This window comes from Thamnophis elegans, chromosome 2 (genome assembly GCF_009769535.1).
Source record: "Thamnophis elegans isolate rThaEle1 chromosome 2, rThaEle1.pri, whole genome shotgun sequence".
In the NCBI taxonomy this organism is placed as follows: Eukaryota; Metazoa; Chordata; class Lepidosauria; order Squamata; family Colubridae; genus Thamnophis; species Thamnophis elegans.
In genome coordinates, this window is record NC_045542.1 from 161,688,280 (window position 1) to 161,816,852 (window position 128,573).

At 47.0% G+C, this 128,573-nt stretch overlaps 6 protein-coding genes and 3 pseudogenes across 6 annotated transcripts; all 9 read right to left on the reverse strand.

Moving 5' to 3' along the window:
* Window positions 1-461: 461 nt before the first annotated feature.
* LOC116502497 lies at window positions 462-11,591 on the reverse strand (annotated as a pseudogene).
* LOC116502498 (zinc finger protein 239-like) lies at window positions 7,602-8,768 on the reverse strand. The gene is made up of 2 exons (XM_032208378.1): window positions 8,438-8,768; window positions 7,602-8,326 (listed from the first exon to the last, which is right to left on the reverse strand). Exons 1-2 carry the CDS (start codon window positions 8,766-8,768, stop codon window positions 7,602-7,604), a joined length of 1,056 nt encoding a protein of 351 aa, XP_032064269.1.
* A 1,926-nt stretch (window positions 11,592-13,517) lies between the features above and the next one.
* LOC116502780 lies at window positions 13,518-23,846 on the reverse strand (annotated as a pseudogene).
* A 2,343-nt stretch (window positions 23,847-26,189) lies between these two features.
* On the reverse strand, window positions 26,190-63,937 carry LOC116502499 (zinc finger protein 420-like). The gene is made up of 4 exons (XM_032208379.1): window positions 63,908-63,937; window positions 38,549-38,840; window positions 36,136-37,625; window positions 26,190-28,512 (listed from the first exon to the last, which is right to left on the reverse strand). Exons 3-4 carry the CDS (start codon window positions 37,540-37,542, stop codon window positions 27,067-27,069), a joined length of 2,853 nt encoding a protein of 950 aa, XP_032064270.1. The 5' UTR covers window positions 37,543-37,625; window positions 38,549-38,840; window positions 63,908-63,937; the 3' UTR covers window positions 26,190-27,066.
* On the reverse strand, window positions 43,153-51,310 carry LOC116502500 (annotated as a pseudogene).
* On the reverse strand, window positions 54,314-63,996 carry LOC116502501 (zinc finger protein 850-like). The gene is made up of 3 exons (XM_032208380.1): window positions 63,908-63,996; window positions 61,842-63,163; window positions 54,314-56,157 (listed from the first exon to the last, which is right to left on the reverse strand). The coding sequence occupies exons 2-3, from the start codon at window positions 63,078-63,080 to the stop codon at window positions 54,712-54,714; spliced, it is 2,685 nt and encodes an 894-aa protein (XP_032064271.1). The 5' UTR covers window positions 63,081-63,163; window positions 63,908-63,996; the 3' UTR covers window positions 54,314-54,711.
* A 6,942-nt stretch (window positions 63,997-70,938) lies between these two features.
* Window positions 70,939-83,186, reverse strand: LOC116502502 (zinc finger protein 91-like). The gene is given in 2 exon segments (XM_032208381.1): window positions 70,939-72,792; window positions 81,753-83,186. Coding segments are annotated over 2 exon segments (2,670 nt in total). The 5' UTR covers window positions 83,160-83,186; the 3' UTR covers window positions 70,939-71,529.
* Window positions 83,187-88,994: 5,808 nt separating this feature from the next.
* On the reverse strand, window positions 88,995-91,169 carry LOC116502503 (gastrula zinc finger protein XlCGF17.1-like). The gene is made up of 2 exons (XM_032208382.1): window positions 91,055-91,169; window positions 88,995-90,238 (listed from the first exon to the last, which is right to left on the reverse strand). Exon 2 carries the CDS (start codon window positions 90,156-90,158, stop codon window positions 88,995-88,997), a length of 1,164 nt encoding a protein of 387 aa, XP_032064273.1. The 5' UTR covers window positions 90,159-90,238; window positions 91,055-91,169.
* A 2,684-nt stretch (window positions 91,170-93,853) lies between these two features.
* On the reverse strand, window positions 93,854-96,535 carry LOC116502779 (zinc finger protein 501-like). The gene has a single exon (XM_032208709.1). It carries the CDS (start codon window positions 96,447-96,449, stop codon window positions 95,037-95,039), a length of 1,413 nt encoding a protein of 470 aa, XP_032064600.1. The 5' UTR covers window positions 96,450-96,535; the 3' UTR covers window positions 93,854-95,036.
* Between the last annotated feature and the right edge of the window lie 32,038 nt (window positions 96,536-128,573).

The following is a 128,573-nucleotide window of genomic DNA, read 5'->3' on the forward strand; positions in this document are numbered from 1 at the left end:
AGGCAGGCGGGCAAGGGAGGGAAACTGGCAGAGAGAAGCTGGGCCACTGGGATGAGGACGAGCACAAAAGCAGGCGAGGGAGGGAAATGGGCAAAGAGCTGAGAGACGGGTGTGAGGATGAGCAGGAAGGCGGGTGAGAGGGAAGCAGGCAGGGGAGAACTGGGGAGGAGCAGATAGGCCTTGTGCCTGAGGATGAGCACAAAGGCAGCTGAGGCACGAAAGGGAGGGGCTGGGAGGGGAGGGGGCAGCCAGTGGGGGGATCAGCAGGTGTGCCAAACTGCCCCAAAAGTTAGCTACCTGATAAGTCCTTTTGCCTCACTATTTACTCTCTGATGGGATTTCAATAGAAAAAAAATATTTTCCCCAAACCAACATTTTTTAGAATTTCCCTTCTGTTACTGTGAGATGTTTCTAGTGACTTATGTGACATTGAAAAAAACATGTTTTCACATTGTCAATAACTACACAGGTTTCTCTCCGGTATAGATTTTCTGGTGTATTTTTAATGTTGATTTGCAATGAAATGGTTTCTCACACCCTGCCCACTTGTGAGGCCTCTCTCCTGTGTGACTTCGGGTGTGGATGCGAAGGGCTGAAGGTTGGGCAAAATATTTTCCACACTCCAGACATTTCTATGGATTTTCTCCAGCGTGGATTCGCTGATGCCTCATGAGAGAATCTTTCCGTGAAAAAGATTTATCACACTCTGAGCATTTATGGGGCTTTTCTCCTGTATGGATTCGGCTGTGACTTCTAAGGTGAGATGAATGAGCAAATGCTTTCCCACAGTCCAAACATTTGTAGTTTTTTTCCCCCGTGTGAGTTTTCACATGACAACTAAGGGCTGATGAGCTACTATAAAATCTTTCACATTCGTTGCATTGATATGGCTTCTCCCCTGTGTGGATGTTATGATGTCTCCAAAGGGCTCCCTTATAAGCAAATGATTTCCCACATTCTACGCATCTGTACGGTTTCTCTCCCGTGTGGACCCTCTGATGGGTTCCAAGGTTTTGTTTTTGGGAGAAGCACATCCCACACTCCCCACATTTGAATGGCTTCTCCCCTGTATGGATTGTCTCATGAACCTGGAGCTCTGTTCGTGTAACAAAACCTTTCCCACACTCCCTACATTCATAGGGTTTCTCCTCTTTGTGCCTCATCTGGTGTCTCTTAAGTTCAGAAGAATTTACAAATCGTCTCTCACATTCTGGGCATTCATAGGGTCTCTCTCCAGTGTGACGTCTCTGATGTTGCAGCAAGTTTGATTTCTGAGTAAAACATTTCCCGCATTCGAGGCACTTTTCATTTTTCTCCCCTGTGTGCGTTTTCCAATGAGTCCAAAGAGCTGAACTCTGCTTGAAACATTTTCCACATTCAAAGCATTTGTAAGGTTTGATTCCTGCATGAATCTTCTCATGGATCCAAAGATGAGCTTTCTGAGAAAAGCTCTTCCCACACTCCCAACACTTGTAAGGTTTCTCCCCTGTGTGGATTCTCTTGTGGATTCTGAGAGAGGATTTTTCACGGAAAAAAATCCCACATTCCAGACACTGATAAGGTTTCTCTCCAGTGTGGATTTTCTGATGTCTAAGAAGGTGTGACTTTTGACCAAAGCATAAGTCACATTCATCACATTTATGGGGTTTTATTCTTGGGGAGCTTTTGAGGTCTTTGGCGTCTTTTCCAGAGAAGGATTTCTCACCCTCCAAACCTTCCCTGGATCCACATCGCACATGGACCTTTCTGTGGGTCAAAAGGAGGGAGTGGAGAGCAAAGGATCTCCCACACTCGGAGCATTCATGAGGTTTTTTGTGGTTTTTCAGAGTGTTGTTTGTATCTGATGGGAGATTCCAGATTTTCTCACACTCCATGCTTTGTGGCGGCTCCTGCCTTAGGCTTTCTACTATCTGTTGGCAGTTGTCTTGCAAGTAAATGTTTGGTCACAATCTTTTATCCTCTGTTAGAAGGAGAAGGAGAAAAAAGTATTTCCTTTTCAGAAATGTAGAGAGCCACAAAATCCACAATAAAGGATCCACAATAATTGAGTTTAAATAGAGGTTTAAGGACAAGGCATAAGCGCTTCAGCTTACTAAACTGTACCCCCAAGTGCATTATGGGACAAGACACAAACAGCCTGCACGGATCATGGCTAAAAAAGTATCCCTGGAGCAAGAGGCAGTTTGGGCTGAGAGAACATTTCCCCATGGAGGGACAGGATGAAGGCTGGACAGGGGCAGCCCCACCCCAAGCTGAGTCCCCAGGAAGCCTCTTTCGGCTTCAAGGGTGCATCCACCCAGCCGTTGCAACTGCCCCACTCTGTGGCCTTCCCTCCAGGGTCCACCTCCAACTAGACCAAGAGTGGCTTCTTACAACAAGTATCACTTAACTGCATCACTCTCTTGTCAAATTAAGATTAAAGTAATTAACATGCTTATAGTCACAGTGCGCATGTGCGAGGCAGGCCGCTGGCTTCCCTTGCTCCGTCCGGTGGAGCAGAAAAACGCCGAAATAAACCGGCTGTTTGGGTCGGAGCCTTACAAAAAGGGGTCCCTGCAACTGAGCGAGATCCAGGGGACCTGTACAAACGATTTCCTGGAGGGTCGACGCTCCCAGACGTCCTCTGGCCCACGCGGCAGCCCGGAGTGTTCTTCGCAGCGCTCGTCGAGGCTGGTGGAAATGGCGGCGCTGCGCTGAAACTGTGCTGAAGGCTCTGCTTCGGCGTTTCAACCTTTTGGCGTTTCAATCACCCACAAGCAGCTTCGGACCGGCATTTTATGATGCTCTATGTCCTAGCTTTAGCCCTATTTCCTTCGCTGACTGGGACGAGCCCTGGTGCCTATCTGTCTTCTGGAGGACTACTGTTACCAAAGGAGATGGGTGACTCGAACGACGCTGGATGAGACAAGGCAGCTGGTTTTTCCCCGGCTGCCGTAGTCTCTTTAGGCGCCCCCCCCCCCTCCTCTACTCTGGCGGATCACATTACTGGATGCTCCTGGCATTTTTCGACATCTTTGGCCCTGTTTCCTTTGGAATCGTTTTGGACTCTGTTGGCTGACTTTATAGAGGGGTAGTCGGTTTGATATGGGGCGGTATAAGATCTGGCAGTTGGCCTAGCGGCCGTTGCCACGGCCCTTTAGTCTACCCCCTAGGCCCTTCCTACGGTTCGGCCTCTCCTTTCTTTCCCCAGCCCTCGGTTTGCTCTTACTCATACGGGGCTTTTGCCATCCGGTTCCCTGCTCACGGCTGCTGGACATTGGACTTGCGATCTGGCCCTGTTGGTACGACCATTGCCGCCCGTCGATGTCAAGGGATTCCATCTCAGCCCCCTTGGAACTTTTTGGACCCCTCTATCTCAATACCATCTATTGCGTAAGGAAGAGGGAAGACGAGACCTTCTCCCCCCTTTATATCTCCGCGAACCCACCGGACTGGACTTTTTGCGAACCCACGTACAAACTTTATGCGAACTTGCACATTCTTTAACAGCTGCACAATTTCTTTCTCTTGTATGGGGAGTGCATGGGGTATGTATGTGTCTGATTGAATGATCCCACATTAATGAATTCTTATTAGCTATTTTATTGTATCATTGTATTTTAATTATTAGTGGGGTATGTATGTGCAGAATGCTTGATCGGTTTGGATGGGGGGATTGAGAACGCGGCCCAGAGCGCCCACCACTGAGTGCAGAAGCAGAAGTGGATGGGGGCCCGGACCCGCCTCTTGTCCCAGAATGTATGGTACAAATGGCCTGCTGAGGAGAACGGGGGCCGTGGGATGGGAAGAGGGGTCTACGGGTGCGGGGACGGGCCGGTGCATCCCGGTCATGTTTGGGAGAGGCAGGTACGATGAGAGTTACAGGGTTAGCCATTACCGGGGAAGGAGGGTTCGCTACGTCACAGCAATCCCTCCTTCCGGCCCTGATAGCTCAACTCCAGGACCAGGTGGCGAGAGATGTCCTACGGGATTGGGCAGCATACAAATTTTATTAAATTTAAAATTTAGAAAATTCTCCAGACCAAGGTTTAGCCTAGATTTGTTTACTCACCTTTAAAGTTACGATCAAGAAGTCACTTGTTACCCCGCTGAATCAAGGCCAGGGATGACCCTCACTGCCGACCAGTTTCATTTCTCCTTAGTCGATTGGCTCTTTGTGCAGGAAGCTGCTTCTCCATCCGGACCACGATTTCCAAATTTTCTAGAATGGAGTCCCAGCCAAAGGTTGGTGGATCCTGATCCAAGATCTTCCCTTTCTCCTCTGTGGGGTTCACGGCCAGATCCTCACTGGTCCCCTGCAAGGAGAAAGGAAAAAGGCTCAGATGCCGACAGTAATTCTGCACTTACTCTCTAAATGACCTGGAAGAGGACGCAGAAGGTGGAATTATTTGTTAATGGTAGAAATAAAGGAGAGAGAATTGGGATTCAAGGACATCTTGATGAGCCAAAATGGAGAGAAACTACCAAGGTGGAAGTCCAATCGGGGCCATTGCATAGTTGTGAGTAGGAAGACTCAATGGAAGAAGAGAGAGAGAGATCAGATGGGCAAAAGAGCATGTGTGAAAAGGGCTGCTCTCTTTGGAAGTTGAAGGATTCCAGGTAGGCGGTTCAAAAGAGTTATCCAAGTGAGCCTTCTGGCCATCAGCTTCTCCTAGGAGCTGCTCACAAGACCAGCCTCAAAACTTCCATAGAATTGGTGGGTTCCAAAACATCCACCCAGGAGGGGCTGCCCCATCCCAGCCTCTTCTGGGCAAAAGAAGGAAAATACAAAGCTTAGAAATTAAAACAAAGGATTTCATTGTTGGCCTTTTAGGTGGCGCTCAGAGAAAAAGGATCTCTTGGGGGTTAAGACAACATGAACTCCATTCAATTCATTTAAAGCCTTTTTTCTTTCCCCCAAACTCTCCCTCCCCCCCATTGCAACGAGGTCAGTCTGTGTTAAGACGACATAATACATCTAAAAAATGTTTTAAAGCTCCATTTTCCAACTGCCCGTGTGGGATTTCGATGCTCAGGGACCTCTGACGAACCACACTGAGAGTCTGAGACCTTCTGAAGCAACTTACCCAAACATTCCTTTCCAGATCCTCACCCCCAGCCCCGCAAGGAGCCTTTGCCGGGCGAAGAAGGGACAGATCCAGCCGATGGACTGAGCCCCTTTTGGCCCCCTGGAGGGATGGGGGGGATCCGCTCCCTGCAGCAAACGACAAAGACGGATCTCCCCGAGGATAACCCTGCAAACCGAAGAGCGGAATCCGCAGCTCCCTTCCTCCTGGCGGGTGGAGGATCACCTGGGAGGAGGGGCGGCCTGGAGGCCGGAAGAAGAGCAGCCCCACAGGGACTGAGAGGGATCCAGGAGCCTTTCTAGAGGGATCCAGCGCCGATCCTTCTCGTACAAAGAAGTAAGCGGAGATCCAGCCGTGAGAGGGGAAGGGGAGGGGCCTCTGCTGTCTTCGGGCTCCGCCCCCGCACTCCAGCCACGCCCCTTGGCCAACTCCTTCTCCCTCCGCCCCTCCCCTGCTCCGAAACTTTTTCTGTTCCTCCAATGTTGAGGGTTCCTCTGCCCATGGGAAGAGTGTCCCTCTGCATGTTGGAAGCAGGGCTGTCCCTCCTTCTCCAGTGTGTTCGTGCGTGTGTGCATGTGTTATTGTTTGTGTCTGTCTGTCCTTCCTAACATGATAATAAGTATTTATTTTTACTCCCAGGAACTTTTCATTCAGGTATCATCAGGATCTACAGTGATCTGGAACAGCCACTGGGCCCGAAGTCACATGATGACCCTCCATCTGAGAATGAAAATTGGGTGGGGGTCTCTGAGCATGGAGGGGTCTTCTCACATTCCTTTGTTTCCTAATCCCCAGAGACCCCGAGACAGGAAAGAAGAGAGTTTGGGGGAGCAGCTCAGATCTCCTGTTGTTCCCAACACAATGCAACAGCGAAATAAGGCTGAAAACGTTGCCCAGCCACTGCGGAATAGAAATGATTTGGTTTTTTTCCTACTGACTGAGCTGGAGAGGATTTGCAAGGTAGAAGGGCAGAAAATCCCCTGATCCAGATGTGCAAATCTTGTCACTTTATATACAAAAAGACTGGAGGCTGTAACTGCTGCAAAAGGTGCTTCCTCAAAGTAACTGAGTGAAGGAACTGAATATTTGTGCGAATGTCTCATTTCTGTTTGTTTTTTTTAATACATTTGCAGACATTTCTTAAATTCTGTTCTCATTTCTCATTATGGGTCACCGAGTGTAGATTTAATGAGCGGCAAAATTAAATTCAACAACTGCACAATCAGGCTGCAGCATAACAAAATGGGCAAAAGCCAAGGGGGCCTGAATGTCCTAAGTGAGATGGGGTCCCATTAATCCCGAGCATGTCAGGCACATTTAGGCAGCCACCCATCATCTGCCCTTAAGAGCAGGGGCTCCATCCGAATCGCCAAGAGATTTTTCCTAAAGTGAATGGAAAATCTGCTCCTTTTCATTCAATCTCAAAGTCGGAAGTATCCAGCGAGGGAGGAGGGAGCCAAAAGAACCAAGATGGCGGCTGATTTAAAGGGAAACACACACAAAGCTAGAAAGCAGCAGGACTTTGACTGCAGAGCATGGCACCATCTGACTGCCTTCTCGAGTCTTTTGACCATCCAGTCCGTGCTCTAAAAAACACTTTTCATTACTTTGAATAATAATTTTATTAAGAATTATATACGGACATCAAATAAAGAACTTTAATACAATGGTGAATAGTATGATTGTGAATATACTGTATGTATGTGTGTGAACACATGAAAAAACAATGTGAAAAAAAATCCCTCCCAAAAAGATAGGAAAAATAAATGTTTCCTCTTCATCCTCAGCCATCATATTCAACACCAACCTTTATCACTAAATAAAATAATAAGATGCATCTTCATTCCACCCTCAGCCCATTTTTCTCCTCTCTAAATCTTCAGTTCTCCCTATTCATTAACAAGGGCTAGTAAAGAATAACAAGGATATCTGGGTTCAGGTGATGATTGTAGCAACTTATGATCAGAAATCCATTCCCATTTATGGTCAGAAATCAAAGACTTCCAGTTCTCTGCCAACACACATATAACTCAGTTCCTGGTGAATTATAACATGTGACGTTAAAGAAAACATATTTTCCACATTGTTCACGACTAAACAGGTTTATCTCTGTTACGGACTTTCGGGTGCATTTTTAACTTTGATTTGCAATGAAATGGTTTCTCACCCTCTGCACACTTGTAAGGCCACTCTCCTGTGTGACTTCTGGTGTCCATGCGCAGTGCTGAAGGTTAGGCAAAACACTTTCCACACTCCAGACATTTCTATGGTTTTCTCTAGCCGTGGATTTGCTGTTGCGTCTCAAGAGTATCATTCCGATGATAGCAATATATATTTATATAAATATATGTGATGCAAAATAGATAATTTGATATGAATCAAAGGTGATGACTGTGGAAAGGATGCACGAAAGTTCTTTGTAACCAATTGACACACTTTCTACAATTTGTAATGGAGGATGATTTTGTTATTCAAAAAATAAAATAAAAAATGAAAAAAAAGAGTATCATTCTGAGAAAAGCATTTATTTCCTTCTCAGCATTTATGGGGTTTCTCTCCTGTATGGATTCGGCTATGATTTATAAGAGGAGATGACTTAGTAAAAGCTTTCCCACAGTCTAAACATTTGTAGTTTTTTTTTCCTGTGTGAGTTTTCACATGACTTCTAAGGGCTGATGAGCTACTATAAAATCTTTCACATTCGTTGCATTGATGTTGTTTCTCCCCTGTGTGGGCTTTATGGTGGCTGCAAATGGCCCCCTTTTGAGCAAAAGATTTCCCACATTCTATGCATCTGTAGGGTTTCTCTCCTGTGTGGACCCTCTGATGGCTTCCAAGGTGGTTTTTTCTGGAGAAGCATTTCCCACATTCCCCACACTTGTACGGCTTCTCCCCTGTGTGGATTCTCTGATGAATCTGAAGCTGTCCTGGCTTAATAAAACTTTTTCCACACTCCCCACATTGATACGGTTTCTCCTCTTTGTGCATCTTCTGGTGTCTCCGAAGTTCATAAGAAGACACAAATCGTTTCTCACATTCTGGGCATTCATAGGGTCTCTCTCCAGTGTGACGTCTCTGATGTTGCACCAGACCTGATTTCAAGGTAAAACATTTCCCACATTCGAGACACTTTTCGTTTTTCTCCCCTCTGTGTGTTTTCTGATGAGTCTGAAGACCTGAACTCTGGGTGAAACATTTCCCACACTCAAAGCATTTGTATAGTTTGATTCCTGCATGAGTCTTCTCATGGGACCAAAGACCTGAGTTCTGAGAAAAGCTCTTCCCACATTCCCAACACTTGTAAGGTTTCTCCCCTGTGTGGATTCTCTCATGGCCTCTGAGAGTGGCTTTATCACGGAAACAATTCCCACATTCCAGACATTGATAAGGTTTCTGTCCAGTGTGGATTCTCTGATGTCTAAGAAGGCTTGACTTTTGACTAAAGCATAAGTCACATTCCTCACATTTATAGGGGTTTAGTCTTGAGGGGATTCTGAGATCCTTGGAGTTTTTCCCAGAGAAAGATTTCTCACCCTCCAAACCTTCACTGGATCCACTTTCCACATGGACCTTCCTGTGGGTCAAAAGGAGAGACTGGAGAGCAAAGGATTTCCCACACTCTAAGCATTCATGGGATTTTTTGTCTTTTGGTGGAGAGCTGCTTGTGTTTGGCGAATGGTGAAAGAGTTTCCAAGGCTCCATGGTTCCTCTTGGTTGCTGCCTTGGGCTGATTTTCTACCCTCTGTTGTCTTCAAGGTAAATCTTTGGTCACAATCTTTTATCCGCTGTTGGAGGGAAAAAAGAAACAGAGAAGAGTATTTCCTTTTGGGAAATGCAGAGTCACAAAATCTCTAGGTGGAAAACACTTACGTTGTTATAGTCTTTAAGTGATTTTTGGGAGGTTGTTAAGGGAAGGCAGACCCAAGGAAGAGGTGGAGGGGTGCCTGAAGTGGGGGGAGCCTGGAAGTCCAGCACAGGCCACGCATGAAGTAGGAGAGCTGCAGCCGCCTCCAGAAGCCTCAGTCGCCCCACCTGGGCCCTGCAATGGGGCAGAAGTGCCAAGATGGTGCCTTAAGTGGAGGTCTGGGGCCTTCAGCCATTTCAGCCATCTGCCACTGACCCCAGGACTGGACTTCAGCCCAGTGTAACTGCTGCCATCCAGAAATGCGCCCTTAATCCCTAGACCAGAGGCCTCTGCAGCCTTCCTGCCATCCTCCAAACCGCCTGTTCCATGTTGTTTCCAAGAAACGTGTCCCAAAGCATCTCTAAGCTTCTCCAGGAACCCCTCAAGTCAAATACAGACTCTGCTGGGACTCCGATGGCCTCTCTCCCCCACAAGACAAAGCCGTGCTTCTCACCTGGGATTTCAACCACTCAATGACCAGTGAAATTATTACACTAATTGAGCAAAGCCATCACGTGATACCTCACATAATGACCACTTTGCTAAACAAGCGAGATTCCAATTCCACTGGTAGTCATAAGTCGAGGACTACCTACAGGTAACCCAAAAGATTAAGGCATCACGGAAGCCAAAGAGGAAGAAGGAGAGTTGAGGGGAGTGTAAGCAACCCATTTTTTCTTCCCTTTTCTGATTATTCCACTTACGAGCTCCATCCCATCATGACTCCTTCATCCTGGCTTCCTTGAATGGATCCCTTTCACGGCTCAGTCTCTTCCTCTTGGGAAGACCATGCGACTCTCCTTTGTGCTGTTTGTGTGCTGTTTAAAACTGCCTATCTTCCCTATCTCATTGAGGGGCTGCTCCAGGGGACTTATGAGAGTAAAAATGGAGAGAGGAAGATAAGTGTAAACACAACAATTTATCAAGTAATGAAATGATGAACAACGGGATAAACTATGAAGGTACAGTAATGTCAAATGAAAAATGGACGGTGGGTTAAGCAGGGAGTGTGGGTGGAAATAGGCTTTGCTATCAGTCTAGTGGCCCCCTCCTCTCTACCTGCCCCACAGGGGTCCTTCAGTAGGAAGTGCCCCACCTGCCTTGGGCAAGAAGGGAACGGAGCAGCTGTTGGCTTCTCCATCCAGAGCTTCCCTTGGGGCCCCATCTGGTTCCTTCCACAACCCAGGGATTAGCAGAAGGCATGGGACTGTCTGAATTGAGACCATCCTGTTTCCTACCCGGATGGGAAAGAGGCCGGCCGATTCCTTGGGACATCCCAAGTTGCTTCTCCGATGCCCTGAGCACAACCAGGTCAGACCAAAATGCTGTGTGTGTGTTTGTGTATTAGAAGGAGGAGCTCAGTCATGCCACTCTAAAAGAGACTCACTCGATCCCAGAAGATCCCACAGGAAAGGAGGACGGGGAAATGGCTCCGATTTGGAGTTTCATTTTTCTCCAGGGTGACAGCAGAGGCACCCCGAAAAGGATCATTGCCGATCAGAGCACATAAAGATTTTTAAAAAGCTTATTTTCCAAACCAAGTTTCATTGACTCACCTTTAAGAGGTCTCTGGGTTACTTGTTACCCCTCTGGGTCAAGGCCAGGGAGGATCCTCACTGCCAAACAGTTTGATTTCTCCTTAACCGATTGACCCTTTGTGCAGGAAGCTCCTCCTCCAACGGGGCCAAGATTTTCTAATTTTCTAAGATTGAGTCCCAGCCAAAATTTCGGGGGTTCTGATCCAAGAATGCCCCTTTCTCTTCTCTGGAGTTCACAGCCACATCTTCACTATTCCCCTGCAAAGGGAAATGAAAAGGACTCAGATGCTGAGCTTAATCCAGAAACGACCTGGAGGAGGAAGAGAAAAAATAGGGTTGATTGAGGAGGATACAAAATAACAGGAGACAGAATCGAGGTTCAAGAAGATCTTGATGGGCCAAAATGGAGGAAACCAGCAGGATGAAGCCCAAGAGGGACCAATGCATAGTTGTGAGTAGGAAACCTCAAAGGAAGGTGAGAGAGATCAGAAAAGGGCTCCTCTTTCCTGCTCTTTTTGGAGGTTGCAAGGCCCCCGAGATTCCAGGCTTCAGGGGACCAAACGCTACTTTGGGCATTTCAAAATCAGGCAAGGCAACCTCCTGGCCACCAGCTTCTTCTCCCAGCTGCTCACAAGACCTTCCTCAAAACCTCCGGAGAGTTTGTGCTTTCCAAAAGATCCACCAAGGAGGAGCTGCCACATCCCAGCCTCCTCACTGCAATGAGCTCAGTCTGGGTTAATTGCACATTGCATATCATAAAACGCCTTTTAAGGCATATTTACTCCATTTTTGCAACTGCACTTGAGGGAAACGGAGGTTCAGAGGCTTCCTGTTCAAAAGGACCACAGAGAGACCTTCTGAAAGCGACCTCCCCAAAAGCTGCTGCCCAGATCCACCCCTCCCCCCGGGGAGCCTTGGCCGGGAGAGGAGGGGGCAGATCAAGCCCGAGGACGGAGCCCCTTTGCCCCCCTGGAGGGGAGGGATCCGCTTCCTGCGGGCAACGGCAGAGCCGGATCTTCCCCACGAAAACCCTGGAAACCCAAGAGCGGAATCCGCAGCTCCCTTCCTCCTGGCGGGGAGAGGATCTCCTGGGAGGCAGCCTCACCTGCCCCGAGCGGGACCCAGAAATCTCTCCGGAGGGATCCAGCGGCGATCCTCCTCGTGCAAAGCGGGACACGCAAAAGGAAGCGGAGATGCAGCCAGGTGGAGGGGAGGAGCCTCTGCTCTCTTCTCTGGCCCCGCCCCCGCCCGCAGCCCCCGCCCCTTGGCCAGCTCCCTCCCCCTCCGCCCCTCCCCCTGCTCCAAAACTTCTACTGTTCCTCCGATGGGCGTCGATGTCGAGGGTTCCTCTGGCCATGGGAAGAGTGTCCCTTTGCAGCACATTGGAAGCAGGGCTGCCCCTCCTCCTCCAGTGTCTTCCTGTTCTCCTCTATCTCTGTATTTCTGTTTGTGTGTATGTCTGTGTGTGATTGTGTCTGTGTGTGCCCTTGTATGAGGACAGACACAGAGAAGCCCCTTTTAAGGTTCTTCTCTTTAGGAACTCCGTTTAAAGAGCCAGAAACCAGCGGGGATCTCTACTTTTGGGGGGGGGGTACTTTTACTTTTTTGGTGTTCCTTCCTAACAGGATAATAAATATTTATTTTTACTCCCAGGAATTTTTCACTCAGGTATCATCAGGATTTACACTGATCTGGAACAGCCACTAGGGCAGAAGTCACATGATGACCCTCCATCTGAGAATTAAAATTGGGTGGGGGTCTCTGAGCATGGAGGGGTCTTCTCATGTTCCTTTGTTTCCTAATCCCCAGAGACCCCGAGACAGGAAAGAAGAGAGTTTGGGGGAGCAGCTCAGATTTCCTGCTTGTTCCCAACACAATGCAACAGGGAAACAAGGCTGAAAATGTTGCCCAGCCACTGTGGAATAGAAATGATTTGGTTTTTTCCCTCACTTATATCCGGCTTTATTATTTTTCCAATAACTCAAAGGCAGCGAACATATCCCACCCTCCTTCCTTCCCATCTCTGGAGGGACCTGAAAATGGCTCTCCATGGAGGGTCGCCCTCCGACCTGACTGAGCTGGAGAGGATTTGCAAGGAAGAAGGGCAGAAAATCCCCTGATCCAGATGTGCAAATCTTGTCACTTTATATACAAAAAGACTGGAGGCTGTAACTGCTGCCAAAGGTGCTTCAACAAAGTAACTGTGTGAAGGGTGTGAATACTTATGCCAATGTCTCATTTTATTTTTTTTATTTTTTAATTAATTTGACAACAATTCTAAAATTCTGTTTCTTTTCTCATTATGGGGTTACGGAGTAGAGATTAATGAGAAAAACAATTAAATTCAACAATCAGGCTGCAGCATAACAAAATGGGCAAAAGCCAAGGGGGCCTCAATGTCCTAAGTGAGGTGGGGTCCCATTAATCCCGAGCTTGTCAGGCACATTTAGGCAGCCACCCATCATCGGCCCTTAAAGAGCAGGGGCTCCATCCGAATCGCCAAGAGATTTTTCCTAAAGTGAATGGAAAATCTGCTCCTTTTCATTCAATCCCAAAGTCGGAAGTATCCAGCGAGGGAGGAGGGAGGCAAAAGAACCAAGATGGCAGCTGTTTTAAAGGGAAACACACACAAAGCTAGAAAGCAGCAAGACTTTTACTGCAGAGCATGGCACCATCTGACTGCCTTCTCGAGTCTTTTGACCATCCAGTCCGTGCTCTAAAACAGTGTTTTTCAACCACTGTGCCGCGGCACACTAGTGTGCCGTGACATAGTGTAAAGTGTGCCGTGGGAAAAACACTTTATATATAGTCAATATAGGCACAGAGTTAAATTTTTTTAACATTTTCTAATGGTGGTGTGCCTCGTGATTTTTTTCATGAAAAAAGTGTGCCTTTGCACAAAAAAGGTTGAAAAACACTGCTCTAAAAGACACTCATTATTTTGAATAATAATGTTATTAATAAATTATATACGCCGATCAAACAAAGACCTTCAATACAAATGTGTACTAGTATGATTGTGAATATACTGTATGTATGTGCGTGAACGTATGAAAAAACAATGTGAAAAAAATAATCCCTCCGAAAAAGATAATAGGAAAAATAAATGTTTCCTCTTCATCCTCAGCCAGGAGAACTGGGGAGGCGCAGATAGGCCTTGTGCCTGAGGATGAGCACAAAGGCAGCTGAGGCACGAAAGGGAGGGGCTGGGAGGGGAAGGGGCAGCCAGTGGGGGGGTCAGCAGGTGTGCCAAACTGCCCCAAAAGTTAGCTACCTGTTAAGTCCTTTTGCCTCAGTGTTTACTCTCTGATGGGATTTGAGGTTGTTTCAATAGGAAAAAAAAATTCTTCTCCACTCCAACATTTTTAGAATTTCCCTTCTGTCACTGTGAGATGTTTCTAGTGACTTATGTGACATTGAAAAAAACATGTTTTCACATTGTCAATAACTACACAGGTTTCTCTCTGGTCTAGATTTTCTGGTGTATTTTTAATGTTGATTTGCAATGAAATGGTTTCTCACACTCTGCCCACTTGTGAGGCCTCTCTCCTGTGTGACTTCGGGTGTGGATGCGAAGGGCTGAAGGTTGGGCAAAACATTTTCCACACTCCAGACATTTCTACGGATTTTCTCCAGCGTGGATTCGCTGATGCCTCACGAGAGAATCTTTCCGTGAAAAAGATTTATCACACTCTGAGCATTTATGGGGCTTTTCTCCTGTATGGATTCGGCTGTGACTTCTAAGGTGAGATGAATGAGCAAATGCTTTCCCACAGTCCAAACATTTGTAGTTTTTTCCCCCCGTGTGAGTTTTCACATGACAACTAAGGGCTGATGAGCTACTATAAAATCTTTCACATTCGTTGCATTGATATGGCTTCTCCCCTGTGTGGATGTTATGGTGTCTCCAAAGGGCTCCCTTATAAGCAAATGATTTCCCACATTCTACGCATCTGTACGGTTTCTCTCCCGTGTGGACCCTCTGATGGGTTCCAAGGTTTTGTTTTTGGGAGAAGCACATCCCACACTCCCCACATTTGAATGGCTTCTCCCCTGTGTGGATTGTCTCATGAACCTGGAGCTCTGTTCGTGTAACAAAACCTTTCCCACACTCCCTACATTCATAGGGTTTTTCCTCTTTGTGCCTCATCTGGTGTCTCTTAAGTTCAGAAGAACTTACAAATCGTCTCTCACATTCTGGGCATTCATAGGGTCTCTCTCCAGTGTGACGTCTCTGATGTTGCAGCAAGTTTGATTTCTGAGTAAAACATTTCCCGCATTCGAGGCACTTTTCATTTTTCTCCCCTGTGTGCGTTTTCCAATGAGTCCAAAGAGCTGAACTCTGCTTGAAACATTTTCCACATTCAAAGCATTTGTAAGGTTTGATTCCTGCATGAATCTTCTCATGGATCCAAAGATGAGCTTTCTGAGAAAAGCTCTTCCCACACTCCCAACACTTGTAAGGTTTCTCCCCTGTGTGGATTCTCTTGTGGATTCTGAGAGAGGATTTTTCAAGGAAAAAAATCCCACATTCCAGACACTGATAAGGTTTCTCTCCAGTGTGGATTTTCTGATGTCTAAGAAGGTGTGACTTTTGACCAAAGCATAAGTCACATTCATCACATTTATGGGGTTTTATTCTTGGGGAGCTTTTGAGGTCTTTGGCGTCTTTTCCAGAGAAGGATTTCTCACCCTCCAAACCTTCCCTGGATCCACATCGCACATGGACCTTCCTGTGGGTCAAAAGGAGGGAGTGGAGAGCAAAGGATTTCCCACACTCGGAGCATTCATGAGGTTTTTTGTGGTTTTTCAGAGTGTTGTTTGTATCTGATGGGAGATTCCAGATTTTCCCAGGCTCCATGCTTTGTGGCACCTGCTTCCTTAGGCTGAATTTCTACTATCTGTTGCCAGTTGTCTTGCAAGTAAACGTTTGGTCACAATCTTTTATCCTCTGTTAGAAGGAGAAGGAGAAAAAAGTATTTCCTTTTCAGAAATGTAGAGAGCCACAAAATCCCCAATAAAACATCCACAATAATTGAGTTTAAATAGAGGTTTAAGGACAAGGCACAAGCACTTCAGCTTACTAAACTGTATCCCCAAGTGCATTATGGGACAAGGCACAAACAGCCTGCACGGATCACAGCTAAAAATGTATCCCTGAAACAAGACGCAGTTTGGGCTGAGAGAACATTTCCCCATGGAGGGACAGGATGAAGGCTGGACAGGGGCAGCCCCACCCCAAGCTGAGTCCCCAGGAAGCCTCTTTCGGCTTCAAGGGTGCATCCACCCAGCCGTTGCAACTCCCCCACTCTGTGGCCTTCCCTCCAGGATCCACCTCCAACTAGACCAAGAGTGGCTTGTTACAACAAGTATCAATTAACTGCATCATTCTCTTGTCAAATTAAGATTAAAATAATTAACATGCTTATAGTCACAGTGCGCATGTGCGAGGCAGGCCGCTGGCTTCCCTTGCTCCGTCCGGTGGAGCAGAAAAACGCCGAAATAAACCAGCTGTTTGGGTCGGAGCCTTACAAAAAGGGGTAACTGCAACTGAGCGAGATCCAGGGGACCTGAACAAACGATTTCCTGGAGGGTCGATTTTAAGTTTTGACGGAGGGACGACGCGCAGCCAGGTTTCAACTAACAGAACTATTTATTCAGGTTGACGGCGATTCAAAGAACGAAAACTCGCGCCAAGGTATTTATACTCTTTTTAAACCAATCACTGGCCGGGGACGAGACAGCAACTGCTGACGTCAGTCCCTCGGCCAATCAACAGTAACGTTAAGCCGGCAACACCCTCCAGAGCTCTCAGCCAATCAGAGAGCTAGAGGGTGTTACTGGCAGCAAGAATATTTACTAATATCTAACACCCCTTTCCCCCAGTTCTGCGCATGCCCGTAACGGAGCATGCGTAGTCCTTAAGGTACGTTGGGCGGCGCCGGACCCGCCCAGATCTTCTCAGTTCAGGGGAAGTCGTCGGCGGAGGAGGACCTCCTCGTGGTAGCTCCTCCCCGAAGGGAGTGCAGCTCCGAGGCACGCCTTTTCGGGAAGGCCCAGAAGGCGGGCTCAACTGTAACGGTAAGTATAGCCGTGGGGGCGCGTCACTGGTCGTAGGAGGGACCCTCTGGGTAACGTCCTCGGATTGAGTTGTCAGGCCGGCGTCTCTGTGGTTGACGCTTGGGTAAGCAGGGCCTGGGGTGGCGAAGGCCCTTGTTTGCGGTCTACCTGTTTGAGAATGTTGTGGTTGATACAGGAGGGGGCCTGGTGTGGCGAAGGCCCTTAGTTGCGGTCTCTCGGATTGAGGACTTTGTGATTGTGGCAGGTTGAGGCCTGGAGTGGCGAAGGCTTCACCTTGCAACCCCGGTGCTGCGGTGTTGTCACTCAGGGGTTCGCGGCCACCGGCCTGCGACGGGAGACGCCTCCTCAATTGATCCAGGTGGCGTCTCCATTGGGATCCATCGGCCAATTGGACCCTAAAAGAACATGGGCCGGTCAGGGCAACGATAGAGCCAGGCACCCATTTTGGTTCCCCCGCAAAGGACCGAGCCCACACTAGATCCCCTAGCTTAAAGGACCGGGGAGGGAGAACCCCCAGATTGCTCGGCTGATCCCCTGAATAGAGCGGGTGAAGCCTATCCAGGGGAGTCCGCAGGCGCCGGCCCATCAAGAGCTCCGCGGGGCTTTTGTTGGTCGTTGGACAGGGGGTGGAATGTTGGCTTAGCAGGTAAGCCGCCACCCTTGCCTGCCAGTCGCCCCGGTCCATGCGGCTCAGCGCCTCCTTTGCTGAGCGGACCGCCCGTTCTGCCCGGCCATTGCTGGCCGGGTGGTACGGGGCTATGGGCGCATGCCGGATCCCTTGCTCGGCCAAGAACTCCTGGAAAACGGTGGATGTGAACTGGGGCCCATTGTCCGAGACCACCACGTCCGGCAACCCATGGGTCGCGAACAGTCTCCGTAGGGCCCTGACCGTACTCTCGGCTGTGGTAGAGCCCATGAGGACTAGCTCCACCCACCGAGAGTAGGCATCCACCACAACCAGGAAATTCTGGCCGTGGAAGGGACCAGCGAAATCGATGTGGAGGCGCAACCATGGGCCTCTCGGAGCCTCCCACTCACGAGCAGGCCCGGCTGGGGGGTTGGGCCTGGATAATTGACAGGTCGTGCAGCGGCCTACATGGGCCGCTATCTCTGTGTCCAGCAAGGGCCACCAGACATAGCTACGGGCCAATGCCTTCATTCGTGCTATGCCCGGGTGGTCTTTGTGGAGCAGATCCAGAACTAGTGGCCGGAGCGCGGTGGGGATCAGCACCCGATCCCCCCAGATGAGACACCCCCCGTGGAGGGAGATCTCGGCCTGGCGATTTTTAAAGGGCTGGAAGCCCTCTGCCACTTTGTCTGCTGGCCATCCTCGTAACACCCAGGAAGAGACCTGGGACAGGACCGGATCGGCCTTCGTGTGGGCCGCTACGTCCGCGGCAGAGAGTGGGAAACCGGAGGCGGCAATGGAGAGGACAGAGAGAGAGGGGACGGGGGCGGTGTCCGTCTCCGGTAGTGGGCAACGGCTGAGGGCATCTGCATGCCCTAGCTGTTTGCCCGGACGGTAAAGCAACGTATAAGAATACGCTGCGAGGAACTCCGTCCAGCGAGTCATGCGGGGGGATAGAATGGAGGGAGTCGGCTTGTCCCCCGCCAAAAGCCCAAGGAGTGGCTTATGGTCGGTGACAAGGGTAAAGTGCCGACCGTAGAGGTAATCGTGGAACCTCTTAATCCCGGACACTGCAGCCAGAGCCTCCTTGTCGATCTGACTGTAGTTGCGCTCCGCCGAGGAGAGTGTCCGGGAATAAAAGGCCACAGGGGCTTCTGAGCCATTAGGGAGGATATGGCTCAGAACCGCCCCTACACCAAATGGGGAGGCGTCACACGCCAACGTCAGAGGCATCCCATCATTATATTGAATGAGAACTGCCGATGACGTCAGTGTGTCTTTGACAGCCGCGAACGCATGCGCTTCGCGGCTGCCCCAGCGCCAGGCCGCGGATCGGTCGAGCAACCGATGCAGCGGCTCGGCTAGTGACGCCTTGTGAGGTATGAAGGGGGCGTAAAAATTGAGCAGCCCTAAGAACGCCTGTAGCTCCGCCCTGGAGGTGGGAGCAGGGGCGTTCTTAATGGCGGCAATTTTAGATGGTGTAGGATGAATGCCTTGGGCATCTATTAAGAAGCCCAAGAATTCTACCCTAGGGACAGCAAATGAGCATTTGCTGCTTTTCAATTTTAATCCCGCGCCCCTGAAACGACAGAGGACCTTCCTTAATATTTCGATGAGTTCTGAGCGGCTCGTTGCAGCGATCAGAACATCATCGAAATATGGAACTACCCCCGGAAGTCCGTGGAGCAAACGCTCCATGAGACTTTGGAAGATCCCCGGGGCCACGGACACACCGAATTGTAGGCGGCGACAACGAAAAGCCCCACGATGGGTGACGATGGTCTGGGCAGCCGCCGCATCGTCATCCACCGGGAGCTGTTGATAGGCTTGCGCCATATCCAGTTTGGCAAATATGCAACCCTGCCCCAAGGAATGGAGCAGGTGTTGCACAACAGGGACTGGATAGGGGTTTGCCTGAAGGGCCAAGTTGATCGTCGACTTGTAGTCGGCGCAGATTCTCACCGAGCCATCTGGTTTGATCGGGAGGACTATGGGTGTCTCCCATGGAGCATGATCAACTGGCTCGATGACCCCCTGAGCCAATAATTTGTCAAGTTCGGCGTCAACCTTGGCCCTTAAGGCAAAAGGCACCCTGCGGGCTTTCAGCCTAATAGGAGCAATCTGAGGATCCAAACTAAGGGAGATGGGGGTTCCTTTGTAACACCCTAGCTGTCCATCAAACACATCAGAGAACTCCTGTAGGACGTCCTCAATAGTAGAAGCATTTACCCGGTGCACCCCCCCGATGGACAGTCCCAGTGCCGGAAACCAGTCAAGGCCAAGAAGGGCCGGCAAGTTATTCCTTACAATTATAATTGGCAGCTCCCCCTCAAATTTGCCATACTTAACATGAATAGGAAAGGATCCCAGAACAGGAATCAACTTTCCTTGGTAGTCCCTTAATAGTACCCGGGATGGGGCTAACTTAGTTTGGGAGACGGTCGGGCAAAGGTGTGAGAACATGTCCCATGACAATAAGGACCGGGAGGAACCAGAGTCCACCTCCATTTGGCAAGGCTGACCTGCCAGGTGGACATTGGCTGTGATTTTGCGATTTCCCGAGGAGGCCTGATTGATGGAACTTTCAGCTTCCTGCGGCTCGGACACGTTGTGGCAGTCGTCCCCTCTGCGAGTTGGTCTCGGTGGCTGGCGGCGCTGCTGCGGCTTGGGTTTCTCGTTAGCCCGGAAGAAAGCAGGAGCTGGCAAAGAGGCTCGGCAGACTTGGGCGATGTGCCCTTGCCTCTGACAGCGGCGGCAGATTGCGTTTTTAAATTGACAAGTTTGGCGGTCGTGGCGGCCTCCGCAACTAAGGCAAGGCACCTTGGGGTTTTGCGGTGTGGCTGTGGATGGTGCAGGTTGCTTCCGCCGCGGTTGGGCACGGACTTGGCCGACGTTGTCGGGCTCCAGGTCCTCAGTAAGTGAAAAATCATCATAGTCAATTTCATGTACTTGTGAGGCCATTGGAGGGAAGGAGGCTTGAGATGACAGCTGCAGCCGCTCCAAATCAGCTGTTGATTGCTCAGAGAGCTCAGCTGCTCTGGCGATCTCTACTGCCTGGAGAAGTGTAATGTCGTGATGGCGGAACATGCGGCTTCTTAAATGCACATCCCGCACTCCGCACACGAACTGCTCGACTAAATTTTCTTCGAGGTTCGAAAAATCGCACTGGGCCGCCACAGTGCGCAGGGCTTCCAAAAATTGACTGATCGTCTCCCCCGGCTTCTGTACTCGTCTCCTGAACGCGAAGCTGCGGGCAATTTTGGACGGCGTTGGGGCATAGTGCCCCTTCAATTTCGCCATCAAGTTGTCCCAGCCTAATTTGTATGCGGGTCTGGGAGCAGCCATAGCTCTGGCTGAGGCAAACATTGAGGGTTCGCAGCATGATAAGAAAAAGCTGCACTTCTCCTCATCTGTTTGAGCCTGGTTTTTTGTAGCGATCAAATAAGTTTCAAACCGCTCCATGAATCCTTCCCAGGATTCGCCGGCGGAGCCGAAAGGAGCGAAAGGCGGCAATGAATTCATTTTAAATCAGAGTTCAGTAGGCTGACGTGTGAGGAGCGGAGTGACAGAGGTCGTGACAGGAAAATTTTTCCTCAGCGTTCGGTGCCGGCGCGGATAGCGACTTACAGCAGCTAGCTGAAATAACCTCTCTGTACTCAAACCTAGGCTTGCGTGGAATCGCCGGATCCCACCTTCGTCGCCAGTTTTAAGTTTTGACGGAGGGACGACGCGCAGCCAGGTTTCAACTAACAGAACTATTTATTCAGGTTGACGGCGATTCAAAGAACGAAAACTCGCGCCAAGGTATTTATACTCTTTTTAAACCAATCACTGGCCGGGGACGAGACAGCAACTGCTGACGTCAGTCCCTCGGCCAATCAACAGTAACGTTAAGCCGGCAACACCCTCCAGAGCTCTCAGCCAATCAGAGAGCTAGAGGGTGTTACTGGCAGCAAGAATATTTACTAATATCTAACAGTCGACGCTCCCAGACGTCCTCTGGCCCACGCGGCAGCCCGGAGTGTTCTTCGCAGCGCTCGTCGAGGCTGGTGGAAATGGTGGCGCTGCGCTGAAACTGTACTGAAGGCTTCGCTTCGGCATTTCAACCTTTTGGTGTTTCAATCACCCACAAGCAGCTTCGGACCGGCATTTTATGATGCTCTATGTCCTAGCTTTAGCCCTATTTCCTTCGCTGACTGGGACGAGCCCTGGTGCCTATCTGTCTTCTGGAGGACTACTGTTACCAAAGGAGGTGGGTGACTCGAACGACGCTGGATGAGACAAGGCAGCTGGTTTTCCTCCAGCTGCCGTAGTCTCTTTAGGCGCCCCCCCCCTCCTCTACTCTGGCGGATCACATTACTGGAGGCTCCTGGCATTTTTCGACATCTTTGGCCCTGTTTCCTTTGGAATCTTTTTGGACTCTGTTGGCTGACTTTATAGAGGGGTAGTCGGTTTGATATGGGGCGGTATAAGATCTGGCAGTTGGCCTAGCGGCCGTTGCCACGGCCCTTTAGTCTACCCCCTAGGCCCTTCCTACGGTGCGGCCTCTCCTTTCTTTCCCTGGCCCTCGGTTTGCTCTTACTCATACGGGGCTTTTGCCATCCGGTTCCCTGCTCACGGCTGCTGGATATTGGACTTGCGATCTGGCCCTGTTGGTACGACCATTGCCGCCCGTCGATGTCAAGGGATTCCATCTCAGCCCCCTTGGAACTTTTTGGACCCCTCTATCTCAATACCATCTATACCATCTATTGCATAAGGAAGAGGGAAGATGAGACCTTCTCCCCCCTTTATATCTCCGCGAACCCACCGGACTGGACTTTTTGCGAACCCACGTACAAACTTTATGCGAACTTGCACATTCTTTAACAGCTGCACAATTTCTTTCTCTTGTATGGGGAGTGCATGGGGTACGTATGTGTCTGATTGAATGATCCCACATTAATGAATTCTTATTAGCTATTTTATTGTATCATTGTATTTTAATTATTAGTGGGGTATGTATGTGCAGAATGCTTGGTCGGTTTGGATGGGGGGATTGAGAACGCGGCCTGGAGCCCCCACCACTGAGTGCAGAAGCAGAAGTGGATGGCGGCCCGGATCCGCCTCTTGTCCCAGAATGTATGGTACAAATGGCCTGCCGAGGAGAATGGGGGCTGCGGGATGGGAAGAGGGGTCTACGGGAGCGGGGCCGGGCCGGTGCATTCCGGTCATGTTTGGGAGAGGCAGGTACGACGGGAGTTACAGGGCTAGCCATTACTGGGGAAGGAGGGTTCGCTACGTCACAGCGATCCCTCCTTCCGGCCCTGATAGCTCAACTCCAAGACCAGGTGGCGAGAGATGTCCTACGGGATTGGGCAGCATACAAATTTTATTAAATTTAAAATTTCAAAAATTCTCCAGACCAAGATTTAGCTTAGATTTGTTTACTCACCTTTAAAGTTACGATCAAGAAGTCACTTGTTACCCCTCTGAATCAAGGCCAGGGATGACCCTCACTGCCGACCAGTTTCATTTCTCCTTAGTCGATTGGCTCTTTGTGCAGGAAGCTGCTTCTCCATCCGGGCCACGATTTCCAAATTTTCTAGAGTGAAGTCCCAGCCAAAGGTTGGTGGATCCTGATCCAAGATCTTCCCTTTCTCCTCTGTGGGGTTCACAGCCAGATCCTCACTGGTCCCCTGCAAGGAGAAATTAAAAAGGCTCAGATGCCGACAGTAATTCTGTACTTAATCTCTAAATGACCTGGAAGAGGAAGCAGAAGGTGGAATTATTTCTTAATGGTAGAAATAAAGGAGAGAGAATCGGGATTCAAGGAGATCTTGATGAGCCAAAATGGAGAGAAACTACCAAGGTGGAAGTCCAATCGGGGCCATTGCATAGTTGTGAGTAGGAAGACTCAATGGAAGAAGAGAGAGAGAGATCAGACGGGCAAAAGAGCATGTGTGAAAAGGGCTGCTCTCTTTGGAAGTTGAAGGATTCCAGGTAGGCGGTTCAAACAAATACAGAGAGTGTTATTCAAGTGAGCCTTCTGGCCATCAGCTTCTCCTAGGAGCTGCTCACAAGACCAGCCTCAAAACTTCCATAGCATTGGTGGGTTCCAAAACATCCACCCAGGAGGGGCTGCCCCATCCCAGCCTCTTCTGGGCAAAAGGAGGAAAATACAAAGCTTAGAAATTCTACCCACGTTCTTAAAGCAGAAGGAAAGTAAAGATTAGCCTTAGAAGAAAGGATTTAATTGTTGGCCTTTTAGGTGGAGCTCAAAGAAAAAGGATCTCTTGGGGGTTAAGACAACATGAACTCCATTCAATTCATTTAAAGCCTTTTTTCTTTCCCCACAACCCCCCCCCCCAATTGCAATGAGGTCAATCTGTGTTAAGAGCAAATTACAAACCTCAACAAACGTTTTAAACTACGTTTCTCCAACTGCGCCTGATCCAGCCGAGGGACGGAGCCCACTTTGTCCCCCTGGAGGGAAGGGAGAGATCCGCTCCCTGCCGGCAACGCCAGAGCCGGATCTCGCCCAGGAAAACCCTGCGAACCTAAGAGCGGGATCCGCAGCTCCCTTCCTCCTGGGGGGAGATCATCTCCTGGCTGGAGGGGCGGCGTGGAGGCGGGAGGGAGGGAGAGCAGCCCCACCTGCACCGAGCGGGATCCAGGAGCCTCTCCCGAGAGATCCAGCGCCGATCCTCCTCCTGCAAAGGAGGGACCTGCGGAGGGAAGCGGAAATCCAGCCAGGGGGAGTGGGAGGGGCTTCTTCTCTCGGGAGAAGAGTTTGTCTGTTGTTTCAATGAGCTCAGACAGACACTTTCTTTCCCATTTTTTCCTCTTCGGGAACTCCGCTCAAAATTCCAGTAACTTCTAGCAGCAACAAACAGTTGGCTTTTTCCTGCCTGCCGAAAGACTTTATGGCTGTTTCCTCTTAAGTGGATAAGAAATCTTTCATTTTCCTCCCAGGAGCTTTTCATTCAGTGACCGTCGCATCTTACAGTCATCTGCAACAGCCGCTGGGACAGAGGTTACGGGATGCCCCTCCCTCCTGAGAACTTAAATGGGGGGAGGAGTCTCTGAGTGAGGGGGTGGTTTCTGCAGAGACTCACATTCTTGGGGGGGGGTCAGCTGCCAATCACCAGAGCCCTGGGGGGGGGAGCAGGAGGGAGGAGAGTTTGGGGGAGCAGCCGAGGTCTCAAGCTTCTTCCCAAGGAGGCAACACAACAGGGAAAGAAGCCTGAAAATGCTGCTCAGCCCCTGCAAAATGGGAAATCTTTTTTTGAAAGAATCCTCTGCTCCAGAAGGAGAAATGTAAGAATTCAAATCCACCTTCAAGGCCAGAAGTTGTTTGAGGTGAGTGTGGCTGGCAGGGCCCTTTCTCACTTTTCAAAGCAGCAGCTGATGAAGGGGACACAAACCATGATCAAAGTTGTAATTAACCCTGATCTTGACCGGTTTCATTTGCCATCTAGTGGGACCCAGGAAGTGTGACTTTTCTGCAGGATTAGAGGTTGTGGTCTGTGTGTGTGTGTTTCAGATGCCAGGCTTTTTTTACTTCTCTTGGTTTTACTTTCGTTGTGAGCCCCCACACACCCTGTTGTGTTTCACAAGAGAGGCGGCCATAGAATGAAACGATTGTCTTCCCAGGAAGGCAAATCATTCACTCTGCTGGGTGACATTGGTGGTGTCCAAATTAGGTAATAAATAAAAATCAATACGTTACAGGTGATCCTCAACTTATGGTCGTCTGCCCATTATGGACCTCCGTCATAAAGGACCTTTGGGGGGGGCTCTCCTGTACTTTCAAATGGTCGTAAGGTGATGGCTGCCTGTGGTGAACCCCCATGGCTGCCTCTGCCCTCCAGCTGTGCCTGATGGGCTCTGGGCTGAAAGGGGGGACAGACCCAAACTCAGCCTCTCCCACTTGAGCTCAGAAGGGAAGGAAGGACAGAGAATCCCACACAGGAGGGGCCACAAATAATGAAACCCCCTTTTTGGCAGGAGGAGCTGAAGGCTGGCAGATGGAGATGGTGTCTGTGTGTTTGTGTGTGTGTGTGTGTGTGTGTGTGTGAAGGAATTAGCAGTGTGAAACAGGCACACTGGGCTCTTTTCCCTACTTCCAGTTGACCTTCCGTGTCTCCCAGGACTGGACCTTCTTCCCAGAGGGCCCGAAATCCATAAGGAGAAAGAGCCTCCATTAGACCTGAGGAGCATCCGGGTACCAGGTGCCTCGGGGGAACCAGGTGTCTGGATCAAGGGGCTCACACGGGGCAGGAAGATGCCAGAAGCCCCACTGAAGTAGCCAATAGGAGTCCGGCAGATCCAACATTCGGAGCACATCAACAACTACAGTGCATGGACTGCACAGCACGGCACAATCTGAAGGTCATCTTGACTCAGCCCATGCTCTAAAAACACTCTTCATTATTCTGAACAATTCGTTTATTGAGGATTTTTCACTATATATCTCCCTCTCTCCCATCTTTCTTTCTCTCGTCTGTCTTTCTTTTTTTCTCTATCTCTCTCTCTGTTACCCTCTAGCTATCCCTCTCATTTCTCTCTCATCCTCCTCTTTCTTTCTCTCTCCCTGTCAGCCTTTCTTCATTAAAAATCAGGAAAGAAAACCACAGAACTCCATTTGTTGAAATCAAGTGTACTTTTACTAATTATAAATGAATAGAAGCTAAGCTAAGCTAAGTCTGGTTATTTAGGCGCGAAAGCGAATAATATATTGTATAATTCATCCCCCTCCCCTTGGCATCCCGTGCACAGTCCAATCATAATTCTCCCAAATGTCAGGTGTGAGATAACGTCGAAAGGCATCATCAAGATGGAATGCTGGTCCGTTGGCCTTGGCGGGAAACACTCCTCTTCCACATGAGCAGTAAGGTGGTCAGTTCAAAATCTAGAATCTTCCTCCAGCACAACAATGAGTCCCCTCCCAAATACCATGCCCCCCACTCCCCGTTTCAATGGCAGGCGAAGCAGTAGCAAAGCAGAGGCTGACACTCCCCACACTCTGACTGTCTGTCTGTCTCCCTCTCTCTTCTCACCGTCTTGGAAAGCCCTGCATGCTCTCCTTGGGGCTGGGTGAGGAAGGAGTCAACCCACGGTGGAGGCTTCCCTCCCCCTCCTTCTCTTCTTGTGCAAACCCTCCTGGCCCCACCACAGCCGAGGCACCACAGCGAGGCTCTGCGAGAGCAGTGGGCAGACCATGGAGGGGATAATGGGTCTTCCCCACCCCAGAGGAAAGCCAAATGGGCTTCTCCTTCCCTCCTACCCTTCCCCTTCCCCCTGCTCCCCTTCCCCCACTGAATCCTGCTTAGGCCCAGAGAAGTGCCCCAATAATGGTATCCTCTTCACTACCTGTTAGGTAGCAGAAGGGCATCCGCAGAAGGTCCATGATGATGTCTGGGTGGGTGGGCGGAGCCTCGTTATGCCGCCACTACCATAAATATTTATTTTTACTCCCAGGAACTTTTCACTCAGGTATCATCAGGTCTTAAGACTGATCTGGAACAGCCACTGGGCAGAATTCACATGATGACCCTCCATCTGAGAATTATAAATTGGGTGGGGGGTCTCTGAGCAGGAAGGGGTCTTCTCACATTCCTTTGTTGTAATTTTTCTTTTTTCTCCGCTCTAAATCTTCAGTTCTCCCTATTCATTAACAAGGGCTAGTAAAAAATAACAAGGATATCCTGGTACACGTTATGATTGTAGCAACTTATGATCAGAAATTAATTCCCATTTATGGTCAGAAATAAAAGACTTCCAGTTCTCTGCCAACACACATATAACTCAGTTCCTGGTGAATTATAACATGTGATGTTAAAAAAAGAAATTCCAGGTTGTTCACGACTAAACAGGTGTATCTCTGTTATGGACTTTCTGGTGCAATTTTAACTTTGATTTGCAATGAAATGGTTTCTCACACTCTGCACACTTGTAAGGCCACTCTCCTGTGTGACTTCTGGAGTGCTTGCGCAGTGCTGAAGGTTGGGCAAAACGTTTTTCACACTCCAGACATTTATACGGTTTTTCTCCAGAGTGGATTCGCTGATGCATCACAAGGGTACTTTTCTGAGAAAAACATTTATTGCACTCTGAGCATTTATGGGGCTTCTCTCCTGTATGGATTCGGCTGTGACTTCTAAAGTGAGATGAATGAGCAAATGCTTTCCCACAGTCCAAACATTTGTAGTTTTTTTCTCCTGTGTGAGTTTTCACATGTCTTTTAAGGGCTGATGAGGTAGGATAAAATCTTCCACATTCGTTGCACTCATATGGCTTCTCCCCTGTGTGGGTTTTATGGTGTCTGCAAAGGGCTCCACTATGAGCAAAAGATTTCCCACATTCTACGCATCTGTGTGGCTTCTCTCCTGTGTGGACCCTCTGATGCCTTCCAAGGTGGTTTTTTGCAGAGAAGCATTTCCCACACTCTCCACACTTGTACGGCTTCTCCCCTGTGTGGATTCTCTGATGAATCTGAAGTTCTCTTCGTGTAAGAAAACTTTTCCCACAGTCCCCACATTCATAGGGTTTCTCATTTTTGTGTGTCTTCTGGTGATTCCGAAGTTGAGAAGAATTTACAAATCTTTTCTCACATTCTGGGCATTCATAGGGTTTCTCTCCAGTATGAATTCTCTGATGTTGCACCAGAGTTGATTTCAAGGTAAAACATTTCCCACATTCGAGGCACTTTTCGTTTTTCTCCCCTGTGTGTGTTCTCACATGATTCCGAAGACCTGAACTCTGGGTGAAACATTTTCCACACTCAAAGCATTTGTAAGGCTTTATTCCTGCATGGATCTTCTCATGGGACGAAAGAGTTGACTTCCGAGAAAAGCTCTTCCCACATTCCCAACACTTGTAAGGTTTCTCCCCCGTGTGGATTCTCTCGTGGCCTCTGAGAGTGGCTTTATCACGGAAACAATTCCCACATTCCACACATTGATAAAGTTTCTCTCCAGTGTGGATTTTCTGATGTCTAAGAAGGTGTGACTTTTTACTAAAGCATAAGCCACATTCCACACATTTATAGGGTTTTAGTGTTGGGGGGCTCCTGAGATCTTTGGGGTCTTTTCCAGAGAAGGATTTCTCGCCCTCCAAACCGTGACTGGATCCACTTCCCACATGGACCTTCCTGTGGGTCAAAAGGAGGGACCTGCGAGCAAAGGATTTCCCACACTCTGAGCATTCATGAGGTTTTTTGTGTTTTTTTGGAGTGCTTCTTGTGTCTGATGGGGGATCCAGGACTTTCCCACGGTCCATCCTTCCTCTTGGCTGCTGCCTTGTGCTGATTTTCTACTGTCTGTTGATAGATGCCTTGCAGGGGAATCTTTGGTCACAATCTTTTACTCTCTGTGAGATGAGGGGGGAAAAGAGGAGAAATAAATTTCCTTTTGGGAAATATAGAGAATCACAAAAGCTATCTCCCTTGGATGGGATCATGAAGGTCTTCCAGCCCAACGCATCCCCCAATGGTCCTGTGATCTAAATTCTGATGCTTGGCCACTGACTCGTATTTATGACTGTTGCAGTGTCCTGGGGTCGAGTGATCCCCGTTTTGTGACCTTCTGACAAGCAAAGCCAAAGGGAAAAAACAGATTCACTTAACAAATGTGGGACTAACTTAACTGCACTGATTCAGTTAACAACTGTGGCAAGGAAGGTCACAAAACGGGGCAAAACTCACTTAACAAATGCTTCACCTAGCAACAGACATTTGGGGCTCCACTGTGGTCGTAAGTCGAGGACTACCTAAATGATATGGGCAAAGTTGAAAAGCCCTCCTGGCAGGAAGGGACCACAGCGGAAGGAGTCCCAACTGCCCGACCTTCTCCGGAGGACTCCAGAGCCCATGCTGAGCAGCGGAGGAAAGCCCGGGGATGAACGCGCAGGCTCAGGCAGAGACAGGAAGGCCGGGGCGGAGTTTCTGCTCTCCCTTTGGGCTCCGCCTTCTGCAAGTAACCACGCCCCTTGTTCTCAGGAATCCGAATAGAAGGGACCTTGGAGGTCTTCTAGTCCAGCCCTCTCCTCAAACAGGAGATCCTGCCCTCCCTTGCTCCCAGGTCCTGGGGGCAGGGGAGGGCAGAAATGAGCAATAAATGGGCCATTTTTTACCCCCCCCCACCCCCCAATAGCACTCTATAAGCCTCCATAAGGCTACCCATTCAATTTTTTCGACAAAAAACGGGCTGTTTTTTGCTTGGTGTTTGCCCCTCCCCCCCAAGGAGCAATCTGGAAGCCCCCCCTCCACAAGGCTATCCATGCCTTTTATTTGAAAAAAACAGGCCCGTTTTCGCAAAAAATCGGCCGTTTTGGTGGGGTTTGCAGAATGCAAAACCTTTTTTTTCCTTTCGGAAAGGTCTTTAGTTAGAGTGATTGATGAGAATTACATTGATCAAGTACTGTGCCAACAGAAACAAGTCTTAGGTGCTGCAGATTGTCAGCAATTTCTTTCTCCAGGACATGGATAAATACATCTGGAAACATCTTCCTACCTACCCACTCTCTCTCTCCCTACCTAGTTTATTTCTCTCTCTCTCTCTATCCCTTTATCTACCTACCTACCTACCTACCTACCTAACTACTCTCTCCCTACCTAATTACTGTATTTCTCTCTCTCTATCCCTCTACCTACCTATCTACCCACTCTCTCTCTCCCTACCTACTGTATCCCTTTATCTACCTACCTGCTCTCTCTCCTTACCTACTGTATTTCTCTCTCTATCCCTTTATCTACCTACCTACCTAACTACTCCCTCTCCCTACCTAATTACTGTATTTCTCTCTCTTTCTGTCCCTCTTTATCCCTCTATCTATCTACCTACTTTTTTAAAAATTTGCCTCTTCAAAATCTTGGTGCATCTTATACTTCGAAAAATATGGTGGTCCTCAACTTACAACATTTCATTTAGTGACCGTTCAAAGTTACAACTGCACTGAAAAAAGTGACATGAGGGTTTTTCAACCCACCGTTGCAAGCATCCCCCCTTGGTTCCATGATCCAAATTCTGACGCTTGGCCACTGAATCATATTTACGACTGTTGCAGTGTCCTGGGATCGCGAGATCCCCTTTTTGCGACCTTCTGACAAGCAAAGCCAAAGGGAAAAATCGGATGCATTTAACAACCATGGGACTAACTTAACTGTACTGATTCACTTAACAACTGTGGCAAGGAAGGTCACAAAATGGGACAAAACTCACTTCAGAAATACTTCACTTAGCCACAGTGGTCGTAAGGCAAGGACTACCCAAATGATATGATACAGTTATACAGCACCTCCATAACTGTCTGGTTTGGCTCTGCAACACAACGAGACACAGACTTCAGAGGAGAATCAGACGTGCAGAAAAAACAATGGCTGCCAACCTGCCTTCCATGGAGGACCCGTAAACTGCAGGAGTCAAAAAGAGGGCTGTGAAAATATCTACAGACCCCTCAAATCCTGGACAGAAATTGCACACCAAGACAATTAGACACAAGAACAGTTTTTTCACAAATGCTACATTACTATTACTATTAGTCTTCTCATCGTTCCTATCACCCATCTCCTCCCACTTATGACTGCAAGACTGTAAATTAGTGGCTTTCATCCTTACATTGATATTGTTTCCTGATTGCTTATTTGTACCCTAGGACTCTCACTAAGTGTTGCATCTGATGATTCTTGATGAAGGTATCTTGTCCTTTTATGTACACTGAGAGCATCTCCACCCAAGACAAATCCCTTGTGTGTCCATTCACACTTGGCCAATAAAGAATTCAATTCCTATTTCTAAATTCTAATTTTAATTCTATTCTATTCTGCAGCTTCCTAACAAGACCAGCCTCCAGTCCAAAGGGCTTTCAAAGGTGTCATTTGTGAACCTAAACATCACAGCCTCTTCAGCACAAAACCAAACAATAATAATCGTTGGAGTTTAAAAGGTTTTGTTCCGTTTCGCCAAAAAAAGGAAGTGAAAACAAGGAAGATCCGCTTTCTCTCTCTCTTTAGATTAAGAAGAAAGAAAAAAGGACCTTTTCCGGGTTGGGAGATCCTGAGCTCAGTTCAAAGCAACTTAACTTCCCCCCCCTTAAAGAACCCCCCAAACTGAACGGGGGAGGCGAGGAGCCTCTCTGGGGGTTTCCCTTCCATCCCCCCCATAATCCTTAGGGGAAAAGCTCCGTCTGTAGGGAGCCTTCCCTCCGTTCCCAGAGACGCCCAGTCCCAGCCCTCCCATCCCGGGATCCTCGCAGGCTCAGGGACCCTCCGGGGAAGAGGGGCCACTCCAGCTACCTTTCTCCTGCGAAGGAAAAGCCCTCCTGGCAGGAAGGGACCGCAGCGGAAGGAGCCCCAACTGTTCAAGGCGAGGCCGAGGAAAGCTCGGGGATGAACGGGCAGGCTCAGACGGAGACGGGAAGGCCGGGGCGGGGCTTCTGCTCTCCCTTCGGGCTCCGCCTTCTGCAAGTAACCACGCCCCTTGCTCTCAGGAATCCAAACAGAAGGGATCCTGGAGGTCTTCTAGTCCAACCCCCTCCTCAAGCAGGAGATCCTATCCCATTCCTCACAAGGGACCGTCCAGCCTCTTCTTAAAAGCCTCCAGTGATAAAGAACCCAAAACCTCTGAAGGCAAAGCTCTTCCACTGGTGAATTGTTCTCTTAGGAAGCGTCTCTTTAACTCCAGGTTGCTTCGCTCCTTGATTACTTTCCATCCATTGTTTCTTCTCCTGCCCTCTGGGGCTTTGTAGAATAATTACTCACTCACTCTCACACAGACAGACACACATACATGCACAATCTTTTCTTTGTTGGCAGCCTTCCAAATAGTTCTTTCTCCCCATCCATTCTACACGCTGGAAGTGGGGCTGACTCTCCTCCTTGGGGGGGGGGGGGGAAGAGGGAGAGATTTAATGAGCCCAGAGACTTTTTTCCTCTTCAGAAACTCCACTCAAAGTTCCAGTAATTCTAGCAGCAACAAACAGTTGGCTTTTTCCTGCCTGCCGAAAGACTTTATGGCTGTTTCCTCCTAAGTGGATAAGAAATCTTTCATTTTCCTCCCAGGAGCTTTTCATTCAGTGACGGTCACATCTTACAGTCATCTGCAACAGCCGCTGGGGCAGAGGTTACGGGATGCCCCTCCCTCCTGAGAACTTAAATGGGAGGAGGGGTCTCTGAGCAAGGGGGGGTTTCTGCAGAGACTCACATTCTTGGGTGGGTCAGCTGCCAATCACCAGAGCCCTGGAGGGGGGCAGGAAAGAGGGGAGTTTGGGGGAGCAGCCAAGGTCTCAAGCTTCTTCCGAAGGAGGCAACAGAACAGGGAAAGAAGCCTGAAAATACTGCTCAGCCCCTGCAAAATGGGAATTGTTTTTTTATTTTATTTATATTTGTCTTTATTATTTTTACAAATAACTCAAAGAAGGGAACACATCTTCCTCCGCCTATTCTCCTCACAACAACCCTGTGAGGTGGGCTAGGCTGAGAGAGCGACTGGCCCAAGGTCACCCATCTGGCTTTCATGGCGAAGAGGGGACTGGAACCCATGGCCTCAGGCTTCCTAAGGCAGGGCCTTAACCACTAGGCCATACTGGATGTCCTGGGTGTTGGTTTGGGATGGTCATTCTTAAAGACTTAAAGCTCCCGGGATTCATGCCAGTTGGGGGATTCTGGGAGTGGACATCCACGCAGCTTAAAAGTGGTCAAGGTTGAGAAACACGGAGGTTGACGTACACATGTACGTACCAATATCCATGTAGACACACATATGTGTTTGAGGGTAATGAACCTTTAGGAAAATTATCCTCTGCTCCAGAAGGAGAAATGTAAGAATTCAAATCCACCTTCAAGGCCAGAAGTTCTTTGAGGTGAGTGTGGCTGGCAGGGCCCTTTCTCACTTTTGAAAGCAGCAGATGATGAAGGGGACACAAACCATGATCAAAGTTGTAATTAACCCTGATCTTGACCGGTTTCATTTGCCATCTAGAGGGACCCAGGAAGTGTGACTTTTCTGCAGGATTAGAGGTTGTGGTGTATGTGAGTGTGTGTTTCAGATGCCAGTTTTTTTTTTACTCCTCTTGATGTTGGTTTTACTTTCGTTGTGAGCCCCCACACACCCTGTTGTGTTTCACAAGAGAGGCGGCCATAGAATGAAACGGTTGGCTTCCCAGAAAGGCAAATCATTCACTCTGCTGGGTGATATTGGTGGTTTCCAAATTAGGTAATAAATAAAAATCAATACCTTACAGGTGATCCTCAACTTATGGTCGTCTGCCCATTATGGACCTCCGTCATAAAGGACCTTTTGTGTGTGGGGGGGCTCTCTTGTACTTTCAAATGGTCATAAGGTGATGGCTTCCTGTGGTGAACCCCCATGGCTGCCTCTGCCCTCCAGCTGTGCCTGATGGGCTCTGGGCTGAAAGGGGGGACTGACCCAAACTCAGCCTCTCCCACTTGAGCTCAGAAGGGAAGGAAGGACAGAATCCCACACAGGAGGGGCCACGAATAATGAACCCCCCCCTTTGTTGGCAGGAGGAGCTGAAGGCTGGCAGATGGAGATGTTGTGTATGTGTGTGTGTGTGTGTGTGAAGGAATTAGCAGTGTGAAACAGGCACACTGGGCTCTTTTCCCTACTTCCAGTTGACCTTCCGTGTCTCCCAGGACTGGACCTTCTTCCCAGAGAGCCCAAAATCCATAAGGAGAAAGAGCCTCCATCAGACCTGAGGAGCATCCGGGTACCAGGCGCCTCGGGGGAACCAGGTGTCCGGATCAAGGGGCTCACAGGGGGCGGGAAGATGCCAGAAGCCCCACTGAAGTAGCCAATAGGAGTCCGGCAGATCCAACATTCGGAGCACATCAACAACTACAGTGCATGGACTGCACAGCACGGCACCATCTGAAGGTCATCTTGACTCAGTCCATGCTCTAAAAACACTCTTCATTATTCTGAACAATTCTTTTATTGAGGATTTTTCACTATGTATCTCCCTCTCTCCCATCTTTCTTTCTCTCGTCTGTCTTTCTTTTTCTCTCTATCTCCCTCTCTGTTACCCTCTATCTTGCTATCCCTCTCATTTCTCTGTCATCTCTTTTTCTATCTCCCTCTCATCCTCCTCTTCCTTTCTCTCTCCCCTCTCTCTGTCTCTGTCTCTCTCTTCTCACCCTCTTGGAAAGCCCTGCATGCTCTCCTTGGGGCTGGGTGAGGAAGGAGTCAACCCATGGTGGAGGCTTCCCTCCCCCTCCTTCTCCTCTTGTGCAAACTCCGAGTGTGATAAATGTTTTACTCGGCCTTCGTGCCATCCTCCAAGCCGCCTGTTCCATGTCGTTTTAAGAAGGGAACGGAGCAGCTGTTGGCTTCTCCATCCAGAGCTTCTCTTGGGGCCCCATCTGGTTCCTTCCACAACCCAGGGATTAGCAGAAGACATGGGACTGTCTGAATTGAGACCATCCCTCTGCATTTCCTACCCGGATGGGAGAGAGGCCGGCCGATTCCTTGGGACACCCCAGCGAGGCTCTGCGAGTGCAGTGGGCAGACCATGGAGGGGATACTGGGTCTTCCCCACCTCAGAGGAAAGCCAGATGGGCTTCTCCTTCCCTCCTACCCTTCCCCTGCTCCCCTTCCCCCACTGAATCCTGCTTAGGCCCAGAGAAGTGACCCAATAATGGTATCCTCTTCACCACCTGTTAGGTAGCGGAAGCGCATCCGCAGAAGGTCCATGATAATGTCTGGGTGGGTGGGCGGAGCCTCGTAATGCCGCCACTACCATAAATATTTATTTTTACTCCCAGGAACTTTTCACTCAGGTATCATCAGGATTTACACTGATCTGGAACAGCCACTGGGGCAGAATTCACATGATGACCCTCCATCTGAGAATTAAAATTGGGTGGGGGTCTCTGAGCAAGGAGGGGTCTTCTCACATTCCTTTGTTTCCTAATCCCCAGAGACCCCGAGACAGAAAAGAAGAGAATTTGGGGGAGCAGCTCAGATCTCCTGTTGTTCCCAACTAAATGCAACAGGGAAACAAGGCTGAAAATGTTGCCCAGCCACTGCGGAATAGAAATGATTTGATTTGTTTCCCACTTATATCCGGCTTTATTATTTTTAACAATAAGTTAAGGCAGTGAATATATCCCACCTGCCTTCCTTCCCATCTCTGGAGGGACCTGAAAATGGCTCTCCATGGACGGTCACCATCCGACATGACTGAGCTGGAGAGGATTTGCAAGGAAGAAGGGCAGAAAATCCCCTGATCCAGATGTGCAAATCTTGTTACTTTATATACAAAAAGACTGGAGGCTGTAACTGCTGCCAAAGGAGCTTCAACAAAGTAACTGAGTGAAGGGCCTGAATACTTATGCCAATGTCTCGTTTCAGTTTTTTTCTTTTTTAATTCATTTGCAAACATTTCTAAAATTCTGTTTTCTTTTCTCATTATGGGGCACTAAGTGTAGATTTAATGTGGCAGTCCGTGCTGTAAAAAACACTCATTACTTTGAATAATAATTTTATTAATAAATTATATATGCCGATCAAACCAAGACCTTCAATACAACTGTGTACTAGTATGATTGTGAATATACTCTATGTATGTGCATAGATAGTAGGAAAAATAAATGTTTCCTCTTCATCCTCAGCCAGCATATTCAACACCAACCCTTTATCACTAAATAAAATAATAAGATGCATCTTCATTCCACCCTCAGCCCATTTTTCTCCTCTCTAAATCTTCAGTTCTCCCTATTCATTAACAAGGGCTAGTAAAAAAATAACAAGGATATCCTGGTACATGTTATGATTGTAGCAACTTATGATCAGAAATTAATTCCCATTTATCGTCAGAAGTAAAAGACTTCCCGTTCTCTGTCAACACACATATAACTCTGTTCCTGGTAAATTATAACTTGTGACGTAAAAAAAAATTCCACATTGTTCACGACTAAACAGGTTTATCTCTGTTATGGACTTTCTGGTGCAATTTTAACTTTGATTTGCAAAGAAATGGTTTCTCACACTCTGCACACTTGTAAGGCCACTCTCCTCTGTGACTTCTGGAGTGCTTGCGCAGTGCTGAAGATCCGGCAAAACGTTTTCCACACTCCAGACACTTATACGGTTTTTCTCCAGAGTGGAATCGCTGATGTATTACCAGAGTACTTTTCTGAGAAAAACATTTATTGCACTCAGAGCATTTATGGGGCTTCTCTCCCGTATGGATTCGGCTGTGACTTCTAAAGTGAGATGACTGAGCAAATGCTTTCCCACAGTCCAAACATTTGTAGTTTTTTTCCCCTGTGTGAGTTTTCACATGACTTTTAAGGGCTGATGAGGTACGATAAAATCTTCCACATTCGTTGCACTCATATGGCTTCTCCCCTGTGTGGGTTTTATGATGTGTCCAAAGGACTCCCTGACGAGCAAAGCATTTCCCACATTCTACGCATCTGTATGGCTTCTCTCCTGTGTGGACCCTCTGATGCCTTCCAAGGTGGTCTTTTCTGGAGAAGCATTTCCCACACTCCCCACACTTGTACGGCTTCTCCCCTGTGTGGATTCTCTGATGAATCTGAAGGTCTCTTTGTGTAAGAAAACTTTTCCCACAGTCCCTACATTCATAGGGTTTCTCATTTCTGTGTTCCTTCTGGTGACTCCGAAGTTGAGAAGAATTTACAAATCTTTTCTCACATTCTGGGCATTCATAGGGTCTCTCTCCAGTGTGAATTCTCTGATGTTGCACCAGAGTTGATTTCAAGGTAAAACTTTTCCCACATTCGAGACACTTTTCATTTTTATCCCCTCTGTGTGTTTTCTGATGACTCCGAAGACCTGAACTCTGGGTGAAACATTTTCCACACTCAAAGCATTTGTAAGACTTTATTCCTGCATGGATCTTCTCATGGGCCAAAAGATTTGACTTCTGAGAAAAGCTCTTCCCACATTCCCAACACTTGTAAGGTTTCTCCCCTGTGTGGATTCTCTCATGGCCTCTGAGAGTGCCTTTTTCACGGAAACAATTCCCACATTCCAGACATTGATAAGGTTTCTGTCCAGTGTGGATTCTCTGATGTCTAAGAAGGCTTGACTTTTGACTAAAGCATAAGTCACATTCCTCACATTTATAGTGGTTTAGTCTTGGGGGGATTCTGAGATCTTTGGAGTTTTTCCCAGAGAAAGATTTCTCACCCTCCAAACCTTCACTGGATCCACTTTCCACATGGACCTTCCTGTGGGTCAAAAGGAGAGACTGGAGAGCAAAGGATTTCCCATACTCTAAGCATTCATGGGATTTTTTGTCCTTTGGTGTAGAGCTGCTTGTGTTTGGCGAGGGGTCAAAGAGTTTCCAAGGCTCCATGGTTCGTCTTGGTTGCTGCCTTGGGCTGATTTTCTACCCTCTGTTGTCTTCAAGGTAAATCTTTGGTCACAATCTTTTATCCGCTGTTGGAGGGAAAAAAGAAACAAAGAGGAGATTTCCTTTTGGGAAATTCAGAGTCAAAAAATCTATAGGAGGAAAACACTTACGTTGTTGTGCTCATTAAGTGATTTTGGGGAGGTTGTTAAGTGAAGTCAGACCCAGGGAAGAGGTGGAGGGGTGCCTGAAGGGGTGGGGGGAGACCTTGGAAGTCCAGCACAGGCCATGTATGAAGTAGGAGAGCTGCAGCTGCCCCCACAAGCCTCAGTCGCCCCACCTGGGCCCTGCAATGGGGCAGAAGTGCCAAGATGGTGCCTTAAGTGGAGGTCTGGGGCCTTCAGCCATTTCAGCCATCTGCCACTGACCCCAGGACTGGACTTCAGCCCAGTGTCACGGCTGCCATCCAGAAATGCCCCCTTAATCCCCAGACCGGAGGCCTCTGCAGCCTTCGTGCCATCCTCCAAGCCGCCTGTTCCATGTCGTTTCAAGAAGGGAATGGAGCAGCTGTTGGCTTCTCCATCCAGAGCTTCCCTTGGGGCCCCATCTGGTTCCTTCCACAACCCAGGGATTAGCACAAGACATGGGACTGTCTGAATTGAGACCATCCCTCTGCGTTTCCTACCAGGATGGGAGAGAGGCCGGCCGATTCCTTGGGACACCCCAGGTTGCTTCTCCGATGCCCTGAGCACAACCAGGTCAGACCAAAATGCTGTGTGTGTGTTTGTGTATTAGAAGGAGGAGCTAAGTCAGGCCACCCTAAAAGAGACTCGATCCCAGAAGATCCCACAGGAAAGGAGGAGGGGGAAATGGCTCCGATTCGGAGTTTCATTTTTCTCCAGGGGTGACAGCACAGGCGCCCCGAAAAGGATCATTGCCGATCAGAGCAAATAAAGCTACACATAAAGATTTTTAAAAAGCTTATTTTCCAAACCAAGTTTCATTGACTCACCTTTAATATTGTCTCTTGGTTACTTGTTACCCCTCTGGGTCAAGGCCAGGGAGGATCCCCACCGCCAAACAGTTTGATTTCTCCTTAACCGATTGGCCCTTTGTGCAGGAAGCTGCTCCTCCAAAGGGGCCAGGATTTCCAAATTTTCTAAGATTGAGTCCCGGCCAAAATTTTGGGGGTTCTGATCCAAAATGCCCCTTTCTCTTCTCCTGAGTTCACAGCCACATCTTCACTATTCCCCTGCAAAGGGAAATGAAAAGGACTCAGATGCTGAGCTTAATCCAGAAACGACCTGGAGGAGGAAGAGAAAAATGGTTCCACCACAATATCGCAAAGCCCTTCGGCGCGGAAACATAAGCGCGAAGGTCTAATCCGCGCCATCGGAATCGCTGAAGCGAAATCGACCTTAGCGCGGAGACATAAGGGCTTAGGGCAAATCCGCGCCTTTCCATACTATCAATTAGCAAAATGGGATGCTAGCGCGGCGTCATCACGCAGGCGCAATCGCGCTAACATGTTGCAGCTGTCAAAGCTGTCAAATGTCAAAGAATCGCGCGCGCGTTGCAAAGCTGTCAACTGTCAAAGAATTGCGCGCGCGTTGCAAAGCGCTCAACCATCGCGCGCTGTCAAACCTTCGCGTGCACGTTGCAACTGTCAAAGCTGTCAAATGGCAAACCATCGCGTGGAACTTATTTACTGACATAATAAACTGATTTATTGATTCTGTATATTTACTGACATAATATGCTTCTACTGCTGACTTGCTGACTGTTTATCTTATTTACTGACATAATAAACTGATTTATTTATTCTGTAATCGATATCTTTATTCCATTTGATGCAACAAAATAAACTTTTAGTACTACATTTTACTGTCTGTAATTGATATCTTTATCCCCTAACCCTTAACCTAATCCTAAACCTAATCCTAAACCCCTAACCCTAAACCCCTAACCCTAACCCTACACCTAACCCTAATCCTAAACCTAATCCTAAACCCCTAATCCTAAACCTAACCCTAATCCTAAACCCCTAAACCTAACCCTAATCCTAAACCCCTAAACCTAACCCTACACCTAATCCTAAACCTAAACCCCTAACCCTAAACCCCTAACCCTAAACCCCTAAACCTAACCCTAAACCCCTAAACCTAATCCTACACCTAATCCTAATCCTAACCCTAATCCTAAACCCCTAAACCTAACCCTAAACCTAATCCTAAACCTAATCCTAAACCCCTAAACCTAACCCTACACCTAATCCTAAACCTAAACCCCTAACCCTAAACCCCTAACCCTAACCCTAAACCCCTAAACCTAATCCTACACCTAATCCTAATCCTAAACCTAACCCTAATCCTAAACCCCTAAACCTAATTTATTTAGTGACATAATAAACTTAATAATAAATAAATAAATAATAAATAATAATAATAAAACTAGTCAACAAAACTGATCAATTTGATGCAACAAAATAAACTTTTATTTACATTTCACTGTTTCAAAACATTCAAAAGCTGCATTTTACATTTAAAACATTTAAAAAATACTAAACTCAAAGCATTAAACAAATGTTAATTCAAAGCATTCACTTTTCGCGCTGCCGTCGTCGCGCTGATATTGACGCAGTAATGTGGGCGCGCTAATGACGACGCGTACTTGTCGACGCGTATTTGTCGGCGCTCTTTTGCCTAGCGCGGTTTTGTCGGGCCACGGAGAAAAATAGGGTTGATTGAGGAGGATACAAAATAACAGGAGACGGAATCGAGGTTCAGGAAGATCTTGATGGGCCATAATGGAGGAAAACAGCAGGATGAAGCCCAAGAGGGACCAATGCATAGTTGTGAGTAGGAAAACTCAAAGCAAGGTGAGAGAGATCAGAAAAGGGCTCCTCTTTCCTGCTCTTTTTGGAGGCTGCAAGGCCCCCGAGATTCCAGGCTTTATGGGACCAAACGCTATTTTGGGCATTTCAAAATCAGGCAACCTCCTGGCCTCAGCTTCTTCTCTCAGCTGCTCACAAGACCATCCTCAAAACCTCCGGAGAGTTTGTGCTTTCCAAAAGATCCACCAAGGAGGAATTGCCACATCCCAGCCTCCTCACTGCAATGAGCTCAGTCTGGGTTAATTGCACATTGCATATCACAAAACACCTTTTAAGGCCCATTTACTCCATTTTTCCAACTGCACTTGAGGGAAACGGAGGTTCAGAGGCTTCCTGTTCAAACGGACCACAGAGAGACCTTCTGAAAGCGACCTCCCTAAAAGCTGCTGCCCAGATCCACCCCTCCCCCCGGGGAGCCTTGGCCGGGCGAGGAGGGGGCAGATCAAGCCCGAGGACGGAGCCCCCTTTGCCCCCCTGGAGGGGAGGGATCCGCTTCCTGCAGGCAGCGCCAGAACTGGATCTTCCCCAGGAAAACCCTGGAAACCCAAGAGCGGAATCCGCAGCTCCCTTCCTCCTGGCGGGGAGAGGATCTCCTGGGAGGCAGCCTCACCTGCCCCGAGCGGGACCCAGAAAACTCTCCGGAGGGATCCAGCGACGATCCTCTTCGTGCAAAGCGGGACACGCAAAAGGAAGCGGAGATGCATCCAGGGGGAGATGAGAGGGAGGAGCCTCTGCTGTCTTCTCCGGCCCCGCCCTCGCCCGCAGCCCCCGCCCCTTGGCCAGCTCTCTCCCCCTCCGCCCCTCCCCCTGCTCCGAAACTTCTTCTGTTCCTCCGATGGGCGTCGATGTCGAGGGTTCCTCTGCCCATGGGAAGAGTGTCCCTTTGCAGCACGTTGGAAGCAGGGCTGCCCCTCCTCCTCCAGCGTCTTCCTGTTCTCCTCTATCTCTGTATTTCTGTTTTTGCGTATGTCTCTGTGTGTGTGTGATTGTGTCTGTGTGTGCCCTTGTATGAGGCCAGACACAGAGAAGCCCCTTTTAAGGTTCTTCTCTTTAGGAACTCCGTTTAAAGAGCCAGAAACCAGCGGGGATCTCTACTTTGGGGGGGGGGGGGGTACTTTTACTTTTTTGGTGTTCCTTCCTAACAGGATAGTAAATATTTATTTTTACTCCCAGGAACTTTTCACTCAGGTATCATCAGGATTTACACTGATCTGGAACAGCCACTGGGGGAGAAGTCACATGATGACCCTCCATCTGAGAATTAAAATTGGGTGGGGGTCTCTGAGCATGGAGGGGTCTTCTCACATTCCTTTGTTTCCTAATCCCCAGAGACCCTGAGACAGGAAAGAAGAGAGTTTGGGGGAGCAGCTCAGATCTCCTGCTTGTTCCCAACACAATGCAACAGGGAAACAAGGCTGAAAATGTTGCCCAGCCACTGCGGAATAGAAATGATTTGGTTTTTTCCCTCACTTATATCCGGCTTTATTATTTTTACAATAACTCAAAGGCAGTGAACATATCCCACCCGCCTTCCTTCCCATCTCTGGAGGCACCTGAAAATGGCTCTCCATGGAGGGTCGCCCTCCGACATGACTGAGCTGGAGAGGATTTGCAAGGAAGAAGGGCAGAAAATCCCCTGATTCAGATGTGCAAATCTTGTTACTTTATATACAAAAAGACTGGAGGCTGTAACTGCTGCCAAAGGAGCTTCAACAAAGTAACTGAGTGAAGGGTCTGAATACTTATGCCAATGTCTCATTTCAGGTTTTTTTCTTTTTTAATTCATTTGACAACAATTCTAAAATTCTGTTTCTTTTCTCATTATGGGGTTACGGAGTAGAGATTAATGAGAAAAAAAATTAAATTCAACAACTGCACAATCAGGCTGCAGCATAACAAAATGGGCAAAAGTCAAGGGGGCCTGAATGTCCTAAGTGAGGTGGGGTCCCATTAATCCCGAGCGTGTCAGGCACATTTAGGCAGCCACCCATCATCTGCCCTTAAGAGCAGGGGCTCCATCCGAATCGCCAAGAGATTTTTCCTAAAGTGAATGGAAAATCTGCTCCTTTTCATTCAATCCCAAAGTCGGAAGAGGGAGGAGGGAGCCAAAAGAACCAAGATGGCGGCTGTTTTAAAGGGAAACACACACAAAGCTGGAAAGCAGCAAGACTTTGACTGCAGAGCATGGCACCATCTGACTGCCTTCTCAAGTCGTTTGACCGTCCAGTCCGTGCTCTAAAAGACACTCATTATTTTGAATAATAATTTTATTAATAAATTATATACGCCGATCAAACAAAGACCTTCAATACAACTGTGTACTAGTATGATTGTGAATATACTGTATGTATGTGCGTGAACGTATGAAAAAACAATGTGAAAAAAAAAATCCCTCCGAAAAAGATAATAGGAAAAATAAATGTTTCCTCTTCATCCTCAGCCAGGAGAATTGGGGAGCAGCAGATAGGCCTTGTGCCTGAGGATGAGCACAAAAGCAGCTGAGGCACAAAAAGGAGGGGCTGGGAGGGGAGGGGGCAGCCAGTGGGGGATCAGCAGGTGTGCCAAACTGCCCCAAAAGTTAGCTACCTGTTAAGTCCTTTTGCCTCACTGTTTACTCTCTGATGGGATTTGAATAGAAAAAAAAATATTTTCCCCATATTTTTGAGATGTTTCTAGTGACTTATGTGACACTGAAAAAAAACATGTTTTCGCATTGTCAATAACTACACAGGTTTCTCTCTGGTATAGATTTTCTGGTGTATTTTTAATGTTGATTTGCAATGAAATGGTTTCTCACACTCTGCCCACTTGTGAGGCCTCTCTCCTGTGTGACTTCGGGTGTGGATGCGAAGGGCTGAAGGTTGGGTAAAACGTTTTCCACACTCCAGACATTTCTATGGATTTTCTCCAGCGTGGATTCGCTGATGCCTCACGAGAGAATCTTTCCGTGAAAAAGATTTATCACACTCTGAGCATTTATGGGGCTTTTCTCCTGTATGGATTCGGCTGTGACTTCTAAGGTGAGATGAATGAGCAAATGCTTTCCCACAGTCCAAACATTTGTAGTTTTTTCCCCCCGTGTGAGTTTTCACATGACAACTAAGGGCTGATGAGCTACTATAAAATCTTTCACATTCGTTGCATTGATATGGCTTCTCCCCTGTGTGGATGTTATGATGTCTCCAAAGGGCTCCCTTATAAGCAAATGATTTCCCACATTCTACGCATCTGTACGGTTTCTCTCCCGTGTGGACCCTCTGATGGGTTCCAAGGTTTTGTTTTTGGGAGAAGCACATCCCACACTCCCCACATTTGAATGGCTTCTCCCCTGTGTGGATTGTCTCATGAACCTGGAGCTCTGTTCGTGTAACAAAACCTTTCCCACACTCCCTACATTCATAGGGTTTTTCCTCTTTGTGCCTCATCTGGTGTCTCTTAAGTTCAGAAGAATTTACAAATCGTCTCTCACATTCTGGGCATTCATAGGGTCTCTCTCCAGTGTGACGTCTCTGATGTTGCAGCAAGTTTGATTTCTGAGTAAAACATTTCCCGCATTCGAGGCACTTTTCATTTTTCTCCCCTGTGTGCGTTTTCCAATGAGTTCAAAGAGCTGAACTCTGCTTGAAACATTTTCCACATTCAAAGCATTTGTAAGGTTTGATTCCTGCATGAATCTTCTCATGGATCCAAAGATGAGCTTTCTGAGAAAAGCTCTTCCCACACTCCCAACACTTGTAAGATTTCTCCCCTGTGTGGATTCTCTTGTGGATTCTGAGAGAGGATTTTTCACGGAAAAAAATCCCACATTCCAGACACTGATAAGGTTTCTCTCCAGTGTGGATTTTCTGATGTCTAAGAAGGTGTGACTTTTGACCAAAGCATAAGTCACATTCATCACATTTATGGGGTTTTATTCTTGGGGAGCTTTTGAGGTCTTTGGAGTTTTTCCCAGAGAAAGATTTCTCACCCTCCAAACCTTCCCTGGATCCATATCCCACATGGACCTTCCTGTGGGTCAAAAGGAGGGAGTGGAGAGCAAAGGATTTCCCACACTCGGAGCATTCATGAAGTTTTTTGCGGTTTTTCAGAGTGTTGTTTGTATCTGATGGGAGATTCCAGATTTTCTCACGCTCCATGCTTTGTGGTGGCTCCTGCCTTAGGCTGAATTTCTACTATCTGTTGCCAGTTGTCTTGCAAGTAAACGTTTGGTCACAATCTTTTATCCTCTGTTAGAAGGAGAAGGAGAAAAAAGTATTTCCTTTTCAGAAATGTAGAGAGCCACAAAATCCACAATAAAGGATCCACAATAATTGAGTTTAAATAGAGGTTTAAGGACATGGCATAAGCGCTTCAGCTTACTAAACTGTATCCCCAAGTGCATTATGGGACAAGGCACAAACAGCCTGCACGGATCATGGCTAAAAAAGTATCCCTGGAGCAAGAGGCAGTTTGGGCTGAGAGAACATTTCCCCATGGAGGGACAGGATGAAGGCTGGACAGGGGCAGCCCCACCCCAAGCTGAGTCCCCAGGAAGCCTCTTTCGGCTTCAAGGGTGCATCCACCCAGCCGTTGCAACTCCCCCACTCTGTGGCCTTCCCTCCAGGGTCCACCTCCAACTAGACCAAGAGTGGCTTCTTACAACAAGTATCACTTAACTGCATCACTCTCTTGTCAAATTAAGATTAAAATAATTAACATGCTTATAGTCACAGTGCGCATGTGCGAGGCAGGATGGCCGCTGGCTTCCCTTGCTCCGTCCGGTGGAGCAGAAAAATGCCGAAATAAACCGGCGGTTTGGGTCGGAGCCTTACAAAAAGGGGTCCCTGCAACTGAGCGAGAGCCAGGGGACCTGAACAAACGATTTCCTGGAGGGTCGACGCTCCCAGACGTCCTTTGGCCCACGCGGCAGCCCGGAGTGTTCTTCGCAGCGCTCGTCGAGGCTGGTGGAAATGGCGGTGCTGCGCTGAAACTGTGCTGAAGGCTTCGCTTCGGCGTTTCAACCACCCACAAGCAGCTTCGGACCGGCATTTTATGATGCTCTATGTCCTAGCTTTAGCCCTATTTCCTTCGCTGACTGGGACGAGCCCTGGTGCCTGTCTGTCTTCTGGAGGACTACTGTTACCAAAGGAGGTGGGTGACTCGAACGACGCTGGATGAGACAAGGCAGCTGGTTTTCCCCCGGCTGCCGTAGTCTCTTTAGGCGCCCCCCCCCCTCCTCTACTCTGGCGGATCACATTACTGGATGCTCCTGGCATTTTTCGACATCTTTGGCCCTGTTTCCTTTGGAATCTTTTTGGACTCTGTTGGCTGACTTTATAGAGGGGTAGTCGGTTTGATATGGGGCGGTATAAGATCTGGCAGTTGCCCTAGCGGCTGTTGCCACGGCCCTTTAGTCTACCCACTAGGCCCTTCCTACGGTTCGGCCTCTCCTTTCTTTCCCCGGCCCTCGGTTTGCTCTTACTCATACGGGGCTTTTGCCATCCGGTTCCCTGCTCACGGCTGCTGGACATTGGACTTGCGATCTGGCCCTGTTGGTACGACCATTGCCGTCCATCGATGTCAAGGGATTCCATCTCAGCCCCCTTGGAACTTTTTGGACCCCACATCTCAATACCATCTATACCATCTATTGCGTAAGGAAGAGGGAAGACGAGACCTTCTCCCCCCTTTATATCTCCGCGAACCCACCGGACTGGACTTTTTGCGAACCCACCTACAAACTTTATGCGAACTTGCACATTCTTTAACAGCTGCACAATTTCTTTCCCTTGTATGGGGAGTGCATGGGGTATGTATGTGTCTGATTGAATGATCCCACATTAATGAATTCTTATTAGCTATTTTATTGTATCATTGTATTTTAATTATTAGTGGGCTATGTATGTGCAGAATGCTTGGTGGGTTTGGATGGGGGGATTGAGAACGCGGCCCGGAGCCCCCACCACTGAGTGCAGAAGCAGAAGTGGATGTGGCCCTGGACCCGCCTCTTGTCCCAGAATGTATGGTACAAATGGCCTGCCGAGGAGAACGGGGGCCGCGGGATGGGAAGAGGGGTCTACGGGTGCGGGGCCAGGCCGGTGCATTCCGGTCATGTTTGGGAGAGGCAGGTACGACGAGAGTTACAGGGCTAGCCATTACCGGGAAAGGAGGGTTCGCTACGTCACAGCAATCCCTCCTTCTGGCCCTGATAGCTCAACTCCAGGACCAGGTGGTGAGAGATGTCCTACGGGATTGGGCAGCATACCAATTTTATTAAATTTAAAATTTCAAAAATTCTCCAGACCAAGGTTTAGCCTAGATTTGTTTACTCACCTTTAAAATTACGATCAAGAAGTCACTTGTTACCCCTCTGAATCAAGGCCAGGGATGACCCTCACTGCCGACCAGTTTCATTTCTCCTTAGTCAATTGGCTCTTTGTGCAGGAAGCTGCTTCTCCATCCGGACCACGATTTCCAAATTTTCTAGAATGGAGTCCCAGCCAAAGGTTGGTGGATCCTGATCCAAGATCTTCCCTTTCTCCTCTGTGGGGTTCACGGCCAGATCCTCACTGGTCCCCTGCAAGGAGAAATTAAAAAGGCTCAGATGCCGACAGTAATTCTACACTTACTCTCTAAATGACCTGGAAGAGGAAGCAGAAGGTGGAATTATTTGTTAATGGTAGAAATAAAGGAGAGAGAATTGGGATTCAAGGAGATCTTGATGAGCCAAAATGGAGAGAAACTACCACGGTGGAAGTCCAATCGGGGCCATTGCATAGTTGTGAATAGGAAGACTCAATGGAAGAAGAGAGAGAGAGATCAGATGGGCAAAAGAGCATGTGTGAAAAGGGCTGCTCTCTTTGGAAGTTGAAGGATTCCAGGTAGGCGGTTCAAAAGAGAGAGTTATTCAAGTGAGCCTTCTGGCCATCAGCTTCTCCTAGGAGCTGCTCACAAGACCAGCCTCAAAACTTCCATAGAATTGGTGGGTTCCAAAACATCCACCCAGGAGGGGCTGCCACATCCCAGCCTCTTCTGGGCAAAAGGAGGAAAATACAAAGCTTAGAAATTAAAACAAAGGATTTCATTATTGGCTTTTTAGGTGGCGCTCAGAGAAAAAGGATCTCTTGGGGGTTAAAACAACATGAACTCCATTCAATTCATTTAAAGCCTTTTTTCTTTCCCCCAAACTCTCCCTCCCCCCCATTGCAACGAGGTCAGTCTATGTTAAGACGACATAATACATCTAAAAAATGTTTTAAAGCTCCATTTTCCAACTGCCCGTGTGGGATTTCGATGCTCAGGGACCTCTGACGGACCACAGAGAGGCTTAAAGCGACTTACTCAAAAATTTCTTTCGGATCTCCCCCCCCCCCCCACAGCCCCGCAGGGAGCCTTTGCCGGGCGAGGAGGGGGCAGTTCCAACCGAGGGACCGAGCCCACTTTGTCCCCCTGCAGCAAACGACAAAGACGGATCTCCCCGAGGATAACCCTGCAAACCGAAGAGCGGAATCCGTAGCTCCCTTCCTCCTGGCGGGTGGAGGATCTCCTGGGAGGAGGGGCGGCCTGGAGGCCGGAAGAAGAGCAACCCAACCGGCACTGAGAGGGATCCAGGAGCCTTTCTAGAGGGATCCAGCGCCGATCCTCCTCGTGCAAAGAGGTAAGCGGAGATCCAGCCGGGAGAGGGGAAGGGGAGGGGCGTCTGCTGTCTTCGGGCTCCGCCCCCGCACTCCAGCCACGCCCCTTGGCCAACTCCTTCTCCCTCCGCCCCTCCCCTGCTCCGAAACGTCTTCTGTTCCTCCAATGTCGAGGGTTCCTCTGCCCATGGGAAGAGTGTCCCTCTCTGCATGTTGGAAGCAGGGCTGCCCCTCCTTCTCCAGTGTGTTCGTGCGTGTGTGCATGTGTTATTGTTTGTGTCTGTGTGTCCTTCCTAACATGATAATAAATATTTATTTTTACTCCCAGGAACTTTTCAAGTGTTGCTTGTTCCCAACAAAATGCAACAGGGAAACAAGGCTGAAAATGTTGCCCAGCCACTGTGGAATAGAAATGATTTGGTTTTTTTCCTACTTATATCCAGCTTTATTATTTTTACAATACCTCAAAGGCAGTGAACATATCCCACCCACCTTCCTTCCCATCTCTGGAGGGACCTGAAAATGGCTCTCCATGGAGGGTCGCCCTCCGACATGACTGAGCTGGAGAGGATTTGCAAGGGCAGAAAATCCCCCCCCCATCCAGATGTGCAAATCTTGTCAAGTTATATACAAAAAGACTGGAGGCTGTAACTGCTGCCAAAGGTGCTTCAACAAAGTAACAAAAAAACTGAGTGAAGGGTCTGAATATTTATGCGAATGTCTCATGTTTTCTTTTTTAATACATTTGCAGACATTTCTTAAATTCTGTTCTCATTTCTCATTAGGGGGCACTGAGTGTAGATTTAATGAGGGGCAAAATGAAATTCAGCAGCTGCACAATCAGGCTGCAGCATAACAAAATGTGCAAAAGCCAAGAGGGCCTGAATGTCCAAAGTGAGGTGGGGTCCCATTAATCCCGAGCGTGTCAGGCACATTTAGGCAGCCACCCATCATCTGCCCTTAAGAGCAGGGGCTGCATCCGAATCGCCAAGAGATTTTTCCTAAAGTTAATGGAAAATCTGCTCCTTTTCATTCAATCCCAAAGTCGGAAGTATCCAGCGAGGGAGGAGGGAGCCAAAAGAACCAAGATGGCGGCTGTTTTAAAGGGAAACACACACATAAAGCTAGAAAGCAGCAAGACTTTGATTGCAGAGCAGGGCACCATCTGATTCCTTCTTGGCTCTTTTGACAGTCCAGTCCGTGCCCTAAAAAAAACTTTTCGTTATTTTAAATAATAATTTTATTAATGAATTATATATGCCGATCAAACAAAGACCTTCAATACAACTGTGTACTAGTATGGTTGTGAATAGTTTGCATGTATGTGCGTGAATGTATGAAAAAACAATGTGAAAAAAGAAAAAATCCCTCCCAAAAAGATAGTAGGAAAAATAAATGTTTCCTCTTCATCCTCAGGCAGCATATTCAACATCAACCCTTTATCAATAAATGAAATAATAAGATGCATCTTCATTCCACCCTCAGCCCATTTTTCTCCTCTCTAAATCTTCAGTTCTCCCTATTCATTAACAAGGGCTAGTAAATAATAACAAGGGTATCTGGGTACAGATGATGATTGTAGCAACTTATGATCAGAAATCCATTCCCATTTATGGTCAGAAATAAAAGACTTCCCGTTCTCTGCCAACACACATATAACTCAGTTCCTGGTAAATTATAACATGTGACGTTAAAAAAAAAATCCACATTGTTCACAACTAAACAGGTTTATCTCTGTTATGGACTTTCTGGTGCAATTTTAACTGTGATTTGCAATGAAATGGTTTCTCACACTCTGCACACTTTTAAGGCCACTCTCCTCTGTGACTTCTGGAGTGCTTGCGCAGTGCTGAAGATCCGGCAAAACGTTTTTCACATTTCAGACATTTATATGGTTTTTCTCCAGTGTGGATTCTCTGATGTGTCTCAAGAGAATGTTTCTGAGAAAAACATTTATTACACTCTGAGCATTTATGGGGCTTTTCTCCTATATGGATTCGGCTGTGTATTCTAAGGGAAGATGAATTAGAAAATGCTTTCCCACAGTCCAAACATTTGTAGTTTTTTTCTCCTGTGTGAGTTTTCACATGACTTCTAAGGGCTGATGAAGTACGATAAAAACTTCCACATTCGTTGCATTGATGTGGTTTCTCCCCTGTGTGGGTTTTATGGTGGCTGCAAAGGGCTCCCTTTTGAGCAAAAGATTTTCCACATTCTATGCATCTGTATGGCTTCTCTCCTGTGTGGACCCTCTGATGCCTTCCAAGGTTGTGTTTTTGGGAGAAGCATTTCCCACACTCCCCACACTTATACGGCTTCTCCCCTGTGTGGATTCTCTGATGAACCTGGAGCTCTGTTCGTGTAACAAAACCTTTCCCGCACTCCCCACATTCATAGGGTTTCTCCCCCTTGTGCCTCTTCTGGTGCCTCCGAAGTTCAGAAGAATTTACAAATCTTTTCTCACATTCTGGGCATTCATAGGGTCTCTCTCCACTGTGAATTCTCTGATGTCGCACCAGGCTTGATTTCGAGGAAAAATATTTCCCACATTCGAGGCACTTTTCATTTTTATCCCCTGTGTGTGTTTTCAAATGACTCTGAAGACCTGAACTCCGGGTGAAACATTTTCCACACTCAAAACATTTGTAAGACTTTATTCCTGCATGGATCTTCTCATGGGCCAAAAGATTTGACTTCTGAGAAAAGCTCTTCCCACACTCCCAACACTTGTAAGGTTTCTCCCCCGTGTGAATTCTCTCGTGGCCTCTGAGAGTGCTTTTTTCACGGGGAAAAATCCCACATTCCAGACATTGATAAGGTTTCTCTCCAGTGTGGATTCTCTGATGTGTAAGAAGGCCTAATTTTTGTCCAAAGCATAAGTCACATTCCTCACATTTATAGGGTTTTACTCTGACAACTTTGGCATCTTTTCCAGAGAAGGATTTCTCACCTAATCCTTCCCTGGATCCGCTTCCCACATGGACCTTCCTGTGGGTCAAAAGGAGTGAGTGGAGAGCAAAGGATTTCCCACACTCGGAGCATTCATGGGTTCTTTTGGCTGTTTTTGAAGTGCTTCTTGTGTCTGATGGGGGATCCAAGAGATTCCCGCCTTCCATGCTTTCCTGGCGGTGGCTGCCTTGTGCTTGTTTTCTACTATCTGTTGACAGTTGTCTTGCAGGTGAAGCTTTGGTCACAGTTGTTTTCCTGCCAGTGGAACAAAAAAGAAGATGAGAACATTATTTCCTTTCGAGAAACATGGAAAATCACAAAATTGAATTGAATTGAATTTATTGCACTTATATGCCGCCCTCTTCCCGGAGGGACTCAGGGCGGCTCACAATCCAAAGGTAGGGGATACAAACAAGGGAAAAACAACAAAAAAGCAACTACAAAGAATTTTTTAAAAAAACAACTATCAACAGCCACACAATTCGAGCGGGGACTGGAACTTGTCAGCCCCAGGCCTGTCGGAACAGCCAGGTTTTAAGGGCTTTGCGGAAAGCCGGAAGGGTGATGAGGGTCCGAATCTCCATAGGGAGCTCGTTCCAGAGGGCCGGAGTAGCCACAGAGAAGGCCCTCCTCTGGGTGGTAGACAATCGGCATTGGCCGGTAGATGGAATTCGGAGGAGGCCTAGTCTGTGGGATCTAATAGGTCTATTGGAGGTAATTGGCAGCATGTGGTCTCTCAAGTACCCAGGTCCAATACCATGAAGGGCTTTATAAGTGACGACTAGCACCTTGAAGCGTATCCGGAGACCAATCGGTAACCAGTGCAGCTCACGGAGGATAGGTGTTACGTGGGTGAACCGAGGTGCACCCACGATCGCTCGCGCGGTTGCATTCTGGATGAGCTGAAGTCTCCGAATGCTCTTCAAGGGCTGCCCCATGTAGAGCGCATTGCAGTAGTCCAGTCTTGAGGTCACGAGGGTGTGAGTGACTGTTGCGAGTGCCTCCCGAGGTGGCGCAGTGGGTAGAGTGCAGTACTGCAGGCTACTTCAGCTGACTGTTATCTGCAGTTCAGCGGTTCAAAAATCTCACCAGGCTCAGGGTTGACTCAGCCTTCCATCCTTCCGAGGTGGGTAAAATGAGGACCCGGATTGTTGTTGGGGGCAATATGCTGACTCTGTAAACCGCTTAGAGAGGGCTGAAAGCCCTATGAAGCGGTATATAAGTCTAACTGCTATTGCTATTGCTCCCGGTTCAGGTAGGGACGCAATTGGCGCACCAGGCAAACCTGGGCAAATGCCCCCCTGGTCACAGCCGACAAATGATGTTCTAAGGTCAGCTGTGGGTCCAGGAGGACTCCCAAATTGCGAACCCTGTCTGAGGGGTGTAAAATTTCACCCCCCAGCCTGAGTGATGGAATTCTAATAAAATTTTTGGGAGGGAAACACAACAGCCACTCGGTCTTGTCTGGATTGAGCACAAGCTTGTTAACCCCCATCCAGACCCTGACAGCCTCCAGGCACTGGCACATCACGTCAACCGCTTCACTGAGCTGGCACGGGGTGGACAGATACAACTGGGAATCGTCCGCGATGATATTTTATCTCGTGCCGCCGAATGATCTCGCCCAACGGCTTCATGTAGATGTTAAACAGGAGGGGGGATAGGACTGAACCCTGCGAGACCCCATATTTCAGGGGCCTAGGGGTCGACCTCTGCCCCCCGACCAACACCGACTGCGAGAGGTAGGAGAACCACCGAAAAACGGTGCCTCCCACCCCCACCTCTCGTAACCGTAGCAGGAGGATACCATGGTCGATGGTATGGAAGGCCGCTGAGAGGTCAAGAAGCACTAGGATGGAGGGATGACCTCCATCCCTGGCTCTCCAGAGATCATCGGTCAGTGCGACCAAAGCAGTTTCCGTGCTGTAGCCAGGCCTGAATCCGGACTGAAAGGGATCCAGATAATCGGCTTCATCCAAGGACCGTCAGAGCTGAGAGGCTACCACTTTCTCAACAATTTTCCCAATAAAGGGGAGGTTGGAGACTGGACGGTAGTTATTCAGAATGGCTGGATCCAGCGATGGCTTCTTCAGGAGGGGTCTCACCGCTGCTGTCTTCAATGCCGGTGGAAAGAAGCCCTCCCAAAAGGAGGCATTCACCATCGCCTGGATCCAGTTCCGTGTCACCTCCTTGCTGTTCGCGACCAACCAGGAGGGGCACGGGTCCAGTACACACGTGGCAGTACTCACCGCTCCCATGGCATTGTCCACTTCATAAGGAGCAACAGGTTGAAAGACAGTCCAGAGATGTCGTTCAAGACCTTCCCCCGGTACCCCGGCTGGCTCTGCGCAATTGGAGTCCAGGTCCATCCGAAGCCGAGCAACTTTGTCCGCGAGGAACTGGACATATTCCTCTGCTCCACCTTGTAAGGGGTTATCTGCAACCCTTGCATTTAGGAGGGAGCGGGTCACCCTAAACAAGGTGGCAGGGCGTGACTCAGCGGACGCTATCAGAGCGGCAATATAGGTGTTCTTGGCTGTCCGTATTGCCGAGAGGTATGCTCCGATGCAAGCTTTTAATAGTGCTCGGTCTGACTCAGATTTACTGGACCTCCAGCGGCGCTCTAGACGTCTCTTTTGGCGCTTCATCTCCCGGAGGTCCTCGGTAAACCAAGGGGCCCTCCTGGATCCACTGCTGGGACCAGAGGTTTTGTCTTCTGAGCTTTCGGACTCGTGCTGGAGCCCATCCTCAGGGAACTTCCCTCCAGCAGAGTGTGTGCTGTTCTGGGTGTGGTGTGGTTGTGTGTGTGGAGCACAGACACACAACAGGACACACTCTGCTAGAGAGAACTTCACCGAAGAAGGGCTCCAGCATGAGTCTGAAAGCTTGGAAGATAAAACCTCTGATCCTGGTGACCGTCTCAAATTGGAACCATGAAAAATTGCTTATGTTCCGAACCAAGATTTAACCATGATATTGATGAGCCAAAATGGAAAAAAAAAAAAAAACCAGCAAGATGGAAGCCCAAGAGGAACCAATGCACAGTTGCGAGTAGGAAAATTCAAAGGAAGACGAGAGAGACCAGAGGGGGAAGAGCATGAGTGAAAAAGACTGATCTCCTTCCATTCCCTCACCGCACAATTAAAGAGGTTTAGAAAGCAGCAAGACTTTGAGTGCAGAGCATGGCACCATCTGGCTGCCTTCTCGAGTCTTTTGACCGTCCAGTCCGTGCTCTAAAAAACACTCTTCGTTGCTTTGAATAATAATTTTATTCATAAATTATACATGCCGATTAAACAAAGACCTTCAATACCACTGTGTACTAGTATGATTGTGAATATACTGCATGTATGTCCGTGAACGTATGAAAAAACAATGTGGGGAAAAAAATCCATAGTAGGAAAAATAAATGTTTCCTCTTCATCCTCAAACAGCATATTCAACACCAACCCTGTATCACTAAATAAAATAATAAGATCATCTTCATTCCACCCTCAACCCATTTTTCTGCTCTCTAAATCCCTATTCATTAACAAGGGCTAGTAAAAAATAAGGATATCTGGGTACAGGTTATGATTGTAGCAACTTATGATCAGAAATCCATTCCCATTTATGGTCAGAAATCAAAGACTTCCCGTTCTCTGCCAACACACATATAACTCAGTTCCTAGTGAATTATAACATGTGATGTTAAAAAAGAAAAATCCACATTGTTCACAACTAAACAGGTTTCTCTCTGTTATGGACTTTCTGGTGCAATTTTAACTTTGATTTGCAATGAAATGGTTTCTCACACTCTGCACACTTGTAAGGCCACTCTCCTGTGTGACTTCTGGAGTACTTGCGCAGTGCTGAAGATCCGGCAAAACGTTTTCCACACTCCAGACACTTATACGGTTTTTCTCCAGAGTGGATTCGTTGATGTCTTACCAGAGTACTTTTCTGAGAAAAACATTTATTGCACTCTGAGCATTTATGGGGCTTTTCTCCTGTATGGATTCGGCTGTGACTTCTAAAGTGAGATGACTGAGCAAATGCTTTCCCACAGTCCAAACATTTGTAGTTTTTTTCCCCCGTGTGAGTTTTCACATGACTTTTAAGGGCTGATGAGGTACGATAAAATCTTCCACATTCGTTGCACTCATATGGCTTCTCCCCTGTGTGGGTTTTATGATGTGTCCAAAGGACTCCCTGACGAGCAAAGCATTTCCCACATTCTATGCATCTATATGGCTTCTCTCCTGTGTGGACCCTCTTATGGCTTCCAAGGTGGTCATTTCTGGAGAAGCATTTCCCACATTCCTCACACTCGTACGGCTTCTCCCCTGTGTGGATTCTCTGATGAATCTGAAGGTCTCTTCGTGTAACAAAACTTTTCCCACAGTCCCTACATTCATAGGGTTTCTCCTTTTTGTGTCCCTTCTGGTGACTCCGAAGTTGAGAAGAATTTACAAATCTTTTCTCACATTCTGGGCATTCATAGAGTTTCTCTCCAGTATGAATTCTCTGATGTTGCACCAGAGTTGATTTCAAGGTAAAACATTTCCCACATTCGAGACACTTTTCATTTTTCTCCCCTGTGTGTGTTCTCACATGATTCCGAAGACCTGAACTGTGGGTGAAACATTTTCCACAGTCAAAGCATTTGTAAGGCTTTATTCCTGCATGCATCTTCTCATGGGACCGAAGACCTGAGTTCTGATAAAAGCTCTTCCCACATTCCCAACACTTGTAAGGTTTCTCCCCTGTGTGAATCCTCTTGTGGTCTCTGAGAGTGGCTTTTTCACGGAAACAATTCCCACATTCCACACATTGATAAAGTTTCTCTCCAGTGTGGATTTTCTGATGTCTAAGAAAGTGTGACTTTTTACTAAAGCATAAGTCACATTCCACACATTTATAGGGTTTTAGTGTTGGGGGGCTCCTGAGATCTTTGGGGTCTTTTCCAGAGAAGGATTTCTCGCCCTCCAAACCGTGACTGGATCCACTTCCCACATGGACCTTCCTGTGGGTCAAAAGGAGGGACCTGCGAGCAAAGGATTTCCCACACTCTGAGCATTCATGAGGTTTTTTGTGTTTTTTTGGAGTGCTTCTTGTGTCTGATGGGGGATCCAGGACTTTCCCACGGTCCATCCTTCCTCTTGGCTGCTGCCTTGTGCTGATTTTCTACTGTCTGTTGATAGATGCCTTGCAGGTGAATCTTTGGTCACAATCTTTTACTCTCTGTGAGATGAGGGGGGAAAAGAGGAGAAACAAATTTCCTTTTGCGAAATATAGAGAATCACAAAAGCTATCTCCCTTGGACGGGATCATGAAGGTCTTCCAGCCCAACGCATCCCCCAATGGTCCCGTGATCTAAATTCTGATGCTTGGCCACTGACTCGTATTTATGACTGTTGCAGTGTCCTGGGGTCACGTGATTCCCGTTTTGTGACCTTCTGACATGCAAAGCCAATGGGAAAAACAGATTCACTTAACAACCATGGGACTAACTTAACTGCACTGATTCAGTTAACAACTGTGGCAAGGAAGGTCACAAAATGGGGCAAAACTCACTTAACAAATGCTTCACTTAGCAACAGACATTTGGGGCTCCGCTGTGGTCGTAAGTCGAGGACTACCTAAATGATATGGGCAAAGTTGAAAAGCCCTCGTGGCAGGAAGGGACCACAGCGAAAGGAGTCCCAACTGCCCGACCCTCTCCGGAGGACTCCAGAGCCCATGCTGAGCAGCGGAGGAAAGCCCGGGGATGAACGCGCAGGCTCAGGCAGAGACAGGAAGGCCGGGGCGGAGCTTCTGCTCTCCCTTTGGGCTCCGCCTTCTGCAAGTAACCACGCCCCTTGTTCTCAGGAATCCGAATAGAAGGGACCCTGGAGGTCTTCTAGTCCAGCCCCCTCCTCAAACAGGAGATCCTGCCCTCCCTTGCTCCCAGGTCCTGGGGGCAGGGGAGGGCAGAAATGAGCAAAAAATGGGCCATTTTTTACCCCCCCCACCCCCCAATAGCACTCTATAAGCCTCCATAAGGCTACCCATTCAATTTTTTCGACAAAAACCGGGCTGTTTTTTGCTTGGTGTTTGCCCCCCCCAAGGAGCAATCTGGAAGCCCCCCCTCCACAAGGCTATCCATGCCTTTTATTTGAAAAAAACAGGCCCGTTTTCGTGAAAAATCAGCCGTTTTGGTGGGGTTTGCAGAGTGCAAAAGCTTTTTTTTCCTTTTGGAAAGGTCTTTAGTTAGAGTGATTGATGAGAATTACATTGATCAAGTACTGTGCCAACAGAAACAAGTCTTAGGTGCTGCAGGTTGTCAGCAATTTCTTTCTCCAGGACATGGATAAATACATCTGGAAACATCTTCCTACCTACCCACTCACTCTCTCCCTACCTAGTGTATTTCTCTCTCTCTCTCTCTATCCCTTTATCTACCTACCTACCTACTCTCTCTCCCTACCTAATTACTGTATTTCTCTCTCTCTATCCCTTTATCTACCTACCTACTCTCTCTCCCTACCTACTGTATCCCTTTATCTACCTACCTACTCTCTCTCCTTACCTACTGTATTTCTCTCTCTATCCCTTTATCTACCTACCTACCTAACTACTCCCTCTCCCTACCTAATTACTGTATTTCTCTCTCTCTATCCCTCTCCCTACCTAATTACTGTATTTCTCTCTCTTTCTGTCCCTTTTTATCCCTCTATCTATCTACCTACTTTTTTAAAAATTTGCCTCTTCAAACTCTTGGTGCATCTTATACTTCGAAAAACATGGTAGTCCTCAACTTACAACATTTCATTTAGTGACCGTTCAAAGTTACAACTGCACTGAAAAAAGTGACATGAGGGTTTTTCAACCCACCGTTGCAAGCATCCCCCCTTGGTTCCATGATCCAAATTCTGACGCTTGGCCACTGAATCATATTTACGACTGTTGCAGTGTCCTGGGGTCGCGATATCCCCTTTTTGCGACCTTCTGACAAGCAAAGCCAAAGAGAAAAATCGGATGCATTTAACAACCATGGGACTAACTTAACTGTACTGTACTGATTCAAAGAGGGCTGTGAAAATATCTACAGACCCCTCACATCCTGGACAGAAATTGCACACCAAGACAACTAGACACAAGAACAGTTTTTTCACAAATGCTACATTACTATTACTATTAGTCTTCTCATCGTTCCTATCACCCATCTCCTCCCACTTATGACTGCAAGACTGTAACTTAGTGGCTTTCATCCTTACATTGATATTGTTTCCTGATTGCTTATTTGTACCCTAGGACTCTCACTAAGTGTTGCATCTGATGATTCTTGATGAAGGTATCTTGTCCTTTTATGTACACTGAGAGCATCTCCACCCGAGACAAATCCCTTGTGTGTCCATTCACACTTGGCCAAAAAAGAATTCAATTCCTATTTCTAAATTCTAATTTTAATTCTATTCTATTCTGCAGCTTCCTAACAAGACCAGCCTCCAGTCCAAAGGGCTTTCAAAGGTGTCATTTGTGAACCTCCACATCGCAGCCCCTTCAGCACAAAACCAAACAATAATAATCGTTGGAGTTTAAAAGGTTTTGTTCCGTTTCGCCAAAAAAAGGAAGCGAAAGTAAAGAACATCCGCTTTCTCTCTCTCTTTAGATTAAGAAGAAAGAAAAAGGACCTTTTCCGGGTTGGGAGATCCTGAGCTCAGTTCAAAGCAACTTAACTTCCCCCCCCTTAAAGAACCCCCCAAACTGAACGGGGGAGGCGAGGAGCCTCTCTGGGGGTTTCCCTTCCATCCCCCCCATAATCCTTAGGGGAAAAGCTCCGTCTGTAGGGAGCCTTCCCTCCGTTCCCAGAGACGCCCAGTCCCAGCCCTCCCATCCCGGGATCCTCGCAGGCTCAGGGACCCTCCGGGGAAGAGGGGCCACTCCAGCTACCTTTCTCCTGCGAAGGAAAAGCCCTCCTGGCAGGAAGGGACCGCAGCGGAAGGAGCCCCAACTGTTCAAGGCGAGGCCGAGGAAAGCTCGGGGATGAACGGGCAGGCTCAGACGGAGACGGGAAGGCCGGGGCGGGGCTTCTGCTCTCCCTTCGGGCTCCGCCTTCTGCAAGTAACCACGCCCCTTGCTCTCAGGAATCCAAACAGAAGGGATCCTGGAGGTCTTCTAGTCCAACCCCCTCCTCAAGCAGGAGATCCTATCCCATTCCTCACAAGGGACCGTCCAGCCTCTTCTTAAAAGCCTCCAGTGATAAAGAACCCAAAACCTCTGAAGGCAAAGCTCTTCCACTGGTGAATTGTTCTCTTAGGAAGCGTCTCTTTAACTCCAGGTTGCTTCGCTCCTTGATTACTTTCCATCCATTGTTTCTTCTTCTGCCCTCTGGGGCTTTGTAGAATAATTACTCACTCACTCACACACACACAGACACACATACATGCACAATCTTTTCTTTGTTGGCAGCCTTTCAAATAGTTCTTTCTCCCCATCCATTCTGCACGCTGGAAGTGGGGCTCCCCCTCCTTGGTGGGGGGGGGGAGAGGGAGAGGGAGAGATTGTTGTTTTAATGAGCACAGACACTTTTTTCCTCTTCAGAAACTCCGCTCAAAGTTCCAGTAACTTCTAGCAGAAACACAGAGTTGGCTTTTTCCTGCCTGCCGAAAGACTTTATGGCTGTTTCCTCTTAAGTGGATAAGAAATCTTTCATTTTCCTCCCAGGAGCTTTTCATTCAGTGACGGTCACACCTTACAGTCATCTGCAACAGCCGCTGGGACAGAGGTTACGGGATGCCCCTCCCTCCTGAGAACTTAAATGGGAGGAGGGGTCTCTGAGCGAGGGGGGGTTTCTGCAGAGACTCACATTCTTGGGTGGGTCAGCTGCCAATCACCAAAGCCCTGGGGGGGGCAGGAAAGAGGGGAGTTTGGGGGAGCAGCCGAGGTCTCAAGCTTCTTCCCAAGGAGGCAACAGAACAGGGAAAGAAGCCTGAAAATGCTGCTCAGCCCCTGCAAAATGGGAATTGTTTTTTATTTTATTTATATCTGTCTTTATTATTTTTACAAATAACTCAAAGAAGGGAACACGTCTTCCTCCGCCTATTCTCCTCACAACAACCCTGTGAGGTGGGCTAGGCTGAGAGAGCACCTGGCCCAAGGTCACCCATTGGCTTTCATGGCGAAGAGGGGACTGGAACCCATGGCCTCAGGCTTCCTAACGCAGGGCCTTAACCACTAGGCCATACTGGATATCCTGGGTGTTGGTTTGGGATGGTCATTCTTAAAGACTTAAAGCTCCCGGGATTCATGCCAGTTGGGGGATTCTGGGAGTGGACATCCACGCAGCTTAAAAGTGGTTGAGAAACACGGATGTTGACATACACATGTATGTACCAATATCCGTGTAGACACACATATGTGTTTGAGGATAATGAACCTTTAGGAAAATTATCCTCTGCTCCAGAAGGAGAAATGTAAGAATTCAAATCCACCTTCAAGGCCAGAAGTTGTTTGAGGTGAGTGTGGCTGGCAGGGCCCTTTCTCACTTTTGAAAGCAGCAGCTGATGAAGGGGACACAAACCATGATCAAAGTTGTAATTAACCCTGATCTTGACCAGTTTCACTTGCCATCTAACAGGACCCAGGTCTGTGTGTGTGTGTGTGTGTGTGTGGTAATTTCTCCTTAGTTTTAGGTTGCTCCTCTCCTTGATTAGTTTCCCTCCATTGCAGATATTTGCTTGAAATGTCAAGGAAATGCTTGCCAGCATTATCTTGGGCTAAGCATTTGTCAGTCTGGATGAGCAGCCCAGGCAGGCGGTTCCACCACAAAACAGCGAAGCCCTTATCCGTGGAGATATAAGCGCGAAGGGCTAATCCGCGCCATTCGAAGCGCTAAGGAAAAACGCGACTCTACCGCGATGACATAATCGCGTAGGGCAAATCCGCGCCTTCCGAAGCACTCAGCACCCTAAACCTAACCCTAAACCTAAAGCAAACCCCTAAACCTAATCCTAACCCTTACCTTAATTTAAATTGGCTTTCTGCCGCCGCGCTGTTTTAAAGCGCCCTTCCGTCACCGCGCTGTTGTCGTGGTGGAGATGACGCACGGTGATGACGTCGCGGCTTTAGCGACGTGGTTTTATCACCGCTATTTCGACGAGCGCGGTTTTGTTGTTCCACGCAGGCAGGTGAGGGAGGCAAGTGGGCAAGAGAGGAAAATGGGTGAAGAGCATCCGTGGACATGAAGGCGAAGGAGGCAGGCGGGCGAGGGAGGGAAACTGGCAGAGAGAAGCTGGGCCACTGGGATGAGGATGAGCACAAAAGCAGACGAGGGAGGGAAATGGGCAGAGAGCTGAGACACGGGTGTAAGGATGAGCAGGAAGGCGGGCGAGAGAGGGAAGCAGGCGGGGGAGAACTGGGGAGGAGCAAATAGGCCTTGTGCCTGAGGATGAGCACAAAGGCAGCTGAGGCACGAAAAGGAGGGGCTGGGAGGGGGCAGCCAGTGGGGGGATCAGCAGGTGTGCCAAACTGCCCCAAAAGTTAGCTACCTGTTAAGTCCTTTTGCCTTACTGTTTACTCTCTGATGGGATTTCAATAGAAAAAAAAATATTTTCCCCAAACCAACATTTTTTAGAATTTCCCTTCTGTTACTGTGAGATGTTTCTAGTGACTTATGTGTCATTGAAAAAAACATGTTTTCACATTGTCAATAACTACACAGGTTTCTCTCTGGTCTAGATTTTCTGGTGCATTTTTAATGTTGATTTGCAATGAAATGGTTTCTCACACCCTGCCCACTTGTAAGGCCTTTCTCCTTTGTGACTTCGGGTGTGGATGCGAAGGGCTGAAGGTTGGGCAAAACATTTTCCACTCCCCAAACATTTCTATAGTTTTTCTCCAATGTGGATTCGCTGATGCCTCACAAGAGAATTTTTCCATGGAAAACATTTATCACACTCTGAGCATTTATGGGGCTTCTCTCCCGTATGGATTCGGCTGTGACTTCTAAAGTGAGATGACTGAGCAAATGCTTTCCCACAGTCCAAACATTTGTAGTTTTTTTCCCCTGTGTGAGTTTTCACATGACGTTTAAGGGCTGATGAGGTACGATAAAAACTTCCACATTCGTTGCACTCATATGGCTTCTCCCCTGTGTGGGTTTTATGATGTGTCCAAAGGATTCCCTGACGAGCAAAGCATTTCCCACATTCTACGCATCTGTATGGCTTCTCTCCTGTGTGGACCCTCTGATGCCTTTCAAGACTGTCTTTTCTGGAGAAGCATTTCCCACACTCCCCACACTCGTACGGCTTCTCCCCTGTGTGGATTCTCTGATGAATCTGAAGGTCTCTTCGTGTAACAAAACTTTTCCCACAGTCCCCACATTCATAGGGTTTCTCATTTCTGTGTGTCTTCTGGTGACTCCGAAGTTGAGAAGAATTTACAAATCGTTTCTCACATTCTGGGCATTCATAGGGTCTCTCTCCACTGTGAATTCTCTGATGTCGCACCAGAGTTGATTTCAAGGTAAAACTTTTCCCACATTCGAGACACTTTTCGTTTTTATCCCCTCTGTGTATTTTCTGATGACTCTGAAGACCTGAACTGTGGGTGAAACATTTTCCACACTCAAAGCATTTGTAAGGCTTTATTCCTGCATGGATCTTCTCATGGGACCGAAGACCTGAGTTCTGAGAAAAGCTCTTCCCACATTCCCAACACTTGTAAGGTTTCTCCCCTGTGTGGATTCTCTCATGGCGTCTGAGATGGGCTTTTCTACAGAAACAATTCCCACATTCCAGACATTGATAAGGTTTCTCTCCAGTGTGGATTCTCTGATGTCTAAGAAGGCTTGACTTTTGACTAAAGCATAAGTCACATTCCTCACATTTATAGAGGTTTAGTCTTGAGGGGATTCTGAGATCCTTGGAGTTTTTCCCAGAGAAAGATTTCTCACCCTCCAAACCTTGACTGGATCCACTTCCCACATGGACCTTCCTGTGGGTCAAAAGGAGAGACTGGAGAGCAAAGGATTTCCCACACTCTAAGCATTCATGGGATTTTTTGTCCTTTGGTGGAGAGCTGCTTGTGTTTGGTGAGGGGTCAAAGAGTTTCCAAGGCTCCATGGTTCCTCTTGGTTGCTGCCTTGGGCTGATTTTCTACCCTCTGTTGTCTTCAAGGTAAATCTTTGGTCACAATCTTTTATCCGCTGTTGGAGGGAAAAAAGAAACAGAGAAGAGTATTTCCTTTTGGGAAATGCAGAGAGTCACAACATCTCTAGGAGGAAAACACTTATGTTGTTGTGGTCATTAAGTGATTTTTGGGACGTTGTTAAGTAAATGCAGCCATTTCAGCCATCTGCCACTGACCCCAGGACTGGACTTCAGCCCAGTGTCACCGTTGCCACCCAGAAATGCGCCCTTAATCCCCAGACCGGAGGCCTCTGCAGCCTTCGTGCCATCCTCCAAGCCGCCTGTTCCATGTCGTTTCAAGAAGGGAATGGAGCAGCTGTTGGCTTCTCCATCCAGAGCTTCCCTTGGGGCCCCATCTGGTTCCTTCCACAACCCAGGGATTAGCAGAAGACATGGGACTGTCTGAATTGAGACCATCCCTCTGCGTTTTCTACCCGGATGGGAGAGAGGCCGGCCGATTCCTTGGGACACCCCAGGTTGCTCCTCCGATGCCCTGCGCGCAACCAGGTCAGACCGAAATGCTGTGTGTGTGTTTGTGTATTAGAAGGAGGAGCTCAGTCAGGCCACCCTAAAATAGACTCGATCCCAGAAGATCCCACAGGAAAAGAGGAGGGGGAAATAGCTCCGATTCGGAGTTTCATTTTTCTCTGGGGGTGACAGCACAGGCACCCCGAAAAGGATCATTGCCGATCAGAGCAAATAAAGCTACACATAAAGATTTTTTAAAAGCTTATTTTCCAAACCAAGTTTCAATGACTCACCTTTAATATTGTCTCTGGGTTACTTGTTACCCTTCTGGGTCAAGGCCAGGGAGGATCCTCACCGCCAAACAGTTTGATTTCTCCTTAACCGATTGGCCCTTTGTGCAGGAAGCTCCTCCTCCAAAGGGGCCAAGATTTCCTAATTTTCTAAGATTGAGTCCCAGCCAAAATTTCGGGGGTTCTGATCCAAAATGCCCCTTTCTCTTCTCTGGAGTTCACAGCCACATCTTCACTATTCCCCTGCAAAGGGAAATGAAAAGGACTCAGATGCTGAGCTTAATCCAGAAACGACCTGGAGGAGGAAGAGAAAAAATAGGGTTGATTGAGGAGGATACAAAATAACAGGAGACAGAATCGAGGTTCAAGAAGATCTTGATGGGCCAAAATGGAGGAAACCAGCAGGATGAAGCCCAAGAGGGACCAATGCATAGTTGTGAGTAGGAAACCTCAAAGGAAGGTGAGAGAGATCAGAAAAGGGCTCCTCTTTCCTGCTCTTTTTGGAGGTTGCAAGGCCCCCGAGATTCCAGGCTTCATGGGACCCAACGCTATTTTGGGCATTTCAAAATCAGGCAAGGCAACCTCCTGGCCATCAGCTTCTTCTCTCAGCTGCTCACAAGACCATCCTCAAAACCTCCGGAGAGTTTGTGCTTTCCAAAAGATCCACCAAGGAGGAGCTGCCACATCCCAGCCTCCCCATTGCAATGAACTCAGTCTGGGCTAATTGCACATTGCATATCACAAAACACCTTTTAAGGCTCCTATTACTCCATTTTTCCAACTGCACTTGAGGGAGACGGAGGTTCAGAGGCTTCCTGTTCAAAAGGACCACAGAGAGACCTTCTGAAAGCGACCTCCTCAAAAGCTGCTGCCCAGATCCACCCCTCCCCCCGGGGAGCCTTGGCCGGGAGAGGAGGGGGCAGATCAAGCCCGAGGACGGAGCCCCCTTTGCCCCCCTGGAGGGGAGGGATCCGCTTCCTGCAGGCAACGCCAGAGCCGGATCTTCCCCACGAAAACCCCGGAAACCCAAGAGCGGAATCCGCAGTTCCCTTCCTCCTGGCGGGGAGAGGATCTCCTGGGAGGCAGCCTCACCTGCCCCGAGCGGGACCCAGAAATCTCTCCGGAGGGATCCAGCGGCGATCCTCCTCGTGCAAAGCGGGACACTCGGAAGGAAGCGGAGATGCAGCCAGGTGGAGGGGAGAGGGAGGAGCCTTTGCTCTCTTTTTTGCCCCCGCCCCTTGTCCAGGTCCCTCCCCCTCCGCCCCTCCCCCTGCTCCAAAACTTCTACTGTTCCTCCGATGGGCGTCGATGTCGAGGGTTCCTCTGCCCATGGGAAGAGTGTCCCTTTGCAGCACGTTGGAAGCAGGGCTGCCCCGCCTCCTCCAGCGCCTTCCTGTTCTCCTCTATCTCTGTATTTCTGTTTCTGTCTATGTCTGTGTGTGTGTGTGATTGTGTCTGTGTGTGCCCTTGTATGAGGCCAGACACAGAGAAGCCCCTTTTAAGGTTCTTCTCTTTAGGAACTCCGTTTAAAGAGCCAGAAACCAGCGGGGATCTCTACTTTTTTTTTGGGGGGGGGGTACTTTTACTTTTTTGGTGTTCCTTCCTAACAGGATAATAAATATTTATTTATTTTTACTCCCAGGAACTTTTCACTCAGGTATCATCAGGATTTACACTGATCTGGAACAGCCACTGGGGCAGAAGTCACATGATGACCCTCCATCTGAGAATTAAAATTGGGTGGGGGTCTCTGAGCATGGAGGGGTCTTCTCACATTCATTTGTTTCCTAATCCCCAGAGACCCCCGAGACAGGAAAGAAGAGAGTTTGGGGGAGCAGCTCAGATCTCCTGCTTGTTCCCAACACAATGCAACAGGGAAACAAGGCTGAAAATGTTGCCCAGCCACTGCGGAATAGAAATGATTTGGTTTTTTTCCTCACTTATATCCGGCTTTATTATTTTTAACAATAAGGCAGTGAATATATCCCACCCGCCTTCCTTCCCATCTCTGGAGGGACCTGAAAATGGCTCTCCATGGATGGTCACCATCCAACCTGACTGAGCTGGAGAGGATTTGCAAGGAAGAAGGGCAGAAAATCCCCTGATCCAGATGTGCAAATCTTGTCACGTTATATACAAAAAGACTGGAGGCTGTAACTGCTTCCAAAGGAGCTTCAATAAAGTAAGTTAGTGAAGGGTCTGAATATTTATGCCAATGTCTCATTTCAGTTTTTTTTCTTTTTTAATTCATTTGACAACATTTCTAAAATTCTGTCCTCTTTTCTCATTATGGGGTTACGGAGTAGAGATTAATAAGGCACCGTGTTGCGGTGGTTCTCCTCCTACCTCTCGGACAGGTCGCAGTCGGTGTTAGTGGGGGGGCAGAGATCGTCCCCTAGGCCCCTAACTTATGGGGTGCCTCAGGGCTCGGTCTTATCCCCCCTACTATTCAACATCTACATGAAACCGCTGGGAGAGATCATCCGCAGGCACGGGATCAGATACCATCAATATGCGGACGATACTCAACTGTATCTGTCCGCCCCGTGCCAACTCAATGAAGCGGCAGACGTGATGAACCGAGGCCTTGAAGCCGTTATGGACTGGATGAGGGTTAACAAGCTTGTTCTCAACCCAGAAAAGACCGAGTGGCTGTTGTGCTTCCCTCCCAAAGATTCGATCAACATTCCATCACTCAGGCTGGGGGGTCAAATTCTATACCCCTCAGAGAGGGTTCGCAACTTGGGAGTCCTCCTGGACCCACAGCTATCATTTGACCACCACTTAACGGCTGTGACCAGGGGGGCATTCGCCCAGGTTCGCCTGGTGCGCCAGTTGCGACCCTACCTGAATCGGGAGGCTCTCACAACAGTCACCCGGGCCCTTGTGACCTCTAGGCTGGAATACTGCAATGTGCTCTACATGGGGCTGCCCTTGAAGAGCATCCGGCGACTTCAGCTAGTACAGAACGCGGCCGCGCGAGTGATTGTGGGTGCACCTCGGTTCACCCGCATAACACCTATCCTCCGCGAGCTGCGCTGGCTACCTGTCGATCTCCGGATGCGCTTCAAGGTGCTATTAGTCACCCATAAAGCCCTGCATGGTAGTGGATCTGGATACTTGAGAGACCGCCTTCTGCCAATTACATCCCTGCGACCAACAAGATCACATAGATTAGGCCTCCTCCGTATCCCATCGGCCAGCCAGTGTCGGCTGGCAACTACAAGGAGGAGGGCCTTCTCAGTAGTAGCCCCGACCCTTTGGAACGAGCTCCCCGTGGAGATTCGTACCCTCTCCACCGTCCAGGCCTTCTGCACAGCCCTTAAGAACTGGCTAGCCCGTCAGGCCTGGGGACAAGGATAGTTGCCCCTCCCGAATGATGAATGTATGTTGTTTACTATTTTATTATATGTTTCTATGTTAACGTCTGTATTCCCCCTCCCCGATTTTATGTGAGCCGCCCTGAGTCCCCTCAGGGAAAAGGGCGGCCTACAAATATTAATAAAATCTAAAAATCTAAAAAAAGAAAAAAAATTAAATTCAACAACTGCACAATCAGGCTGCAGCATAACAAAATGGGCAAAAGCCAAGGGGGCCTGAATGTCCTAAGTGAGGTGGGGTCCCATTAATCCCGAGCGTGTCAGGCACATTTAGGCAGCCACCCATCATCTGCCATTAAGAGCAGGGGCTCCATCCGAATCGCCAAGAGATTTTTCCTAAAGTGAATGGAAAAGGACCATTGACTGAACTAAAGAGTCCTTTTCGGGGCGCTGCGAAGGAGAGTCTAAGCAAGGGTTAAATACAGCCAAAACTGCCCAGAACTGAATTGAAACTTTAAGCCACGCCTCTGGTGCTGATTATCTTCAGATTTTTCAATGAAGACGTGGAACTGTTGCGTGCTTGAGAAGTCCAACATTGGATCAACCATAAACATAACCAGAACAAGTTCAACTGGAACATCCAAGGAAATAAACGTGATAACAGCGGAGCCAGACCCCAGAGTGGGGTGGACTCTCCTTCGCAGCACCCCGAAAACGACTCTTCAGGTAAGTCAATGGTCCTTTTCCAGGGCGCTGCTCGGGAGAGTCCAAGCAAGGGACATACCCAAGCTAAATGTCATTAGGGTGGGAAGCAGAAGCAGACAGGATCTCTCCGCTGGAATGAATACCCTGCAGCACACGCCTCCCAAAGGCCCCTTCCGCTGAAGCAAACTTGTCCAACTTGTAATTCCGCACAAACGGAGATAAGGAAGTCCATGTGGCCGCTCTGCAAATCTCCTCAATGGGAGCCCGCGTTGCCCAGGACGCGGTGGTGACCGCACTTCTGGTCGAATGCGCCGTGATGCGACTGGGTATCGGTCGAGACTGCAGAACATGGGCGAGAGCGATGCAGGCCCTAAGCCATCCGCCAATCGTAGACGAGGAAACCTTCCTGCCCTGAGATGACGGCTGGAAGGACACAAACAATGACTCAGAACGTCGCAAACTGGCCATACGCTTGATGTATCTGCGTAGCGTCCTGCGAACACCCAGCTTGTGCCAGCGCTCCTCGCGAGGATGCCTCGGATGTGGACAGAAGTCAGGAAGGACGACCTCCGGGGCCCGGTGGAACCAGGAATTAATTTTAGGCGCGAAAGAAGGATCCAGCCGAAAGACCCCCCCTGTCCTGGTGAATCAAGCACAAGTCCTCATGGACAGACAAGGCAGCCAGCTCAGAGATACGCCTAGCCAAGGTGATGGCAATGAGAAAAACGGTCTTAAATGTCAGATGTTTCAAGCTGGCTGAACAGAGAGGCTCGAATGGCGGTTTGACCAGAGCCCGCAAAACAATAAGATCCCAAGATGGATATCTGTGAACCATCAGGGGACTCAGGTTAGTCGCCCCCCTGAGAAAACTGCAAATGGTGTGGGGTGACGGCCGAGAGAAAGGTGACCCTCAGGGGCCAGGATGGTGGAGAGCGCAGTCACCTGACGACGAAGAGTGTTAGGCGCCAAACCCTTGTCAAGGCCGTCTTGCAGAAAGTCCAGAATGACAGGAATCGAAGCTGAAGAAGCTGTGTTTAATGTTGATGTTTAATAAATTTATAGGCCGCCCAATCCCGAAGGACTCCGGGGGGCTTACAACAATACATTTACAATAGAAGTTAAAAACACAGAAACATAGATTAAAAAAACCACAACATACACCCAGTCTAATCGGGGATGGAACTCAATCGTGAGTTCAACAGCCCGGGGCCTGCCGGAATAGCCAGGTCTTAAGAGCCTTACGGAAGGCCATGAGAGTGGGTAGGGTCCGGATCTCTAGGGGCAGTTTATTCCAGAGGGTCGGAGCGGCTACAGTGAAGGCCCTCCCCTGGGTAGTTGCCAGCCGACATTGTCTGGCTGACGACACCCGGAGAAGGCCCTCCCTATGCGATCTTATCGGTCGTTGGGAGTGGCAGAAGACGGTCCCACAGATATCCGGGTCCTAGGCCATGTAGGGCTTTAAAGGAGATAACCAGCACCTTGAATTGCATACGGAGACCAATGGGAAGCCAGTGCAGCTCGCAGAGGATAGGTATGACATGGGTGTATCAATATATCGCTCGCACGGCTGCATTCTGGACTAGTTGTAGTCTCCAAACACTTTTCAGGGGCAGCCCCATGTAGAGCGCGTTACAGTAGTCAAGCCTCGAGGTAACAACACCTCTGGAAGAACACCAGGCAACAAACGCCTTCCAGGTGGCGTTGTAAATCTGAGTCGTGGAAGGACGACGTGATCTTTGAATGGTGCTGATCACCTTGGTGGAAAGGTTGTCCTTGCTTAAGAGATCCCTCTCAAGTGCCAAATGGCTGGATGAAGAAGGGCCCCCTGGCAGAGAGAAATCTTGTGTGGAGGAATCCGCCACAGGTCTCGGACGGACAGACTCACCAGATCGGCAATGCCAGCCTGCCTGGAGAAAACCCTCGACGAACCCCCTACCTGGGTGGAATCCTCGGGAGCCTGCTCAGCCATATAGGAACTGTGGGCCAAATGATAATCAGGGGCTACCTCCACTCACCACCTTGCAAAAGCCCTGCAAAACAACAGACGTTCTGAAGAGACGTGGGGGGTCACAGCCCCAATATCCAGCAGGTGGAATAAAGGGCAAGCGTTAACGGCTCCCAGCACTGCAGGAATGAGGCTTGTGACCAGCAGCGCCAATCCTTGCCGCTCAGGTGAAAGGGACACACACCAAATTGCCAGCCAGGCCGGACAAAGAGTGGCTCCTCGCGGCTCCTGCTGTGAATCAGGCTGCAGGCAGCTACGGCACAAGGTATAAAGTAGAAACCGAAACTATAAATAGTTCCAAAATGGCGGCCGGAATCGCTTTAAAAGTTGCCGCCAAGCAATCCGGAGCTCTGAGGCTCCGCACCTCCACTCAAGGCATGGACGGCAACAACAGGAGCCCCAGTGGGGCTTCCCCCTCCCCAACGAGGGTCGCAACAGCGCTGGCATCGGAACTCCGACCCGCGCGCTTGCCCCAGCAGCTGCCTGCGTTACGAGCGGCGCCTGGGAGTTAAACAGGATGCCGGAGGAAAGAAGAGTGAGCCAAGAACGAATTAAATAATCCTAAATACACTCAGCCTGTTCACATCCTAAACTGAATAATACTCACAATAAATGCCCAAGAGAGTCCAAGCTAGTAAATTAATTGCAGAGAAACCTTAAGCGCATTCGCTGGGCTAGCTGAATTGAAAAATTCTGAAGATAACCAGCACCAGAGGCATGGCTTAAAGTTTCAATTCAGTTCTGGGCAGTTTGGCTGTATTCAACCCTTGCTTGGACTCTCCTGAGCAGCGCCCTGGAAAATCTGCTCCTTTTCATTCAATCCCAAAGTCCGAAGTATCCAGCGAGGGAGGAGGGAGCCAAAAGAACCAAGATGGCGGCTGTTTTAAAGGGAAACACACATAAAGCTAGAAAGCAGCAGGAGTTTGTCTGCAGAGCATGGCACCATCTGACTCCCTTCTCGAGTCTTTTGACTGTCCAGTCCGTGCTCTACAAAACACTCTTCATTATTTTGAATAATAATTTTATTAATGAATTATATATGCCGATCAAACAAAGATCTTCAATACAACTGTGTACTAGTATGATTGTGAATATACTGTATGTATGTGCGTGAACGTATGAAAAAACAATGAAAAAAAAATCCCTCCCAAAAAGATAGTAGGAAAAATAAATGTTTCCTCTTCATCCTCAGCCAGCATATTCAACACCAACCCTTTATCACTAAATAAAACAATAGGATGCATCTTCATTCCACCCTCAACCCATTTTTCTCCTCTCTAAATCTTCAGTTCTCCCTATTCATTAACAAGGGCTAGTAAAAAATAACAAGGATATCTGGGTTCAGGTTATGATTGTAGTAACTTATGATCAGAAATCCATTCCCATTTATGGTCAGAAATAAAAGACTTCCAGTTCTCTGCCAACACACATATAACTCAGTTCCTGGTAAATTATAACATGTGACGTTAAAAAAAAAAAATCCAAATTGTTCACGACTAAGCAGGTTTATCTCTGTTATGGACTTTCTGGTGCATTTTTAACTGTGATTTGCAATGAAATGGTTTCTCACACTCTGCACACTTGCAAGGCCACTCTCATGTATGACTTCTGGTGTGCTTGTGCAGTGCTGAAGATCGGGCAAAACATTTTCCACACTCCAGACATCTATATGGTTTCTCTCCAGTGTGGATTCGCTGATGCCTCACAAGAGAATCTTTCCGTGGAAAACATTTATCACACTCTGAGCATTTGTGAGGTTTCTCTCCTGTATGGATTCGGCTGTGACTTGTAAGGGAATATGACGCAGCAAATTGTCTCCCACAGTCCAAACATTTGTACTTTTTTTCCCCTGTGTGAGTTTTCACATGACTTCTAAGGGCTGATGAGGTAGGATAAAATCTTCCACATTCGTTGCACTCATGTGGCTTCTCCCCTGTGTGGGTTTTATTATGTCTCCAAAGGGCTGCACTTTGAGCAAAAGATTTCCCACATTCTACGCATCTGTGTGGCTTCTCTCCTGTGTGGAGCCTCTGATGACTTCCAAGGTTGTTTTTTGTGGAGAAGCATTTCCCACACTCCCCACACTTATACGGCTTCTCCCCTGTGTGGATTCTCTGATGAACCTGGAGCTCTGTTTGTGTAACAAAACCTTTCCCACACTCCCCACATTCATAGGGTTTCTCCCCCTTGTGCCTCTTCTGGTGCCTCCGAAGTTGAGAAGAATTTACAAATCTTTTCTCACATTCTGGGCATTCATAGGGTCTCTCTCCAGTGTGAATTCTCTGATGTAGCACCAGGGTTGATTTCAAGGTAAAACTTTTCCCACATTCGAGGCACTTTACATTTTTATCCCCTCTGTGTGTTTTCTGATGACTCCGAAGACCTGAACTCTGGGTGAAACATTTTCCACACTCAAAGCATTTGTAAGACTTTATTCCTGCATGGATCTTCTCATGGAGCCAAAGACCTGAGTTCTGAGAAAAGCTCTTCCCATGTTCCCAACACTTGTAAGGTTTCTCCCCTGTGTGGATTCTCTGATGTCTAAGAAGGCGTGACTTTTGACTAAAGCATAAGTCACATTCCTCACATTTATAGGGGTTTAGTCTTGGGGGGATTCTGAGATCCTTGGAGTTTTTCCCAGAGAAAGATTTCTCACCCTCCAAACCTTCACTGGATCCACTTCCCACATGGACCTTCCTGTGGGTCAAAAGGAGGGACTGGAGAGCAAAGGATTTCCCACACTCGGAGCATTCATGGGATTTTTTGTCCTTTTGTGGAGAGCTGCTTGTGTTTGGTGAGGGGTCAAAAAGTTTCCAAGGCTCCATGGTTCCTCTTGGTTGCTGCCTTGGGCTGATTTTCTACCCTCTGTTGTCTTCAAGGTAAATCTTTGGTCACAATCTTTTATCTGCTGTTGGAAGGAAAAAAGAAAGAGAGAAAAGTATTTCCTTTTGGGAAATGCAGAGTCAAAAAATCTCTAGGAGGAAAACACTTACGTTGTTGTGGTCATTAAGTGATTTTGGGGAGGTTGTTAAGTGAAGGCAGACCCAGGGAAGAGGTGGAGGGGTGCCTGAAGGGGTGAAGGGGGAAGACCCTGGAAGTCCAGCACAGGCCATGCATGAAGTAGGAGAGCTGCAGCTGCCCCCACAAGCCTCAGTCACCCCACCTGGGCCCTGCAATGGGGCAGAAGTGCCAAGATGGTGCCTTAAGTGGAGTTCTGGGGCCTTCAGCCATTTCAGCCATCTGCCACTGACCCCAGGACTGGACTTCAGCCCAGTGTCACCGTTGCCACCCAGAAATGCTCCCTTAATCCCCAGACCGGAGGCCTCTGCAGCCTTCGTGCCATCCTCCAAGCCGCCTGTTCCATGTCGTTTCAAGAAGGGAACGGAGCAGCTGTTGGCTTCTCCATCCAGAGCTTCCCTTGGGGCCCCATCTGGCTCCTTCCACAACCCAGGGATTAGCAGAAGACATGGGACTGTCTGAATTGAGACCATCCCTCTGCATTTCCTACCCGGATGGGAGAGAGGCCGGCCGATTCCTTGGGACACCCCAGGTTGCTTCTCCGATGCCCTGAGCACAACCAGGTGAGACCAAAATGCTGTGTGTGTGTTTGTGTATTAGAAGGAGGAGCTCAGTCAGGCCACCCTAAAAGAGACTCGATCCCAGAAGATCCCACAGGAAAGGAGGAGGGGGAAATGGCTCCGATTCGGAGTTTCATTTTTCTCCAGGGGCGACAGCACAGGCACCCCGAAAAGGATCATTGCCGATCAGAGCAAATAAAGCTACACATAAAGATTTTTAAAAAGCTTATTTTCCAAACCAAGTTTCATTGACTCACCTTTAATATTGTCTCTGGGTTACTTGTTACCCCTCTGGGTCAAGGCCAGGGAGGATCCCCACCGCCAAACAGTTTGATTTCTCCTTAACCGATTGGCCCTTTGTGCAGGAAGCTCCTCCTCCAAAGGGGACAAGATTTCCTAATTTTCTAAGATTGAGTCCCGGCCAAAATTTCGGGGGTTCTGATCCAAAATGCCCCTTTCTCTTCTCTGGAGTTCACAGCCACATCTTCACTATTCCCCTGCAAAGGGAAATGAAAAGGACTCAGATGCTGAGCTTAATCCATAAATCACCTGGAGGAGGAAGAGAAGAATAGGGTTGTTTGAGGAGGATACAAAATAACAGGAGACGGAATCGAGGTTCAAGAAGATCTTGATGGGCCAAAATGGAGGAAACCAGCAGGATGAAGCCCAAGAGGGACCAATGCATAGTTGTGAGTAGGAAACCTCAAAGGAAAGTGAGAGAGATCAGAAAAGGGCTCCTCTTTCCTGCTCTTTTTGGAGGTTGCAAGGCCCCCGAGATTCCAGGCTTCAGGGGACCCAATGCTACTTTGGGCATTTCAAAATCAGGCAACCTCCTGGCCATCAGATTCTTCTCTCAGCTGCTCACAAGACCATCCTCAAAACCTCCGGACTGTTTGTGCTTTCCAAAAGATCCACCAAGGAGGAGCTGCCACATCCCAGCCTCCCCATTGCAATGAGCTCAGTCTGGGTTAATTGCACATTGCATATCGCAAAACACCTTTTAAGGCCCATTTAAGAGTGGGATCCGCAGCTCCCTTCCTCCTGGCGAGGAGGGGATCTCCTGGGAGGCAGCCTCACCTGTCCCGAGAGGGACCCAGAAGTCTCTCCCGAGGGATCCAGTGACGATCCTCCTCGTGCAAAGTGGGACACGCGGAGTGAAGCGAAGATGCATCTGGGGGAGGGGCCTCTGCTCTCTTCTCAGGCCTGCCCTCAGGCCCCGCCCCTTGGCCAGCTCCCTACCCCTCCGCCCCTCCCCCTGCTCCGAAACTTCTTCTGTTCCTCCGATGGGCATCGATGTCGAGGGTTCCTCTGCCCATGGGAAGAGTGTACCTTTGCAGCACATTGGAAGCAGGGCTGCCCCTCCTCCTCCAGTATCTTTCTCGTCTGTATTTGTGTGTTATTGTGTCTGTGTGTGTGACCTTGTATGAGGACAGACACAGAGAAGCCCTTTTTAAGGTTCTTCTCTTTAGGAACTCCGTTTAAAGAGCCAGAAACCAGCGGGGATCTCTACTTTTTTTTGGGGGGGGGGTACTTTTACTTTTTTGGTGTTCCTTCCTAACAGGATAATAAATATTTATTTACTTTTACTCCCAGGAACTTTTCACTCAGGTATCATCAGGATTTACACTGATCTGGAACAGCCACTGGGGCAGAAGTCACATGATGACCCTCCATCTGAGAATTAAAATTGGGTGGGGGTCTCTGAGCATGGAGGGGTCTTCTCACATTCCTTTGTTTCCTAATCCCAGAGACCCCAAGACAGGAAAGAAAAGAGTTTAGGGGAGCAGCTCAGATCTCCTGTTGTTCCCAACACAATGCAAGAGGGATACAAGGCTGAAAATGTTTCCCAGCCACTGCGGAATAGAAATGATTTGATTTTTTTCCTACTTATATTTGCCTTCATTATTTTTAACAATAAGTCAAGTCAGTGAACGTATCTCACCCGCCTTCCTTTCCATCTCTGGAGGGACCTGAAAATGGCTCTCCATGGAGGGTTGCCATCCGACCTGACTGAGCTGGAGAGGATTTGCAAGGAAGAAGGGCAGAAAATCCCCTGATCCAGATGTGCAAATCTTGTCACTTTATATACAAAAAGACTGGAGGCTGTAAATGCTGCCAAAGGCAGCCACCCATCATCTGCCCTTACGAGCAGGGGCTCCATCCGAATCGCCAAGAGATTTTTCCTAAAGTGAATGGAAAATCTGCTCCTTTTCATTCAATCCCAAAGTCCGAAGTATCCAGCGAGGGAGGAGGGAGCCAAAAGAACCAAGATGGCAGCTGTTTTAAAGGGAAACACACATAAAGCTAGAAAGCAGCAGGACTTTGAGTGCAGAGCATGGCACCATCTGACTGCCTTCTCGAGTCTTTTGACCGTCCAGTCCGTGCTGTAAAAAACACTCTTCGTTATTTTGAATAATAATTTTATTAATAAATTATATACGCCTATCAAAGACCTTTAATATAACTGTGTACAGTATGTTCGAGAAGCGAACTTAGCCGCACTGAGGGTGGCATCAGCAGTATACTCAGTGGCCGCCATGATTTTATTAATCTCCTGCCTGAACTTGGTATCCTTAACTGGAACCCTCGCCATTAACTTCCTCCACCAGAGGAGAGCAGCCCTGGAAAGAAAGGAAGCCGAGGCAGACGTCTTAATTGCCCATGCGGCCGCCTGGTGCTTCTTATGACAGGCATTCTCAGATTTCTTATCCTCAGCCTTAAGGCCCCCCCAACAGATCAGGCGGAAGCACAGACGTTGAGGTGAGGGCCGCTACCGGAGGATCGATAGGTGGCAGGTTAAGTAAATCCTCCAGGCTGGCATCCAGAGTGTACAGTTTCTTATCTTTGCTAGAGGGGGTAGCCATGGTGGCAGGCTGGGCCTCCAGTCCAAAGGGCTTTCAAGGGTGTCATTTGTGAACCTCCACATCGCAGCCCCTTCAGCACAAAACCAAACAATAATAATAGTTGGAGTTTAAAAGGTTTTGTTCCGTTACGCCAAACAAAAGCAACCGAAAGTAAAGAAGATCCGCTTTCTCTCTCTCTCTTTAGATTAAGAAGAAAGAAAAAAGGACCTTTTCCGGGTTGGGAGATCCTGAGCTCAGTTCAAAGCAACTTAACTCCCCCCCCCCTTAAAGAACCCCCCAAACTGAACGGGGGAGGCGCGGAGCCTCTCTGGGGGTTTCCCTTCCATCCCCCCCATAATCCTTAGGGGAAAAGCTCCGTCTGTAGGGAGCCTTCCCTCTCTTCCCAGAGACGCCCAGTCCCAGCCCTCCCATCCCGGGATCCTCGCAGGCTCAGGGATCCTCCGGGGAAGAGGGGCCACTCCAGCTACCTTTCTCCTGGCGAGGAAAAGCCCTCCTGGCAGGAAGGGACCGCAGCGGAAGGAGCCCCAACTGTTCAAGGCGAGGCCGAGCGACCCTCTACGGAGGACTCAGCGGCCATGCTGAGCAGCGGAGGAAAGCCCGGGGATGAACGCGCAGGCGCAGACGGAGACGGGAAGGCCGGGGCGGGGCTTCTGCTCTCCCTTCGGGTTCCGCGTTCTGCAAGTAGCCACGCCCCTTGCTCCCAGGAATCCGAACAGAAGGGACCCTGGAGGTCTTCTAGTCCAGCCCTCTCCTCAAGCAGGAGATCCTATCCCATTCCTCACAAGGGACCGTCCAGCCTCTTCTTAAAAGCCTCCAGTGATGAAGCACCCAAAACCTCTGAAGGCAAAGCTCTTCCACTGGTGAATTATTCTCTTAGGAAGCGTCTCTTTAACTCCACGTTGCTTCTCTCCTTGATTACTTTCCATCCATTGTTTCTTCTTCCGCCCTCTGGGGCTTTGTAGAATAATTACCCACTCACTCACACACACACACAGACACACAAACATGCACAATCTTTCAAATAGTTCTTTCTCCCCATCCATTCCCAAGAAGGCAAATCATTCACTCTGCTGGGTGATATTGGTGGTTTCCAAATTAGGTAATAAATAAAAATCAATACGTTACAGGTGATCCTCAACTTATGGTCATCTGCCCATTATGAACCTCCGTCATAAAGGACCTTTTGTGTGTGTGGGGGGGCTCTCTTGTACTTTCAAATGGTCGTAAGGTGATGGCTGTCTGTGGTGAACCCCCATGGCTGCCTCTGCCCTCCAGCTGTGCCTGATGGGCTCTGGGCTGAAAGGGGGGACAGACCCAAACTCAGCCTCTCCCACTTGAGCTCAGAAGGGAAGGAAGGACAGAGAATCCCACACAGGAGGGGCCACAAATAATGAAACCCCTTTATGGCAGGAGGAGCTGAAGGCTGGCAGATGGAGATGCTGTGTATGTGTTTGTGTGTGTGTGTGTGTGTGTGTGTGTGTGAAGGAATTAGCAGTGTGAAACAGGCACACTGGGCTCTTTTCCCTACTTCCAGTTGACCTTCCGTGTCTCCCAGGACTGGACCTTCTTCCCAGAGAGCCCGAAATCCATAAGGAGAAAGAGCCTCCATCAGACCTGAGGGGCATCCGGGTACCAGGCGCCTCGGGGGAACCAGGTGTCCGGATCAAGGGGCTCACAGGGGGCGGGACGATGCCAGAAGCCCCACTGAAGTAGCCAATAGGAGTCCGGCAGATCCAACATTCGGAGCACATCAACAACTACAGTGCATGGACTGCACAGCACGGCACCATCTGAAGGTCATCTTGACTCAGTCCATGCTCTAAAAAGACTCTTCATTATTCTGAACAATTCTTTTATTGAGGATTTTTCACTATATATCTCCCTCTCTCCCATCTTTCTTTCTCTCGTCTGTCTTTCTTTTTCTCTCTATCTGCCTCTCTGTTACCCTCTATCTTGCTATCCCTCTCATTTCTCTCTCATCCCTTTTTCTATTTCCCTCTCATCCGCCTCTTTCTTTCTCTCTCTCCCCTCTCTCTGTCTCTGTCTGTCTGTCTCCCTCTCTCTCTCTCTCTCTCTCACACACACACACACACACAAACACACAGACATATATACAAATAGACACGTTTTCTTTGTTGGCAGCCTCTCAAATAGTTCCCCCTCCCCCCTCCCCATCCATTCAGAGATGAAGAAGCTTCTTGGATGAGAAGCAAAACGTCTTCAAAGGAAAACAAGAAAGTCCATTTGCCTCTAGAAAAAGCCCCTTTGGGACAGGCATCTCTCTTTTTCCTCCTGGGATCTTTGCCCCCCCCCGGGGAGTGGGGGAAGCTTGAATCCTATTTAATCAGAGCTGGGGGGACCTTGGAGGTCTTCTAGTCCAACCCTCTATTCAAGCAGGAGACTACACAAGTTTAGACACCTGGCAGTCCAGTATCTCCTTGAAAGCTTCCAGTGACACAGCATGAAGGGATGGATGAATAACAGAGTTGGAAAGGGACCTTGGTGGTCTTCTAGTCCAACCCCCAATGATGTAGGAAATCCTATGCCAGGGATCTGCAACGGAGGTGGGTTGCAAATCCTGGGGCTATCAGTTTGCTTGTGCTCATGTGGGTGCTCGCACGCGCAGAAGCGTCCAGCCGGGACGGGCAGAGTCTCCCACCTCACCATCACTGCTTTGCCCGATCCTGGAGCAACCCACCTCTGGTCTGCAACCTTAAACTCTCCCAAGAGCCACTTGGGCTGGTTTCCTACCGAAAATGAAACACCCAGAGCCACAAAACCTGGATGGGCATGGCCAACATGACATCACTGACTCCCCAGTCACATGACCCTCTCAGCCACGCCTATCCAGGTTTTGTGGCTCTCCATGTTCTCTTTGCTATGGGAAATAGGCATCTCCCTCTCTCTCACCTCCCTCCCTCCCTTTCTTTTTCTCTATCTCCCTCTCTCATCTTTCTTTTTCTCTATCTCCCTCTCCCCTGGCTTTCTTTTTCTCTCTATCGCCCTCTCTCTCATCCCCCTTTTTCTCTTTCTACCTCCCTCTCTCTATGTCTCTACCTCTGTCTCTCTTTGTCTTTCTGTCTCTTCTCGCTCTCTTGGAAAGCCCTGCGTGCTCTCCTTGAGGCTTTTCGGTTCCTGTTTTTCTTCCTTCCTTTTGGAAATCCAGGCTGGGTGAGTAATGAGCGAACCCGCAGTGGTAAGGCAGGATAAAAAGTAAATTAAAACATAAAAGTGAGACGTGGCGGAAAGAAGATATAAAGACCTGCTTTTAAGATGTGTACAAAAACAGGAATTGTCAAAAGCCCAAAACCACAGGGAGTTCAGCTAAAGTTCTCACAAAGCCATTACGAGACGAGAGCTTCATACCTTTGGCCCAGACAAAAGGGGAAGCAAGACAGTATCTGCTTCTAAGGCTTCTCTCCTCAACGTAACCAGTCAGAAATGGGCTAAGTGTTTCCGTGTTGTGCTGCTTTTGAGAACGTATAAGAATGCCTCCTTCCATGGGAAGAGTTCTTCGGAAGTTGCATGCTTGCCTTTGACTTCCTTTTCTGAACCTGGCTGCCAAATAAACTTCTCCTTGATCCTGAGACGTCCAAGCCCTGTTATTTTCTGCCACAGTGGAGGCTTCCCTCCCCCTCCTCCTCCTCTCTCCCACTCAATCTACTTCGGCACAGAGAAGAGTGCCAATAACGGCATCCTCTTTTCTTCAACACCGATTCAGGAGCGGGAACGCACGCGCCCTGGAAATGCACAGGGCTGGGATGATGCCTGGGTGGGTGGGCGGAGCATTGTAACACTGCCTCTAACCGTCCGCCTGGACCGGAGCAAACCGGCCGAAAACCACTTCTGAAGCTTGCACTGCGAAGGATTGTTGGAGCCTCTTCTGACCCTCCGGTGGTCCCCTGAAACTCTCTGAGCTCCTCCAGGCCCGGCTTGCTGAGGGGGGGGGAGCAGCCCTGACACCTCTGCTTCCCCCCCCCCCCCACAAACACGGCCTCAGCATCTCTGCCCAGGGAAGGCACAGGAAAAGAAAGGGAGCAGAGACATAGCTCTCACTGGGGCAAAAGAGCTAAGATTGGGGAAGGCACAGGCAACAGAAACAGGTGCCTTTCAAAGGCGGTAGCTCACATCTGGAGGTCCCACTGGGAGAACCGGCCCAGGCCTCTGCCATCCAACTCACCAATGGGGAGGGTTCTGCCAGGCCATCTCCCCCCTCCCCACTGGGTTGTTGTGCTCAATGCTCCAAGGGGGAGGGGAGCACTTCCCAACGTCTCCCACTTCTTTCCCTTGGCCCCCCTGAGAAGGGAGGAGGAAGGCCAAGCGTGGAGGAGGCCCCACCCCACAAGATCCGCCCATGCTGTTCTCTCCCAGCCCTCTTTGCTGGTGGCAATAGCAAATGTAATGCGATGAAGGCAGAAAGCTGTTGCTGTGGAAAGGCAAGTGCAGGGGTGATTCACTCCCGCACCAAGACTGGGACTATGCCACTGCCAAGACAAGACAATGGCTCTTCCATCCCTTTACTAGGACAGGGTGGTGGGGAGCTGCAACAGAGGGCCCAGAGCCGCATGTGGCTCCAGAGCCAAAGGTTGCCAACCCCCGTCCTAATGGTTGTCTTATCTCTGCTTAAGAACCTCCAGCAATGGAGAATTTTATAACGTCTGGAGAAAGGTTGTTCCACTGATTAATTATTCTATCTGTCAGGAAATTTCTCCTTAGTTCTAGGTTGCTCCTCTCCTTGATTAGTTTCCCTCCATTGCAGTCATTTGCTTGAAAGGTCAAGGAAATGGTTGCCAGCATTATCTTGGGCTAAGCAAATGTCAGTCTGGCTGAGCAGCCCAGGCAGGCGAGGGAGGCAAGTGGGCAACAGAGGAAAACGGGTGAAGAGCATCCGTGGAGATGAAGGCGAAGGAGGCAGGCGGGCAAGGGAGGGAAACTGGCAGAGAGAAGCTGGGCCACTGGGATGAGGACGAGCACAAAAGCAGGCGAGGGAGGGAAATGGGCAAAGAGCTGAGAGACGGGTGTGAGGATGAGCAGGAAGGCGGGTGAGAGGGAAGCAGGCAGGGGAGAACTGGGGAGGAGCAGATAGGCCTTGTGCCTGAGGATGAGCACAAAGGCAGCTGAGGCACGAAAGGGAGGGGCTGGGAGGGGAGGGGGCAGCCAGTGGGGGGATCAGCAGGTGTGCCAAACTGCCCCAAAAGTTAGCTACCTGATAAGTCCTTTTGCCTCACTATTTACTCTCTGATGGGATTTCAATAGAAAAAAAATATTTTCCCCAAACCAACATTTTTTAGAATTTCCCTTCTGTTACTGTGAGATGTTTCTAGTGACTTATGTGACATTGAAAAAAACATGTTTTCACATTGTCAATAACTACACAGGTTTCTCTCCGGTATAGATTTTCTGGTGTATTTTTAATGTTGATTTGCAATGAAATGGTTTCTCACACTCTGCCCACTTGTGAGGCCTCTCTCCTGTGTGACTTCGGGTGTGGATGCGAAGGGCTGAAGGTTGGGCAAAATATTTTCCACACTCCAGACATTTCTATGGATTTTCTCCAGCGTGGATTCGCTGATGCCTCATGAGAGAATCTTTCCGTGAAAAAGATTTATCACACTCTGAGCATTTATGGGGCTTTTCTCCTGTATGGATTCGGCTGTGACTTCTAAGGTGAGATGAATGAGCAAATGCTTTCCCACAGTCCAAACATTTGTAGTTTTTTTCCCCCGTGTGAGTTTTCACATGACAACTAAGGGCTGATGAGCTACTATAAAATCTTTCACATTCGTTGCATTGATATGGCTTCTCCCCTGTGTGGATGTTATGATGTCTCCAAAGGGCTCCCTTATAAGCAAATGATTTCCCACATTCTACGCATCTGTACGGTTTCTCTCCCGTGTGGACCCTCTGATGGGTTCCAAGGTTTTGTTTTTGGGAGAAGCACATCCCACACTCCCCACATTTGAATGGCTTCTCCCCTGTGTGGATTGTCTCATGAACCTGGAGCTCTGTTCGTGTAACAAAACCTTTCCCACACTCCCTACATTCATAGGGTTTCTCCTCTTTGTGCCTCATCTGGTGTCTCTTAAGTTCAGAAGAATTTACAAATCGTCTCTCACATTCTGGGCATTCATAGGGTCTCTCTCCAGTGTGACGTCTCTGATGTTGCAGCAAGTTTGATTTCTGAGTAAAACATTTCCCGCATTCGAGGCACTTTTCATTTTTCTCCCCTGTGTGCGTTTTCCAATGAGTCCAAAGAGCTGAACTCTGCTTGAAACATTTTCCACATTCAAAGCATTTGTAAGGTTTGATTCCTGCATGAATCTTCTCATGGATCCAAAGATGAGCTTTCTGAGAAAAGCTCTTCCCACACTCCCAACACTTGTAAGGTTTCTCCCCTGTGTGGATTCTCTTGTGGATTCTGAGAGAGGATTTTTCACGGAAAAAAATCCCACATTCCAGACACTGATAAGGTTTCTCTCCAGTGTGGATTTTCTGATGTCTAAGAAGGTGTGACTTTTGACCAAAGCATAAGTCACATTCATCACATTTATGGGGTTTTATTCTTGGGGAGCTTTTGAGGTCTTTGGCGTCTTTTCCAGAGAAGGATTTCTCACCCTCCAAACCTTCCCTGGATCCACATCGCACATGGACCTTTCTGTGGGTCAAAAGGAGGGAGTGGAGAGCAAAGGATCTCCCACACTCGGAGCATTCATGAGGTTTTTTGTGGTTTTTCAGAGTGTTGTTTGTATCTGATGGGAGATTCCAGATTTTCTCACACTCCATGCTTTGTGGCGGCTCCTGCCTTAGGCTTTCTACTATCTGTTGGCAGTTGTCTTGCAAGTAAATGTTTGGTCACAATCTTTATCCTCTGTTAGAAGGAGAAGGAGAAAAAAGTATTTCCTTTTCAGAAATGTAGAGAGCCACAAAATCCACAATAAAGGATCCACAATAATTGAGTTTAAATAGAGGTTTAAGGACAAGGCATAAGCGCTTCAGCTTACTAAACTGTACCCCCAAGTGCATTATGGGACAAGACACAAACAGCCTGCACGGATCATGGCTAAAAAAGTATCCCTGGAGCAAGAGGCAGTTTGGGCTGAGAGAACATTTCCCCATGGAGGGACAGGATGAAGGCTGGACAGGGGCAGCCCCACCCCAAGCTGAGTCCCCAGGAAGCCTCTTTCGGCTTCAAGGGTGCATCCACCCAGCCGTTGCAACTGCCCCACTCTGTGGCCTTCCCTCCAGGGTCCACCTCCAACTAGACCAAGAGTGGCTTCTTACAACAAGTATCACTTAACTGCATCACTCTCTTGTCAAATTAAGATTAAAGTAATTAACATGCTTATAGTCACAGTGCGCATGTGCGAGGCAGGCCGCTGGCTTCCCTTGCTCCGTCCGGTGGAGCAGAAAAACGCCGAAATAAACCGGCTGTTTGGGTCGGAGCCTTACAAAAAGGGGTCCCTGCAACTGAGCGAGATCCAGGGGACCTGTACAAACGATTTCCTGGAGGGTCGACGCTCCCAGACGTCCTCTGGCCCACGCGGCAGCCCGGAGTGTTCTTCGCAGCGCTCGTCGATCCTGGTGGAAATGGCGGCGCTGCGCTGAAACTGTGCTGAAGGCTCTGCTTCGGCGTTTCAACCTTTTGGCGTTTCAATCACCCACAAGCAGCTTCGGACCGGCATTTTATGATGCTCTATGTCCTAGCTTTAGCCCTATTTCCTTCGCTGACTGGGACGAGCCCTGGTGCCTATCTGTCTTCTGGAGGACTACTGTTACCAAAGGAGATGGGTGACTCGAACGACGCTGGATGAGACAAGGCAGCTGGTTTTTCCCCGGCTGCCGTAGTCTCTTTAGGCGCCCCCCCCCCCCCCCTCCTCTACTCTGGCGGATCACATTACTGGATGCTCCTGGCATTTTTCGACATCTTTGGCCCTGTTTCCTTTGGAATCGTTTTGGACTCTGTTGGCTGACTTTATAGAGGGGTAGTCGGTTTGATATGGGGCGGTATAAGATCTGGCAGTTGGCCTAGCGGCCGTTGCCACGGCCCTTTAGTCTACCCCCTAGGCCCTTCCTACGGTTCGGCCTCTCCTTTCTTTCCCCAGCCCTCGGTTTGCTCTTACTCATACGGGGCTTTTGCCATCCGGTTCCCTGCTCACGGCTGCTGGACATTGGACTTGCGATCTGGCCCTGTTGGTACGACCATTGCCGCCCGTCGATGTCAAGGGATTCCATCTCAGCCCCCTTGGAACTTTTTGGACCCCTCTATCTCAATACCATCTATTGCGTAAGGAAGAGGGAAGACGAGACCTTCTCCCCCCTTTATATCTCCGCGAACCCACCGGACTGGACTTTTTGCGAACCCACGTACAAACTTTATGCGAACTTGCACATTCTTTAACAGCTGCACAATTTCTTTCTCTTGTATGGGGAGTGCATGGGGTATGTATGTGTCTGATTGAATGATCCCACATTAATGAATTCTTATTAGCTATTTTATTGTATCATTGTATTTTAATTATTAGTGGGGTATGTATGTGCAGAATGCTTGATCGGTTTGGATGGGGGGATTGAGAACGCGGCCCAGAGCCCCCACCACTGAGTGCAGAAGCAGAAGTGGATGGGGGCCCGGACCCGCCTCTTGTCCCAGAATGTATGGTACAAATGGCCTGCTGAGGAGAACGGGGGCCGTGGGATGGGAAGAGGGGTCTACGGGTGCGGGGACGGGCCGGTGCATCCCGGTCATGTTTGGGAGAGGCAGGTACGATGAGAGTTACAGGGTTAGCCATTACCGGGGAAGGAGGGTTCGCTACGTCACAGCAATCCCTCCTTCCGGCCCTGATAGCTCAACTCCAGGACCAGGTGGCGAGAGATGTCCTACGGGATTGGGCAGCATACAAATTTTATTAAATTTAAAATTTAGAAAATTCTCCAGACCAAGGTTTAGCCTAGATTTGTTTACTCACCTTTAAAGTTACGATCAAGAAGTCACTTGTTACCCCGCTGAATCAAGGCCAGGGATGACCCTCACTGCCGACCAGTTTCATTTCTCCTTAGTCGATTGGCTCTTTGTGCAGGAAGCTGCTTCTCCATCCGGACCACGATTTCCAAATTTTCTAGAATGGAGTCCCAGCCAAAGGTTGGTGGATCCTGATCCAAGATCTTCCCTTTCTCCTCTGTGGGGTTCACGGCCAGATCCTCACTGGTCCCCTGCAAGGAGAAAGGAAAAAGGCTCAGATGCCGACAGTAATTCTGCACTTACTCTCTAAATGACCTGGAAGAGGACGCAGAAGGTGGAATTATTTGTTAATGGTAGAAATAAAGGAGAGAGAATTGGGATTCAAGGACATCTTGATGAGCCAAAATGGAGAGAAACTACCAAGGTGGAAGTCCAATCGGGGCCATTGCATAGTTGTGAGTAGGAAGACTCAATGGAAGAAGAGAGAGAGAGATCAGATGGGCAAAAGAGCATGTGTGAAAAGGGCTGCTCTCTTTGGAAGTTGAAGGATTCCAGGTAGGCGGTTCAAAAGAGTTATCCAAGTGAGCCTTCTGGCCATCAGCTTCTCCTAGGAGCTGCTCACAAGACCAGCCTCAAAACTTCCATAGAATTGGTGGGTTCCAAAACATCCACCCAGGAGGGGCTGCCCCATCCCAGCCTCTTCTGGGCAAAAGGAGGAAAATACAAAGCTTAGAAATTAAAACAAAGGATTTCATTATTGGCCTTTTAGGTGGCGCTCAGAGAAAAAGGATCTCTTGGGGGTTAAGACAACATGAATTCCATTCAATTCATTTAAAGCCTTTTTTCTTTCCCCCAAACTCTCCCTCCCCCCCATTGCAACGAGGTCAGTCTGTGTTAAGACGACATAATACATCTAAAAAATGTTTTAAAGCTCCATTTTCCAACTGCCCGTGTGGGATTTCGATGCTCAGGGACCTCTGACGAACCACACTGAGAGTCTGAGATCTTCTGAAGCAACTTACCCAAAAATTCCTTTCCAGATCCTCACCCCCAGCCCCGCAAGGAGCCTTTGCCGGGCGAAGAAGGGACAGATCCAGCCGATGGACTGAGCCCCTTTTGGCCGCCTGGAGGGAAGGGGGGGATCCGCTCCCTGCAGCAAACGCCAAAGACGGATCTCCCCGAGGATAACCCTGCAAACCGAAGAGCGGAATCCGTAGCTCCCTTCCTCCTGGCGGGTGGAGGATCTCCTGGGAGGAGGGGCGGCATGGAGGCCGGAAGAAGAGCAACCCCACCGGCACTGAGAGGGATCCAGGAGCCTTTCTAGAGGGATCCAGCGCCGATCCTCCTCGTGCAAAGAGGTAAGCGGAGATCCAGCCAGGGAGAGGGGAAGGGGAGGGGCCTCTGCTGTCTTCGGGCTCCGCCCCCGCACTCCAGCCACGCCCCTTGGCCAACTCCTTCTCCCTCCGCCCCTCCCCTGCTCCGAAACTTCTGTTCCTCCAATGTCGAGGGTTCCTCTGCCCATGGGAAGAGTGTCCCTCTCTGCATGTTGGAAGCAGGGCTGCCCCTCCTCTTCCAGTGTGTTCGTGCGTGTGTGTGTCCTTCCTAACAGGATAATAAATATTTATTTTTACTCCCAGGAACTTTTCACTCAGGTATCATCAGGATCTACACTGATCTGGAACAGCCACTGGGGCAGAATTCACATGATGACCCTCCATCTGAGAATGAAAATTGGGTGGAGGTCTCTGAGCATGGAGGGGTCTTCTCACATTCCTTTGTTTCCTAATCCCCAGAGACCCCGAGACAGGAAAGAAGAGAGTTTGGGGGAGCAGCTCAGATCTCCTGTTGTTCCCAACACAATGCAACAGGGAAACAAGGCTGAAAACGTTGCCCAGCCACTGCGGAATAGAAATGATTTGATTTTTTTCCTCACTTATATCTGCCTTTATTATTTTTCCAATAACTCAAAGGCAGTGAACGTATCCCACCCGCCTTCCTTCGCATCTCTGGAGGGACCTGAAAATGGCTCTCCATGGACAGTCACCATCCGACATGACTGAGCTGGAGAGGATTTGCAAGGAAGAAGGACAGAAAATCCCCTGATCCAGATGTGCAAATCTTGTCACATTATATACAAAAAGACTGGAGGCTGTAACTGCTGCCAAAGGTGCTTCAACAAAGAAACTGAGTGAAGGGTCTGAATACTTATGCCAATGTCTCATTTCAGGTTTTTTTTCTTTTTTAATACATTTGCAGACATTTCTAAAATTCTGTTCTCATTTCTCATTATGGGGCACCGAGTATAGATTTAAGGAGGGGAAAAACGAAATTCAAAGTTGCACAATCAGGCTGCAGCATAACAAAATGGGCAAAAGCCAAGGGGGCCTGAACGTCCTAAGTGAGGTGGGGTCCCATTAATCCTGAGCGTGTCAGGCACATTTAGGCAGCCACCCATTATCTGCCCTTAAGAGCAGGGGCTCCATCCGAATCGCCAAGAGATTTTTCCTAAAGTGAATGGAAAATCTGCTCCTTTTCATTCAATCCCAAAGTCGGAAGTATCCCGCGAGGGAGGAGGGAGCCAAAAGAACCAAGATGGCGGCTGTTTTAAAGGGGAACACACATAAAACTAGAAAGCAGCAAGACTTTGACTGCAGAGCATGGCACCACCTGACTGCCTTCTTGAGTCTTTTGACCGTCCAGTCCGTGCTGTAAAAAACACTCTTCGTTACTTTGAATAATAATTTTATTAAGAATTATATACGGACATCAAATAAAGAACTTTAATACAATGGTGAACAGTATGATTGTGAATATACTGTATGTATGTGCGTGAACACATGAAAAAACAATGAAAAAAAAATCCCTCCCAAAAAGATAGGAAAAATAAATGTTTCCTCTTCATCCTCAGCCAGCATATTCAACACCAACCCTTTATCACTAAATAAAATAATAAGATGCATCTTCATTCCACTCTCAGCCCATTTTTCTCCTCTCTAAAACTTCAGTTCTCCCTATTCATTAACAAGGGCTAGTAAAAAATAACAAGGATATCTGAGTACAGGTGATGATTCTAACAACTTATGATCAGAAATCCATTCCCATTTATGGTCAGAAATCAAAGACTTCCAGTTCTCTGCCAACACACATATAACTCAGTTCCTGGTGAATTATAACATGTGACGTTAAAGAAAACATATTTTCCACATTGTTCACAACTAAACAGGTTTATCTCTGTTATGGACTTTCGGGTGCATTTTTAACTTTGATTTGCAATGAAATGGTTTCTCATCCTCTGCACACTTGTAAGGCCACTCTCCTTTGTGACTTCTGGTGTCCATGCGCAGTGCTGAAGGTTAGGCAAAACACTTTCCACACTCCAGACATTTCTATGGTTTTCTCTAGCGTGGATTTGCTGATGCGTCTCAAGAGTATCATTCCGATGATAGCAATATATATTTATATAAATATATGTGATGCAAAATAGATAATTTGATATGAATCAAAGGCGATGACTGTGGAAAGGATGCACGAAAGTTCTTTGTAACCAATTGACACACTTTCTACAATTTGTAATGGAGGATGATTTTATTTGTTTTCATTCAAAAAATAAAAAAATGATAAAAAAGAGTATCATTCTGAGAAAAGCATTTATTACATTCTCATCATTTATGGGGCTTCTCTTCTGTATGGATTCGGCTATGACTTATAAGAGAAGATGACTTAGTAAAAACTTTCCCACAGTCTAAACATTTGTAGTTTTTTTCTCCTGTGTGAGTTTTCACATGACTTCTAAGGGCTGATGAGCTACTATAAAATCTTTCACATTCGTTGCATTGATGTTGTTTCTCCCCTGTGTGGGTTTTATGGTGGCTGCAAAGGGCTCCACTATGAGCAAAAGATTTTCCACATTCTATGCATCTGTAGGGCTTCTCTCCTGTGTGGACCCTCTGATGCCTTCCAAGGTGGTTTTTTCTGGAGAAGCATTTCCCACACTCCCCACACTTGTATGGCTTCTCCCCTGTGTGGATTCTCTGATGAATCTGAAGCTGTCCTGGCTTAATAAAACTTTTTCCACACTCCCCACATTGATACGGTTTCTCCTCTTTGTGCATCTTCTGGTGTCTCCGAAGTTCATAAGAAGACACAAATCGTTTCTCACATTCTGGGCATTCATAGGGTCTCTCTCCAGTGTGACGTCTCTGATGTTGCACCAGACCTGATTTCAAGGTAAAACATTTCCCACATTCGAGACACTTTTCGTTTTTCTCCCCTCTGTGTGTTTTCTGATGAGTCTGAAGACCTGAACTCTGGGTGAAACATTTCCCACACTCAAAGCATTTGTATGGTTTGATTCCTGCATGAGTCTTCTCATGGGACCAAAGACCTGAGTTCTGAGAAAAGCTCTTCCCACATTCCCAACACTTGTAAGGTTTCTCCCCTGTGTGGATTCTCTCATGGCCTCTGAGAGTGGCTTTATCACGGAAACAATTCCCACATTCCAGACATTGATAAGGTTTCTGTCCAGTGTGGATTCTCTGATGTCTAAGAAGGCTTGACTTTTGACTAAAGCATAAGTCACATTCCTCACATTTATAGGGGTTTAGTCTTGAGGGGATTCTGAGATCCTTGGAGTTTTTCCCAGAGAAAGATTTCTCACCCTCCAAACCTTGAATGGATCCACTTCCCACATGGACCTTCCTGTGGGTCAAAAGGAGGGACTGGAGAGCAAAGGATTTCCCACACTCTAAGCATTCATGGGATTTTTTGTCCTTTGGTGGAGAGCTGCTTGTGTTTGGCGAATGGTGAAAGAGTTTCCAAGGCTCCATGGTTCCTCTTGGTTGCTGCCTTGGGCTGATTTTCTACCCTCTGTTGTCTTCAAGGTAAATCTTTGGTCACAATCTTTTATCTGCTGTTGGAGGGAAAAAAGAAACAGAGAAGAGTATTTCCTTTTGGGAAATGCAGAGTCACAAAATCTCTAGGAGGAAAACATTTATGTTGTTATAGTCGTTAAAAGTGATTTTTGGGAGGTTGTTAAGGGAAGGCAGACCCAAGGAAGAGGTGGAGGGGTGCCTGAAGTGGGGGGAGCCTGGAAGTCCAGCACAGGCCACGCATGAAGTAGGAGAGCTGCAGCCGCCTCCAGAAGCCTCAGTCGCCCCACCTGGGCCCTGCAATGGGGCAGAAGTGCCAAGATGGTGCCTTAAGTGGAGGTCTGGGGCCTTCAGCCATTTCAGCCATCTGCCACTGACCCCAGGACTGGACTTCAGCCCAGTGTAACTGCTGCCATCCAGAAATGCCCCCTTAATCCCTAGACCAGAGGCCTCTGCAGCCTTCTTGCCATCCTCCAAACCGCCTGTTCCATGTTGTTTCCAAGAAACGTGTCCCAAAGCATCTCTAAGCTTCTCCAGGAACCCCTCAAGTCAAATACAGACTCTGCTGGGACTCCGATGGCCTCTCTCCCCCACAAGACAAAGCCGTGCTTCTCACCTGGGATTTCATCCACTCAATGACCAGAGAAATCATTATACTAATTGAGCAAAGCCATCACGTGATACCTCACATAATCACCAAGCAAGATTCCAATTCCATTGGTAGTCATAAGTCGAGGACTACCTACAGGCAACCCAAAAGATGAAGGCATCACGGAAGCCAAAGAGGAGGAAAGAGAGTTGAGGTGAGTGTAAGCAACCCATTTTTTCTTCCCTTTTCTGATTATTCCACTTACGAGCTCCATCCCATCATGACTCCTTCATCCTGGCTTCCTTGTGACACATTGGCTCTCCCTGCATGGATCCCTTCCACGGCTCAGTCTCTTCCTCTTGGGAAGACCATGCGCCTCTCCTTCGTGCTGTTTGTGTGCTGTTTAAATCTGCCTATCTTCCCTATCTCATTGAGGGGCTGCTCCAGGGGAATTATGAGAGTAAAAATGGAGAGAGGAAGATAAGTGTAAACACAACAGCATCAAGTCATGAAATGATAAACAACGGGATAAACAATGAAGGAACAGTAATGTCAAATGAAAAATGGACGGTGGGTGAAGCAGGGAGTGTGGGTGGAAATAGGCTTTGCTATCAGTCTAGTGGCCCCCTCCTCTCTACCTGCCCCACAGGGGTCCTTCAGTAAGAAGTGCCCCACCTGCCTTGGGCACGAAGGGAACGGAGCAGCTGTTGGCTTCTCCATCCAGAGCTTCCCTTGGGGCCACATCTGGTTCCTTCCACAACCCAGGGATTAGCAGAAGACATGGAACTGTCTGAATTGAGACCATCCCTCTGCGTTTCCTACCCGGATGGGAGAGAGGCCGGCCGATTCCTTGGGACACCCCAGGTTGCTTCTCCGATGCCCTGAGCACAACCAGGTCAGACCAAAATGCTGTGTGTGTGTTTGTGTATTAGAAGGAGGAGCTCAGTCAGGCCACCCTAAAAGAGACTCACTCAATCCCAGAAGATCCCACAGGAAAGGAGGACGGGGAAATGGCTCCGATTCGGAGTTTCATTTTTCTCCAGGGGTGACAGCACAGGCACCCCGAAAAGGATCATTGCCGATCAGAGCAAATAAAGCTATACATAAAGATTTTTAAAAAGCTTATTTTCCAAACCAAGTTTCAATGACTCACCTTTGAAAACCATTTGGGTTACTTGTTACCCCTCTGGGTCAAGGCCAGGGAGGATCCCCACCGCCAAACAGTTTGATTTCTCCTTAACCGATTGGCCCTTTGTGCAGGAAGCTCCTCCTGCAACGGGGCCAAGATTTCCTAATTTTCTAAGATTGAGTCCCAGCCAAAATTTTGGGGGTTCTGATCCAAAATGCCCCTTTCTCCTCTGTGGAGTTCACAGCCACATCTTCACTATTCCCCTGCAAATAGATGCCGACATAATGCTGAGCTTAATCTATAAACGACCTGGAGGAGGAAGAGAAAAATAGGGTTGTTTGAGGAGGATACAAAATAACAGGAGACAGAATCGAGGTTCAAGAAGATCTTGTTGGGCCATAATGGAGGAAACCAGCAGGATGAAGCCCAAGAGGGACCAATGCATAGTTGTGAGTAGGAAACCTCAAAGGAAGGTGAGAGAGATCAGAAAAGGGCTCCTCTTTCCTGCTCTTTTTGGAGGTTGCAAGCCCCCCCCCCCCCCCCCCGAGATTCCAGGCTTCATGGGACCCAACACTACTTTGGGCATTTCAAAATCAGGCAAGGCAAACTCCTGGCCATCAGCTTCTTTCCTCAGCTGATCACAAGACCTTCCTCAAAACCTCCGGAGAGTTTGTGCTTTCCAAAAGATCCACCAAGGAGGAGCTGCCACATCCCAGCCTCCCCACTGCAATGAGTCTGGGTTAATTGCACATTGCATATCACAAAACACCTTTTAAGGCCCATTTACTCCATTTTTGCAACTGCACTTGAGGGAGACGGAGGTTCAGAGGCTTCCTGTTCAAACGGACCACAGAGAGACCTTCTGAAAGCGACCTCCCCAAAAGCTGCTGCCCAGATCCACCCCTCCCCCCGGGGAGCCTTGGCCGGGAGAGGAGGGGGCAGATCAAGCCCGAGGACGGAGCCCCCTTTGTCCCCCTGGAGGGGAGGGATCCGCTTCCTGCAGGCAACGCCACAGCCGGATCTTCCCCAGGAAAACCCTGGAAACCCAAGAGCGGAATCCGCAGTTCCCTTCCTCCTGGCGGGGAGAGGATCTCCTGGGAGGCAGCCTCACCTGCCCCGAGCGGGACCCAGAAATCTCTCCCGAGGGATCCAGCGACGATCTTCCTCGTGCAAAGCGGGACACGCGGAAGGAAGCGGAGATGCAGCCAGGTGGAGGGGAGAGGGAGGAGCCTCTGCTCTCTTCTCCGGCCCCGCCCTCGCCCGCAGCCCCCACCTCTTGGCCAGCTCCCTCCCCCTCCGCCCCTCCCCCTGCTCCGAAACTTCTACTGTTCCTCCGATGGGCGTCGATGTCGAGGGTTCCTCTGCCCATGGGAAGAGTGTCCCTTTGCAGCACGTTGGAAGCAGGGCTGCCCCGCCTCCTCCAGCGTCTTCCTGTTCTCCTCTATCTCTGTATTTCTGTTTGTGTGGCCAGACACAGAGAAGCCCCTTTTAAGGTTCTTCTCTTTAGGAACTCCGTTTAAAGAGCCAGAAACCAGCGGGGATCTCTACTTTTGGGGGGGTACTTTTACTTTTTTGGTGTTCCTTCCTAACAGGATAATAAATATTTATTTATTTTTACTCCCAGGAATTTTTCACTCAGGTATCATCAGGATTTACACTGATCTGGAACAGCCACTGGGGCAGAAGTCACATGATGACCCTCCATCTGAGAATGAAAATTGGGTGGGGGTCTCTGAGCATGGAGGGGTCTTCTCACATTCCTTTGTTTCCTAATCCCCAGAGACCCCAAGACAGGAAAGAAGAGAATAGAAATGATTTGGTTTTTTTCCTCACTTATATCCGGCTTTATTATTTTTAACAATAAGTCATAGCAGTGAACATATCCCACCCGCCTTCCTTCCCATCTCTGGAGGGACCTGAAAATGGCTCTCCATGGACGGTCACCATCCAACCTGACTGAGCTGGAGAGGATTTGCAAGATAGAAGGGCAGAAAATCCCCTGATCCAGATGTGCAAATCTTGTCACGTTATATACAAAAAGACTGGAGGCTGTAACTGCTGCCAAAGGTGCTTCAACAAAGTAACTGAGTGAAGGGTCTGAATACTTATGCCAATGTCTCATTTCAGGTTTTTTTTTTAAATTCCCTTGACAACATTTCTTAAATTTTGTTCTCATTTCTCATTAGGGGGCACCGAGTGTAGATTTAATGAGAAAAAAAATGAAATTCAACAACTGCACAATCAGGCTGCAGCATAACAAAATGGGCAAAAGCCAAGGGGGCCTGAATGTCCTAAGTGAGATGGGGTCCCATTAATCCCGAGCGTGTCAGGCACATTTAGGCAGCCACCCATCATCTGCCCTTAAGAGCAGGGGCTCCATCCGAATCGCCAAGAGATTTTTCCTAAAGTTAATGGAAAATCTGCTCCTTTTCATTCAATCCCAAAGTCGGAAGTATCCAGCGAGGGAGGAGGGAGCCAAAAGAACCAAGATGGCGACTGTTTTAAAGGGAAACACACATAAAGCTAGAAAGCAGCAAGACTTTTTCTGCAGAGCATGGCACCATCTGACTGCCTTCTCGAGTCTTTTGACCATGCAGTCCATGCTCTAAAAAACACTTTTCGTTATTTTGAATAATAATTTTATTAATGAATTATATATACCGATCAAACAAAGACCTTCAATACAACTGTGTACTAGTATGGTTGTGAATAGTTTGCATGTATGTGCGTGAACGTATGAAAAAACAATGTGAAAAAAGAAAAAATCCCTCCCAAAAAGATGATAGGAAAAATAAATGTTTCCTCTTCATCCTCTGGCAGCATATTCAACATCAACCCTTTATCAATAAATGGAATAATAAGATGCATCTTCATTCCACCCTCAACCCATTTTTCTCCTCTCTAAATCTTCAGTTCTCCCTATTCATTAACAAGGGCTAGTAAAAAATAACAAGGGTATCTGGGTACAGATGATGATTGTAGCAACTTATGATTAGAAATCCATTCCCATTTATGGTAAAAAATAAAAGACTTCCAGTTCTCTGCCAACACACATATAACTCAGTTCCTGGTAAATTATAACATGTGACGTTAAAAAAAAAATCCACATTGTTAACAACTAAACAGGTTCATCTCTGTTATGGACTTTCTGGTGCAATTTTAACTGTGATTTGCAATGAAATGGTTTCTCACACTCTGCACACTTGTAAGGCCACTCTCCTCTGTGACTTCTGGAGTGCTTGCGCAGTGCTGAAGATCCAGCAAAAGGTTTTTCACATTTCAGACATTTATATGGTTTTTCTCCAGTGTGGATTCTCTGATGCGTCTCAAGAGAATGTTTCTGAGAAAAACATTTATTACACTCTGAGCATTTATGGGGCTTTTCTCCTGTATGGATTCGGCTGTGTATTCTAAGGGAAGATGAATTAGAAAATGCTTTCCCACAGTCCAAACATTTGTAGTTTTTTTCTCCTGTGTGAGTTTTCACATGACTTCTAAGGGCTGATGAAGTACGATAAAAACTTCCACATTCGTTGCATTGATGTGGTTTCTCCCCTGTGTGGGTTTTATGGTGGCTGCAAAGGGCTCCACTATGAGCAAAAGATTTTCCACATTCTATGCATCTGTAGGGCTTCTCTCCTGTGTGGACCCTCTGATGCCTTCCAAGGTTGTTTTTTTGGGAGAAGCATTTCCCACACTCCTCACACTTGTACGGCTTCTCCCCTGTGTGGATTCTCTGATGAATCTGAAGGTCTCTTCGTATAACAAAACTTTTCCCACAGTCCCTACATTCATAGGGTTTTTCCTTTTTGTGTCCCTTCTGGTGTCTCTGAAGATGAGAAGAATTTACAAATCGTTTCTCACATTCTGGGCATTCATAGGGTCTCTCTCCAGTGTGAATTCTCTGATGTTGCACCAGAGTTGATTTCAAGGTAAAACATTTCCCGCATTCGAGGCACTTTTCGTTTTTATCCCGTGTGTGTGTTTTCACATGACTCCGAAGAACTGAACTCTGGGTGAAACATTTTCCACACTCAAAGCATTTGTAAGGTTTGATTCCTGCATGAATCTTCTCATGGTTCCAAAGATGAGCTTTCTGAGAAAAGCTCTTCCCACACTCCCAACACTTGTAAGGTTTCTGCCCTGTGTGGATTCTCTCGTGGATTCTGAGATGGGCTTTTCTACAGAAACAATTCCCACATTCCAGACATTGATAAGGTTTCTCTCCAGTGTGGATTTTCTGATGACTAAGAAGGTGTGACTTTTTACGAAGGCATAAGCCACATTCCACACATTTATAGGGTTTTAGTGTTGGGGGGCTCCTGAGATCTTTGGAGTTTTTCCCAGAGAAGGATTTCTCGCCCTCCAAACCTTCACTGGATCCACTTCCCACATGGACCTTCCTGTGGGTCAAAAGGAGGGACCTGCGAGCACAGGATTTCCCACACTCTAAGCATTCATGAGGTTTTTTGTGTTTTTTTGGAGTGCTTCTTGTGTCTGATGGGGGATCCAGGAGTTTCCCACGGTCCATCCTTCCTCTTGGCTGCTGCCTTGTGCTGATTTTCTACTGTCTGTTGATAGATGCCTTGCAGGTGAATCTTTGGTCACGATCTTTTACTCTCTGTGAGATGAGGGGGGAAAAGAGGAGAAATAAATTTCCTTTTGCGAAATGTAGAGAATCACAAAAGCTATCTCCCTTGGACGGGATCATGAAGGTCTTCCAGCCCGACCCTCTTCCCAACGCATCCCCCAATGGTCCCATTAATTAAATTCTGATGCTTGGCCACTAACTCGTATTTATGACTGTTGCAGTGTCCTGGGGTTGCGTGATCCCCGTTTTGTGACCTTCTGACAAGCAAAGCCAATGGGAAAAAACAGATTCACTTAACAACCGTGGGACTAACTTAACTGCACTAATTCAGTTAACAATTGTGGCAAGGAAGGTCACATATGGGGGCAAAACTCACTTTAAAAATGCTTCACTTAGCAACAGACATTTGGGGCTCCACTGTGGTCGTAAGTCGAGGACTACCTGAATGATATGGGCAAAGTTGAATTTTTTTCTCCTTCAGGGCCATGAAATGCTGGAGGTCTCTGAGTCTGTCCTGTTCCTGAATCTCCTCTTCCTTTTCTCCCTCTTTCCTCCCTTCTCTCATTCACAGCTCAATTGGCTTTTCCTCCCCCTTCCTTTCCCCTCCTCACATTCCCCTTTCCTGCTCCTTTCCGCCTTCTCTGTTTGCTCCTCAAATGGACACCTAACATCAAAAACGTCATCAAAAAAGCAGAAGAAAGAATGTTCTTTCTGCGCCAACTCAGGAAGCTTAAACTGCCCAAAGAGCTGCTGATTCTGTTCTTCAGAGGAATCATTGAGTCTCTCATGTGCATCTCCATAACTGTCTGGTTTGGCTCTGCAGCCCAACAAGAGAGACACAGACTTCAGAGGAGAATCAGAACTGCAGAAAAACCAATGGCTGCCAACCTGCCTTCCATGGAGGACCCGTAAACTGCAGGAGTCAAAAAGAGGGCTGTGAAAATATCTACAGACCCCTCACATCCTGGACAGAAATTGCACACCAAGACAATTAGACACAAGAACAGTTTTTCCACAAATGCTACATTACTATTACTATTAGTCTTCTCATCGTTCCTATCACCCATCTCCTCCCACTTAAGACCGCAAGACTGTAAATTAGTGGCTTTCATCCTTACATTGATATTGTTTCCTGATTGCTTATTTGTACCCTAGGACTCTCACTAAGTGTTGCATCTGATGATTCTTGATGAACGTATCTTGTCCTTTTATGTACACTGAGAGCATCTCCACCCAAGACAAATCCCTTGTGTGTCCATTCACACTTGGCCAATAAAGAATTCAATTCCTATTTCTGAATTCTAGTTTTAATTCTATTCTGCAGCTTCCTAACAAGACCAGCCTCCAGTCCAAAGGGCTTTCAAGGGTGTCATTTGTGAACCTCCACAACCTTCAGCACAAAACCAAACAATAATAATAGTTGGGAGTTTTAAAGGTTTTCTTCCGTTTCGCCAAACAAAAGGAAGCGAAAGCAAAGAAGATCCGCTTTCTCTCTCTCTTTAGATTAAGAAGAAAGAAAAAAAGACCTTTTCCGGGTTGGGAGATCCTGAGCTCAGTTCAAAGCAACTTAACTCCCCCCCCCTTAAAGAACCCCCCAAACTGAACGGGGGAGGCGAGGAGCCTCTCTGGGGGTTTCCCTTCCATCCCCCCCATAATCCTTAGGGGAAAAGCTCCGTCTGTAGGGAGCCTTCCCTCTCTTCCCAGAGACGCCCAGTCCCAGCCCTCCCATCCCGGGATCCTCGCAGGCTCAGGGATCCTCCGGGGAAGAGGGGCCACTCCAGCTACCTTTCTCCTGGCGAGGAAAAGCCCTCCTGGCAGGAAGGGACCGCAGCGGAAGGAGCCCCAACTGTTCAAGGCGAGGCCGAGCGACCCTCTACGGAGGACTCAGCGGCCATGCTGAGCAGCGGAGGAAAGACCGGGGATGAACGCGCAGGCGCAGACGGAGACGGGAAGGGCCGGGCGGGGCTTCTGCTCTCCCTTCGGGCTCCGCCTTCTGCAAGTAACCACGCCCCTTGCTCTCAGGAATCCGAACAGAAGGGACCCTGGAGGTCTTGTAGTCCAGCCCCCTCCTCAAGCAGGAGATCCTATCCCATTCCTCACAAGGGACCGTCCAGCCTCTTCTTAAAAGCCTCCAGTGATGAAGCACCCAAAACCTCTGAAGGCAAAGCTCTTCCACTGGTGAATTGTTCTCTTAGGAAGCGTCTCTTTAACTCCACGTTGCTTCTCTCCTTGATTACTTTCCATCCATTGTTTCTTCTTCCGCCCTCTGGGGCTTTGTAGAATAATTACTCACTCACTCTCACACACACAGACAGACACACATACATGCACAATCTTTCAAATAGTTCTTTCTCCCCATCCATTCCCAAGAAGGCAAATCATTCACTCTGCTGGGTGATATTGGTGGTTTCCAAATTAGGTAATAAATAAAAATCAATACCTTACAGGTGATCCTCAACTTATGGTCATCTGCCCATTATGAACCTCCGTCATAAAGGACCTTTTGTGTGTGGGGGGGCTCTCTTGTACTTTCAAATGGTCGTAAGGTGATGGCTGTCTGTGGTGAACCCCCATGGCTGCCTCTGCCCTCCAGCTGTGCCTGATGGGCTCTGGGCTGAAAGGGGGGACAGACCCAAACTCAGCCTCTCCCACTTGAGCTCAGAAGGGAAGGGAGGACAGAGAATCCCACACAGGAGGGGCCACGAATAATGAAACCCCCTTTTTGGCAGGAGGAGCTGAAGGCTGGCAGGTGGAGATGGTGTGTGTGTGTGTGTGTGTGTGTGTGTGTGTGTCTGTGTGTGTGTGTGAAGGAATTAGCAGTGTGAAACAGGCACACTGGGCTCTTTTCCCTACTTCCAGTTGACCTTCCGTGTCTCCCAGGACTGGACCTTCTTCCCAGAGAGCCCGAAATCCATAAGGAGAAAGAGCCTCCATCAGACCTGAGGAGCATCCGGGTACCAGGCGCCTCGGGGGAACCAGGTGTCCGGATCAAGGGGCTCACAGGGGGCGGGACGATGCCAGAAGCCCCACTGAAGTAGCCAATAGGAGTCCGGCAGATCCAACATTCGGAGCACATCAACAACTACAGTGCATGGACTTCACAGCACGGCACAATCTGAAGGTCATCTTGACTCAGTCCATGCTCTAAAAACACTCATTATTTTGAACAATTCTTTTATTGAGGATTTTTCACTATATATCTCCCTCTCTCCCATCTTTCTTTCTCTCGTCTGCCTTTCTTTTTCTCTCTATCTCCCTCTCTGTTACCCTCTATCTTGCTATCCCTCTCATTTCTCTCTCATCTCTCATCCTCCTCTTTCTTTCTCTCCCCCCCCCCTGTCTGTCTGTCTGACTCTCTGTCTGTCTCTCTCTCTCTCTCTTCTCACCCTCTTGGAAAGCCCTGCGTGGTCTCCTTGGGGCTGGGGGAGGAAGGAGTCAACCCACGGTGGAGGCTTCCCTCCCCCTCTTTCTCCTCTCGTGCAAACCCTCCTGGCCCCACCACAGCCGAGGCACCACAGCGAGGCTCTGGGAGAGCAGTGGGCAGACCATGGAGGGGATACTGGGTCTTCCCCACCTCAGAGGAAAGCCAGATGGGCTTCTCCTTCCCTCCTACCCTTCCCCTTCCCCCTGCTCCCCTTCCCCCACTGAATCCTGCTTAGGCCCAGAGAAGTGCCCCAATAATGGTATCCTCTTCACCACCTGTTAGGTAGCGGAAGGGAATCCGCAGAAGGTCCATGATGATGTCTGGGTGGGTGGGCGGAGCCTCGTAATGCCGCCACCAATATGTCCAAGATATTGACGATCCTATTTCTCAAATGGCAGATTATTGAACCTTGTAGGGTTTGTTGCACACAAAAAAATGAAAAAAGGTGTTGCCTTTTTCTTTTTAATAAATGCACACAATGGATGTTTTCAGGAGAGGAATTTAATATGTTATTTATAAGGTTTATTATCTAAACAGCTGGGCCTTTGCAATGAGATACGTATCTTCCTAATAATGTCACAAATTTCCAAGCTCCCCATTGAGCTGATTTCAAGGATGCAGGATCAGTGCTGTTAATAATGATTCAATCAGATCAGAATTCATCTACATTCAGAGGGGAAGGAATGAACAATATACAAGATAACATTAGTAAAGATTTTAGTGGGCATGCCACCTATTCTGCCCAAGCAGGGCAAAATAGGTGACATTAACAATATTAATTATTAATGATTTTGTGGGTGTGAAAATCACTACGTAAAGCATGTATAATTTCATTTGTAGAAACAATAAGTCAAGTTTGGCTGATTTGGTTACTTACTTTCAAGATTTAAAAATATGAACAACGGTGGAACGATCCAATTTGAATTGTACATTTCGGATCTGAGAAGGGCATGATTCAATAAAGGTTTGTTATTTAAGGGCAAACTGATTCAATTCCGACTGTTTTCAGATTCAAGATTTGATTCAGAAAAAGATGAAGTCAACCGGATACATTGGGTAAATGTAAAATGCCTAAAATGGCTTCTTTGTTATTCATTCGTTTATAGAATGTGATGACACAATGAATATTGATATAATTATCCTGGGTCAAGGCAAACACCAACTCACTGACCCTTCACAATGAATGAGCTGAAAATGACTGTCACTTATTTTTACAAATCAGCAAAATAGAAATAAAAGTAATTAATTCCAGCTACTGTATGAAACTTGCAAAAGACGTATTGGGGAGAGGTGGCAAATACATTAAATTAAATTAATAAATGAATATTGGACTAGAGATCAGATTTTCCATTAGTACAGCGCAGTGTTTCTCAACCACCATAACTTTAATATGTGTGGACTTCAACTCCCAGAATTCCTCATGCTGGCTGTGAGAATTCTGGGAGTTGAAGTCCACATATCTCAAAGTTGTGGTGGTTGAGTAACACTGCTATAGTGGCCTCGCTGAGCATGAGTGCTCCATCTTCTGCCTGACTTGCTAAAGAAAGAAATCTGCATGACTACCAAAAGGACTTTATCAGCCAAGCAGCTTCTCCTCCTGGTGTGAAACTGGCTTCTGGTAGGCCTATGGGAAGTTGTCACCCTTTGTTTTAATGAAATTTGTTGTCCTCTTTTCAAGTTATACTTTTTTCCCCCATTGATGTGCAGTGATGGTGTTACAGAACCATGGTGGTGCAAAGGTTAGAATGAGGTACTGCAGGCTAACTCACAGCTCACTCCAGGAGTTTGATCCTGACCAGCTCAAGGTTGACTCAGCCTTACATCCTTCTGAGATGGGTAAAATGAGGACCCAGATTGTTGGGGGCAATATGCTGACTCTGTAAATTGCTTAGAGAGGGCTGTAAAGCAGTGTGACATTGTACATAAGTCTAAGTACTATTGCTATTGCTGTATACCACCCTGAGCATATCCAGTACAATAGATGTCCATATTTATTGTTGGAAGTTCTGGAAGATGTCTCCGAAATGTGGCAAAGATAAAACAACATGGAGAACGGCATTTTAGTCAAAGAAGCCTTCAAACTGTTCAATAGTTACCTTGCATGTTTCACAGCTATTCGAATCAATGGTTGTTCTTCTGTGGATACAGCAGAGTCATAAACTAAGATTATCCTGCCAATGAAGCTGGGAACTTTGGTGCTTTTTCAGTGACATCAATAGAAAACTGTCATGGGGCTCTAGAATTGAATATGACAAGTTCCACATATTCATAATCCCAGCTCAAAAACCACATTCTATTTCATTAATAAAGGTTATTAACACTGTCATAGGATTTATGGGAGTGCTGAAGTGGGAGCCAATCCATGCAGCTTATTGGCAGAGATGAGTGAATTTTCAATGGCAACCTTTAGCATTTAGACCTGAATCAATATTTTAATGGAAACTGTCCTCCTCACTTTTTGCTGCTCAGGTATTGTTCTCCACAGTACTTACAAGACAAATTGTATTTTAGAAGTGACTTTTTCAAAGAATATGAACTTTTAAAAAGTCAGAATCTAATCCTTGTTGTTAGCTTCTGAGTAGCTGACAGTGAACAACTGCAGACAGAAGTAGAAGGCAAGCATTCTGGGGGTGAGGCGTCAAAAATTCAAAATGGTGGCTGTGATGCATATGAAAAAGGAACATTACTTCTATTTCTTAGTTGCAGCCATCATTTTAACTATTTTGACCCCATGGGGATCATGGACATCCCTGGCTGGAAGAATTGTCTCAGTGAATCAGAGGTGGGTTCCTATCAGTTCGCACCTATTTGGTAGAACCGGTTCATCAAATCTACCGAACCGGTTAGAAGCGGTTCCACCAGTGGACCCGGAAAGCAGGCCACACCTACAGAAGAGGTTCCAAAAATGTTTGAAACCCACCACTGGTCCTTGGATATGATTATTCTACACTATCATGCTCATATTTATAAAACTCAGTGCCTCTGTGAAAGGTAAGGATGACTACTGCGTTTGTGGTGCAATCAGAACATTGTGTGTGTTGAAGTTGTTTTGACGCAAACCAAAGATGCCTTTTAAAAAACAAGTTTACATCATATTCTTATGCATGCCAGTACTGTGTGTGAGGTAAGTTAAGGTGGTTCTGACAAGTGTCGTCGGCATCTTCATATCCGGTCACATGGGCGGCAAGCCACTCCCACAAAAGAGGCCACACCCACAGAGTAGGTTCGAACAATTTTTGAAACCCACCACTGCAGTGAATGCTCCACTATCTTACAGTAGATGCTAGCTTGTCACAGAAGGCATGTCTGTCACTCAGAGGACTCTTGCTTAACAAGCATTGTTAAAATCTCATCCCACCCCACCCACACTGGGGCTGTTCAAAACTTTACTTCAGCAACATTTGAAGGCCCACAAATTGATTAATTGTGTTCAAGAAAGGAGATATAAGTGCAAATCTTACACCGCTTTGGAGACCTTTGGGCCAAAATATAAAATAGAAAGAATTCAAACGAATAAGATATTTGGTGGCCTAATTTGCTCATGGCACTGAGATGGGACTTTGGAGCTGCAGTTCTGGATGCAGAAAATTACTAAGAAGAGCAGTTATGTTTCCAGAGTTTGGTGCAACTCAGACTGCCACTATGTAAGATGAAATCTTGATTCACCTGACTGCTAACTCAGTACTATTTGCCTTTATTAAATTTAAAAATTCCCAATCTATTTTAATAACTTTAATAACTTTTAATAACTATTCAGACTATGGCTGTTCAGTATTGCTGATGACATTCTTCATCACTATTGACCTGAATCAATTTATAGGATTTCCATGACAGAATTAAACCATAGCTTTATATATGTATATTGATATTCATTATTGTAACTTTAAATGCTAGTGAGCTGACTAATGTAACTTCAAGAACCACTATCCACCTGTATTACCAAGGGGCCATTTTTACCGTCTCTTTAGAGTAACTCCAACTGGGAGGGGTTGGCATTTGGTAATAGTAAACTTAATTTTATAACGTAAAGTTTAGTAGTGAGATAGTAAATAGTAATTTTGTCAATAGGGGCTGTTCTACACTAGAGCTCCAAGTGACATTCTGAATTTACCAGGGGTGGAAAGCATAGGAGCAAAAGCAAGGTGCTTTCAGGGTAGAACAGCTGAATTTGGAGCCTCTTGTCCTAACTACTTCTAATTCAGGCTCAAGCATCGCAAACAGAATCCCTTACTTTACTTTACTTTACTTTTAATTACTTTTTTTTACTTTACTTTTAATTTATTTGTATGCCGCCCTTTTCCCTGAAGGGACTCAGGGCGGCTCACAACTCAAAAGGGAGGGGAAATACAAACAAAATTACAAAAAACATAGAAACCATACATAGTTAAAAGCACAACAATCATACCATTCGAAGTGGGGTAGCGAGTCTTTAGCCCCAGGCCTGTCGGAACAGCCAGGTTTTAAGGGCTATGCGGAAGGCCTGGAGGGTGTTGAGGGTTCGAATCTCCACAGGGAGTTCGTTCCAGAGGGTGGGAGCAGCCACAGAGAAGGCCCTCCTCCGGGTAGTCGCCAGTCGACACTGGCCGGCGGATGGAATTCGGAGGAGGCCTAGTCTGTGGGATCTAATTGGTCTAGTGGAGGTAACTAAACCACTCAGGACCCTGGGCAGTTATATTTCCTTTTTTGTTCTCATTTACCCTGCTGAAATGCTGGCAGGGTCTGTTCACACCAAAGGTCTCCTTTCCTTATTGGTTTTTCTTTTTTTGGGGGGGGGGGAGGCAAAATAAATAAATAATGAAGCAAATGAAACCCAGCCATTGTGACACGAGATGCAATCTTCGTGATCTCAGGGTGCTTTGGAAACCACAGATGGAGTTGGGGGGGCTGCAGTCGGAGTGCTGCAGGAGCTAAATCTAATTATGTTCTTCAATTTGCATAATTACCTATGCAAGCAGAAGCATTACGCTGAGCTGCAGGACCAAACCATTACAAAACTGTATTAAATCTCACAGAAGAATTTGCATGAGCTCTTCAAATGCTACCCTATTATGCATGGTTATTTGTAACCTTCTACCATTGCTTTTTTTTGGGGGGGGGGACACAGAATGTCGCACTTTAACAAACTGTGAACAAAATAAACTAGTCCAGGCTTAAGCCTAAATCAGCTTTCCCAGTTCAAGGCAGATAAACTGGGCAGCTATCCTCTTCATCCTGTGTTAACAAAGGCCATGCTGGTTGAGTTGTAGTCTCACCCTTCTAAAGGGTACCAAGCCCGGGAAAAATTTAAGTTAGGGAAGGAAAAAAGGAAGAAAGTTGCCCTTGGCATTTTTTTAAAATCAGGAAATCAGAAGAGTGAAATAGTTTGTGGTTTGCCCTCAAGATGCATTTTCCTAGTTATCCATGGATGTTTGCCTTAATAGGCTTTAGTTTTAGTACTTGAATTGTTGGTAAGCGTCCTGAAATGCCCTGAGGTTTCTATTTTGTTCCAGGTATGTGACATGCAGGAACAGAAATATTCTGTCAAAGGCAGGTGTTATTCTATTGCCTTTTAAAATGACATTGCAATCTATCAATCTTAATGGATAGCTTCTTTTACAGCTGCTACCCAAAAAAGCTGCGTGCAATGAATGAATCTTTTTTTAACCGTCCACTTTTAATTTTCTTTTCTAGCCTTATTATTGCTAGTAAATCTATGTAGCGTTTTTGTGTGTGACTCTCTCCCACCCCCATTTCATCTGCTCTCAGTGGTGGGTTTCAAAAATTGTTCGAACCTACTCTGTGGGTGTGGCCTCCTTTGTGGGAGTGGCTTGCCACCCCTGTGACCGGATATGAAATTATGAATTAATATTTAGGTCGGTCCAAGTAGCTATTCAGAAACTCTGGCATTGAAGCATGCAAGTCTTAAAGCTGTCAAGTTACAATATCCTAACCCTTTAGAAAAAAAAACTAGGGGTCTTCAAACCTGACAGCTTTAAGACTTGTGGACTTCAACTCCCAGAATTCCTCCTCCAGTCACGTTGGCTCAGGAACTCTGGCATTGAAGCATGCAATTCTTAAAGCTGTCAAGTTACAAGACCCTTGGACCCCTAACCCTTTAGCAGTGGTGGGTTTCAAACATTTTTGGAACCTCTTCTGTAGGTGTGGCCTGCTTTCCGGGTCCACTGGTGGAACCTCTTCTAACCGGTAGATTTGACGAACTGGTTCTACCGAATAGGTGCGAACTGGTAGGAACCCACCTCTGTCTGCTCTTATTGCACCCAGTAAATCTTTTTATTCTTTTTCTATACCTTCGAGTCACATGATTCTACATATACAGATTCACCAAAGATTCACCAAATCTTTTTTCTATTGGGTTAATGTCTCCAGCCTTACTGGGATCATCCATCACTTAGGCATTATTGCCCTTGAACCATAGTAGTTGCTTTGCCTCTTTCTTTTAACATGCATGAATAAATAGTCCTGGTCTGTCAGCTTTGCGACAGATGCCAAGAAACCCAGAGCTCTGTTGCTCCAGTATGTAAGTCACTTTCTCCAACATTACAGATGTGTTCCAGATGTGATTTACAGAGTTGGCAAAAAAGGGGGGGGGAAAGTGCTTAAAAGACTCATTGCCATTTTCTAATATCGATACACATTGGAAAAATTGTGTATTTAAAAATGTGTATTCAACGTTCAGGTTTAGACTTTCACTTAATTTGCTTATTTATTTTTGTGAATGTTTTTATTGTTTTAATGTCTTTTTTAAATTGTTTTCCTTGTTTTAAAATTTTAGAATTGCAAGCCACCCAAACTCACTTGGTTGATTGGGCGGCTATAGAAATTAAATGAATGAGTGAATTGGAGATAATGAAAGAATAGATAAAAGTTAATTTTAATGATGGAAGTTTTATAATTCCATAGGTGACACTGATTTGCTCTTTACACAAGTTACCTCAGCATTTCATTTTTTTAAAATTTATATTATTTTTTGTGACACACACACACACCAGAAAAATTGATCAGCTGTGGCTCAGACCAACCTCATAATGAAGTTCTCCATACAATAGATTATGAGGAAATTTTTCTTACAACTTCCCAAACATAAATTTCTATGTAACAGAATTTTTGTTTAAAGAGCTTATTTAGAATTACTTCAGATTTTTTTTTCCTTTTAGGATCTTTTTAGATTCTTACCACATATCTTTTGTTCACTCTGAAGCCACCCTGGCTGCTTACATCTATTTTGAGAAAACTCATATGGATGAATTCTCTCCTGATGTCTTTATGGGTGATTAAACAAAGTATGGATATAGTAGATCAGTGATGGAAAACCTCTTTTGGCATCAAATGCTGAAAAGCCTTGTGGAAATGTCATGCACGTGCACGAATGTTTGTTAGGGCCGTGCTCCCAAAAAGCCAAACATTCTAATGCGCATGCACGCCCAACTATCAGCTAGCTGGCGCGCATGCACACACCGGTTTTCGGCACTGCTGCACGCATGAAGGGATTGCGCTCTGGTTTAGCCAAACTTCCAGGTTCTGGTGCATATGCGCATCTGACAATCAGCTGGCCAGCGTGCATGTCTTATATGTCTTATACTGTCTTATATGTAAAAGTCTGTCCCCCCCTTCCTTTTGATTGTGAGCCGCCCTGAGTCCCCCCAGGGAAAAGGGCGGCATACAAATAAACAATACCAAACAATACCAATGTGCACAGCTGATTTTTGGCACTGCCGCTTGCGCGAAGAACAGCTGATCATTGTGCATGCATGTGCCCTAGAAACCCAGAAGACAAACATGCAAAGCAATGCATGCCATGTGACATGACTTCACGTGCCAATTTGGGCACACGTGCCATAGCTTCGCCATCATGATAGTAGAAAAATGCTTGTACAATGAAAGAGAACATATTAACTCACATACATACTCGGCCTTCTTGACTGCATTGAAAATAAATCCAACAATTAAATATTTAATTTAATTGGATGATATTTTTTTTGTATTTTGTATACGCATATTTTTATAGTATGCCATTTGTATAGTTTGATCTTTTTAATAGTGTAGCCACTCGGAGTTACACTGTGGCAAGATGGGTAACCAATAAATAAATAAGAACAGACCACTGCACTAATGGGAATACAACTGAAATGTTCTTCTTTGAAAAAAAGTTGAACTCTTCTTTTTCTTCATGCTGAATGAAAACTGCTAGGAAAAAAACAGGTTTTTGCTTCCCCCATAATTTTGAAAGAAAGTGAAGGAGGAAGAATAGCCTTCAATAATTGAATGAGGGAAAGTGACTGCTGGGAAAATATGTAGGGAGTACATTTAATATGAACTCTTTGAAATTTGTCATGTCCATAACTATTTCAAATTTAGCACACAGAGTGAAGGACATAATTAAAAATGCTTACTTAGAGGTATGAAGTGATGGGCTCCGAATCCAATGGCGATGACTATTTTGATCAGCAAATTCATGGAGAGCTAACCCTAACCCTAAGTGGAATTTTCCCCAAAGGCATTCCCCATGTATTTTACTAGGAAATATACATAAGTCTGGTTAAAAAGTCGTGCTCCCTCCTAACCATACTGATGGGCTCCAAATCCAATGGCGATGTCCGTTTTGCTCTGCGAATTCATGGAGAGCTAACCCTAACCCTAAGTGGAATTTTCCCCAAAGGCATTCCCCATGTATTTTACTAGGAAATATACATAAGTCTGGTTAAAAAGTGGTGCTCCCTCCTAACCATACTGATGGGCTCCAAATCTAATGGCAATGTCCATTTTGCTCTGCGAATTCATGGAGAGCTAACCCTAACCCTAAGTGGAATTTTCCCCAAAGGCATTCCCCATGTATTTTACGAGGAAATATACATAAGTCTGGTTAAAAAGTGGTGCTCCCTCCTAACCATACTGATGGGCTCCAAATCCAATGGCGATGTCCATTTTGCTCTGCGAATTCATGGAGAGCTAACCCTAACCCTAAGTGGAATTTTCCCCAAAGGCATTCCCCATGTATTTTACTAGGAAATATACATAAGTCTGGTTAAAAAGTCGTGCTCCCTCCTAACCATACTGATGGGCTCCAAATCCAATGGCGATGTCCGTTTTGCTCTGCGAATTCATGGAGAGCTAACCCTAACCCTAAGTGGAATTTTCCCCAAAGGCATTCCCCATGTATTTTACTAGGAAATATACATAAGTCTGGTTAAAAAGTCGTGCTCCCTCCTAACCATACTGATGGGCTCCAAATCCAATGGCGATTTCAGTTTTGCTCTGCGAATTCATGGAGAGCTAACCCTAACCCTAAGTGGAATTTTCCCCAAAGGCATTCCCCATGTATTTTACTAGGAAATATACATAAGTCTGGTTAAAAAGTCGTGCTCCCTCCTAACCATACTGATGGGCTCCAAATCCAATGGCGATGTCCGTTTTGCTCTTCGAATTCATGGAGAGCTAACCCTAACCCTAAGTGGAATTTTCCCCAAAGGCATTTCCCCATGTATTTTACTAGGAAATATACATAAGTCTGATTAAAAAGTCATGCTCCCTCCTAACCATACTGATGGGCTCCAAATCCAATGGCGATGTCCGTTTTGCTCTGCGAATTCATGGAGAGCTAACCCTAACCCTAAGTGGAATTTTCCCCAAAGGCATTCCCCATGTATTTTACTAGGAAATATACATAAGTCTGGTTAAAAAGTCGTGCTCCCTCCTAACCATACTGATGGGCTCCAAATCCAATGGCGATGTCCGTTTTGCTCTGCGAATTCATGGAGAGCTAACCCTAACCCTAAGTGGAATTTTCCCCAAAGGCATTCCCCATGTATTTTACTAGGAAATATACATAAGTCTGGTTAAAAAGTCGTGCTCCCTCCTAACCATACTGATGGGCTCCAAATCTAATGGCGATGTCCATTTTGCTCTGCGAATTCATGGAGAGCTAACCCTAACCCTAAGTGGAATTTTCCCCAAAGGCATTCCCCATGTATTTTACTAGGAAATATACATAAGTCTGGTTAAAAAGTCGTGCTCCCTCCTAACCATACTGATGGGCTCCAAATCCAATGGCGATGTCCATTTTGCTCTTCGAATTCATGGAGAGCTAACCCTAACCCTAAGTGGAATTTTCCCCAAAGGCATTTCCCCATGTATTTTACTAGGAAATATACATAAGTCTAGTTAAAAAGTCATGCTCCCTCCTAACCATACTGATGGGCTCCAAATCCAATGGCGATGTCCGTTTTGCTCTGCGAATTCATGGAGAGCTAACCCTAACCCTAAGTGGAATTTTCCCCAAAGGCATTCCCCATGTATTTTACTAGGAAATATACATAAGTCTGGTTAAAAAGTCGTGCTCCCTCCTAACCATACTGATGGGCTCCAAATCCAATGGCGATGTCCATTTTGCTCTGCGAATTCATGGAGAGCTAACCCTAACCCTAAGTGGAATTTTCCCCAAAGGCATTCCCCATGTATTTTACTAGGAAATATACATAAGTCTGGTTAAAAAGTCGTGCTCCCTCCTAACCATACTGATGGGCTCCAAATCCAATGGCGATGTCCGTTTTGCTCTGCGAATTCATGGAGAGCTAACCCTAACCCTAAGTGGAATTTTCCCCAAAGGCATTTCCCCATGTATTTTACTAGGAAATATACATAAGTCTAATTAAAAAGTCATGCTCCCTCCTAACCATACTGATGGGCTCCAAATCCAATGGCGATGTCCGTTTTGCTCTGCGAATTCATGGAGAGCTAACCCTAACCCTAAGTGGAATTTTCCCCAAAGGCATTCCCCATGTATTTTACTAGGAAATATACATAAGTCTGGTTAAAAAGTCGTGCTCCCTCCTAACCATACTGATGGGCTCCAAATCCAATGGCGATGTCCGTTTTGCTCTGCGAATTCATGGAGAGCTAACCCTAACCCTAAGTGGAATTTTCCCCAAAGGCATTTCCCCATGTATTTTACTAGGAAATATACATAAGTCTAGTTAAAAAGTCATGCTCCCTCCTAACCATACTGATGGGCTCCAAATCCAATGGCGATGTCCATTTTGCTCTGCGAATTCATGGAGAGCTAACCCTAACCCTAAGTGGAATTTTCCCCAAAGGCATTCCCCATGTATTTTACTAGGAAATATACATAAGTCTGGTTAAAAAGTCGTGCTCCCTCCTAACCATACTGATGGGCTCCAAATCCAATGGCGATGTCCGTTTTGCTCTTCGAATTCATGGAGAGCTAACCCTAACCCTAAGTGGAATTTTCCCCAAAGGCATTCCCCATGTATTTTACTAGGAAATATACATAAGTCTGATTAAAAAGTCGTGCTCCCTCCTAACCATACTGATGGGCTCCAAATCCAATGGCGATGTCCGTTTTGCTCTGCGAATTCATGGAGAGCTAACCCTAACCCTAAGTGGAATTTTCCCCAAGGCATTCCCCATGTATTTTACTAGGAAATATACATAAGTCTGGTTAAAAAGTCGTGCTCCCTCCTAACCATACTGATGGGCTCCAAATCTAATGGCGATGTCCATTTTGCTCTGCGAATTCATGGAGAGCTAACCCTAACCCTAAGTGGAATTTTCCCCAAAGGCATTCCCCATGTATTTTACTAGGAAATATACATAAGTCTGGTTAAAAAGTCGTGCTCCCTCCTAACCATACTGATGGGCTCCAAATCTAATGGCGATGTCCGTTTTGCTCTGCGAATTCATGGAGAGCTAACCCTAACCCTAAGTGGAATTTTCCCCAAAGGCATTCCCCATGTATTTTACTAGGAAATATACATAAGTCTGGTTAAAAAGTCGTGCTCCCTCCTAACCATACTGATGGGCTCCAAATCCAATGGCGATGTCCGTTTTGCTCTTCGAATTCATGGAGAGCTAACCCTAACCCTAAGTGGAATTTTCCCCAAAGGCATTTCCCCATGTATTTTACTAGGAAATATACATAAGTCTGGTTAAAAAGTCGTGCTCCCTCCTAACCATACTGATGGGCTCCAAATCCAATGGCGATGTCCGTTTTGCTCTGCGAATTCATGGAGAGCTAACCCTAACCCTAAGTGGAATTTTCCCCAATGGCATTCCCCATGTATTTTACTAGGAAATATACATAAGTCTGGTTAAAAAGTCGTGCTCCCTCCTAACCATACTGATGGGCTCCAAATCCAATGGCGATGTCCATTTTGCTCTGCGAATTCATGGAGAGCTAACCCTAACCCTAAGTGGAATTTTCCCCAATGGCATTCCCCATGTATTTTACTAGGAAATATACATAAGTCTGGTTAAAAAGTCGTGCTCCCTCCTAACCATACTGATGGGCTCCAAATCCAATGGCGATGTCCATTTTGCTCTGCGAATTCATGGAGAGCTAACCCTAACCCTAAGTGGAATTTTCCCCAAAGGCATTCCCCATGTATTTTACTAGGAAATATACATAAGTCTGGTTAAAAAGTCGTGCTCCCTCCTAACCATACTGATGGGCTCCAAATCCAATGGCGATGTCCATTTTGCTCTGCGAATTCATGGAGAGCTAACCCTAACCCTAAGTGGAATTTTCCCCAAAGGCATTCCCCATGTATTTTACTAGGAAATATACATAAGTCTGGTTAAAAAGTCGTGCTCCCTCCTAACCATACTGATGGGCTCCAAATCCAATGGCGATGTCCATTTTGCTCTGCGAATTCATGGAGAGCTAACCCTAACCCTAAGTGGAATTTTCCCCAAAGGCATTCCCCATGTATTTTACTAGGAAATATACATAAGTCTGGTTAAAAAGTCGTGCTCCCTCCTAACCATACTGATGGGCTCCAAATCCAATGGCGATGTCCGTTTTGCTCTGCGAATTCATGGAGAGCTAACCCTAACCCTAAGTGGAATTTTCCCCAAAGGCATTCCCCATGTATTTTACTAGGAAATATACATAAGTCTGGTTAAAAAGTCGTGCTCCCTCCTAACCATACTGATGGGCTCCAAATCCAATGGCGATGTCCGTTTTGCTCTGCGAATTCATGGAGAGCTAACCCTAACCCTAAGTGGAATTTTCCCCAAAGGCATTCCCCATGTATTTTACTAGGAAATATACATAAGTCTGGTTAAAAAGTCGTGCTCCCTCCTAACCATACTGATGGGCTCCAAATCCAATGGCGATGTCCATTTTGCTCTGCGAATTCATGGAGAGCTAACCCTAACCCTAAGTGGAATTTTCCCCAAAGGCATTCCCCATGTATTTTACTAGGAAATATACATAAGTCTGGTTAAAAAGTCGTGCTCCCTCCTAACCATACTGATGGGCTCCAAATCCAATGGCGATGTCCGTTTTGCTCTGCGAATTCATGGAGAGCTAACCCTAACCCTAAGTGGAATTTTCCCCAAAGGCATTCCCCATGTATTTTACTAGGAAATATACATAAGTCTGGTTAAAAAGTCGTGCTCCCTCCTAACCATACTGATGGGCTCCAAATCCAATGGCGATGTCCATTTTGCTCTGCGAATTCATGGAGAGCTAACCCTAACCCTAAGTGGAATTTTCCCCAAAGGCATTCCCCATGTATTTTACTAGGAAATATACATAAGTCTGGTTAAAAAGTCGTGCTCCCTCCTAACCATACTGATGGGCTCCAAATCCTAATGGCAATGGCCATTTTGCTCTGCGAATTCATGGAGAGCTAACCCTAACCCTAAGTGGAATTTTCCCCAAAGGCATTCCCCATGTATTTTACTAGGAAATATACATAAGTCTGATTAAAAAGTCATGCTCCCTCCTAACCATACTGATGGGCTCCAAATCCAATGGCGATGTCCGTTTTGCTCTGCGAATTCATGGAGAGCTAACCCTAACCCTAAGTGGAATTTTCCCCAAAGGCATTCCCCATGTATTTTACTAGGAAATATACATAAGTCTGGTTAAAAAGTCGTGCTCCCTCCTAACCATACTGATGGGCTCCAAATCCAATGGCGATGTCCATTTTGCTCTGCGAATTCATGGAGAGCTAACCCTAACCCTAAGTGGAATTTTCCCCAAAGGCATTCCCCATGTATTTTACTAGGAAATATACATAAGTCTGGTTAAAAAGTCGTGCTCCCTCCTAACCATACTGATGGGCTCCAAATCCAATGGCGATGTCCATTTTGCTCTGCGAATTCATGGAGAGCTAACCCTAACCCTAAGTGGAATTTTCCCCAAAGGCATTTCCCATGTATTTTACTAGGAAATATACATAAGTCTGGTTAAAAAGTCGTGCTCCCTCCTAACCATACTGATGGGCTCCAAATCCAATGGCGATGTCCATTTTGCTCTGCGAATTCATGGAGAGCTAACCCTAACCCTAAGTGGAATTTTCCCCAAAGGCATTCCCCATGTATTTTACTAGGAAATATACATAAGTCTGGTTAAAAAGTCGTGCTCCCTCCTAACCATACTGATGGGCTCCAAATCCAATGGCGATGTCCATTTTGCTCTGCGAATTCATGGAGAGCTAACCCTAACCCTAAGTGGAATTTTCCCCAATGGCATTCCCCATGTATTTTACTAGGAAATATACATAAGTCTGGTTAAAAAGTCGTGCTCCCTCCTAACCATACTGATGGGCTCCAAATCCAATGGCGATGTCCATTTTGCTCTGCGAATTCATGGAGAGCTAACCCTAACCCTAAGTGGAATTTTCCCCAAGGCATTCCCCATGTATTTTACTAGGAAATATACATAAGTCTGGTTAAAAAGTCGTGCTCCCTCCTAACCATACTGATGGGCTCCAAATCCAATGGCGATGTCCATTTTGCTCTGCGAATTCATGGAGAGCTAACCCTAACCCTAAGTGGAATTTTCCCCAAAGGCATTCCCCATGTATTTTACTAGGAAATATACATAAGTCTGGTTAAAAAGTCGTGCTCCCTCCTAACCATACTGATGGGCTCCAAATCCAATGGCGATGTCCATTTTGCTCTGCGAATTCATGGAGAGCTAACCCTAACCCTAAGTGGAATTTTCCCCAAAGGCATTCCCCATGTATTTTACTAGGAAATATACATAAGTCTGGTTAAAAAGTCGTGCTCCCTCCTAACCATACTGATGGGCTCCAAATCCAATGGCGATGTCCGTTTTGCTCTGCGAATTCATGGAGAGCTAACCCTAACCCTAAGTGGAATTTTCCCCAAAGGCATTCCCCATGTATTTTACTAGGAAATATACATAAGTCTGGTTAAAAAGTCGTGCTCCCTCCTAACCATACTGATGGGCTCCAAATCCAATGGCGATGTCCGTTTTGCTCTGCGAATTCATGGAGAGCTAACCCTAACCCTAAGTGGAATTTTCCCCAAGGCATTCCCCATGTATTTTACTAGGAAATATACATAAGTCTGGTTAAAAAGTCGTGCTCCCTCCTAACCATACTGATGGGCTCCAAATCCAATGGCGATGTCCATTTTGCTCTGCGAATTCATGGAGAGCTAACCCTAACCCTAAGTGGAATTTTCCCCAAAGGCATTCCCCATGTATTTTACTAGGAAATATACATAAGTCTGGTTAAAAAGTCGTGCTCCCTCCTAACCATACTGATGGGCTCCAAATCCAATGGCGATGTCCGTTTTGCTCTGCGAATTCATGGAGAGCTAACCCTAACCCTAAGTGGAATTTTCCCCAAAGGCATTCCCCATGTATTTTACTAGGAAATATACATAAGTCTGGTTAAAAAGTCATGCTCCCTCCTAACCATACTGATGGGCTCCAAATCCAATGGCGATGTCCGTTTTGCTCTGCGAATTCATGGAGAGCTAACCCTAACCCTAAGTGGAATTTTCCCCAAAGGCATTCCCCATGTATTTTACTAGGAAATATACATAAGTCTGGTTAAAAAGTCGTGCTCCCTCCTAACCATACTGATGGGCTCCAAATCTAATGGCGATGTCCATTTTGCTCTGCGAATTCATGGAGAGCTAACCCTAACCCTAAGTGGAATTTTCCCCAAAGGCATTCCCCATGTATTTTACTAGGAAATATACATAAGTCTGGTTAAAAAGTCGTGCTCCCTCCTAACCATACTGATGGGCTCCAAATCCAATGGCGATGTCCATTTTGCTCTGCGAATTCATGGAGAGCTAACCCTAACCCTAAGTGGAATTTTCCCCAAAGGCATTTCCCCATGTATTTTACTAGGAAATATACATAAGTCTAGTTAAAAAGTCATGCTCCCTCCTAACCATACTGATGGGCTCCAAATCCAATGGCGATGTCCGTTTTGCTCTGCGAATTCATGGAGAGCTAACCCTAACCCTAAGTGGAATTTTCCCCAAAGGCATTCCCCATGTATTTTACTAGGAAATATACATAAGTCTGGTTAAAAAGTCGTGCTCCCTCCTAACCATACTGATGGGCTCCAAATCCAATGGCGATGTCCGTTTTGCTCTGCGAATTCATGGAGAGCTAACCCTAACCCTAAGTGGAATTTTCCCCAATGGCATTTCCCCATGTATTTTACTAGGAAATATACATAAGTCTGGTTAAAAAGTCCTGCTCCCTCCTAACCATACTGATGGGCTCCAAATCCAATGGCGATGTCCATTTTGCTCTGCGAATTCATGGAGAGCTAACCCTAACCCTAAGTGGAATTTTCCCCAAAGGCATTCCCCATGTATTTTACTAGGAAATATACATAAGTCTGGTTAAAAAGTCGTGCTCCCTCCTAACCATACTGATGGGCTCCAAATCCAATGGCGATGTCCATTTTGCTCTGCGAATTCATGGAGAGCTAACCCTAACCCTAAGTGGAATTTTCCCCAAAGGCATTCCCCATGTATTTTACTAGGAAATATACATAAGTCTGGTTAAAAAGTCGTGCTCCCTCCTAACCATACTGATGGGCTCCAAATCCAATGGCGATGTCCGTTTTGCTCTGCGAATTCATGGAGAGCTAACCCTAACCCTAAGTGGAATTTTCCCCAAAGGCATTTCCCCATGTATTTTACTAGGAAATATACATAAGTCTGATTAAAAAGTCATGCTCCCTCCTAACCATACTGATGGGCTCCAAATCCAATGGCGATGTCCGTTTTGCTCTGCGAATTCATGGAGAGCTAACCCTAACCCTAAGTGGAATTTTCCCCAAAGGCATTCCCCATGTATTTTACTAGGAAATATACATAAGTCTGGTTAAAAAGTCGTGCTCCCTCCTAACCATACTGATGGGCTCCAAATCTAATGGCGATGTCCATTTTGCTCTGCGAATTCATGGAGAGCTAACCCTAACCCTAAGTGGAATTTTCCCCAAAGGCATTCCCCATGTATTTTACTAGGAAATATACATAAGTCTGGTTAAAAAGTCGTGCTCCCTCCTAACCATACTGATGGGCTCCAAATCCAATGGCGATGTCCATTTTGCTCTGCGAATTCATGGAGAGCTAACCCTAACCCTAAGTGGAATTTTCCCCAAAGGCATTTCCCCATGTATTTTACTAGGAAATATACATAAGTCTGGTTAAAAAGTCATGCTCCCTCCTAACCATACTGATGGGCTCCAAATCCAATGGCGATGTCCGTTTTGCTCTGCGAATTCATGGAGAGCTAACCCTAACCCTAAGTGGAATTTTCCCCAAAGGCATTCCCCATGTATTTTACTAGGAAATATACATAAGTCTGGTTAAAAAGTCGTGCTCCCTCCTAACCATACTGATGGGCTCCAAATCCAATGGCGATGTCCGTTTTGCTCTGCGAATTCATGGAGAGCTAACCCTAACCCTAAGTGGAATTTTCCCCAAAGGCATTCCCCATGTATTTTACTAGGAAATATACATAAGTCTGGTTAAAAAGTCGTGCTCCCTCCTAACCATACTGATGGGCTCCAAATCCAATGGCGATGTCCATTTTGCTCTGCGAATTCATGGAGAGCTAACCCTAACCCTAAGTGGAATTTTCCCCAAGGCATTCCCCATGTATTTTACTAGGAAATATACATAAGTCTGGTTAAAAAGTCGTGCTCCCTCCTAACCATACTGATGGGCTCCAAATCCAATGGCGATGTCCGTTTTGCTCTGCGAATTCATGGAGAGCTAACCCTAACCCTAAGTGGAATTTTCCCCAAAGGCATTCCCCATGTATTTTACTAGGAAATATACATAAGTCTGGTTAAAAAGTCGTGCTCCCTCCTAACCATACTGATGGGCTCCAAATCCAATGGCGATGTCCGTTTTGCTCTGCGAATTCATGGAGAGCTAACCCTAACCCTAAGTGGAATTTTCCCCAAGGCATTCCCCATGTATTTTACTAGGAAATATACATAAGTCTGGTTAAAAAGTCGTGCTCCCTCCTAACCATACTGATGGGCTCCAAATCCAATGGCGATGTCCGTTTTGCTCTGCGAATTCATGGAGAGCTAACCCTAACCCTAAGTGGAATTTTCCCCAAAGGCATTCCCCATGTATTTTACTAGGAAATATACATAAGTCTGGTTAAAAAGTAGTGCTCCCTCCTAACCATACTGATGGGCTCCAAATCCAATGGCGATGTCCATTTTGCTCTGCGAATTCATGGAGAGCTAACCCTAACCCTAAGTGGAATTTTCCCCAAAGGCATTCCCCATGTATTTTACTAGGAAATATACATAAGTCTGGTTAAAAAGTCGTGCTCCCTCCTAACCATACTGATGGGCTCCAAATCCAATGGCGATGTCCATTTTGCTCTGCGAATTCATGGAGAGCTAACCCTAACCCTAAGTGGAATTTTCCCCAAAGGCATTCCCCATGTATTTTACTAGGAAATATACATAAGTCTGGTTAAAAAGTCGTGCTCCCTCCTAACCATACTGATGGGCTCCAAATCCAATGGCGATGTCCATTTTGCTCTTCGAATTCATGGAGAGCTAACCCTAACCCTAAGTGGAATTTTCCCCAAAGGCATTTCCCATGTATTTTACTAGGAAATATACATAAGTCTAGGTTAAAAAGTCAGTGCTCCCTCCTAACCATACTGATGGGCTCCAAATCCAATGGCGATGTCCAGTTTTGCTCTGCGAATTCATGGAGAGCTAACCCTAACCCTAAGTGGAATTTTCCCCAAAGGCATTCCCCATGTATTTTACTAGGAAATATACATAAGTCTGGTTAAAAAGTCGTGCTCCCTCCTAACCATACTGATGGGCTCCAAATCCAATGGCGATGTCCATTTTTGCTCTGCGAATTCATGGAGAGCTAACCCTAACCCTAAGTGGAATTTTCCCCAATGGCATTCCCCATGTATTTTACTAGGAAATATACATAAGTCTGGTTAAAAAGTCGTGCTCCCTCCTAACCATACTGATGGGCTCCAAATCCAATGGCGATGTCCGTTTTGCTCTGCGAATTCATGGAGAGCTAACCCTAACCCTAAGTGGAATTTTCCCCAAAGGCATTCCCCATGTATTTTACTAGGAAATATACATAAGTCTGGTTAAAAAGTCGTGCTCCCTCCTAACCATACTGATGGGCTCCAAATCCAATGGCGATGTCCGTTTTGCTCTTCGAATTCATGGAGAGCTAACCCTAACCCTAAGTGGAATTTTCCCCAAAGGCATTCCCCATGTATTTTACTAGGAAATATACATAAGTCTGGTTAAAAAGTCGTGCTCCCTCCTAACCATACTGATGGGCTCCAAATCCAATGGCGATGTCCGTTTTGCTCTGCGAATTCATGGAGAGCTAACCCTAACCCTAAGTGGAATTTTCCCCAAAGGCATTCCCCATGTATTTTACTAGGAAATATACATAAGTCTGGTTAAAAAGTCGTGCTCCCTCCTAACCATACTGATGGGCTCCAAATCTAATGGCGATGTCCATTTTGCTCTGCGAATTCATGGAGAGCTAACCCTAACCCTAAGTGGAATTTTCCCCAAAGGCATTCCCCATGTATTTTACTAGGAAATATACATAAGTCTGGTTAAAAAGTCGTGCTCCCTCCTAACCATACTGATGGGCTCCAAATCCAATGGCGATGTCCATTTTGCTCTGCGAATTCATGGAGAGCTAACCCTAACCCTAAGTGGAATTTTCCCCAAAGGCATTCCCCATGTATTTTACTAGGAAATATACATAAGTCTAATTAAAAAGTCATGCTCCCTCCTAACCATACTGATGGGCTCCAAATCCAATGGCGATGTCCGTTTTGCTCTGCGAATTCATGGAGAGCTAACCCTAACCCTAAGTGGAATTTTCCCCAAAGGCATTCCCCATGTATTTTACTAGGAAATATACATAAGTCTGGTTAAAAAGTCATGCTCCCTCCTAACCATACTGATGGGCTCCAAATCCAATGGCGATGTCCGTTTTGCTCTGCGAATTCATGGAGAGCTAACCCTAACCCTAAGTGGAATTTTCCCCAATGGCATTCCCCATGTATTTTACTAGGAAATATACATAAGTCTGGTTAAAAAGTCGTGCTCCCTCCTAACCATACTGATGGGCTCCAAATCTAATGGCGATGTCCATTTTGCTCTGCGAATTCATGGAGAGCTAACCCTAACCCTAAGTGGAATTTTCCCCAAAGGCATTCCCCATGTATTTTACTAGGAAATATACATAAGTCTGGTTAAAAAGTCGTGCTCCCTCCTAACCATACTGATGGGCTCCAAATCCAATGGCGATGTCCATTTTGCTCTGCGAATTCATGGAGAGCTAACCCTAACCCTAAGTGGAATTTTCCCCAAAGGCATTCCCCATGTATTTTACTAGGAAATATACATAAGTCTGGTTAAAAAGTCGTGCTCCCTCCTAACCATACTGATGGGCTCCAAATCCAATGGCGATGTCCATTTTGCTCTGCGAATTCATGGAGAGCTAACCCTAACCCTAAGTGGAATTTTCCCCAAAGGCATTTCCCATGTATTTTACTAGGAAATATACATAAGTCTGATTAAAAAGTCATGCTCCCTCCTAACCATACTGATGGGCTCCAAATCCAATGGCGATGTCCGTTTTGCTCTGCGAATTCATGGAGAGCTAACCCTAACCCTAAGTGGAATTTTCCCCAAAGGCATTCCCCATGTATTTTACTAGGAAATATACATAAGTCTGGTTAAAAAGTCGTGCTCCCTCCTAACCATACTGATGGGCTCCAAATCCAATGGCGATGTCCGTTTTGCTCTGCGAATTCATGGAGAGCTAACCCTAACCCTAAGTGGAATTTTCCCCAAAGGCATTCCCCATGTATTTTACTAGGAAATATACATAAGTCTGGTTAAAAAGTCGTGCTCCCTCCTAACCATACTGATGGGCTCCAAATCCAATGGCGATGTCCGTTTTGCTCTGCGAATTCATGGAGAGCTAACCCTAACCCTAAGTGGAATTTTCCCCAATGGCATTCCCCATGTATTTTACTAGGAAATATACATAAGTCTGGTTAAAAAGTCGTTCTCCCTCCTAACCATACTGATGGGCTCCAAATCCAATGGCGATGTCCATTTTGCTCTGCGAATTCATGGAGAGCTAACCCTAACCCTAAGTGGAATTTTCCCCAAAGGCATTCCCCATGTATTTTACTAGGAAATATACATAAGTCTGGTTAAAAAGTCGTGCTCCCTCCTAACCATACTGATGGGCTCCAAATCCAATGGCGATGTCCGTTTTGCTCTGCGAATTCATGGAGAGCTAACCCTAACCCTAAGTGGAATTTTCCCCAATGGCATTCCCCATGTATTTTACTAGGAAATATACATAAGTCTGGTTAAAAAGTCGTGCTCCCTCCTAACCATACTGATGGGCTCCAAATCCAATGGCGATGTCCATTTTGCTCTGCGAATTCATGGAGAGCTAACCCTAACCCTAAGTGGAATTTTCCCCAAAGGCATTCCCCATGTATTTTACTAGGAAATATACATAAGTCTGGTTAAAAAGTCGTGCTCCCTCCTAACCATACTGATGGGCTCCAAATCCAATGGCGATGTCCGTTTTGCTCTGCGAATTCATGGAGAGCTAACCCTAACCCTAAGTGGAATTTTCCCCAAAGGCATTTCCCCATGTATTTTACTAGGAAATATACATAAGTCTAGTTAAAAAGTCATGCTCCCTCCTAACCATACTGATGGGCTCCAAATCCAATGGCGATGTCCGTTTTGCTCTGCGAATTCATGGAGAGCTAACCCTAACCCTAAGTGGAATTTTCCCCAAAGGCATTCCCCATGTATTTTACTAGGAAATATACATAAGTCTGGTTAAAAAGTCGTGCTCCCTCCTAACCATACTGATGGGCTCCAAATCTAATGGCGATGTCCATTTTGCTCTGCGAATTCATGGAGAGCTAACCCTAACCCTAAGTGGAATTTTCCCCAAAGGCATTCCCCATGTATTTTACTAGGAAATATACATAAGTCTGGTTAAAAAGTCGTGCTCCCTCCTAACCATACTGATGGGCTCCAAATCCAATGGCGATGTCCATTTTGCTCTTCGAATTCATGGAGAGCTAACCCTAACCCTAAGTGGAATTTTCCCCAAAGGCATTTCCCATGTATTTTACTAGGAAATATACATAAGTCTAGTTAAAAAGTCATGCTCCCTCCTAACCATACTGATGGGCTCCAAATCCAATGGCGATGTCCGTTTTGCTCTGCGAATTCATGGAGAGCTAACCCTAACCCTAAGTGGAATTTTCCCCAAAGGCATTCCCCATGTATTTTACTAGGAAATATACATAAGTCTGGTTAAAAAGTCGTGCTCCCTCCTAACCATACTGATGGGCTCCAAATCCAATGGCGATGTCCGTTTTGCTCTGCGAATTCATGGAGAGCTAACCCTAACCCTAAGTGGAATTTTCCCCAAAGGCATTCCCCATGTATTTTACTAGGAAATATACATAAGTCTGGTTAAAAAGTCGTGCTCCCTCCTAACCATACTGATGGGCTCCAAATCCAATGGCGATGTCCATTTTGCTCTGCGAATTCATGGAGAGCTAACCCTAACCCTAAGTGGAATTTTCCCCAAAGGCATTCCCCATGTATTTTACTAGGAAATATACATAAGTCTGGTTAAAAAGTCGTGCTCCCTCCTAACCATACTGATGGGCTCCAAATCTAATGGCGATGTCCATTTTGCTCTGCGAATTCATGGAGAGCTAACCCTAACCCTAAGTGGAATTTTCCCCAAAGGCATTCCCCATGTATTTTACTAGGAAATATACATAAGTCTGGTTAAAAAGTCGTGCTCCCTCCTAACCATACTGATGGGCTCCAAATCCAATGGCGATGTCCATTTTGCTCTGCGAATTCATGGAGAGCTAACCCTAACCCTAAGTGGAATTTTCCCCAAAGGCATTCCCCATGTATTTTACTAGGAAATATACATAAGTCTGGTTAAAAAGTCGTGCTCCCTCCTAACCATACTGATGGGCTCCAAATCCAATGGCGATGTCCATTTTGCTCTTCGAATTCATGGAGAGCTAACCCTAACCCTAAGTGGAATTTTCCCCAAAGGCATTTCTCCATGTATTTTACTAGGAAATATACATAAGTCTGATTAAAAAGTCATGCTCCCTCCTAACCATACTGATGGGCTCCAAATCCAATGGCGATGTCCGTTTTGCTCTGCGAATTCATGGAGAGCTAACCCTAACCCTAAGTGGAATTTTCCCCAAAGGCATTCCCCATGTATTTTACTAGGAAATATACATAAGTCTGGTTAAAAAGTCGTGCTCCCTCCTAACCATACTGATGGGCTCCAAATCCAATGGCGATGTCCGTTTTGCTCTGCGAATTCATGGAGAGCTAACCCTAACCCTAAGTGGAATTTTCCCCAAAGGCATTCCCCATGTATTTTACTAGGAAATATACATAAGTCTGGTTAAAAAGTCGTGCTCCCTCCTAACCATACTGATGGGCTCCAAATCCAATGGCGATGTCCATTTTGCTCTGCGAATTCATGGAGAGCTAACCCTAACCCTAAGTGGAATTTTCCCCAAAGGCATTCCCCATGTATTTTACTAGGAAATATACATAAGTCTGGTTAAAAGTCGTGCTCCCTCCTAACCATACTGATGGGCTCCAAATCCAATGGCGATGTCCATTTTGCTCTGCGAATTCATGGAGAGCTAACCCTAACCCTAAGTGGAATTTTCCCCAAAGGCATTCCCCATGTATTTTACTAGGAAATATACATAAGTCTGGTTAAAAAGTCGTGCTCCCTCCTAACCATACTGATGGGCTCCAAATCCAATGGCGATGTCCATTTTGCTCTGCGAATTCATGGAGAGCTAACCCTAACCCTAAGTGGAATTTTCCCCAAAGGCATTCCCCATGTATTTTACTAGGAAATATACATAAGTCTGGTTAAAAAGTCGTGCTCCCTCCTAACCATACTGATGGGCTCCAAATCCAATGGCGATGTCCATTTTGCTCTGCGAATTCATGGAGAGCTAACCCTAACCCTAAGTGGAATTTTCCCCAAAGGCATTTCCCATGTATTTTACTAGGAAATATACATAAGTCTGGTTAAAAAGTCGTGCTCCCTCCTAACCATACTGATGGGCTCCAAATCCAATGGCGATGTCCATTTTGCTCTGCGAATTCATGGAGAGCTAACCCTAACCCTAAGTGGAATTTTCCCCAAAGGCATTCCCCATGTATTTTACTAGGAAATATACATAAGTCTAGGTTAAAAAGTCAGTGCTCCCTCCTAACCATACTGATGGGCTCCAAATCCAATGGCGATGTCCGTTTTGCTCTGCGAATTCATGGAGAGCTAACCCTAACCCTAAGTGGAATTTTCCCCAAAGGCATTCCCCATGTATTTTACTAGGAAATATACATAAGTCTGGTTAAAAAGTCGTGCTCCCTCCTAACCATACTGATGGGCTCCAAATCCAATGGCGATGTCCATTTTGCTCTGCGAATTCATGGAGAGCTAACCCTAACCCTAAGTGGAATTTTCCCCAAAGGCATTCCCCATGTATTTTACTAGGAAATATACATAAGTCTGGTTAAAAAGTCGTGCTCCCTCCTAACCATACTGATGGGCTCCAAATCCAATGGCGATGTCCATTTTGCTCTGCGAATTCATGGAGAGCTAACCCTAACCCTAAGTGGAATTTTCCCCAAAGGCATTCCCCATGTATTTTACTAGGAAATATACATAAGTCTAATTAAAAAGTCATGCTCCCTCCTAACCATACTGATGGGCTCCAAATCCAATGGCGATGTCCGTTTTGCTCTGCGAATTCATGGAGAGCTAACCCTAACCCTAAGTGGAATTTTCCCCAAAGGCATTCCCCATGTATTTTACTAGGAAATATACATAAGTCTGGTTAAAAAGTCGTGCTCCCTCCTAACCATACTGATGGGCTCCAAATCCAATGGCGATGTCCGTTTTGCTCTGCGAATTCATGGAGAGCTAACCCTAACCCTAAGTGGAATTTTCCCCAAAGGCATTTCCCCATGTATTTTACTAGGAAATATACATAAGTCTGGTTAAAAAGTCGTGCTCCCTCCTAACCATACTGATGGGCTCCAAATCCAATGGCGATGTCCGTTTTGCTCTGCGAATTCATGGAGAGCTAACCCTAACCCTAAGTGGAATTTTCCCCAAGGCATTCCCCATGTATTTTACTAGGAAATATACATAAGTCTGGTTAAAAAGTCGTGCTCCCTCCTAACCATACTGATGGGCTCCAAATCCAATGGCGATGTCCATTTTGCTCTGCGAATTCATGGAGAGCTAACCCTAACCCTAAGTGGAATTTTCCCCAAAGGCATTCCCCATGTATTTTACTAGGAAATATACATAAGTCTGGTTAAAAAGTCATGCTCCCTCCTAACCATACTGATGGGCTCCAAATCCAATGGCGATGTCCATTTTGCTCTGCGAATTCATGGAGAGCTAACCCTAACCCTAAGTGGAATTTTCCCCAAAGGCATTCCCCATGTATTTTACTAGGAAATATACATAAGTCTGGTTAAAAAGTCGTGCTCCCTCCTAACCATACTGATGGGCTCCAAATCCAATGGCGATGTCCATTTTGCTCTGCGAATTCATGGAGAGCTAACCCTAACCCTAAGTGGAATTTTCCCCAATGGCATTCCCCATGTATTTTACTAGGAAATATACATAAGTCTGGTTAAAAAGTCGTGCTCCCTCCTAACCATACTGATGGGCTCCAAATCCAATGGCGATGTCCGTTTTGCTCTTCGAATTCATGGAGAGCTAACCCTAACCCTAAGTGGAATTTTCCCCAATGGCATTCCCCATGTATTTTACTAGGAAATATACATAAGTCTGGTTAAAAAGTCATGCTCCCTCCTAACCATACTGATGGGCTCCAAATCCAATGGCGATGTCCGTTTTGCTCTGCGAATTCATGGAGAGCTAACCCTAACCCTAAGTGGAATTTTCCCCAAAGGCATTCCCCATGTATTTTACTAGGAAATATACATAAGTCTGGTTAAAAAGTCGTGCTCCCTCCTAACCATACTGATGGGCTCCAAATCTAATGGCGATGTCCATTTTGCTCTGCGAATTCATGGAGAGCTAACCCTAACCCTAAGTGGAATTTTCCCCAAAGGCATTCCCCATGTATTTTACTAGGAAATATACATAAGTCTGGTTAAAAAGTCGTGCTCCCTCCTAACCATACTGATGGGCTCCAAATCCAATGGCGATGTCCATTTTGCTCTGCGAATTCATGGAGAGCTAACCCTAACCCTAAGTGGAATTTTCCCCAAAGGCATTTCCCATGTATTTTACTAGGAAATATACATAAGTCTGGTTAAAAAGTCGTGCTCCCTCCTAACCATACTGATGGGCTCCAAATCCAATGGCGATGTCCGTTTTGCTCTGCGAATTCATGGAGAGCTAACCCTAACCCTAAGTGGAATTTTCCCCAAAGGCATTCCCCATGTATTTTACTAGGAAATATACATAAGTCTGGTTAAAAAGTCGTGCTCCCTCCTAACCATACTGATGGGCTCCAAATCCAATGGCGATGTCCGTTTTGCTCTGCGAATTCATGGAGAGCTAACCCTAACCCTAAGTGGAATTTTCCCCAATGGCATTCCCCATGTATTTTACTAGGAAATATACATAAGTCTGGTTAAAAAGTCGTGCTCCCTCCTAACCATACTGATGGGCTCCAAATCTAATGGCGATGTCCATTTTGCTCTGCGAATTCATGGAGAGCTAACCCTAACCCTAAGTGGAATTTTCCCCAAAGGCATTCCCCATGTATTTTACTAGGAAATATACATAAGTCTGGTTAAAAAGTCGTGCTCCCTCCTAACCATACTGATGGGCTCCAAATCCAATGGCGATGTCCGTTTTGCTCTGCGAATTCATGGAGAGCTAACCCTAACCCTAAGTGGAATTTTCCCCAAAGGCATTTCCCCATGTATTTTACTAGGAAATATACATAAGTCTGATTAAAAAGTCATGCTCCCTCCTAACCATACTGATGGGCTCCAAATCCAATGGCGATGTCCGTTTTGCTCTGCGAATTCATGGAGAGCTAACCCTAACCCTAAGTGGAATTTTCCCCAAAGGCATTCCCCATGTATTTTACTAGGAAATATACATAAGTCTGGTTAAAAAGTCGTGCTCCCTCCTAACCATACTGATGGGCTCCAAATCCAATGGCGATGTCCATTTTGCTCTGCGAATTCATGGAGAGCTAACCCTAACCCTAAGTGGAATTTTCCCCAAAGGCATTCCCCATGTATTTTACTAGGAAATATACATAAGTCTGGTTAAAAAGTCGTGCTCCCTCCTAACCATACTGATGGGCTCCAAATCCAATGGCGATGTCCATTTTGCTCTGCGAATTCATGGAGAGCTAACCCTAACCCTAAGTGGAATTTTCCCCAAAGGCATTTCCCATGTATTTTACTAGGAAATATACATAAGTCTGATTAAAAAGTCATGCTCCCTCCTAACCATACTGATGGGCTCCAAATCCAATGGCGATGTCCGTTTTGCTCTGCGAATTCATGGAGAGCTAACCCTAACCCTAAGTGGAATTTTCCCCAAAGGCATTCCCCATGTATTTTACTAGGAAATATACATAAGTCTGGTTAAAAAGTCGTGCTCCCTCCTAACCATACTGATGGGCTCCAAATCCAATGGCGATGTCCGTTTTGCTCTGCGAATTCATGGAGAGCTAACCCTAACCCTAAGTGGAATTTTCCCCAATGGCATTTCCCCATGTATTTTACTAGGAAATATACATAAGTCTGGTTAAAAAGTCATGCTCCCTCCTAACCATACTGATGGGCTCCAAATCCAATGGCGATGTCCAGTTTTGCTCTGCGAATTCATGGAGAGCTAACCCTAACCCTAAGTGGAATTTTCCCCAATGGCATTCCCCATGTATTTTACTAGGAAATATACATAAGTCTGGTTAAAAAGTCGTGCTCCCTCCTAACCATACTGATGGGCTCCAAATCCAATGGCGATGTCCGTTTTGCTCTGCGAATTCATGGAGAGCTAACCCTAACCCTAAGTGGAATTTTCCCCAAGGCATTCCCCATGTATTTTACTAGGAAATATACATAAGTCTGGTTAAAAAGTCGTGCTCCCTCCTAACCATACTGATGGGCTCCAAATCTAATGGCGATGTCCATTTTGCTCTGCGAATTCATGGAGAGCTAACCCTAACCCTAAGTGGAATTTTCCCCAAAGGCATTCCCCATGTATTTTACTAGGAAATATACATAAGTCTGGTT

Coding starts and splice junctions, on each gene's coding strand:
- LOC116502498 (XM_032208378.1), bottom strand. CDS start 8,768: ATGGAGCCTTGGAAACTCTTTCACCATTCGCCAAACACAAGCAGCTCT. Junction 8,327..8,437: donor ACCTTATCAATGTCTGGAAT/GTGGGAATTGTT, acceptor CTCAGAACTCAG/GTCTTTGGTCCCATGAGAAG.
- LOC116502499 (XM_032208379.1), bottom strand. CDS start 37,542: ATGGAGCCTTGGAAACTCTTTGACCCCTCGCCAAACACAAGCAGCTCT. Junction 28,513..36,135: donor TCCATAACAGAGATAAACCT/GTTTAGTCGTGA, acceptor AACAGACAGTAG/AAAATCAGCACAAGGCAGCA.
- LOC116502501 (XM_032208380.1), bottom strand. CDS start 63,080: ATGGAGCCTTGGAAACTCTTTGACCCCTCACCAAACACAAGCAGCTCT. Junction 56,158..61,841: donor TCCACATTGGAGAAAAACTA/TAGAAATGTTTG, acceptor AACAGACAGTAG/AAAATCAGCACAAGGCAGCA.
- LOC116502503 (XM_032208382.1), bottom strand. CDS start 90,158: ATGGAGCCTTGGAAACTCTTTCACCATTCGCCAAACACAAGCAGCTCT.
- LOC116502779 (XM_032208709.1), bottom strand. CDS start 96,449: ATGGACCGTGGGAAACTCCTGGATCCCCCATCAGACACAAGAAGCACT.